The 144179-nt window shown below is 42.3% G+C and overlaps 1 protein-coding gene across 1 annotated transcript; it reads right to left on the bottom strand.

Annotated features, from left to right (window-relative positions):
• Window positions 1-63191: 63191 nt before the first annotated feature.
• On the bottom strand, window positions 63192-134220 carry LOC309978880 (H(+)/Cl(-) exchange transporter 4-like; the record flags this gene model as incomplete). Its single annotated transcript, XM_082865540.1, is given in 15 exon segments — window positions 63192-63412; window positions 70738-70807; window positions 70810-71128; window positions 71603-71802; window positions 73621-73967; window positions 73970-74027; window positions 74031-74165; window positions 75136-75216; window positions 75323-75529; window positions 80598-80720; window positions 89028-89215; window positions 92342-92441; window positions 96820-96834; window positions 96836-96975; window positions 134172-134220. Coding segments are annotated over 14 exon segments (2193 nt in total). The 5' UTR covers window positions 96965-96975; window positions 134172-134220.
• Between the last annotated feature and the right edge of the window lie 9959 nt (window positions 134221-144179).

Here is a 144179-nt window from a genome sequence, read left to right as displayed (position 1 = left end):
TTTTTTCTGTATTCATTGTAGGCTTTTGGTTTGTGGTTACCAAAACAGTTGAGGTTCATATATAACTATTTGTGTGTGTGTGTGTTACATAAATAGCCATCTGTTTTAAGCTGTTAGTCACTAAAGTTCAAAAGTAGCAGAAAAGCATTTCTAGGGATTTATCCGTTTCTTCTAGGTTGTCTTTTTTTTTTGGTGTACAATTGTTCATCATAATCTTATAAACTTTTGTATTTCTATTCTGTCAGTTGTAGCTTCTCCTTTTTCATTTCTGCATTTACTTATTTGAGTACCTTCTCTTTTTTCTTATTGAGTCTGTATAATGGTTTATCAATTTTCTTTGTCATTTCAAAGACCAGCTCTTAGTTTCATTGATGTTTTCCATTTAGTTTTAGTCTCTATTTTATGAGTTTCTATTATGATCATTAATATTTCCTTTCTTGTACCATTTTTGGGTTTTGTTCATTCTTCTTTTTCTTGCCTCATTAGGTGTTTAAGAAATTTCTTCTTTTTAAAGCAGGGTTGTGTCACTTTAAACAGTCCTGTTAGTACTATTTTTGATGCATTCCTTAGATTTTGGAACATTATGTTTCACTTTTTCCTTTGCCTTCAGATATTTTTTATTTCCACTTTGATTTTTTTGTGACCCATTATTTAGCAGCATATTGTTTAACCTCCACATGTTTGTGGAGAAATCAGCCTTAAAAGAAATGTTAAAGGGTCTTCTTTAAATGAAACATAAAATGCTACAATTAGAAATTAGAATATGTATTTTAAAAATGCACTGGTAAAGGGAAAAAGTATTGAAGAGGATGAAATGATTTTAAACTCATTCTACAAGGCCAGCATTATCCTAACATGAAAACCATACGAGGCCAACACTAAAAAAGAAAATTACAGGCCAATATCATGGATAAACATAGAGGCAAATATCCTCAATAAAATATTAGCAAACCAAAATCATTAATACATTAAAAGAGTAATACAGGGCTTCCCTGGTGGCGCAGTGGTTGAGAGTCCGCCTGCCAATGCAGGGGACATGGGTTCGTGCCCCGGTCCGGGAAGATCCCACGTGCCGCGGAGCGGCTAGGCCCATGAGCTATGACCGCTGAGCCTGTGCGTCTGGAGCCGCAATGGGGTGGCCACAACAGTGAGAGGCCCGCGTACCACCAAAAAAAAAAAAAAAAAAAGTAATACAACATCAACTGGGATTTAATTCAGGATGCAACAATGGTTCAATATCCACAAATCGGTCACTGTGATACACTACATTAAAAAATGAAAAATAAAAATCATATGATTATTTCAATAGATACAAAAAGGCTTCTGACACAATTCAACTTATACTCATGATAAAAACGCTCAACAAAATAGGTATGGTAGGAACCATCTCAACATAATATATGCCATATAAGACAACTACAGCCAACACTGTACTCATTGATGAAAAGTTGAAAGCACTTCCTCTAAGATCAGGAAAAAAGAAGAATACCGACTCTCCCCAGCTTTATTCAACACAGTATGGCAGTCGAAGTCACAACAGTCAGGCAAGAAAAAAAAGTAAAGAAATCCAAATTGAAAAGGAAACATTAAGACTGTCACTATTTGCAGATGACATGATACTATTTGGAAAAATCCTAAACACACCACCAAAAAATTTAAAGAAATAACAAATGAATTCAGTAAGCTCTCACGATAAAAAATTAATATACAAAATCAGCTGCATTTTTATACATTGAAAACAGTATGGATGTTTCTCAAAAAATTAGAAATAGAAGTACATATAATACAGCAATTCTACTGCTCGGCATTTTTCCAAAGAAAACAAAAACACTAATTTGAAAAGATACATGTACCCCTATGTTCACAGTAGCCAAGACTTGGAAGCAACCTAACTGTCCATTAACAGATAAATTGATAAAGAAAATGTAGAATGTGTGTGTGTGTGTGTGTGTGTATATAAAATGAAATATTAGTCATAAAAAATAAATTTTGGCATTTGAAACAACATGGATGGACCTAGAGGGTATTCTGCTCAGTAAAATAAGTCAGACCAAGAAATACATATACTCTGTTATAACTCATATGTGAGATCAAAAAAACAAAATAAATGTATATAACAAAACAGACTCACAGATATAGAAAACAAATTAGTGGTTACCAGTGGAGAGAGGGAAGGAGGAAAGGGCAAGAGAGGGGTAGGGGATTAAGAGGTATACACTAGTATGTATAGAATAAATAAATGACTAGGATATATTGTACAGCACAGGGTATTATAATCATTATCTTGTAATAACTTTAAATGGAGTGTAATGTATAAAAACATTATTATGTTGTACACCTGAAACTAATGCAATATTGTAAATCAACTCTACTTAAAAATAATAATAAAATAAATTTAAATTAACTAAAATTCAATTAAAAATAAAAGAACAAGGATGAGAAGGAAGAGAGATGGTAGTGTTATTAGATTTGTCTACTTTAAGCCAAAATAAATCAATAAAGCTGAATAGCTGCTGTCAATAAGTAAGCACTACTCAGGAGCAGTGTTTTTGATTGTTGGGTCACGTGGACCCCATCCTAGGGGAAGCAATAAGCTGATGGCAGCAAAAATAGTTTAAACTCTTGTTACACTTTCAGAGTTATTTTCCAGTACCTCAATAAACTTTTATTTTTCTCCCACAGCGAAATAGCCCAAGGATGTAATCTCCTGATATTATTTCTTACAACTGCATATGAATCTACAACTGTCTCAAGATAAACAATTTAATTTTAAAAAATATTTCCAAAGATTTGGTTCTGCTTATCCATCCAATACTGAAGACATAATATGGAAAGTATGGAAAACACATACTTTCCTCTGTGCAATGGACTTGGTCTAAAGTGTCTTCATAAAAACACTTGTGACCTTAGAAACTTTAATAACTTAGGAGGTAGGACAAGACATTATTTGTAACTGACTTTTAAAAGCAAAATGCTTTTAATCTTCATGTTTCTTGTGTGTCAGGTGATAATTAAAAGTGGCCAGTAAAGCAGAAGGCCAACTCTGAAAATGGCTAACAGAGTGAAGGTCTAGGCAGTGTTCAGTCATAATTCACCCCATCCCCAGCCCTACGTACAGAAAACACTCAGTGCACTGTGAATATGGAGAGAAGGGGTCCAGAGACAAACCCATTCTCCTTGCCTGTTCAACTGTTAAGCACCAGCAGAATATCCCATCACCTAAGGAAAAATTTTATTTTCAAGAGACAGATGGAAGCCTTCAGAGAAACACAAACCCAAGCCACAGTGCAAATTCACTTCGCCATTCCACACTCACTAGGATGGTTACAGTAAAAAAAAAATAAAAAAGGGAAAAAAAGTCATATAACAACAATGTTACTGGTGAGAATGTGGAGAAAATAGAACCCTGTCATCAGGAATGTAACTATTGTTCAGCCACAGTTCCTCAAAAGTTGGAAATATTGATATTTGTGACAATATGAATGGACCTAGAGAGTATTATGCTAAGTGAAATAAGTCAGAGAAAGACAAATATAGTATGATTTCACTTCTATATGGAATTTAAAAAACAAATCTAATGAACAAACATAAAATGGAAACCGACAAATAGGTTGTTGCCAAAGGGGATGGAAGTGGAGTGGGATGAAGAAAATAGATGAGGGATATTAAACGGTACAAACTTCCAGTCACAAAATGTCACCTGGAATGAAATGTATGGTGTGGGAAATATAGTCAAAAATAACATAATATCTTTGTATAATGATGAAGGTATTTCAAAAGGAAAAATTCCAAAATTATAGAATAAATAAGTACTAGGGATGTAATGTACAACATGATAAATATAACTAACACTGCTACATGTTATATTTGAAAGTTGTTTAAAGAATAAATCTTAAGAGTTCTCAATACAAGAAAAACATTTTCTATTTCTTTAATTCTGTATCTATATGACACGATGGATGGTCACTAAACTTACTATGGTCATCATTTCATGATGTGTGTAAGTAAAATCTTAAGCCGTACACCTTAAACTTGTGCTACATGTCAATTATATCTCAATAAAACTGTAAGGAAAAAATAGAGGAGGATATTAATTTAAATCTCATAAAAAAGTGAACGCACAATTTTACATTCCCACAAGCAGTGTACGCATATCCTGGTTGCTTCATATTCTCATCAACTCTTTTTCTAAATTTCTTTTTTATTGAGGTAGCATTTGTTTATATCATTATATAAGTTTCTTATGTAGAGCAATATATTTCTACTTCTGTATATAACTTGCTCACCACAAAAAATTTAGTTTCAATCAATCACCATACAGTTGATCCCCTTTACCCATTTCAACTCTTCCCCACCCTTTCCCTCTGGAAACCACTACTGTGCTCTCTGTATCTGCAAGTCTGTTTTTCTTTACTTTCATTTGTTCATTTACTTTATTTATTTTTTACATCTTTATTGGAGTATAATTGCTTTACAACGGTGTGTTAGTTTCTGCTTTATAACAAAGTGAATCAGCTATACATATACATATATTCCCATATCTCTTCCCTCTTGCTTCAAAGCCCCGAGCTGATCTCCCTGTGCTATGAGGCTGCTTCCCACTAGCTATCTATTCTACGTTTGGTAGTGTATATACATCCATGCCATTCTCTCACTTTGTCACAGCTTATCCTTCCCCCTCACCATATCCTCAAGTCCATTCTCTAGTAGGTCTGTGTGTTTATTCCTGTCTTACCCCTAGGTTCTTCATGCCTTTTTTTTTTCCCTTAAATTCCATATATATGTGTTAGCATATGGTATTTGTCTTTCTCTTTCTGACTTACTTCACTCTATATGACAGACTCTAGGTCCATCCACCTCATTACAAATAGCTCAATTTCATTTCTTTTTATGGCTGAGTAATATTCCATTGTATATATGTGCCACATCTTCTTTATCCATTTATCCGATCATGGACATTTAGGTTGTTTCCATCTCCTAGCTATTGTAAATAGAGCTGCAGTGAACATTTTGGTACATGACTCTTTTTGAATTATGGTTTTCTCAGGGTGTATGCCCAGTAGTGTGATTGCTGGGTCATATGGTAGTTCTATTTGTAGTTTTTTAATGACCCTCCAAACTGTTCTTTAGTGGAGTCTTTAGAATTATATATATATATATAATTATGTCATCTTCAAATAGTGACAGGTGTAGTTCCTGTTTTCCAATTGGATTCCATTTACTTCTTTCTCTTGCATAATTGCTATGGCTATGACTTCCAATATTAGGTGGGATGAAAGTGGGGAGTGTGTACATCCTTGTTTTGTTTTTGATTTTAGAGGGACAGCTTTCAGTTTTTCACTACTGGGTATGATGTTAGCTGTGGGTTTGTCATATATGACTATTAATACATTTTATTTATAAGTTTTTATCATAAATGGAATTTGAAACTTGTAAAATGCTTTTTGGTATCTATTGAGGATATTATATGTTTTTTCCCTTCATTCTGTTAATGTGTTATGTTGATTTATTTGCGGTGTTGAACCACCATTGCATCCCTGGAATAAACCCCATTTGATCATGGTTTAAGTCCTTTGAATGTATTTACTATTATTTTTGAGAATTCTGCATTTATGTTTATCAGAGATTTGGGTCTGCAATTTTCTTTTTTGTGTACATTTTGTCTGGTTTTGGTATCAGGGTAATGGTGGCCTCATAAAATATTCTATATAGTGTTCACTACTCTTCAATTTTCTATAGTGTTTGAGACGGATAGTTATTAAACATTCTCTGAATATTTAGTATAATTCAGCAGTGAAGCTATTTGGTCCTGGCCTTTCTTGTGTTCTGGGATTTTTGATTACTGACTTAACTCCCTACTAGTGACCTCTATTCAGATTTTCTATTTCTTTCTGATTCTGTTTTGGAAGATTGTATGATAATAATAATTTTGTTAAAGAGTTGCAACTTTCTGATTCTATTTATCACTTTACTCGTTAGTTTTATGTGCTTCTGCCTTTTTGTTTCTGCTAGAAGAGCACCCTTAAACATTTTTTGTAAGGCAGAGATAGTACTGATGAACTCCTCAACTTTTGTTTGGGAAAGTCTTTATTTCTCCTTCATATCTGCATAACTTTGCTGGTTATGGTATTTATGGCTAACAGTTTTCATATTTCAATATTTTGGCAGAGTCATTCCACTCCCTCCTGGCCTGTAAAGTTTCTGCTGAGAAATTTGCTGATAGCCCAATGGAGATTCCTTTGTGGGTTACTATTGTTCCCCCCAACCTGCAGCTGTCTTTAAAATTCTTTCTTTGTTATGGACTTTTCATGGTTTCAATATAATGTGTCTTGGAGAAAGAAGTTTTTGCATTGCAGTAATTAGGTGTTGTTTTAACTTCATTTGCCTTGTATATCCAGTTCCTACCCCAGGTTTGAGAAGTTCTCAGCTATTATTTCTTTATATAAACAGTCTGCTCCTTTCTATCTCTTTTCTTCTGGGATACTCACTTTCTTAATATTGTTATTTCTAAAAGATTTTGATAGCTCTTGTAGAATTCCCTCTGGGATTGTTGGTGGCTTTCTGCTGCCAGTGTCACTGGCATTGCCATCCAGAGAAGTAAGGTGATGGGCTCCTCTGCTGCATCGGAGACTCCCTGAGTTACAGGCTCTAACACTAACACCATGGGTGCTCTGGCAGGCCAGGGGGTACCCAGGACCACAAAGTTGAGTATGCTATGTCCAGCTGTTGGAAAAACTAATAAAGTAGTTTTGTTCAGGCTTCAGAGGCAGAAGCAGGCCTCCACCTGACCTGTGACCCTGACTGGACTGTGTGTCTGCTTGCTCACTTAACAATTGCTACTAGCAAGTCAAACGGCGATTATGATGAGAAAGGGAGTATGTCTTGGAATTTCTTGCACCCTGGGGACAAGGCCAGTCCCCCAGGGTCTGGAAAATCTTGTGACTCACACGATGAAACCAACAGCATTGTTAAAGGGAATCCAGAGCTGCATTTTGCACGCAAACTGATGGTATCAGTTTGTGGCCTGGAATTACAAACAGAAGCCCCAGAATTGCAATCTGAAGTCTCATCTGTGGAGTGTATGCACTGCCTAGACCCTTCCCAGCTGGGGTCCAGATTGTTGTTACTTGGGACTTCCCAACACTATTTTTACCTGGAAGTAGGTGTCAGCCCAATTCAGTGATGTATGCCCTGTTGTATTTCTCTAATATTCTTATTCCTTTCCTTCTAATGATTCTATATTATAATTAAGTTAAATCACCTTTCATTAAAGAATTGATTAAAGCTGTTTATTTGTGTGAAACGAGTGGTTATTTTGCCAGGGAATCCAACGAACCTTAAAACCGAAAGCAGGCTTCTGGCAAAACACCAGCACTGTCAGCATTGTCAGGTTCACAACCTCTGGTGCTGTGAGTGTTGGTGGATGGCATCTCCATGGCTGCAAGGACAGGGCCCCAGGGAATTCTGGTAGTATCCCATTCACACCTTGAAGTAAGGTATTGTGGAAAGACCATGGGCTTTGGAATGAACTACCAGAATTCAAATAGTCACTCAGGATTTAATTGTTATGTCATTTTAGGACCCGATTTAACTTTTCTCTTGTTAAAAAAAAAAAAAAAAAAGATAAAGCTACTTATTTAGCAGGATTTCATTGAGAATTAGAAGTAACTTTTAAGTCAGCTGAGCTAGGGATGGGTATATATGAGGCTATTGTAATATTAGGTTGGTAATATGCCTCTCTCAGCAAAGCACATGCAACTGTCATCGTCACAATGATGCCTACCCTGACATCTATATACCACTGTAAGCTGTCCACACACACACATATTACTGGTTCTTTGTCTTGCTCTTAATATCCTCTTTTCCATAGTTTTTAACTCACTATATAATTTTTTAACTCACTATATAATTGCTAATTTATTATGCTTATTAGAACTAAAAAATGTAAACTTTAAAAGAGCATAAATTTCTGTTTTGTTCACTGACATATCCAAAGTGTCCAGGATAGCACTTGGCAGGTAGGTAATAGATGCTCAGAAATTATTTGTTCAAAGAATACTGCAGCACTACATTATTTGGAAAATGTTTACTGTTAATATTTATGTTTGGTTTAGTACCCATGCCCCTTAGATTCTCTTACCTTTAAATCCTGACCCTCCTTTCTGTATATACACAATTATTTAAAAACTGGAAAAATAAAATTATGTTCTCTGGGAACACTGGAAATATACCTAGGAGTGATCACTTATATCATTACTAGGAGAAAGCATTCACTTACTATGTCACTGACAAACTAATCGTTCTTAAAGTTGTTGCTGAGAATCTGAGAAAACGTATCATTGCTTGTGGAATTAATAAAAGCTTCAGAGCAGAGTGAAGAAAACACTCAATTCATTCTAAGGGCTGATATTACACAGTTCCTACTAGAGCTTCTTTTTGAGAGATGGGAAAGGAAGAAAAGTCACACCCTTACAGGTTGAGTGCAGTGGAGACATGGGAACCAAAAGCCAATGCATTCCCACTTGCCTGCTAGTCAGCCTGAGCTGGGGACCAGCAGAGCACACATTGGATAGTTTAAATGACAGCTACTGAGAGCAAGGTAGCTGTCATTTAAACAAGGTCAGAGGTCATGATAAGTATTCCAAACTCAGAAGCCAAGACTTGTGTTTTCATTTCCTCTATGCAAATTAAACTTTCTTAAAGCTTCTCTGCATGCAAAGTCAAAAGGATTCAATCAGTAATCCAGGTAATCAGCAAGACACTATGCCCTTCCAACAAGTTCAGGTAATTGTCTATGCTTTCCATTTCCTTTTTTATAGTACAGTAAAAAGTAACCACTATTTCCATGCTGGGTCTGGGCTAGTAATTAGCTACATCACTAGTATATCTAAATTTCACCACCATTTCATGAGTAAGCCAAGTAAACTGTTTCTACAGCATGTTCTTTCCCACTCCAAAAACAAACAAATAAATATTTAAAAATAAAGGTGCATTGATGTTTCTCAGATATGGAGTCCGTTTGGAGAGTAAAAAAGAAACCATTATTTTAGCAAGTGTGAAAATTAGAAGCAAAATAGTTCTTTCACAGCACAGTCCCTTATGACTAAGCATAGGACCAACCTGCCTGATGTTATTTAATTGAAAATTAATATTAAGTAATGTCAAAGAAATAGCAGGGTGGGAAATCTTAAGCCCTGTTTCTCTATGGATATGAAAAAAAAGGAAGCTAGAAAGTGCCAAAAATCAATTTATAACAGTTCTGGGAAATAGTCAATGGTCTACAGCAACAAAATGAATGCCTATTAACAAAAACCAAACTATATATTGAAGATGGTAGGAAATGTTATGGTGTTTTTACTTGCCTTTACTCCACCTTACCCATGCTATGGTGTACTCTGAAGGAAGTAGCAGCCAGCCCCAATACCCAATTCTCAGTCTCAAATTAAAGACAGCCATGTTGACCTTATTTGCAACATTTTACTGTGCCAGAAGATGAAGAGGTAATAGTCTCTGTTTCCCTTTACAGAAGTACGGTTAGGCTGAATCAAAGTTTAATTGGGGAAGAGTGATGGAGCTTAGATGTCAAATTAGAAAAGTCACTGGGAAACAGCAGAGGGTGGGCACTTATTATAAAAACTGCAAAGGAACTACAGCTCTGCAGACACCTGGGCCAAGAGATTATGACAACAGGAATAAATAGAAATAATAAAATCACAAGAAGGGGAACTGAAAACCTATGAAAAGTAGCCAAAGCCAGACAGAGACCAAGAAAAGCCAGAGAAGACCTTAAATCTTCAACCTGGACAGATTCTAACGCAGAGAATATGCCATGATAAATAGTGATGGTTTTCTCTGGTGCAGAGTAGATCGCAAAGATGGGGAGAGGTGGATTTTTCTTCAGCTGTCCAATTTTGAACAAAAGATCACAAGGCATACAAACAAAATACAACCCAATCAAAGGAAGAAAACATAGTGGCAGAAACTATCCTTGTGAAATCATGGGCATCAGACATACTAGAGAGACCTAAAAACTATCTTAAATATGCTCAAACACTAAAGAAAATCCAGACATAGAAAAATGAAATTAGGAAAATAATAGGCAAACAAGATGAGAATATGAACAAAGATAAAAATTATCTAATAGAAAATAAAACAGAAATTCTGGATCTGATAAATACAGTTAACTGAATTGAAAATTTCACTACAGGAAACAGATCAACAGCAAATTCAAAAAGAAAAGAACTAATGAGTGAACTTAAGAAAAAGACATCTGAAATTACTGAGTCTAAGTAGAAAAAGGAAATAAAAAAAATTAGGGAGTCTAAGAGACTTATGATATACAACAATCTGACCAATGTGCATGTACGGAAGTTACAGAAGAAAAAATGGAGCAGACAGATTACCTGAAGAAACAATGCAAATTTGAAAAGAAGACATGGGTCTACAAATTCAAATAGCTCAATAACTCAAAGTAAGATAGATCTAAACAGACTGCAATCAAAGACACATTATAATCAAACTTTTGAAAGGCAAAGAGAGAACCTTAAAACCAGCAAGAGTAAAGCAACTCATCATGGTAAATGGAATCTCAATAAGATTATCAGTGGACTTCTCAGAAGAATGTTGAGATGCCAGTGGCAATGGTGTATTTCCAAAGTGCTGAGAGAAAATAATAATAATAAATAATTCTTTATCAGGGAAAACTTTGCTTCAAAAATGATTTTAAGTTTTTCCCAGACTGAAAACTTACATTGACAATTGCTAATTGCTGAAAGAGTTAATTGCCAATAGGTCTGTTCTAAAAGAAATGATTGAGGAGCCTGGGAATTTACAAGAATGAAATGTATATAAAAGGATGCTTGAAGCCCTGTCAATATATGAAGATCTCTCATATAGGTAAATATATGGGCAAATATAAAAACCAGTATTATTGCAAGTTTGGTTTGTATTTTTACTTTATATTTTAATAGGATTTTTAAAACAAATACATAAAATATTATAAGTGTATGTTGATTGGTATTAAATTTAAAAATATGTAATTTGTGACATCAATAATATAATGTGCTGAGGAGATAGCACTGAAAAGGAGTAAAGTGTTTTATAGCTGATTGAAGTTTAGGTTATGTCAATGTAAAATAGATTTTTATAACTTCAGAATGTCATATGTGATCCTCATGATAATCACAGGAAATATATCCAAAGAATTTACAATACATAAAAAGAAGTAAGAAAGAAATAAAAATGTCTCACTACAAAAATAAGCTGAATACAAAGGAAGGAATAATGCAAGAAAAACTATAAAATATATGGAAAGTGACTCAATAACAAATTAAATTCTTATCAATAGCTACTTTAAATATAAATTAATTAAATGCCTTAATCAAAAGATATAGATTGGTAAAACAGATTAAAAAGTGAAAATAAAAGAATTCAAATAATGCCTAAAAGAGACTCACTTTAGACCTATGAACACTAGTTATTTAAAAATAAAAGGACAGGCTTCCCTGGTGGCGCAGTGGTTGAGAGTCCGCCTGCCAATTCAGGGGACACGGGTTGGTGCCCCGGTCCGGGAAGATCCCACATGCCGCGGAGCAGCTGGGCTCGTGAGCCATGGCCACTGAGCCTGTGCATCCGGAACCTGTGCTCTGCAATGGGAGAGGCCACAACAGTGAGAGGCCTGCGTACCACAATAATAATAATAATAAAAATAAAATAAAAGGACAGAAAAGATAACTATAAGAAAATACTAAGAAAAAATAGTATAAAAAAGGGGCAAAATAGACTAAGTTTAAAAAATGTCATTGGAGAAAAATAAAGATATTGATAAAGATATATTGATAAAAGACTTAATTTATAAGAAAAATATAGCATTTTATAAACATATATACTTCAAGATTAAAGCTCCAAAATATGTGACGCAAATATAGAATTTAAAAGAGAAATATACAACTCTACAATAATAAGACAGAAATATTCCACTTTAAATAATGGATAAAACAACCGGACAGAAGACCAATAAATAAACTGAGGACGTGAACAACACTGAAGACCAACTGGACTTAACACAAAATAATAGTAAAATACACATTTTTTTCTAGTGTACATGAAACATTCTCCAAGATAACATTTTAGGCCACAAAATAAGACTTAAATTTTAAAAGTTTAAGATTATACTTTTTTTCTAATTATAATGGAATAAAATTAGGAAACAGCAGAAGTAAAACTGGAAAATTTACAAATGCGTGGAAATTAACAATACACTGTTAACAACCAATGAGTCATAGAAGGAATAACAAGTGGACTTATAACATTATCTGAGACAAATGAAAATAAACACATATCATAATGTATGTAAAGCAGCAAAAGCACTGCTAAAAGGGAAACATACAGCTGTGGGGAAAAAAGATATCAAATCAATAAATTAACTACAATCTGAAGACAAAGGAAAAGAAGAAAAAACTAAATCCAAATCTAGTAAAAGAAAACATAATAAGGTTAGAGCAGAGATTTAAAATGGAATAGAAAAGACAGAGAAAATCAATGAAACCCACAATTTGTTTTTTGATGTTTCTTTATTTTTTAGTGTTTTTTTTTTTTCTGGCAACTCTTGTGCTAGGTTGACTAAGAAAGATATAAAGAAAGAATTTTCTAATAACTAAAAGCAGAAGTAAAGATGGACATTGCCACTGACTTTACAAAAATATAAAGGATAATAAACAGATCTAAAAAAATTGTAACCCAACAAATTGAATATCCCACCACTGAAAAATAAAGAAACAGAAAAATCTGGACAGGTCTATATGTACTAAGAAGATTGAGTAAATAATCCACCCTCCTTTCATGTATTTGTTGGCAATGTGTATATCTTCTTTGGAGAAATGTCTGTTTAGGTCTTCTGCCCATTTTTGGATTGGGTTGTTTGTTTTTTTGTTATTGAGCTGCATGAGGTGCTTGTAAATTTTGGAGATTAATCCTTTGTCAGTTGCTTCATTTGCAAATATTTTCTCCCATTCTGAGGGTTGTCTTTTCTTCTTGTTTATGGTTTCCTTTGCGGTGAGAAAGATTTTGTTTCATTAGGTCCCGTTTATTTTTGTTTTTATTTCCATTTCTCTAGGAGGGGGTCGAAAAGATCTTGCTGTGATTTATGTCATAGAGTGTCTGCCTATGTTTTCCGCTAGGAGTTTGATAAGTTTCTCACCTTATATTTAGGTCATTAATACATTTTGAGCTTATTTTTGTGTATGGTGTTAGGGAGTGATCTAATCTCATACTTTTACATGTACCTGTCCAGTTTTCCCAGCACCACTTATTGAAGAGGCTGTTCTTTCTCCACTGTACATTCCTGCCTCCTTTATCAAAGATAAGGTGACCATATGTGCATGGGTTTATCTCTGGGATTTCTATCCTGCTCCATTGATCTATCTTTCTGTTTTTGTGCCAGTACCACACTGTCTTGATTACTGTAGCTTTGTAGTATAGTCTGAAGTCAGGGAGCCTCATTCCTCCAGCTCTGTTTTTCGTTCTCAAGATTGCTTTGGCTATTCGGGGTCTTTTGTGTTTCCATACAAATTGTGAAATGTTTTGTTCTAGTTCTCTGAAAAATGTCAGTGGTAGTTTGATAGGGATTGCATTAAATCTGTAGATTGCTTTGGGTAGTAGAGTCATTTTCACAATGTTGATTCTTCCAATCCAAGAACATGGTATATCTCTCCATCTATCTGTATCATCTTTAATTTCTTTCATCAGTGTCTTATAATTTTCTGCATACAGGTCTTTTGTCTCCTTAGGTAGGCTTATTCCTAGATATTTTATTCTTTTTGTGCAATGGTAAATGGGAGTGTTTTCTTGATTTCACTTTCAAATTTTTCATCATTAGTGTATAGAAATGCAAGAGATTTCTGTGCATTAATTTTGTATCCTGCTACTTTACCAAATTCATTGATTAGCTCTAGTAGTTTTCTGGTAGCATCTTTAGGATCCTCTATGTATAGTATCATATCCTCTCCAAACAGTGACAGCTTTACTTCTTTTCCAATTTAGATTCCTTTTATTTCCTTATCTTCTCTGATTGCTGTGGCTAAAACTTCCAAATCTATGTTGAATAAGAATGGTGAAAGTGGGTAACCTTGTCTTTTTCCTGATCTTAGTGGAAATGCTTTCAGTTTTTCACCATTGAGGACGATGTTGGCTGTGGGTTTGTCATATATGGCCTTTACTATGTTGAGGAAAGTTCCCTCTGTGCCTACTTTCTGCAGGGTTTTTATCATAAATGGGTGTTGAATTTTGTCAAAAGCTTTCTCTGAATCTATTGAGATGATCATATTGTTTTTCTACTTCAATTTGTTAATATGGTGTATCACGTTGATTGATTTGCATATATTGAAGAATACTTGCATTTCTGGAATAAACCCCACTTGATCATGGTGTATGATCCGTTTAATGTGCTGTTGGATTCTATTTGCTAGTACTTTTTGAGGATTTTTGCATCTATGTTCATCACTGATATTGGCCTGTAGTTTTCTGTCTTTGTGACATCCTTCTCTGGTTTTGGCATCAGGGTGACGGTGGCCTCATAGAATGAGTTTAGGAGAGTTCCTCCCTCTGGTATATATTGAAAGAGTTTGAGAAGGATAGGTGTTAGCTCTTCTCTAAATGTTTGATAGAATTCACCTGTGCAGCCATCTGGTCCTGGGCTTTTGTTTGTTGGAAGATTTTTAATCACAGTTTCAAATTCAGTGCTTGTGATTGGCCTCTTCATATTTTCTATTTCTTCCTAATTCAGTCTTGGCAGTTGTGCATTTCTAAGAATTTGTCCATTTCTTCCAGGTTGTCCATTTTATAGGCATAGAGTTGCTTGTAGTAATCTCTCATGATCTTTTGTATTTCTGCAGTGTCAGTTGTTACTTCTCCTTTCTCATTTCTAATTCTATTGATTTGAGTCTTCTCCCTTTTTTTCTTGATGAGTCTGGCTAATGGGTTATCTATTTTGTTTATCTTCTCAAAGAACCAGCTTTTAGTTTTATTGATCTTTGTTATCGTTTCCTTCATTTCTTTTTCATTTATTTCTGATCTGATTTTTATGATTTCTTTCCTTCTGCTAACTTTGGGGTCTTTTTGTTCTTCTTTCTCTAATTGATTTAGGTGCAAGGTTAGGTTGTTTATTCGAGATGTTTCCTGTTTCTGAAGGTAGGATTGTATTGCTATAAACTTCCCTCTTAGAACTGCTCTTGCTGCATCCCACAGATTTTGGGTCGTCGTGTCTCCACTGTCATTTGTTTCTAGGTACTTTTTTATTTCCTCTTTGATTTCTTCAGTGATCACTTCGTTATTAAGTAGTGTGTTGTTTAGCCTCCATGTGTTTGTATTTTTTACATATCTTTTCCTGCAGTTGATATCTAGTCTCATAGCGTTGTGGTCAGAAAAGATACTTGATACAATTTCAATTTTCTTAAATTTACCAAGGCTTGATTTGTGACCCAAGATATGGTCTATCCTGGAGAATGTTCCATGAGCACTTGAGAAAAATGTGTATTCTGTTGTTTTTGGATGGAGTGTCCTATAAATATCAATTAAGTCCCTCTTGTTTAATGTATCATTTAAAGCTTGTGTTTCCTTATTTATTTTCATTTTGGATGATCTGTCCATCGGTGAAAGTGGGGTGTTAAAGTCCCCTATTATGAATGTGTTACTGTCGATTTCCCCTTTTATGGCTGTTAGTATTTGCCTTATGTATTGAGATGCTCCTATGTTGGGTGCATAAATATTTACAATTGTTATATCTTCTTCTTGGCTCAATCCCTTGATCATTATGCAGTGTCCTTCTTTGCCTCTTCTAATAGTCTTTATTTTAAAGTCTGATATGAGAATTGCTACCCAGGTTTCTTTTGGTTTCCATTTGCTTGGAATATCTTTTTTCATCCCCTCACTTTCAGTCTGTATGTGTCTCTATGTCTGAAGTGGGTCTCTTGTAGACAGCCTATATATGGGTCTTGTTTTTGTTTTTGTTTCTTGAGGTACACGGGCCTCTCACCGTTGTGGCCTCTCCCGTTGCGGAGCACAGGCTCCGGATGCGCAGGCTCAGCGGCCATGGCTCACGGGCCCAGCCACTCTGCGGCACGTGGGATCTTCCCGGACCAGGGCACGAACCCGTGTCCCCTGCATCGGCAGGTGACTCTCAACCACTGCGCCATCAAGGAGGCCTGATTGTGGAGCTTTAATCCACTACTCCTGAGGCTGCTGGGAGGGATTTCCCTTTCTCTTCTTTGTTCGCACAGCTCCCGGGACTCAGCTTTTGATTTGGCCCTACCTCTGCGTGTAGGTCGCTGGAAGGCGTCTATTCTTCGTTCAGACAGGACGGGGTTAAAGGAGCCACTGATTCGGTGCCTCTGGCTCACTCAAGCCGGCTGGAGGGAGGGGTACCGAGTGCAGGGCGAGCCTGCAGCGGCAAAGGCTGGTGGGACGTTGCACCAGCCTGAGGCGTGCAGTGCTTTCTCCCAGAGAAGTTGTCCCTGGATCCTGGGACCCTGGCAGTGGCAGGCTGCACAGGCTCCCCGGAACAGGGGTGTGGAGAGTGACCTGTGCTCACACACAGGCTTCTTGGTGGCAGCAGCAGCAGCCTTGGCGTCTCATGCCCGTGTCTCGGGTCCGCACTGTTAGCCGTAGCTCACACCTGTCTCTGGAGCTGCTTTAAGCCGCACTCTTAATCCCCTCTCCTCGCACACCAGGAAACAAAGAGGGCAGAAAAAGTCTCTTGCCTCTTCAGCAGGTCCAGACTTTTCCCCGGACTCCCTCCCGGCTAGCCGTGATGCACTAACCCCTTCAGGCTGTGTTCACGCCACCAACCCCAGTCCTCTCCTTGTGCTCCGACCAAAGCCTGAGCCTCCACTCCCAGCCCTGCCTTCCCTGGCGGGTGAACAGACAAGCCTCTCGGGCTGGTGAGTGCCGGTCAGCACTGACCCTCTGTGCGAGAATCTGTCCGCTCTGACCTCTGCACCACTGTTGCTGCGCTCTCCTCCGTGGCTCCAAAGCTACCCCCTTCAGCCATCCGCAGTCTCCACCCGCAAATGGGCTTCTAGTGTGTGGAAAGCTTTCCTCCTTCATGGCCCCCTCCCACTGGTGCAGGTCCCATCCCTATTTTTTGTCTGTGTTTATTCTTTTTTCTTTTGCCCTACCCAGGTACGTGGTGGTTTTCTTGCCTTTTGGGATGGTTTGAGGTCTTCTGCCAGCATTCAGTATGTGTTCTGTAGGAGTTGTTCCACGTGTAGATGTATTTCTGATGTATCTTTTACAACTTCTAGAGCTGCAAACCTTGGCTTGTGTCTCCTTCCTCCACCTACAGTGACTGTCATTCCTGAGTATTTTATTCTTTTTTTTGCAATGGTAAATTGGATAGTTTCCTTATTCTCTTTCTAATCTTTCATTGTTACTGTACAGGAATGCAAGAGATTTCTGTGCATTAATTTTGTATCCTGCAACTTTACATAATTAATTGATTAGCTAGAGTAGTTCTCTGGAGGCATCTTTAGGATTTTCTATGTATAGTATCATGTCATCTGCAAACAGTGACAGTTTTACTTCTTCTTTTCAAATTTGTATTCCTTTTATTTCTTTTTCTTCTCTGATTGCTGTGGCTATCACTTCCAAAACTATGTTGAGTAAGACTGGTGAGAGTGGATATCCTTGTCTTGTTCATGATCTTAGTGGAAATGCTTTCAGTTTTTCACCATTGAGGACGATGTTTGCTGTGGGTTTGTCATATAAGGCCTTTATTATGTTGAGGTAGATTCCCTCTATGCCCATTTTCTGGAGAGTTTTATCACAAATCAGTGTTGAATTTTGTCAGAAGATTTTTCTGCATCTAGTTCTGACATATGTTTTTTATTTCTCAATTGGTTAATATGGCGTATCTCATTGATTGACTTGCATATATTGAAGAATCGTTGCATTCCTGGGACAAATCCCCCTTGAATGTGTTGTTGGATTCTGTTTGTTAGTGTTTCGTAGAAGATTTTCATCTATGTTCATCAGTGATATTGGCATGTAATTTTCTTTTTTTGTGATACCTTTGTGTGGTTTTGGTTTCAGGGTGATGGTAGCCATTTAGGATGAGTTTGGGAGTGTTCTATCCTCTGCCTTTTTTTGAAAGAGTTTGAGAACAATAGGTGTTAGCTCTTCTCTAAAATGTTTGATAGAATTTGCCATGAAGCCATCTGGTCCTGGACTTTGTTGGAAGGTTTTCTAATTATAGTTTCAATTTCATTACTCGTGATAGGTCTGTTCATAAGTCTCTTTCTAATACTTCCTGGTTCAGTCTTGGATAATTGTACCTTTCCAAGGATTTGTCCATTTCTTCAAGGTTGTCCATTTTATTTGTATATAGTTGCTTGTAGTAGTTTCTTATAATCCTTTGTATTTCTGCAGTAACAGTTGTAACTTCTCCTTTTTCATTTCTAATTTTATGGATTCGAGTCCTCCCCCTTTTTTTCTTGATGAGTCTGGCTAAAGCTTTATCAATTTTGTTTATCTTCTCAAAGAACCAACTTTTAGTTTTACTGATCTATGCTATTGTTTTTTGTTTCCATTTCATTTACTTCTGCTCTGATATTTATGATTTATTTTCTTTGACTTTTGGTTTTCTTTGTCTTCTTCCCCTAGTTGCTTTAGGTGTAAGGTTAGATTGTTTGAGATTTTTCTTGTTTCTTGATGTGAGATTGAATTGCTATATACTTCTCTCTTAGAACTGCTTTTGCTGCATCCCATAGGTTTTGGGTCGTTGTGTTTTCGTTTTCATTTGTTTCTATGTATTTTTTAATTTCCTCTGATTTCTTCAGTGATCTCTTTGTTATTTAGTAGCACACTGTTTAGCCTCCATGCATTTGTGCTTTTTACAGGTTTTTTTCCTGTAATTGATTTCTAATCTCATAGTATAATGGTCAGAAAAGATGTTTGATATGGTTTCAGTTTTCTTAAATTTCCCAAGGCTTGATTTGTGACCCAAGATGTGATTTTTCCTGGAGAATGTTCCATGTTCACTTGAGAAGAAAGTGTATTGTGTCGCTTTCAGGTAGAATGTCCTATAAATATCAATTAAATCTATCTGGTCTATTGTGTCATTTAAAGCTTGTGTTTTCTTATTTATTTTCTGTTTCGATGGTCTGTCCATTGGTGTTATATGGGTGTTAAGGTCCCTGACTCTTATTGTTTTACTGTCAATTTCCCCTTTTATGGTTGTTAGCATTGCTTTATGTATTGAGGTGCTCCTATGTTGGGTGCGTAAATATTTATAATTGGTATATCTTCTTCTTGGATTTATCCCTTGATCATTATGTAGTGTCCTTCCTTATCTGTTGTAACAGTCTTTATTTTAAAGTGTGTTTTATGTGATATGAGTATTGCTACTCCAGCTTTCTTTTAATTGCCATCTTCATGGAATACCTTTTTCTATCCTATCACTATCAGTCTGTAAGTTTCCCTAGCTCTAAAGTGGGTCTCTTGTAGATAGCATATATAAGGGCCTTGTTTTTTGTTTTGCGGAACAAGGGCCTCTCACTGTTGTGGCCTCTCCTGTTGGGGAGCACAGGCTCCAGATGCATAGGCTCAGCAGCCATGTCTCATGGGCCCAGCCACTCCGTGGCGTGTGGGATCTTCCCGAACCAGGGCACGAACCCGTGTCCCCTGCATCGGCAGACAGACTCTTAACCACTGTACCACGAGGGAAGCCCCACGGATCTTGTTTTTGTATCCATTTAGCCAGTTTGTGTCTTTCGGTTGGTGCATTTAATCCAGTTACATTTAAGGTAATTGTCAATATGTATGTTCCTATTACCATTTTCTTAATTTTTTTTAGGTTTGTTTTTGTGGGTCTTTTCTTCTCTTGTGTTTCCTACCTGGAGAAGTTCTTTAAGCATTTGTTGTAAAGCTAGTTTGCTGATGCTGAATTCTCTTAGCCTTTGCTTGTCTGTAAAGCTTTTGATTTCTCTGTCAAATCTGAATGAGATCCTTGCTGGGTAATCTTGGTTGTAGGTTTTTCTCTTTCATTACTTTAAATATATTCTGCTGCCTTCTGGCAGTTGAAATACCAGCTGATAACCTTATGGGGATTCCCTTGTATGTTATTTGTTGCTTTTCCCTTGTTGCTTTTAATATTTTTTCTTTGAATTTAATTTTTGTTCGTTGATTAGTATGTGTCTTGGTGTGTTTGTTTTAGGGTTTATCCTGTATGGGACACACTGCACTCCCTGGACTTGGATGGCTATTTTCTTTCCCATGTTATGGATGTTTTCAACTATAATCTCTTCAAATATTTTCTCAGACCATTTTTTTCTCTTCTTCTTCTGGGACCTCTATAATTCGAATGTTGGTGTGTTTAGTGTTGTCCCACAGGTCTATGAAACTGTCTTCCATTCTTTTCATTCTTTATTCTTTATTCTGCTTCTCGGCAGTTATTTCCACCATCCTATGTTCCACTGAAGAGTGTGGTCAAGGTGGCAGAGTAGAAAGATGCTGAGCTCACCTTGTCTCATGAGCACTCCAGAATCACAACTATCTGCAGAATGACCACTGAAGAAAAAGACTAGAACCTACCATAAAAGATCTTCCACAACCAAAGATGTAAAGAAGGAACCACAGTGAGACAGGTAGGAGGAACACATTCATGATTCAATCAAATCCCATATTCCTGGGTGGGCGATTTATAAGATGAGACCCCAGAGCATTTGGCTTTGAAGGCCAACAGGGTTTAATTTCAGGAGCCCCACAGGACTGGGGGAAGCAAAGGCCTCTCTCTTAAAGGATGCACACAAAATCTCATGCACATGGGGACCCAGGGCTAAAGCATTAATATGATGGAACCCTGGGACACACCTACTTGCTGGTCTTAGAGAGTCTCCTGGAGAGGTAGGGGTGGCTAATGGTCACTTTCAGGTCACAGGCACTGGTGGTAACAATATTTGGGAACACTCTACCATGTGAACACTGTTGCTGGCAGCTGCCATCTTGGCTCCTTAGGAGCAAGACCAGACCCCACCCAACAGCCTGTAGGCTCCAGTGTTGTGACACCTCAGGCCAAACAACTAATTGGATGGGGACATGGCCCCACCCATCAACAGACAGGCCACCTAAAGACTGAAGAGACCATATCCACCTCTAGGCACAGCCCTAGACATGGACAGAAGGTTAGGAACCAACTCCACCCACCAATAAGCAGATAATAGCCTTTCCATCCAGGAAGGCTTCACTAGCTTATAACCACCAGAGGGAAGATACCAGACACAAGAAAACTATGATACTGCAGGCTGCAGACCCAGCTCTTTCACAGCAGGCCAGACCCCACCTCAGATCAGTTAGGCCCTGGTCCTGTCCATTAGCAGGCCATTGCAAGGTTTGGGATGCCCTGAACCCCATATCCAACTATGTCAGGAATTGCACTCACCACCACTGATCTGAAACAAACTCTGGGATCCCTGGACCCTGCAGCCAGACTCCAGGATTCAGCACTGTGTGTTCATAATTCAGCACTAGCCCCAGTAACTGGTTTCACCCACCACTGGGTGGGCAACAGCTTCAGGCGCTTTGGGAACCTGATTCCAACCACCAATGAGCCAGCACTAGCCCAGGCTCCTCCCGGGGTTCTGCAACCAGCTACCTTGTGACCAGGCCCCACTAACCAGCAGCATCCACGCAAGGCAGAGCCTGGCAACCAATCAGACCAGGGCCAACCAAGCCTACCAGACCACCCACATAGTCACCCCATCACAACAAAGGACCCATGTAGCCCTCTAAGGGGGAATCCCTGGAGCATATAGCCCAAATGTGAGATGGACGTGCACTGCAGGGATGAATAGGATGCCTTGTACAGAAGGCCAGTTTGCAAGGTTGAGAAACGTAACTACCCTACCACATATATAAAAATACAAATAGAAACTTAAGACAAAATAAGGTAGCAAAGGCATATATTCCAGGGAAGAAACAAGATAAAACCCCAGAAGAACTAAGTGAAGTGGACAAAGGCAATCTACATGAGAAAGAGTTCAGAGTAATGATTGTAAAGATTATTATACAACTCAGGTGAAAAATGGATGCACAAAAAAAGTTAGAAATTTTCAACAACAAGTTAGAAAACATAAAGAACAACAAAACAGAGATGAAGAATACAATAAGTGAAATGAAAAATACACTAGAAGGAACCAATAATAGACTCAGTGGCTCAGAAAATGGATCAGTGAACTGGAAGACAGAATAGTGGAAATCATTGTCACCAAAAAGAATGAAAAGAAATGAGGACAGCTTAAGTGATTTGTGAGACAACATCAACTACACTAATATTCACATTATAGGGGTCCTGGAAGGAGAAGAGGGAGAGAAAGGGCCTGAGGACATGTTTGAAGAGATAAGAGCTGAAAACTTCTGTAACATGGGAAAGGAAACAGTCACCCAAGTCCAGGAAGCACAGAGTCCCATACAGAATCAACCTAATGAGGAACACATCAAGACACAGTGTAATTAAAATGACACAAATTAAAGACAAAGAGAGAGTATTAAAAGCAACAAGGGAAAAGAAGCAAATAGCATACAAGGGAACTCCCATAGGCTATCAGCTGATTTCTCAGGAGAAACTCTGCAGGCCAGAAGGGAGTGGCAGGATATAAAGTAATGAAAGGGAAACATTTACAAGCAACAGCACTCTACCCAGCAAGGTTCTTGTTCAGATTTGATGGAAAGATCAAAAGTTTAACATACAAGCAAAAGTTAAAAGAGTTCAATACCACAGAACAAGCTTTACAACAATTATTAATGGAACTTCTCTAGGCAAAAAAAAAAAGGCTACAAGTAGAAACAAGAAAATTATGAAATAAAAAATCTCATAGGTAAAGACAAACACAGAAAGGTAGGAATTCATTCACACTAAAAGCTAGTAGGTTAAAAGACAAAAGTAGTAAAATCATCCTTATCCACAATAAGGAGTTAAGAGATCCCCCAAAATTCTTAGATTTAAAATCTTATATCAAAAGCAGTGGGCTTCCCAGGTGGCGCAGTGGTTCAGAGTCCACCTGCCAATGCAGGGGGCACTGGTTCGTGCCCCAGTCTGGGAAGATCCCACATGCCATGGAGCAGCTGGGCCTGTGAGCCATGGCCACTGAGCCTGCGCGTCCGGAGCCTGTGCTCCGCAACGGGAGAGGCCACAACAGTGAGAGGCCCATAACCACTAAAAAAAAAAAAAAAAAAACAGTAATCATGAGGGTATGAAAGTACAAATGCAGCATTTTGGAAATGCATGTGAAATTAAGAGATCAGTAATTTAAAATAATCACATATATATAAAATAATATGCTACAGAAAATCCTCATGATAACTGCAAACCAAAAATCTGTGATAAATAGACATATAAAAAAGAAAAATAAATCCAAACATTACACTAAAGATAGTCAACAAATCACAAGAGAAAAACAACAAAAAGGGTTAAAAAGAACTTAAAAAAATCCAAAACAATTAACAAAATGGCAATAAGAAATGCATATTGATAATTACCTTAAATGAAAACAGACTAAATACTCCCAAAAAAAGACACAGACTGGTGGAATGGATACAAAAACAATACCTGTTTATATGCTGTCTACAAGACACCCACACACCCACTAAGCCAACATACAGACTAAAAATGAGGGGATGGAAAAAGATACTCCATGCAATGGAAATCAAAATAAAGCTAGAGTAGCTATACTCATACCAGGTAAGTTAGACTATAAAATAAAGACTGTTATAAGACATAAGGAAGGACAGTACAAAATGATCAAGGGATCAGTCCAAGAAGAAGACACAACAATTATAAATATTTATGCACCAAACATGGCAGCACTGCACTACATAAGGCAAATGCTAGCAGCCATAAAAGGGGAAATCGACAGTAACACAATAATAGTGGAGAAATTTAACACCCCACTGACACCAATGGACAGATCATCCATACAGAAAATAAATAAGGAAACAAAAGCTTTAAGTGACACAACAGACCAGATAGATTTAACTGATATTTATAGGACACTACACATGAAAGCAGAAGAATACACTTTCTTCTCAAGTGCACATGGAACATTATCCAGGAGAGATAACATCTTGCATCACAAATCAAGCCTTGTTAAATTTCAGAAAACTAAAATCACATCAAGCACCTTTTCTGACCACAACACTTCAAGATTAGAAATCAATTACATGAAAAAAATATATATAAAAATCACAAACATATGGAGGTTAAAATAATATGCTACTAAATAGCCAAGAGATCATCATTTCAAAGAGGAAATCCAAAAATACCTAGAGACAAATGACAATGAAAACACAATGACCCAAACCTATGGGATGCAGCAAAAGCAGTTCTAAGAGGGAAGTTTATAGCAACACAATCCTACCTTAAGAAACAGGAAACATCTCGAATAAACAACCTGACCTTGCACCTCAAGCAATTAGAGAAAGAAGAACAAAAAAAACCCAAGGTTAGCAGAAAGAAAGAAATCATAAAGATCAGAACAGAAATAAATGAAATAAAAGCAAAAAACAATAGAAAAGATCAATAAAACTAAAAGCTGGTTCCTTGAGAATATAAATAAAATTGATAAACCTTTAGCCAGACTCAAGAAAAAGAGGGAGACAACTCAAATCAATAAAATTAGAAATGAAAAAGGAGATGTGACAATGAATACCACAGAAATCCAAATGATCATAACCAACTACTAAAAGCAACTATATGCCAAGAAAAAGATGACCTGGAAGACAGGGACAATTCTCAGAAAAGAATAAAACCTTCCAAGACTGAACCAGGAAGAAACAGAAAATATAATCAGACCAATCACAAGTAATGAAATTAAAACTGTGATTAAAAATCTTCCAACAGGGCTTCCCTGGTGGCGCAGTGGTTGAGAGACCACCTGCCAATGCAGGGGACATGGGTTCGTGCCCCGGTCTAGGAAGATCTCACATGCCACAGAGTGGCTGGGCCCATAAGCCATGACCGCGGAGCCTGCACGTCCAGAGCCTGTACTCCACAACGGAGAGGCCATAACAGTGAGAGGCCCACGTACCGCAAAAAAAAAAAAAAAAAATCTTCCAACAAACAAAACCCCAGGACTAGATGGCTTCACAGGTGAATTCCACCAACATTTAAAGAAGAGCTAACACCCATTCTTCTCACACTCTTCCAAAAAACTGCAGAGGAAGGAACACTCCCAAGCTCATTCTATGAAGCCAACATCACCCTGATACCAAAACCAGACAAAGATATCACAAAAAAAGAAAATACAAACCAATATTACTGATGAATATAGATGCAAAAATCCTCAACAAAATACTAGCAAACAGAATCCAAAAACACAGTAACAGGGTCGTACACCATGATCACGTGGGATTGATCCAAGAAATGCAAAGATTCTTCAGTATATGCAAATCAATCAATGTGATACAGCATATTAACAAATTAAAGACTAAAATCCATATTAGCATTTCAATAGATGCAGAAAAAGCTTCTGACAAAATTCAATACCCATTTATGATAAAAAACAGTCCAGAAAGCGGGCATAGAGGAAACCTACCTCAACATAATAAAGGTCATATATGACACTCCCAGAGCAAATATCATTCTCAATGGTGAAAAACTGAAAGCATTTCCACTAAGATCATGAACAAGACAAGGATGCCCACTCTCACCAGTCTTATTCAACACAGCTACTGAAGTCCTAGTAATTAGTAATCAGAGAAGAAAAATAAATAAATATATAGAGATTGGAAAAGAAGTAAAAATGGCACTGTTTGCAGATGACATGATACTATACATAGAAAATCCTAAAGATACCACCAGAAAACTATTAGAGCTAATCAATGAATTTGGTAAAGTTGCAGGATATAAAATTAATGCACGGGAATCCCTTGCATTCCTATTCACTAACAGTGAAAGATCAGAAAGTGAAATTAAGGAAACAGTCCTGTCTACCATTCCAACAACAACAAAAAATACCTAGGAATAAACCTACCTAAGGAGATAATAGAGCTGTACATAGAAAATATAAAACAATGATGAAAGGAATCATAGATGACACAAACAGATGGAGAGATATACCATGTTCTGGGATAGGAAGAATCAATATTGTGAAAATGGCTATACTACCCAAAGCTATCTACAGTTTCAGTGCAATCCTATCAAAGTACCAATGAGATTTTTCACAGAACTAGAACACAAAATCTTAAAATTTGTATGGAGACACAAAAGACCCTGAATAGCCAAAGCAATCATGAGAAAGAGAAACAAAACTGAGCTGGAGGAATCAGATTGCCTGACTTCAGACTGTATTACAAAGCTACAGTAATCAAGACAGTATTATACTGGCGCAAAAACAGAAATATAGATCAGTGGTACAGGATAGAAAGCCCAGAGATAAACCCACACACCTGTGGTCAACAATTCTATGACAAAGGAAGCAAGGATATACACAATGTAGAAAAGACAGCCTCTTCAATAAGTGGTGCTGGGAAAACCTGACATCTACATATAAAAGGATGAATTTAGAACACTCCCTAACACCATGTATGAAAATAAATGCAAAATGGATAAAAAACCTAAATGTAAGAGCAGACATTATAAAACTCTTAGAGGAAAACATAGGCAGAACACTGTTTGACATAAATCACAGCAAGATCCCTTTTGACCCACCTCCTAGATTAATGGAAATAAAAACAAAAATAAACAAATGGGACCTAGTGAAAATTAAAAGCTTTTGCATAGCAAAGGAAACCATAAACAAGACGAAAACACACCCCTCAAAATGGGAGAAAATATTTGCAAACAAATCAATGGACAAAGGATTAACCTCCAAAATTTACAAGCAGCTCATGCATATCTAAAAAACAAACAACCCAATCCAAAAATGGGCAGAAGGCCTAAATAGACACTTCTCCAAAGAAGATATACAGATTGCCAACAAACACATGAAAGGATGTTCAACATCACTAATCATTATAGAAATGCAAATCAAAACTACAATGAGGTATCATCTCTCACTGGTCAGAATAGCCATCATCAAAAAATCTACAAACACTAAATGCTTGAGAGGGTTTTGGAGAAAAGGGAATACCTTGCACTGTTGGGGGGAATGTAAATTAATACAGCCACTATGGGAACAGTACGGAGGTTCCTTAAAAAATTAAAAATAGAATTACCATGTGATCCAGCAATCCCACTACTGGGCATATACCCAGAGAAAACCATAAGTCAAAAAGACACATGCACCCCAATGTTCACTGCAGCACTATTTACAACAGCCAGGTCATGGAAGCAACTTAAATGCCCATCGACAGATGAATGGATAAAAAGATGTCAGAGAACTATACAGTGGAATGTTACCCAGCCATGAAAATACACAAAATTGGGTCATTTGTAGAGATGTGAATGCACCTAAGGACTGTCATACACAGTGAAGTAAGTCAGAAAGAGGAAAACAAATATCGTATATTGATGCATATATGTGGAAACTAGAAAAAATGGTACAGATGAACCAGTTTGCAAGGCAGAAGTAGAGTCACAGACATAGAGAACAAACGTATGGACACCAAGGGGGGAAAGAAGGGGTGGGATGAATTGGGAGATTGGGACTGACATAGAAGCACTACTATGTTTAAAATAGTTAACTAATGAGAACCTGCTGTATAGCACAGGGAACTCCACTTCATTTTGCTGTTCAGTAGAAACAAACACAACACTGTAAAAAACTATACCCCAATTAAAAAAAAAATCTAATGTAATACATGAAACTTAACAGAATTCAGGTTTAAATTTAAATGTGGGGATCATTTAAATTTAAATGTGAAGATCAAGATGGCAGAGTTGGAGGATACTGAGCTCACCTCCCACAATGAGCACATCAAAAATACATGTACATGTAGAGCAACTCAGTGAAAACTAACTGGATGCTGACAGAAAGGCCCTGGTACAACAAAAGCTGTAAGAAAGATATGCACAGAGTTAGGTAGGAAAGGGGGAGAAGCAATCAGGTCAGGACATGGGCCCCAAGGAGGAGACACAGAAGAAGTGGATATCGTGGGCTTGGAGATACTCTCTAGGGAAGAAAGCTTGGGTATATTCATATCAGACAAAGCGGACTTTAAAACAACTTGGTAACATAAGAAAAAGAAGGTCATAATAAAATGATAAAGGAATCAATAGAGGAAGGGAATGTAACATTTGTTAACATATGTGCACCTAATATAGGAGCACCTAAATACGTAAAATATTGATTAATAAGTGTTTAGTCAGGCTCATTAAGGAAAAAAAAGAAAGAGGACATAGAAAAAAAATAAGAAATTAAAGAGAAGAAATTACAACCAATGTCACAAGGATACAAAAGAACATTGTAAAAGAATACTAGGGACAGTTATATGCCAACAAAATGGACAACCTAGAAGAAAATGATAAATTTTAAAAACATACAATCATCCAATACTGAATCAGGAAGAAACAGACAATCTGAACAGACTGATCACCAGAAGTGAAATGAGTTAGTAATGAAAAAACTCCCAGCAAACAAATTTTCAGGAACAACTTCACAGGGAATTCACACAAGCACATAAAAAACAACTAGACAGAGAGATCAAGACAGTGGAGCAGAAGGACGTGGAGCTCACCTTTCCCCACAAACACATCAAAAATGCACTTACTTGTGGAACAATGCTCACAGAAAATCAACTGAAAACTGGCAGCAGATACAACCAAAGCTGCAAGACAAATCACACAAAACAAGGTAGGACCAAAAAAAAAAAGAATAGGTCCGGGATCTGCACCCCCAGGAGAAAGCTGTGAAAAAGGAAAGTTTCCCTCACCCTGGGGATTCCCTTTCCTAGTTGGTAGGTCCACTGGGACAGATTCAGAGCTAGAGTGACCTGGACTTTTCTCAAGAGGAGTGTGCAAGTACTGGTTTGCTAACAAACAACACAGAGAGAGGTCAGTACTGAAGGCTGACATGTTGCTGCATTTTGCAGCCCAAAATTCACACCTACTTACAGTATACATGAGGGCTAAGTCCTGAAACTGAGGCATCAGTAGGTGGACCAGGGAAATGATACAGGTTTGCTGTGGAAAGATGGCCCAAGGAGCCTGGAGTGTGGTCCAGGCTGCCATAGTTGAGTGGGAGCAAAATGGTGCACACGTCTGCACCATAGGAGCCCCACTATCAGTGTGCTCATTGCAGGGCACAGCTCCAATGGTGCTGGGCTTTGTGACTGTGCACCGTGCAGTTACATGGCTGATATCTGAGCCAATTATCAGCACTCCCATGGTGGGCTCAGCTTTGGCAGCAATGGGCTTTAAGAACATGCACACACCGGGAGCAGGCCTGATCTGAGGCTATTATCAGTGCTCCTCCAGTGGTGTTGGGTCCGGGGTGGCTCTAGCAGTACCGGACATTGATCATGCTCACACCAGGTGGTGGGTGGCATCATGTCCCTGGCAGACAGCCCCTGGGGAGGTATACACAGTGGCTCCTTTCCCAGTGGGAGCACTCCAGTCCCACCTACCTCACACTGCTGCTTAGAACTGGATCTGAGGGCATCTACTCCAACAGTGTTGTGACCGTCACAGAGCAAAGAAGAGGCCCCACCCAACATCCAGTACAGGCTCTGGTCACCAAACACCAAGCACATCCACTATCAAGGGGACAATGGCCAACACATTCTGAGGAAAGATGTGGTATGTATCCATAACAAAAACAACCCTCACACTAAAAATATGGGACTCACACAGTCTACACAGGGACACTCCCATATAAAAATAGCCCTGTAAGACCACAGTAGATACCTATTTCTCCTAAATTCATACAGTCAGAGAATTTTAAGTAAAATGAAGAACCGAAGGAACTACTCCCAATTAAAAGAACAAGAGAAATCCCGTGAAAGAAAAAAACAGTGAAACAGACCTCTCCAGTCTAACAGAACCCAAGTTCAAAAAGGTAATAAAAATGCTAAAGGAATTTAAAAAGGCATCAACAGAAATGCAGAAAGCTGTAACAAGGAACTAGAGCTATAAAGAGAAACTGATCAAAATTAGACAATTCAATTGCCGAGATAAAAACCAAGCTAAAAAATAAAAAAAAAAAAAACCCAAGCTAAAAGCAATGAACAGAAGACAAAGTAAAACAAAAGAATACTAAGTGATCTGGTAAACAGAAAAATAGAAATTATCCAATTGGAACAGCAGACAGAAAGACAAATTTAAAAAAATGAAAGTGCACTGTGAGATATATGGAATAATATAAAGTGTGCCATATTAGGGGTTTCATTATAATAGGGGCTTCAAAAAGAGAAGAAAGAGAAAGGGGGAGCAAAATGTATTTGAAGAAATTATGGCTGAAAACTTTCTAAATCTAAACTATGAAACAGATATCCAGGTACGAGGCACAGAGGTTCCCAAACAAGGTAAACCCAAACACACACCAAGACATATCACAATAAAGAAGGCCAAAGTTTAACATAAAGAGGATTCTAAGGGCAACAAGAAAAAAAACAAAGAGTCAGTTACAAGGGAACCCCCAAAAGGTTATCAGCTGATATCTCTACAAAAACTTTGCAGGCCAAAAAAAAAGTCACGATATATTCAAAGTCCTGAAAGGGAAAAACCTACAACCTAGGATACCTTAACCAGCAAGATTATCATTTAGAATAGAAGTAAAGGTAAATAATTTCTCAGACAACTAATAAATAAAAGAATACAACAATCCTAAACCTAACTTAGAAGAAACATTAAAAGTGCTCCTCTAAATAGAAAAAAGCAAGAATTTACATCAAAGGAGAAAACACAATAGGAAGGATAAATACATAAAAGTATTAAAGATCACTTGAATAAGCCACTATGTAAATCAAAAAACAATCAAAAATTTTTGCAAAACTGTAATTACAATTAACAGCAAAAGGATAAACATGAAGATGTAAAATAGAACATCAAAATAACAAATTGTAGCGAAGAGGAGTAAGAAAAAGTAAATATTTTAGAATGTGTTTGTAGTCATGTAACTATCAGTCTAAATCAAAAACATACTATAATTCACAAAAACAAACAGACACCCAAACATAATACAAAAGAAAGCCATGAAACCACAAAAGGAAAAACAAAGAGAATAAGAAATGAAAAAGACCTACAAAATCCACTGAAAAACAGGTTTAAAATGACAATAAGTACATACTTATCAATAATTACACATCAGTGGACTAAATCCTCTGATCAAAAGACAAAGAATGGCAGATTAGATTTTTTTAAAAAAATACCTAGAACCTACAATACACTGTCTTCAAGACACTGACTTTAGGGAGAAAAACACACATAGATTGAAATCGAGGAGACGGAAAAAGATGTTTCATGCAGACAGAAGTGACAAGAAAATGGGGTAGCAATACTCAAATCAGACAAAGTAGACTTTATAACAAAGTCCATGAAGAAAGACAAAGAAAAGAAGGACACTATATAATGATAAAAGGATGAATACAAGAAGACGATATTACACTTAAAAGCATATATGTACCCAATGTAGGAGAACCTAAGTATATAAAACAAATACTAACAGACATAAAGGGAGGCACTGAGAGGAATGACAATTGACAATAATAGTAGAAGACCCACTGACATCAATGGACAGATCTTCCAGACAAAATCAATAAGGCAACAGAGATTCTAAATGACACAATAGAACAGCTGGACTTAATTAAAATCTACAGAACACTACATCCAAAAAAAACAGAATACACATTCTTTTCACTTGTGCATGGACATTCTCTAGGACAGACCACATACTAGGACACAAAACAAGTCTCAACAAACTTCAGAGGATAGAAATTATTTCAAGCATCTTTTCTGACCACAATGCTATGAAATTAGAAATCAACCACAGAAAGAAAAATGAGGGGAAAAAATCATTACATGGAGAATAAACAACATGCTACTAAAAAACCAATGGGTCAATGATGAAATCAATGAAGAAATAAGAAAATACCTTGACACAAATGACAATGAAAACACAACATTACAAAATCTATGGGACACAGCAAAAGCAGTTCTAAGAGGGATACTGATAACCTAGAACAAGAAAACAAGAAAAATATTTTCTTGTTTTTCATTGCAAGAAAAATTTCAAATAAACAATATAACCCACCCTGTAAAAGGGTTAGAAAAAAGAACAACCAAAACCCACTTCCCCAGTGGCACAGTGGTTAAGACTCTGCCTACCAATGCAGGGGACACGGATTCGAGCCCTGCTCTGGGAAGATTCCCACATGCTGTGGAGCAGCTAAGCCCATGCGCCACCACCATGAAGCCTGTGCTCTAGAGCCTGTGAGCCACAACTACTGAAGCATGCATGCCTAGAGTCCAAGCTCTGCAACAAGAGAAGCCACTGCAATGGGAAGCCTGCACCCAGCTACGAAGAGTAGCCCCCGCTCTCCACAACTACAGAAAGCCCGTGGGCAGCAATGAAGACCCAATGCAGCCAAAAATAAATAAGTAAATACATAAATAAATTTATAAATAAACATTTTTTAAAAACCCAATGTCAGCATAAGGAAGGAAGGAAACAATAAAGATCAGAGAGTAACTAAATAAAATAGAGATCAAAAAATAGAAAAGATCAATAAAATGAAGAACTGGAGTTTTGAAAGGGTAAACAAAATCAATAAACCTCTAGCTAGACTCAGCAAGACAGGACTCAAACAAAATAAGAAATAGAAGAGGAGAAATAACAACTGACACTACAGAAAAAAAAATAGTTATATGCCAACAAATTTGACAACCTGTAAGAAATGAACAACTTTCTAGAAACATACATCCTGCCAAAATTGGGTGAAGAAGAAACAGATAATTTCAACAGACTTATGTCTAGAAGTGAAATAGAATATGTAATGTTTTTAAATTCCCTGCAAACAAAAGCCAGGATCAGATGGCTTCACTGGGAAATTCTATCAAACATACAAAGAAGAACTTAAAACTATCTTCAAAATCTTCCAAAAGACCGAAGAGGAAGGAACACTCCCAAAGTCATTCTATGAAGCCACTATCACTCTGATAGTAAAACCGGACAAAGAGAAGGAAGGAAGGAGGGAAGGAAGAAAGAAAGAAAGGGAGTTACAGGCCAATATTTTTCATTAATACGGAAGCAAAAATACTCAACAAAATATTAGCAAGCCAAATCCAACAATGCATACAAATGATCATACACCATGATTAAGCTGGATTCATTAAAGGGTCTCAAAGATGGTTCAACACATGCAAATCAATCAATGTGGTACACCACATTGACAAAAGGAAAGAAAGAGATTCACATTATCATCTCAATAGGTGCAGAAAAGCCATTTCATAAAATTCAATATCCATTCATGATAAAAACTCTTAACAAAGTGGATTTAGAATAAACATATCTCAACATAATAAAAGCCATTTATGACAAATCTACAGTCAATATAATACTCAACAGTAAAAAACTGAAAGCCTTCCCACTAAATTCCGGAACAAAACAAGGATGCCCATTCTCACCACTCTATTCAACAAAGTACTGGAAGTCCTAACCACAGCAATCAAAGAAAAAGAAGTAAAATGTACCCAAATTGGAGGGGAAGAGGTAAAACAGTCATTATATGCAGATGGCACGAGAGTCTACATAGAAAAGCCTGAAGACTCCACACAAAAACTATTAGAACTAATAAATTCAGCAAGATAGCAGGATACAAGATTAATATACAGAAACCTGTTACATTTCTTTACACTAATAATAAAATATCAGAAAAAGAAAGTAAAAACATCACATTTTACATCACATCAAAATAAATAAATCACCTAGGAATAAACCTAATCAAGGCAGAAAAAGACCTAAACACAGAATTATAAAACACTGATCAAAGAAATTGAAGATGATTCAAAGAAATGGAAAGATATCCCTGGCACTGGACTGGAAGAATTAATATTGCTAAAATGGCCATAATACTAGAATCAATCTACAGACTTAATGTGATCCCTTTCACACTACCCATAACATTTTTCACAGAACTAGAACAAATAATCATAAAATTTGTATGAGACAACAAAAGACCCAGAATTACCAAAGCAATCCTAAGGAAAAAGAATAAAGCTGGAGGCATAACCCTCCCAGACTTCAGATAATACTACAAAGCTACAGTAATCAAAACAGCATGGTATTGGCACAAAAGCAGACACATAGATCAATGGAGCAGAACAGAAAGCCCAGAAATAAACCCACACACCTACTGGGAATTAATCTTTGACAAAGGAGGCAAGAATATACAATGGAGAAAAGACAGTCTCTTCAGCAAGTGTGGTAGGAAAGCTGGACAGCTGCATGTAAACCAATGAAATTAGAACATTCCTTCATACCATACACAAAGACAAACTCAAGATATCTTAAAGACTTAAATACAAGACATGACACCATACAACCTCTAAAAGAGAACATAGGTAGAAAACTCTTTGACATAAAACATAAAACAATATTTTTTGACCTGTCTCCAAAGGCTAAAAATAAACATATGGGTCTTAATTACTCTTAAAGGCTTATGCACAGCAAAGGACACCATTAACAAAATGAAAAGAAGACCTATGAAATGGGAGAAAATATTTTCAAATGATATAACTGAGAGGTTAATATCCAAAATACATAAAAAGCTATTTAACTCAACATCAAAAGCAAAGCAAACAACCCAATTTTTAAAAATGGGCAGAACACCAGAATAGACATTTTTTCCAAAGAAGATATACAGATAGTCAACAGGCTCACGAAAACATGCTCACTATCACTAATCATCAGAGAAATGCAAATCAAAACCACAATGAGATATCACTTTGTAACTGTCACAATGGTTGTCATTAAAAAGACCACAAATAAGAAATGTTGGCAAGGATGTGGAGAAAAGGGAACACTGTTGATGGGAATACATATTGGTGCAGCCACTATGGAAATCAGTATGGAGGTTCCTCAAAAAAATGTAAATAGAGCTACCATATGATCCCGCAATTCCACTCCTTAGTATATATCAGAAGAAACAAAAACAATAATTCAAAAAGTATATGTACCAAATACCCATGGCAGCATTACTTACAATGGCAAGATATGGAGGCAACCTAAGTATCCATCAACACATGAATGGATAAAGAAGATGTGGCACATGTAAACAGCAGACTATAAATCAGCTATAAAAAAAAGAATAAAATTTTGCCATTTGCAACAACATGTATGGACCTAGAGGGTATTGTACTGGGAAAAATAAGTCAGCGAAAAGCAAATATTGTACTTTCTCACTTAAATATGGAATCTAAAAAACAAAATACACGAATATAAGAAAACATAAACAGACTCACAGACATAGAAAACAAACTAGTGGTTATCAGTGGGAGAGGGAAGTGGGAGGAGCAAGGTAAACATAGGGGAATAAGAGGTACAAAATACTATGTATAATATTTAAAAGCTACAGGGATATATTGTATAGCACATGCAATACAAGCAGTATTTTAGAATAATCTTAAATGGGGTATGATCTATTAAAATATTGAATCACTTTTTTATACAACCGAAACTAATATAGTGTTATCAATCAACTATACTTCAATAAAAATTTTTAAATGTGGTCTGAATATTGGGTGACATTATTGACTTATTGTTAATTCTGTGTAATTAAACTATGGTGGATATATCTTTTAAAGTGCTTTTCTTACAAAGTTTACAATGAAATATTTAGAAATTAATTATTCTGTTGACTGCAATTTATGTATAAGTGATTCAGAAAGAAAAAACAGAAAGAAAACAAATGTGGAAAAACGTTAACAAAAGAATCCAGGTAAAGATACATATGTGTGTACATAAAACCACTGTTACAAAGTCTGTAAATCTGGACAACTTCAAATAAAATAAAATTGCAAAATAAAACCTTGGGAGGGAAAATGTAGCTGCCTATATTGAGTGGAGTGGTGGTGGAGAAAGATAAAGCCAAGAATTATTTTTTCTTCATTGATATGTTTTAGCAATAAGTAACTTTACCCATGTTCATGTATTACTTTAAATAATTTTCTAATATATTCAAAACAGTAAAATTGAATAATACTTCATAAAATAAGATGTTGTTTTATTAAAACTGCCATGTTTTCAACTTTCCTGCATTAAACACTTGAACTAAAATAATCTTATCTGCAATGTCCCCCTTTTTATGCTATGTGAAATTCTAAATTTTGTAATAATACAAATACAATAGAATAAATAAGTCTAGTATATTCAAAAACAAAATTTTATCAAAATCTTGAAACAAGACATACATAAAGAATACAAACTATATCCCTCTACTTTGTATTGAGAAAGTCTTTGTTCTCTCTGGGAAAACTCAACTGTAAGAAAGAACACAGGTCTAATCTTGCCACAAAGGAATATTGTTTAACTCAGTTGGCAGCTCCTAGAAACCCTTTACTCCCTCCTGATTTGTCGTAGTTACTTGAGAACAAATTGCCATAGCAAATGTCCATTGCATTCACTCAACAAGAGGTAAAAATTTTCTCAAGGGTACTATGACCAAATTTCCTATGAAATCACCCTGGTTTTATGGTTGCAGAAACTTCCCAGTGCCCCTGCCTCTTCATAGTCATTATTTTGTCTTGACAGCTATAGATTGTGGCTGAGAAGAGCAGAACAGACTACCAGACCTGAGACTTGTCAGAGGCTTGGAGCCCCAGGTAAGGAAAAAGAGGTTTCCTCCTAAGGTCAAACAAATTTTCTTCTAGCTCTGATTATTCTAATTAATTTCATGAAAGAAAGGATGGGCAGCTTTTTCGTTGGGAGGAGACACTATATTAAGGCAACTGGGAGCCCCCAGTGAGTACGCCTCCTATGCAATAGCAGCCAATGTAGGTCTATAGGAAGGCTTGACTTAACGGTTTCTACACTTTGGAACCAGTGACATTTGAAGATGAATTATTCTTTGTTTAGGGGAATGTTCTATGTATTCCAAGATGGTTAGCAACATCTCATGCCTCTACATGCCAGTACAATGCAATACCCCAGTTGTGTCAATCAAACTGATTTCCAAATATTACCAAAGTCCCCAGTGGATGGAGAACAAAATTACTCCAAGTTGAGAACCACTGCCCATATTAAAACTTATGAAAAACTTCCATAACAGTTTGTCTATAGCCATGGAGGCAGACACCATGGGATATCCTCTACTATTTGGGGACATCCTCCAACAATCTCTCCGCAGCCCATAACTAACATCTGGCACCAACTTTGGGGCACTTTCAGCATTACCCCTAGCAGGGAGCTTTCCAAAAAGGATGAGACACTACAGGTGGAAAAGAAACATTACATTACTCAGCCCCACGGTTCTCAGTACTTCATTTAACAGGTATTCTAAAATGCACATATTCCAGAGCTCTGTATATTTGAAAATGATGCTGGACATCCAATCACCCCTGGGTATAGTCTTGGCTGTTCTCTGTCCCAGAAGCCTTACCAGTATGAAAGATATCAATGTTCTCTAGATTACAGGGGAAAAATGTGGATGGAAAGCAACAGAAGGCAATAGATAATGAGAAACAGGATGTCACAGATTTGTTTCCTTGGCTGCCTCCTTTTGGGGTCAGGGCTAGTGACGGGGTCCTTGACAAAAGGCCTCTAAAGAACTGTGCCTCCAGCACCAGTATGGAATCACTCATAAAAACAAGTTATGAAAGTGTTTCAAGTCGTAGCGACTCTTCAACAAATTCCCTCTAATGTTGCGCAAAGTAACTGTCCTTCTTAGTGGGTTTCCTATATCATCATTTGTAAAAGACATGCCTTCAAATCTAATGAAAATTATGACTCTGGGAAGATGATGGAGTAGGAAGCACCAGAAATCTGTATTCCCATCAAACAACAATTTCACTGGAAAAATCTGTCTGATTCAACAGTTTTGAAACTCTGGCCTTTGGTGAAGGTTACAACTTCCAAGAGAAGACATGGACCATAAATTCTGGTCAATTTCAGCTCTTATCTTAGCAGCATGTAAAAATCCCCCACCCCCAGCCACAAAACAGACAGCTATGCATATGTTCCTGCAGCAGCATGTATACAGCTTGCAGAAGCCAGGGTAAGCACAAAGCACACTGGGCTTAAAATATTACAGGCCCATGTTCTGACTACTGACTGCTGCTTTTTGATTACAGAGATAAAGACACAGAAGTGGGCAGCTATTATTTCATTTCCCCACATTGTTGCAAATCCCCACTCCCTGGCTGAAGTGACTTCTGGGAACTTAAAGGGTAATAACCATTTCTTCCTCCTTCATTTTTCTCTTTTTCCTCTTTTAGAAGCCAGACATTAAACACTAGGATATCCCCAAAACTGCATATACAAGAAAAAAAAAAGTGAATGAACATGCCCAGGGAAAAGGTAAGAATAAACCTGAGAAGACATTAAGTTTACCCATCAGATGCTCCTCAGTGCAGGAATGGCTGTAATACTCATTAAAAAATTTCAAAAACAACAAAAATAGAAAACCCTAGGAAAAGAGAATGAACCATATTTCCAGAGTCACTGGCCTATTAAATTCAGATGTCATCTATACCATTTTTCTAGATTCCATATATATGTGTTAATATACGATATTTGTTTTTCTCTTTCTGACTTACTTCACTCTGTATGACAGTCTCTAGGTCCATCCATGACTCTACAAATGACCCAATTTCATTCCTTTTTATGGCTGAATAATGTTCCATTGTAAATATCTACCATATCTTCTTTACCCATTCCTCTGTTGATGGACATTTAGGTTGCTTCCATGTCCTGGCTATTGTAAACAGTGCTGCTATGAAAAAGATACATGCACCCCAATGTTCATATATACAAACTTCTATGACAAAAACCTCATGGTAACTGCAAACAAAAGATCTATAATAAATGTACATTCAATAAATAAAAAGCAATCCAAATATGACACGAGATAGCCATCAAATCACAAGACAAGAGAACCAAAGAACAAAGGGTGAAAAGACCTACAAAAATAAATCCAAAACAATGAAAAAAATGGCAAGAAGAACACACATATTACCTTAAATAAAAGTGGACTAAATGCTCCAAACAAGACACAGACTGGCTGAATGGATACAAAAACAAGACAGCATATTTGCTGCCTACAAGAGATGCATTTCAGATCTAGAGTCACATACAGACTGAAAGTGAGGAGATGGAAAGAGATGTTCCATGCAAATGAAAAACAAAGGAAAGCTGAGCAGCAACACTCATATCAGACAAAAGCCTTTAAAATAAAGACTGTTACAAGATACAAAGAAGGACACTGCATAATAAATAAAAGATCAATCCAAGAAGAAGTTATAAGAATTGTAAATATACATAAACACAACATAGGAGCACCTCAATATATACGGCAAATGTTTACAAACATAGAGAAATTTAGAGTAACACAATAATAGTGGGTAATTTAAATACCCCACTGACATCATAGGACAGATAATCCAGAGAGAAAATCAGTAAGGAAACAGAGACATTAAATGACACAGTAGACCAGATGATGGACTTATTTGATATGTATAGAGGATTCCATTCGAAAGCAGCAGAATACAATTTATTTTTAAGTGCATCTGGAACATTCTCCAGGATAGATCACGTGCTGGGCTGCATATCAAGCCTTGGTAAATTTAAGAAAATTGAAGTCATATCAAACATCTTTTCTGACCACAATACTATGATATTAGAAATCAATTATAAGAAAAAGAACTTCTAAAAAACAGAAACATGGAGGCTAAACAACATGGCACTAAGCAACCAATGGATTAATGAAGAAGTCAAACAGCAAATAAAAAAAGATACCTAGAGACAAATCAAAAAGAAAACACAAGGATCCAAAAGCTATGGGACATAGCAAAAGAAGTTCTGAACGGGAAGTTTATGGTGAAAAAAGCTTACCTCAGGAAACAAGAAAAATCTCAAAAAAACAATCTAACTTTACATTTAAAGCAACTAGAGAAGAAGAACAAACAAAACCGAAAGTTACTGGAAGGAATGAAATAATAAAGTTCAGAGCACAAATAAATGAAATAGAAACTTAAAAAGAAAATCAAAAAGATCAATAAAGCTAAAAGCTGGTTCTTCTAAAATATCAACAAAATTGATACACCTTTAGCAAGATTCATCAAGAAAAAAAAAAGGAAGAGAGCCTAAATCAATGAAATCAGAAATGAAAAGGTAAAAGTTACATGAAACACCACAGAAATACAAAGAACCGTAAGAGACCACTATAAGCAAATACAGGCTAATAAAATGGACAACCTTGAAGAAAGGGACAAATTCTTAGAAAACTACAACCTTCCATGACTGAACCACGAAGAAATAGAAAATATGAACAGAGCAATGAAAAGCACTGAAATTGAAACTGTGATTAAAGATCTTCTGACAGGGCTACCCTGGTGGTGCAGTGGTTGAGAGTCTGCCTGCCGATGCAGGGGACATGGGTTCGTGCCCCCGTCCAGGAAGATCCCACATGCCACGGAGCGGCTGGGGGCCCATGAGCCATGGCCACTGAGCCTGCGCGTCCGGAGCCTGCGCTCCACACGGGAGAGGCCACAGCAGTGAGAGGCCCGCATACTAAAAAAAAAAAAAAAAAATCTTCGGACAAACAAAAGCTCAGGACCAGATGGCTTCACAGGCAAATTCTATTAAACATTTATAGAAGAGTTAACACCTACCCTTCTCAAACTCTTCCAAAATATAGCAGAGGGAGGAACATTCCAATACTCATTCTATGAGGCTACCATTACTCTGATACCAAAACCAGACAAAGATGTCACACACAAAAGAAACTACAGACCAGTATCACTGATAACATAGATGCAAAAATCCTCAACAAAATACTAGCAAACAGAATCCAACGACACATTAAAAGGATCATGCACCATGATCATGTGGGATTTATCCCAGGGATGCAAGGATTCTTCAATATACACTGTGAGAAACCACATTAACTAAAGAATAAAAACCATGTGATCATCTCAGTAGATGCAGAAAAAGCTTTTGACAAAATCCAACACCTATTTATGATAAAAACTCTCCAAAAAGCGGGCATAAAAATATAACTCAACATAATAAAGGCCATATATGACAAACTCACAGCTAACATCATACTCAACAGTGAAAAGCTGAAAGCATTTCCTCTGAGATCAGTAAGAAGACAAGGACGCCCATTCTCATCACTTTTATTCAACACAGTTTTGAAGTTCCTAGCCACAGCAATCAGAGAAGAAAAAGAAATAAAAGGAGTCCAATGTGAAAAAGAAGTAAAACTGTCACTGTGGCAGATGATATGACTATACACAGAAAATCCTAATGATGCCACCAAAAAACTATTAGCACTCATCAATGAATTCTGTAAAGCTGCAGGATACAAGGTTAATGCACAGAAATCTATTGCATTTCTATACACTAACAATGAAATTTCAGAAAAAGAAATTAAGGAAACAATTCAATTTCCCATTGTATCAAAAAGAATAGAATACCTAGTAATAAACTATCTAAGGAAGCAAAAGAACATTACTCCAAAAATTATAAGATACTGATGAAAGAAACCGACAGTGACACAAACTGATGGAAAGATACACTGTGTTCTTGGATTAGAAGAATCAATAATGGGACATCCCTGGTTGTCCAGTGGTTAAGACTCCATGCTCCCAATGCACAGGACATGGGTTTGATCTCTGGTCAGGGAACTAAATTCCGCATGCCACAAAGAGTGGCCAAAAAAGAAAAAAGAATCAATATTGTTTACAGGATCATACTACCCAAGACAATATACAGATTTACTGTAATCCCTATCAAATTACCAAGAGCATTTTTCACAGAACTAGAACAAAAATAATTTTTAATTTATATGGAAACACAAAAGACTCTGAATAGCTGAAACAATCGAGAAAGAAGAACGGAGTCACAGGAATCACACACTCTGACTTCACACTATACTACAAACGTTAAGCAATCAAAACAGTGTGGTACTGGCACAAAAACGGAAATACAGAGCAATACTACAGGATAGAAAGCTCAGAAATATGTCCACACTGTTATTAATCTGGTCAACTAATCTATGACAAAGGAGACAAACATATACAATGGAGAAAGACAATCTCTTCAGTAAGAGGTGCTGGGAAAACTGGACAGCTACATGTAAAAATATGAAATTAGAATACCCCCTAAAACCATACACAGAAATAAACTCAAAATAGATTAAAGACCTAAATGTAGAATGAATACTATAAAACTCTTAGAGGAAAACACAGGCAGAACATTCTCTGACATAAATCTCAGCAATACCTTTTTTTGGATCCATCTCCTAGAATAATGGAAATAAAAACAAAAATAAACAAGTGGGACCTAATTAAACTTAAAAGCTTTTGCACAGTAAAGGAAACCATAACCAAAACAAAAAGACAACCTACAGAATGGGAGAAAATATTTGCAAATGATGCAATAGACAAAGGATTTCCAAAATATACAAACAGCTCATACAGATTAATATCAAAAAACAAACAATACAATAAAAAAATGGGCAGAAGGCCTAAATAGACATTTCTCCAAAGAAGACATACACACAAGCCATACAGATGGTCAACAGGCACGTGAAAAGATATTCAGTATCATTAATTATTAGATAAATGCAAATCAAAATTACAATGAGGAATCAATTCACTCCAGTCAGAATGGCCATCACCAAAATGTCTACAGATAATTAATGCTGGTGAGGGTGTGGAGAAAAGGGAACCCCCCTACACTGTTGGGGGGAATGTAAATTGGTGCAGTCACTAAGGAGAACAAAAACCCTAAAAACAAGAAGAACTCTAAAAATAGAGTTACCGTATGATCCAGCAATCCTACTCCTGGGCATATATATGAAGAAAATTCTAATTCGAAAAGATACATGCACCCCGATGTTCATAGTAGCACTTTTTATAATAGCCAAGACAGAGAAGCAACCTAAATGTCCATCGACAGATTAATGAATATAATGGATATATATATAATGGAATATTACTCAACCATCTGAAATATTATGCTGTACTTTGGTGCTGCATCATTTTGCTGTATACCTGAAACTAACACAACATTGTGAATTAACTGTACTTAAATTTAAAAAAAAGGATATTGCTAAGACCAATGTCAAAGAGCATACTGTCTATGCTTTCTTCTAAGAGTTTTATGATTTCAGGTCTCACAGTCAAGTCTTTAATGCATTCTGAATTGACTTTTGTGTACAATGTCAGACAAATATTTTCTGGTTTCATTGTTTTGCATGTGGCTATCCAGTTTTTCCAACCCAATTTATTGCAGAGACTATCCTTTCTTCATTGTATGTTTTTTACTTATTTGTCATAAATTAATTGTCTATATATTTGGGGGGTTATTTCTGGGCTTTCATTCGGTTCCATTGATTTATGTCTCTTTTATAATAATACCATGCTGTTTTGATCATTATAGCTTTGGAATATAGTTTAAAATCAGGGAGAGTAATACCACTGGTTTTGTTTTTTTCTCAGGATTGCTTCAATAAAAAAATTAATGGAACCAGACATAAGATCAATAAAGAAATAAAAATGTGGAGCCATATTATTTAATACATCATAATCAATTGTAATTAGCAGACATATATAGAAGATACCACCCAACAAAAACAGAACACAGATTCTTCTCACGTGAACAAGGAACATTCTCCTCAATAGACCATAAGCTATGCCAGAAAACAAGTCTCAAAAAATTATTTCTTTAGAAAACTGAACACACACTTTTCTGAACACAGTAGAAGGACTCTAGAAATAAATAACCTGAGGAAAACTGAAAATTTCACAAATATATGCAAATTAAACTACATATGCTTAAATAACCTGTGGTTCAAAATAAATCAAGGAAAGTTAGAAAACAATTTTACACAAACAGCTGTACACCAACAAATTGGACAACCAAAAGAAATGGACAAATTCTTAGAATCATACAACTTTCCAAGACTGAATCATGAAGAAACAGGAAAACTGAATAGATCAATCATAGTCCAGAGATTGAAACAGTCATCAAAAAGCTGCCTCCTCCACCAAAAAAAAAGTCCAAGACCAGAGAGCTTCACAAGTGAATATCATGAAATATATTTTAAAGATTTAATACCTTTCCTTTCAAACTCTTCCAAAAAATTGTTGAGGGAGGAACACTTCCCAACTCATTTTATAAGATGAACATCACCCAGACACCAAAACCAAACAAAGTCAATGCAAATAAGAAAATTACAGGTTAATGTTTCTGATGAGCATAGATTCAAAAATCCTCAACAAAATATCAGCAAATCATATTCAGCAAACAACACAACAAAATGATCATACACCATGATCAAGGTGGGATCCATTCCAGGGATGCAAGGATAGCTCAACAACTGCAAATTAATCATTAATAAAATGAAGGATAAAAACCAAAACATACAGAAAATGCAATTGACAAGATTCAACACTCATTTATAATAAATATTCTCAATAAAGTGGGTATAAAAATACCTCAACATAATAATGGCTACCTCGAATCCACAGCTAACATCATAATCAATGGTAAAAAACTATTCCTCTAAAATCTGGAACAAGACAAGGATGCCCACTTTCACCACTCTTATTCAGAAGCACAGAATTAGAAGTCCTAGCTAGAGTAATTAGGAAAGAAAAAGAAATCAAGGGCATCCAAATTGGAAAGGAAAGAGTAAAACTGTCACTGTTTGTGGATGACATGATTTTATACTCAGAAAAACCTAAAGACCACCAAAAAACTATTACAAAAATAAATGAATTCAGTAGAGTTTTATGGAACAAAATCAACATAAACAAACCTGTTGAGGAGAGACCTTCAAGATGGCGGAGGAGTGAGACATGGAGATCACCTTCCTCCCCACAAATGTATCAGAAAACATCTACATGTGGAACAACTCCTACAGAACAGCTATTGAATGCTGGCAGAAGACCTCAGACTTCCAAAAAGGCAAGAAACCCCCCACATACCTGGGTAGGGCAAAAGAAAAAAGAAAAAACAGAGACAAAAGAATAAGGACAGGACCTGCACCTCTGGGAGGGAGCTGTGAAGGAGGAAAAGTTTCCACACACTAGAAAGCCCTTTCACTGGTGGAGATGAATGGTGGCGGGGGGGAAGCTTCAGAGCCATGGAGGAGAGTGCAACAATAGGGGTGCTGAGGGCAAAGCGGAGAGATTCCCGCACAGAGGATCAGTGCCAACCAGCACTCACCAGCCTGAGAGGCTTGTTTGCTCCCCCGCCAGAGCAGGTGGGGTCTGGGAGCTGAGGCTCCGGCTCCAGAGGTCAGATCCCAGGGAGAGGACTGGTGTTGGCTGCATGAACACAGCCTGAACGGGGCTAGTGCACCACAGCTAGCTGGGAGGGAGTCCAGGAAAAAGTCTGGAACTGCCTAAGAAGCAAGAAACCATTGATTCTGGGTAAGCAAGGAGAGGGGATTCAGAGCACTGCCTAAACGAGTTACAGAGACAGGCAGGAGCCACAGCTATCAGTGCAGACATAACAGACTGGCATGAAACACTAAGGCTACTGCTGCAGAACCAAGACATCTGTGTGCAAGCACAGGTCACTATGCACACCTCTGTGCTGGGAGCATATGCAATCTGCCACTGCCAGGGTCCCGTGATCCAGGGACAACTTCCCCAGGAGAACAGATGTCACGTCTCAGGCTGTTGCAATGTCATGCCAGCCTCTGCCACCGCAGGCTCCCTCTGCATTCCTTATCCCTCCATTGCCCCAGCCTGAGTGAGTCAGAGCCCCCTAATCAGCTGCTACTTTAACCCAGTCCTGTCTGAGTGAAGAATAGGCACCCCAGGGGACCTACATGTAGAGGCAGGGCCAAATACGAAGCTGAACCCCAGGAGCTTTGCAAACAAAGAAGAGAAAGGGAAATCTCTCCCAGCAGCCAAAGGAGCAGCGGATTAAAGCTCCACAATCAACTTGATGTACCCTGCTTCTCTGGAATACCTGAATAGACAACAAATCATCCCAAAATTGAGGTGGTGGATTTGGGGAGCAATTGTAGACATGGGGTTTGCTTTCTGCATCTAATTTATTTCCAGTTTTATGTTTATCTTAGTTAACTATTTAGAGTTTCTTATCATTGTTAGATTGATTTATGGATTTGGTTGCTCTTTTTTAATCTATATATATATAGGTTATATTAAAAAATATATATATTTTTTTCTCTTTTTGTGAGGGTGTATGTGTATGCTTCTTTGTATAATTTTGTCTGTATACCTTTACTTCTACAATTTGTCCTAGGGTTCTCTCTGTCCTTTTTTTCTTGGATAGTTTTTAGTGCTTGCTATCATTGGTGGACTTGTTTCTTGGTTTGGTTGCTCTCTTCTTTGTTTTTTTTTTCTTTTTTTATTACTTTTTAATTGTTTTATTATCAACAATTTTTTATTTTAATAACTTTATTTTTCTTTTCTTCTTTTTTTCTTCATTTTCTTCTGAACCTTGTGACTGACAGGGTCTTGGTGCTCCAGCTGGGTGTCAGGCCTGTGCCTCTGAGGTGGGAGAGCCAAATTTAGGACAACATTCACCAGAGACCTCCTGGCTCCACATAATATGAAACGGTGAAAGCCCTCCCAGAAATCTCCATCTCAACGCTAAGACCCAGCTCCACTCAATGACCAGCAAGCTACAGTGCTAGACACCCTATGCCAAACAACCAGCAACACAGGAGCACAACCCCACCAATTAGCAAACAGACTGCCTAAAATCAAAATAGTCACAGACACCCAAAAACACAGGACTGTATGTGGTCCTGCCCACCAGAAAGACAAGATCCAGCCTCATCCACCAGAACACAGGCAACAGTCCCTTCACCAGGAAGCCTAAACAACACACTGAACCAACCTTACTCACTGGGGGCAGACCAAAAACAACAGGAACTACGAACACACAGCCTGCAAAAAGGAGACCCCAAACACAGTAATTTAAACAAAATGAAAAGAAAGAGAGAACACAGCAGATGAAGGAGCAAGGTAAAAACCCACCACAGCAAAACAAATGAAGAGGAAATAGGCAGTCTACCTGAAAAAGAATTCAGAGTAATGATAGTAAAGATGATCCAAAATCCTGGAAACAGAATGGAAAAAATACAAGAAACGTTTAACAAGGACCTAAAACAACTAAAAAGCAAACAAACAATGATGAACAGCAAAATAATTAAAATTTAAAATTCCCTAGAAGGAAACAATAGCAGAATAACTGAGGCAGAAGGAAATATCATAAAGATCAGATCAGAAATTCATGAAAAAGAAATTAAGGAAATAGCAAAGATCAAAAAACTAAAAGCTGGTTCTTTGAGAAGATAAACAAAATTGATAAACCATTAGCCATTTCTCATTAAGAAAAAAAGGGAGAAGACTCAAATCAATGGAATTAGAAATGAAAAAGGACAGGTAACAACAGACACTGCATAAATACAACAGATCATGAGAGATTACTACAAGCAACTATATGCCGATAAAATGGACAACCTGGAAGAAATGGACAAATTCTTAGAAAAGCACAACCTTCAGAGACTGAAGCAGGAAGAAATAGAAAATATAAGCAGTCCACTCACAATCACTGAAATTGAGACTGTGATTAAAAATCTTGCAACAAAAAAGCCCAGGAGCAGATGGCTTCACAGGGAAATTCTATCAAACTTTTAGAGAAGAGTGAACACCTATCCTTCTCAAACTTTTCCAAAATTTTGAGGCAGATTTTGGAGGAAGGAACAGAGGGAGGAACACTCCTAAAACTCATTCAACAAGGCCACCATCTCCCTGATATCAAAAACCAGACAAAGATATCACAAAGAAAGAAAACTACAGGCCAATATCACTGATGAACATAAAGGCAAAAATCCTCAACAAAATACAAGCAAACAGAATCCAACACCATATTAAAAGGATCATACACCATGATCAAGTGGGTTTATCCTAGGAATGCAAGGATTCTTCAATATACCCAAATCAATCAATGTGATAAACCATATTAACAAACTGAAGGAGAAAAACCAAATGATCATCTCAATAGATGTAGAAAATGCTTTTGACAAAATTCAACACCAATTTATGATAAAAACCCTCCAGAAAGTAGGCATAGTGGGAACTTACCGCAACATAATAAAGCCCATACTTGACAAACCCACAGCCAACTTCGTTCTCAATGGTGAAAAATTGAAACAATTTCCTCTAAGATCAGGAATAAGACAAGGTTTTCCATGCTCACCAGTATTATTTAACATAGTTTTGGAAGTTTTAGCCACAGCAATCAGAGAAGAAAAAGAAATAAATACAAATCGGAAAAGAAGAAGTAAAGCTGTCACTGTTTGCAGATGGCATGATCATATACATAGAGAATTCTAAACTTGCTACCAGAAAACTACTAGAGCTAATCATTGATTGGTAAAATAGCACAATACAAAATTAATGCACAGAAATCTCTTGCATTCCTATACATTAATGATGAAAACTCTGAAACAGAAATCAAGGAAACACTCCCATTTACCATTGCAACAAAAGAATAAAATACCTAGAAGTAAACCTACCTAAGGAGACAAAAGACCTCTATGCATAAAACTGTAAGACACTGATTAAAGAAATTAAAGATAGAAACAGATGGAGAGATATACCATGTTCTTGGATTGGAAGAATCAACATTGTGAACATGACTATACTACCCAAAGCAATCTACAGATTCAATGCAATCTACAGACTGCAAAGCTATCTACAGATTCAATGCAATCCCTATCAAACTACCAACCGTATTTTTCACAGAACTGGAACAAAAATTTCACAATTTGTATGGACACACAAAAGACCCCAACTAGCCACGGCAATCTTGAGAAAGAAAAATGGAGTAGGAGGAATCAGGCTCCCAGAATTCAGACTATACTACAAAGCTACAGTAATCAAGACAGTAAGGCACTAGCACAAAAACAGAAATATAGACCAGTGGAACAGGATAGAAAAACCACAGATAAACCCACACACATATGGTCATCTTATTTTTGATAAAGGAGGCAAGAATATACAGTGGAAAAAAGATACCCTCTTCAATAAGTGGTGCTGGGAAAACTGGACAGCTAAAAGAATGAAATTAGAACACTCCTTAACACCATACACAAAAGTAAACTCAAAACAGATAAAGACCTATATATAAGGCCAGACACTATAAAACTCTTAGAGGAAAACATAGGGAGAACCCTTTATGACATAAATCACAGCAAGGTTTTTTTTTTTGTTTTTTTGTTTTTTCAGTACGCAGGCCTCTCACTGTTGTGGCCTCTCCTGTTGCAGAGCACAGGCTCCAGACGCGCAGGCTCAGCAGCCATGGCTCATGAGCACAGCCACTCCATGGCATGTGGGATCTTCCCGGACCGGGGCATGAACCCATGTCCCCTGCATCGGCAGGTGGACTCTTAACCACTGCACCACCAGGGAAGCTCGCACGATACTTTTTGACCCACCTCCTAGAGAAATGGAAATAAAAACAAAAATAAACAAATGGGACCTAAAAAGTTTTTGCACAGCAAAGAAAACCATAAACAAGACCAAAAGACAACCCTCAGAATAGTAGAAAATATTTGTAAATGAAGCAACTGACAGAGGATTAATCTCCAAAATTTACAAGCAGCTCATGCAGCTCAATATTAAAAAAACAAACAACCCAATCCAAAAATGGGCAGAAGACCTAAAAAGACATTTCTCCAAAGAAGATATACAGATTGCCAACAAACACATGAAAGAATGCTCAACATCATTAATCATTAGAGAAATGCAAATCAAAACTACAATGAGATATCATCTCACACCAGTCAGAATAGCCATCATCAAAAAATCTACAACAGGGCTTCCCTGGTGGCGCAGTGGTTGAGAGTCCGACTGCCGATGCAGGGAACATGGGTTTGTGCCCCGGTCTGGGAAGATCCCACATGCCGTGGAGCGGCTGGGCCCGTGAGCCATGGCCGCTGAGCCTGCACATCCGGAGCCTGTGCTCCACAATGGGAAAGGCTACAACAGTGTGAGTCCCGCGTAACGCAAAAAAAAAAAAAAAAAATCTACAAACAATAAATGCTGGAAAGGGTGTGGAGAAAAGGGAACCCTCTTGAACTGTTGGTGGGAATATAAGTTGATACCGCCACTATGGAGAACAGTATGGAGGTTCCTTAAAAAACTGAAAATAGAACTACCATATGACCCAGCAATCCCACTATCCCTGAGAAAACCATAATTAAAAAAGAGTCATGTACCACAGTATTCATTGCAGCTCTATTTACAATAGACAGGACATGGAAGCAACCTAAGTGTCCATCAACATATGAATGGATAAAGAAGATGTGGCACATATATACAATGCAGTATTACTCACCCATAAAAAGAAATGGAATTGAATTATTTGTAGTGAGGTCGATGGACCTAGAGTCTGTCATACAGAGTGAAGTAAGTCAGAAAGAGAAAAACAAATATCGTATGCTAACACATATATATGGAATCTTACAAAGAAAAAAATGGTTCTGAAGAACGTAGGGGCAGGACAGGAATAAAGACACAGACGTAGAGAACGGACTTGAGGACATGGGCAGACGGTAGGGTAAGTTGGCACAAAGTGAGAGAGTGGCATGGACATATATACACCACCACATGTAAAATAGACAGCTACTGGGAAGCAGCCACATAGCTCAGTGCTTTGTGACCACCTAGAGAGTTGGGATAGGGAGGGTGGGAGGGAGACGTAAGAGGTAGGAGATACGGGGATATATGTACAGGTAGAGCTGATTCACTTTGTTGTATAGCAGAAACTGACACACCATTGTAAAGCAATTGTACTCCAATAAAGATGTTAAAAAAAAAAAACCAAAAACCTGTTGAGTTTCTATACAACAATGAGCTAGCAGAAAGAGAAATTAAGAAAACAATCCCATTTATAATCACACACAACAAAATAAAAAACCCTAGGAATAAATTATACCAAAGTTGTGAAAGACTCCCACCATTAAACCATAAGATATTTTTGAAAGAAATTGAAGAAGACATAAAGAAATGTAAAGATAGATATAAAAGGTTCATGAATTGGAAGAATTAACATTGTTTTAATGTCCATATTACCTATTGCAACCTACAGATCATTTCAATCCCTATCAAAATCATAAGGACATTTTTCACAAAAATACAATCAAAAAGTCTGAAATTTATACAAAACCACAAAAGACCCAAATAACCAAAAAGAAGAAAGCTGGAGGTACCACACTCCCTAATTTCAAACTATATTACAAAACCACAGTAATAACAACATCATGGTATTGGCAGGAAAACAGACATGTAAATCAGTGGAACAGAATTGAGAGACCAAAAATAATCGCACAGATATAGGTACAATTAATTTTCAACAAAGAGCAAAGAATACACAATGTAGAGAAGACAGTCTTTTCACTAAATGGAGCTGGGAAAACTGGACAGCCACATGCAAAATTAAAAAAAAAATAAAAGTGAAGCTAGACAACTATCTCATACCACCCATAAAAAGGCAACTCAAAGTGAATTAAAGACTTGAATGTAAGACCTAGAACCCTGAAACTCTCAGAGGAAAATACAGGCAATTATGCTCTTTGACACTGGTGTTAGCAATATCTTTCAACATATGATTCCTCAGGCAAGAGAAAAAACAAAATTAAACAAATGGGACTACATCAAGCTGAAAAGTCTTCTGCACAGCAACGGAATTTATCAACAAAAGGAAATGACAACATACTGAATGGGAGAAGTTAGTCACAAATCAAATATCCAATATCCAAAATATATAAGGAATTTATACAACTCAAAAACAAAAAGACAATCCAATTAAAAATGGGCAGAGGACTTAGACATTTTTCCAAGGAAAACATACAGATGTTCAACATGAAAAGATGTTCAACATCACTAATTATTGGGAAATCATTATCGAAACCACAATGAGATATCACCTGATGAACCTCCCAGAATGGCTATTATCAAAAAAAGGCAGGAAGAAACAAGTGTTGGCGAGAATGTGGAGACAAAAGAACCCTCCTATACTGTTGGTGGGAATATAAATTGGTGCAGGCTATGGAAAACAGTATAAAGTTTCCTCAAAAAATTAAGAATAGAACTAGCATATGATCTAGCCATCCCAATTCAGGGTATCTATCCAAAGAAAATGAAAACACTAATTCAAAAGGATACATGCACCCCAAATGTTGAGAATAGCATTATTCACAATAGCCAAGATATGGAAGCAACCCAAGTGTCCATTGACAGATGAACGGGTAAAGAATATGCGGTATATTTACACAATGGGATACTTACTCAGCCATAAAAAAAAGGTGACCTTGCCATTTGCTACAACATGGATTGACCTAGAGAGAATTATGCTAAGTGAAATAAGTCAGTCGGAGAAAGACAAATACCACGTTGATTCACTGACACGTAGAATGTGAGAATATTAAAAACAAACAAAAATAACAACTTAAAAATAAGTAAAAAAAGCAAAGAAAAATATGCAGATACAGGCAACAGAGTAGTGACTACCAGAGGGGAAGAAGTTGTGAGGGGAGGATAAAATGGGTATAGAGGATCAACTTCATGGTGAGAAATGGAAGCAAAATTTTTGGTGGTGAGCATGCCATAGGGTATATAGTAGAAATACAATGTTGTATACGTGAAATTTATGGAATGTTATAAAGCAATGTTACTGCAATTTTGAAAAACACCCTAAAATTAAAAAACAAAATAAATGAATATTAAAAAGCTGGAATTTACATAAAACTGAATATTATTCAGGCTTGAAAAGTTCATAAACATGCTACATGTATGAGACTTGAGAACGTGACAATGAAATAAGTACACAAAAGGACCAATGTTGTATGATTCCATTTACATAAAGTATCTAGAATAGGGGAATTCATGAAGACAGACAACAGAATAGAAAATAATACAGAGGAGGGAGGAAAGGGAAATTATTGCTTAATGAATGCAGAATTTCTGTTTGGAATGATAAAATGTTCTGGAAATAGTGGTAATGATTGTATGAAATAACATTCATATTTTATGGCAAGACAAGAAAAATTTTAAAATAAAAAACTCTTCTCTGCCCTTTGGCCTCCGCTCTCTCCCACTGTGCATCAACCAAACTTCCCCATCAGTAGAAATATCTGCTTAACCATAAAGAGCAAGCGTGTTTTCTAGAAACCATAAATAGTAATTACCAGCTTGCCAATCTACAGAACGTTAATTGAAAAGTACAGTTTATAAATGCTTACTTCTTATTTTTGCTAGAAACTAGGCTTTAAGGTTAAGATGATATTATATATGTAACTAAAGTTACTAAACTAGTGGGGGAAACATTTCAGTATACAAGGAAAATGGGAAGTGAGTTTTCAGAACAAGAGGATATAAGGAATGGAAATGAATTTTGTAAAAGGAAAAAGAAGTGCTTTTGTCCTAGAGCTGGCTGTTTTTGAATGGAAAAGAGTGAGGACAAATTAATATGGATACAGAAAGCTATGAAACGTTTGTGAAGAAGGAACATTGAGGGCTTCCCTGGTGGCGCAGTGGTTGAGAGTCCGCCTGCCGATGCAGGGGACACGGGTTCGTGCCCCGGTCCGGGAAGATCCCACATGCCGCGGAGTGGCTGGGCCCGTGAGCCATGGCCGCTGAGCCTGCGCGTCCGGAGCCTGTGCTCCGCAACAGGAGAGGCCACAGCAGTGAGAGGCCCGCATACAGCAAAAAAAAAAAAAAAGAAGGAACACTGAGAGAAGAGTTTTATGCATAGCCAGCATTGGCTAAGATTGTATTGAATTTAATAAGGTAAATGAATTTTGTTATTAAGAGTATGCTGATGCAAGACATGAGTTTGGTTTTCTCTCTCTGCTGGGAAAATAAAGTTTTCTTAAAATATTGACCTGTTTCTCATAGTAGATTGTGTTAGTTGCTTTGACTTTAAATGATTCATTACAACCTTTGAGATCTTTTATCGTCCCTTTTGTTAAGTGAATGGGTATTGTTTCTTCAAACACCTGGTCAAATAGGATCATAGGTCATTGTGAACATATGAAACTTGTTTGATATTTTTGACAAACTTTCCAAACAGCAAATTCTACATGAAGTTCATTTGACCTCTAGCTAAACCTGGGACACCTCAAATATTTGTTTTCTCTCCATCTCAGAGAGAGGAATATTAAACTAATTAGGTTTATTTGGTATGTTATTACATGGGAACCATTGACAAATGGTGATAAAACTTCTTAGGTTATATTCTTGAGTTGTACAGGTAAGTATTATTAATATAGATAATCTAGAAATTATATGAAACTCCTGAATATCTGATATGTCCTTGCAAATGTTATCCATCATAATTCTAGTTATTATCTTAAACTGTTGTATACCACAGCAATAGCCAAGTTTGTCAACTGCATTGTAATTAGGTCTTTAACCTTGCCTTTTTAAGTCTTTTATCATTCATAGACAGTGCTGTACTCTGACACTTTTGCAAAAAATGCTCATCTTCAAGAGCATCCACAGAAAGAGCTTTCTGACAAGTACAGGTTTCTGATAACTTTCAGATCATACTGCTGAACTGGGTAAGAGATTAAAGAATTCTAATGGTAAACCTGTGGGCTTCTTACAACTATTAATGGCAGATAAAGATCAATGATAAAACTGAGCAAATTCTGTCTGAAATACTACTGGTTTTTAATGTGTTTTCCAGGCATAAGGAAACCTTCCCCCTTAAGATAATTATGATTTACAGCAATTTGGTAAATTATATCTTTTTAAGTAGAATTGAAATATTTATCTTTTCACTCTTTCTGATCCCTCCAGAATTTAGAAACTCTTAGGTTCCCAGGCACTTATCAAGTAAATAAGGAAGGCCGCCTCCTAAGGTATTCTGGGGACCTGGAGAAGAGAGGAATTCACTGAAACCTAACACCCAAATCTACAGATATTGCATGCAGAATCTGTGACACCCCCTTGGGATGACATTCTTTATCTTGATGGTTTTTTAAAAGTTCAATCTGAGATTCCTAATGAAAAATGCCAGAACATCCAATTTAAAAGACCTTATGTGGTCGATTAACCAGGTTTATTTTGCAAACAAATAAGGTGGAATATGGTTACATTTGGTAGAAATGATGGTAATTTTAGAGAAAAAATAGATTATGTTTCAGTGGACATTAAATTCTAGTTTTTGTTAACTGAGGTCTGTATTTACTGCCTAAGACTCACTTCCCAGAAGGCTCCCTATTGTTATGTCATTATTGTAAAGTTTACTTGAGTTATTAAAAGGGCACTCTAAGTTTGTGTCTGAAGCTTACCACAGCAATCTAACTTTGGATGACAATCAGATGTCCTATGACCTGCAACCAGGAGATTACGTATACTGGAAATGACATCAGATAAAGGACTCTTTATAGCCACGTTGGAAGGAACCATATCAGGTCTCTCAGATGAACTACAACTCCCATTTCTGACACTCAACTTCAACTAACTGAGACCAGCACTACCAGACGAGGATCAGAAGAGGATGACACCTGAAGATGAGCCAAGATGCCAGACCAGGCCTGTTAATTACTATTAACAGGCCTATTAATTACTTTGATAATTATCTGTACTTTTGCTTATGAATGAAAAGTATTATTTCTTCCTTAGCCACAATGATTTGCAAATGTGAAAAATAAGTCCAGTTGCTGGATTTGTGGCCAATTATCTATGTCCAACACTTCTGGACTACCCTGGTGGATTACACCTCTTCAGTGTTCAGCCTGGCTAGCCCTACAGGATTTTATCTTAGAAGAAACTCTAGTGCTCACAGCCAATATCACTAAGCCAGTCAATGACACCTGTTCTGAACCTGGCCATAAATACTGCTTTTCACTAGATGTTAAATATTGGGTACCTCCTAATGGAACCCAGTGTATTTATGGAACAAGTATATGGCCTTGACTCTCCCCAACTTGGTTAGAAAGACGCACAGTTAGTACCCCTTGGGCCCAAGGTCACCTACAAGTAGCCTTGGAAACAGCTCCTGTCAATCTGTCTTTAATATGAGCATACTGGTTTCTATCACTTTTCCCACAGTATGATCATTTGACCATGATATTTGTTAACTCATCTTATGACATATGAAGAGTCAAATTTCCACTCTGAACAATCTTTTTCCCGGTTTAGGGTGAATACGAGGAACATGGTTTAGTTCAGGAGGATTTGGGCTTAAATCTTTGCTAATGACATTGTTCATCTTATTGGCAATTTTAAGTGTAGCTTGTGGAACTTATAAGCTGATAGTTTCTTGCCTTTCACATTGTGTGTCACCTACTTGTACTAAGATAATGATATCTAAATGACTTGAAAGTATAAATTACACCTATAGTTGTCTATAAAATAATGGTCATATACAGTGCACATAAATGGAAAATTGGCTTAAGTCTTATTTGGACAACGTAGAATTGACTCTAAGTCCTTGCCAGACATTCTGCCAGTAAAACCAAAAAAAAAAGGAGAAAACCAGGCTATTAGGACCCAGCATCAAGGAATATGAGAAACCCAGAGCAAGTAAGCAACCACCCTGGCATCAAGGGACCAAATATTTGATTACCTAATGCTTTCTATCAAAAGATTTATAACCAAAAGGGAGAAATTGTAAAATAAAATTCATATTTTATGGAAAGATAAGAAAAATTTAAACATAAAAAAATTTTTCTGCCCTTTGGTATCCTTTCTCCCCTCTACTGCGCATTGTGTGTCTGCATTATGCATCTCCCCAAGCAGAAATACCTGCTCAACCATAAAAAGCGACATCCTTCTAGCACCAACAAGACAATTCCCTAAAAAATAACATTCCTTCTTAATCTTGTAATGGTCCACAATGACCCATGACCCACTACATGATACACAGAGGAGGATACATGTGACCACAAAGGTAGAGACTAGAGTGAGGTATCCACATGTTCAGGAATACCTACAGCAGCTAGAAGCAGGAAGAGGCAAAAAACATATTCTCCTTTAGAGCAGCCTGCTTGCTTTTAGACCATGGCCTCCAGAATTCTGAGAGAATAAATTTCTGTTGTTTATGTACAAAGTTTATGACAATTTGTTACAGAAGCACCTGAAAATTAATAATATATCACCCATGTGATTGATTCATAAAGTCTCACTCAGCACTCAGATGCTAGAATATGATGACAAGAACAAGGCACAAATGAAAAAGTCTCTTCCTAACTTCTCTCTCAGAAAGTATAATTGAAAGAATTAAGGGCAAGGGGAGAGTAGATGGAGGATTTTAGAAATTATCATCTGTGACTGTTAGGATTTTCACTGTCCTTTCAAAATGAAAAAGAAATAGCTGTAAGGCTAGCAGCCTGCACCTATAATACACCAATTAGAAAGTGTGGTCTCAGAAAATACAGTGGGTTTAAACAGTTTGATCCACCTAAAGGTGTTATTGCCCATGGAAAGGGACACTACTATTGACAATCACCAACAGTAGACATCCCTCAGGTTAAAACTCTTTTTGTTTCCTATTTTCTACCTAAAAGCCTAGGCCAGAATGCTTCCCTCTAATAAGTCTGTCTTGAGTAATGCCTCTTTAATTGGATTATATCCATGTTCTTCAGTAGAGAACAAGATCCGTTACTTCATTATTTTTGTTTGAACTTATTTTGAGCCTTCTCCAATTCTAAGTCAAAGTAGATTCTCAGTTAAGTGATGCTTTACTCAATGATGCTTTGAAAAAATTGACTTGTTAATGTTTACAGATGACAACTCTATCATAACATCCTCTCAAAACTCTAAACCTCCACCAAAAAAAAAAATCTCCTATATCTATAAAACTCAACTTTGCTTCCTTATCTTCATGCTGGAAATAGTATCAAAAGATCAGGCATTTGCCTAAAGCAGCCCTGAAAATCTCTTGTCAGAGGTTCTGTAACTGTCACATCTGTATATTAAGCTGGTAAGGACTACACTAGGGAATATGAACATAGAAGCTGTCTTCTATTTGTGTGTAAATTATACCCTGGTCTGTAATAATAATTATGTACAGTAACTGTAATGTTTATAATTGTAACAATAATTTTAATAGCAGTTATCACCATAAGAAACTGCACATCAACTCAAATGGAGGCATATCAAACCCAGCAGGCCCATTAATTATATGAAATGTCCAATTTGATTTAAATCAAGTTTTTGAATGTCCAGCCCCTTTTGGTAGCAGTTCAAGAAAATTCAATGTATTATAAATACCAGATCTAAAACCAAGAATATAAGCCATGCTTAATAAAAGCGTTAAACTGTGTGAGTCAAAAACTGACAGAACTGAAAGGAGAAATAGATGACTCTACTGTCATAAGTGTAGATTTCAACACACCCCTAACAGAAATGGACATATCCAGCACGCTAAAAATCAGTAAGGACATAGCTGAACTCAACTACATCATCATTCAACTGGACATAACTGACATCTATATACTACCCCACCCCAAAACAGCAAAATACACACTCTTCTCAAGTTTATGTGGAAGATTCATCACACACGCACACGCGCGCGCGCGCACACACACACACACACAGAAGTGCACACACACACCACATTCTGGGACATAAAACACACCTTAACAAATTTTAAAAAACAGAAATCATACAAAGGTCTGCTCTCACCACAATGGAATTTAACTAGAAATCAACAACAGAAAGACAGCTGGAAAATCTCAAAATACTTGGGAGATAAAACAGCATGGATCAATAGAGAAGTCTCAAGGGAAACTAAAAATATTTTGAGTTAAGTGAAAATTAAAACACAACTTATCAAAATACCCTTTATGGAATATAACAAAAGCAGCACTTAGAGGGGAATTTATAGTATTAGAAGAGAAGAACAATCTAAAATCAATCATCTATGTTTCCATCTTAAAAAACTAGAAAAAGAGCAAATTAAATCCAAAGAAAGCAGAAAAATAATAGTAGAGCAGAAATCAAAGAAAATGAAAACAAGAACTCAAGACAGAAAATCAGTGAAACCAAAATCCTGTTTTTTTAAAAAATAAAGATCAGTAAAATTAATAAGACTCTAATCAGGCTAACTAACAAAAGAAGAGAAAAGACAAAAATAACAAATATCAGAAACAAAAGAGGGAACTCTTCACTAAAGATCACAGGGGCATTAAAAGGATAGTAAAGCAGCACTTGAACAATTCTATTCCCATCAATTTGAAAACTTAGAAGAAACGGACCAATTGCTGAAAACTAGAATGTTCATGCACACAACAGGAATACAAACAACATGAACAGGCCTATATCTATTTTAAAAATTGAATCGCTAATTAATAATCTTCCAAACCAGGAAGTAGTGGGCCCAGATGAGATCACTGGTAAATTCCACCAAACATTTAAGGAAGAAATTATACTAATGCTCTATAATGTCTCTCAGAGAATAGAAGCAGAAGTAATATATTTGAACTCATTTTATGTGGCCAACATTGCACTAATACCAAAACCAAAGACATCACATGAAAGATATCTACAAAAGATATCCTAATAATTCTCATAAACAAAGATCTTCAACAAAACATTAGCAAGTCAAATTCTACAATGTATAAGAAGAATTATACACCGTAACCAAGTGAGATTTATCTCAGGTATACAAAGTTGCTTCAATGTTTGAAAATCAATTAATGTAATCCATCACACCAACAGGTTAAAGCAGAAAAATCACATGATCATATCAATAGATGCAGTAAAAATATTTGAAAAAAATCTAACATTCTTTCATAATAAAAAGTCTCAGTAGATTAAGAATAGAGAGCAACTTCCTCAATTAGATAAGAAAGATCTAACGTCATACTTAACTGTGAGAATCTCAAAGCTTTCCCACTAAGATCAGGAATAAAACATGAAAATCGCTTATTAGCAGTGCTTTTCAACATTGTGCTGGACTTCCTAGCTAATGTAACAACACAACAAAAGGATATAAAAGCATATACATAAGGAAAGAAGAAATAAAACCATCTTTCCTCACAGATGACATGCTCATCCAAGTAGAAAATATTAAAGAACTGAAAAAAAAAAAAACCTCCTGGAACTAATAAGCAAGTATAGCAAGGTTGCAGCAACAAGTTAATATACCAAAGTAAATTGCTTTTGTATATAGCAGTAAGAACAAGTGGAATTTGAAATTTAAAATCCAATACCATTTACATTAGAACCCCCCAAATTAAATACTTAGGCATAAACCTAACAAAATATGTGCAAGATCCTCGTGAGGAAAACTATAAAACTCTGATGTACAAATCAAAGAAAAACTAAATAAGTGGAGGGATACTCCATACTGAATAGAAAGGCTCAATATTGTCAAGATGCCTGTTCTTCCCAACTTAATCTAAGGCAATCCCAATAAAAATCTCAGCAACTTATTTTGTGGATATCAACAAACTGATTCTAACATTTAAATGGAGAGGAAACACACCCAGAACAGCCAACACAATAATACAGAAGATTAAATTAAGAAGAATGACACTATCTAACTTCAATGTTAACTACAAAGCTACAGTAATCAACACAGTGTGGTATTGGTGAAAAAAAAGAGATAGAATAGAAACAGATCTATGGAACAGAGAGTCCAGAAATACACCCTGATCTTTGACAAAGAAGCAAAATCAATACAATGAATAAAAATAGTGTGTTCAACAAATGGTGCTGAAACAACTGGACACCTACATGCCTAAAAAAAAAAAAAAAAAAAAAAGAATGTAGATACAGCCCTTTCACCTGCCACAAAAATTAATGCAAACTGAATCACAGATCTAAATATAAAACACAAAATTATAAAATTCCTAGAAAATAACACAGAAGAAAATCTAAAAGACCCTGGGTTTGGTGTTAGGAGGAGAAAAGCTCAAGGAGATGAAATGCCCTGCAAACAAGGATCTCTTGCCAGCACTAATGTATCAGCATCTGTGTTTGTTTAAAATACTGAGAGACAGAGAGAGAGAGAGAGAGAGAGAGAGATGGGGGAGAGAGAGAGATTTTTGCTTTCTTGCAGAACATTCAGAGCAAATTTCAGCACCCAGATCTTCTTCAGAAAACCTCATGGAGCTTCTTGAGGTGTGACCGGGAGTTAAGGGAAGAATTTCCTGCCAGAACTGGAAAATTCTAATGATAACTGACGTTGGATTATTATTTTAAAGGAAAAAAGAAACTGCTACACACTTGAAACGACACAGGTGATCACAGTGATATTTATGCTGAGTCCTGGAATTTCAAGTACATTAATGGGCTTCAGCAGTTTGCAGAGTAGGTGCAAACTGCAGCAGCATCTGGGCGCTGGTTAGAAATACACATCTCTCCCAGATCGTAGGAATCAGTAACTGCAATGGGGACCTGGCACCCTGCATTTAACCTGGAAGTTTAATCCTCCAGGGGATTCTGATGCCCACTCAAGTTTGAGAAACACTAAGTGCCTTTAAAAACCACCAGCAGAAATGATCTCTAGACTCAAACACTTATTCTTCCCTACTGATTACCCTCACCGTGTGCAAGACACTCTCCTTACCCTCAGCTACAATCAAAGCTAAGGAGGATACATCTTGCCAGCTACCAATTCTCTGGTCAATATGCAAATGTATCCCTTGCAAAGCCCTATGTCCTAGTTGCCAGAACAGCAGGAAGGAAGTCAAATGAATAAAAATTGCTCATTTGGCTATTCACGGACAGCCAGTGTAAGGTTTCTCATCCTGAGCATTATTGAGTTTGGGCACATGATAATATAATTCTTTGTCTTTGGGGGCTGCCCTGTTCATTGATCATATGTTTAGCAGCATCCCTGACCTCTATGTACTAGATATGTCAGTAGAGCCACACAACAGACATTGCCACAGGGGACAAAAACACCTTTGTTGAGAATACTGGGTTAAACCAAGTGAGCTGGTTCTGGAAACTAAACTACATTGGATAGTTAAGACTATGAATTCTATAAAGGCCTAAACTATACACAGTGCCAATATCCCACAACACTTACCCACCTCCTATCTCCAGCCTATGGAAATAGAATATAGGCAGACAACCCCAGATTTCAGGCTACATTGACAGAGCCAATCCATTCTCCTACCCAAATTTAGTCATGACTGTAATCCAAAAGAATGACCCTCAGTTTGCTATACTTCTCAAAATGTTATAATCTTTCAATCTGCTGCTCAAGATTTTCATTGTTATTTTCATAACATGTGATTAAAACAAATAAAAAGTTTATTGGGTTATAAAATGCCATGGAGTCATCACAACTCTTAGTTCACAGATAACATTTGTTTTGAAAATGTGAATCTGCACAACTAAAATTAACAAAATTAACAGAAAATTTAATCATAATATAAATTTACCATTTGCTTATGTGATTTCTGAATGCATATAACGACACCCGTCTGAGCCCAGTGACACAAAAATATGCAAAACACACACCTGTTCACATAATACATCTGTAAGCTACCTCAGCTCATGTATATGCTAAGAGCCATACCTCTCTTCACAGTAAATCACAGTAACTCAGCGCTTTGATGCCTACTTCTACAAAAATTGTCAGGTCTTCCTTAATGTAAAGAATAACATATTTATTATAATATTTATGTATTTCTTATCCATTAAATGTGTAGAACTGTGCCATTTCTTTTATTAGGGTTGCATCTTGTGTGTGTCAGCCAAGTGTTTGAACGTTGTGCGTCTAACCCCATTTCTTTCATTAGCCCTGAGATTTTCGTTGCTCGTTTCTGCAGAAAGCCATGACTTGGAAGACGGGTATCCCAGTTCAGAGTCTGAACGTCTTCTGGCGCCAGAACCAGGGCACTGGAAAAGCAGCCAAAGCCCCTCCCCGTGGGCTCCTCCCCTCGGACTCCACCTTCAATCTCAGGGCAGAGACAGCAGCCCCACCTGGAAGCCTGAGTCCCAAGCTCGCTGGCAACTCCTCCTCCTGGGCTCACCTACGGACATCTCTTCCGAGAACTGCCACCCACCCCCCTGCCCCGGTCCCCGCCAGTCCCTCAAGGGCTGAGCCCGCGTCCCCTTCATCTTGTTCCCCCCAGGGTCCCGCCACTCACCCGCTCCGCGTCACCAGGCACTGGCGGAGCCCCAGCTTCCGGATGATGTCCACCACCGTCTCCATGGGGGTGTGGTCCGTGACGGTGAAAGGGCTGAGGTTCAGGAGGCGCCGCAGCTTCAGGGTCTGCGGGCTGTTGGCTGGCAGCTCAGGGGGCTCCTCGGTGAAGTACATGACCGAGTCGCTCACGATGCCCTCCTGCCTCTGTCTGGCGTTCTCTGCAATGGGCGAGCAGGACGGTGAGCCTCGCGAGACTCCCTTGCGGAGTCCCTTCCCCCACCCCATCCCACCCCATCCCACAGCAACACGCGACTTCCCTCCCCCAGCAGCCTAGAATCCCACAGAGGAGGGGCGCGGAAGGCAGACTCTACATTCTTAACGAGGAGCTTCAGCCAAACATCTGTGAAACTGGCATCTCTCTCTCTCAAGCTAATGCTGCGTGAGACCCCCCTGCTGTGACCTGATCATTCACTGCCAAAGTCTTGCAGCGCGGGCCTGACCAGGCTACTTCCTTTAGCGAAATGCACTGCTTCTGCCTGGAGGCCAGGGCGCCCAGCTGGCCCAGGGCCTGCCACCCTTGCTTTCCTGACACACCTTCACCTCATCAGGGGCTGAGGTTTGACGTGAAAAGAAACCTCACTTAGCTGCCCAATGACCTTAATACATGGTTTGGGTTTTTTTTTTTAAAAAAACTAACGTATAACTGGCCCAGATGGCATTATAAATCCTGAAAGGAACAAGAAACCAAGAGGACCATCCTAGGCTCACAGCCCAGAAACGCAGTTCAGTCTAACTATGACCCTTGGGACCAAAGAAATAACCCTAGAAAAGCTGCATTCCCCCCACCCCTTGGATCGCCTCTCTTAAATATGGGCCATTTGGTGGATTTCTCAAAGAAAGATAGTAAAACTGTTATGGTAACAATTAGCCTATTTCTATCTGTAGGCGGGCCCACGTGAAAGAAAGCTGAAGAAAAGTAGGGTAACAGGAACTCATTAGAAATACAGCTTTATGCGGTACTAGAAACCTAGGCTATTTTAAGTCACACATGAAATAAATCCATCGGTCTCAAGATATTTCTCCAAGGCGATTTTCCTTCTGTTGGAATTTTAATCTTTCTTTTGCTTCATGGGAAAAGGTTAGGGAAAATGTACAGCAAGGCTTGCCTTAAAATGGATCCTGCTTTCTATAATACATTTTTTTTTTTTTTGCCTTCTCAAAGACTACTATTCACCTATATTGTTCTTTGAAAAATAAAATTCTAACTGCTGGCTCTAAAGCTATTTATTGCAACAGAGTACTCTAATGGAAAACTGGCAGAATTCGGGGTCAGACTGAGTTTGAAAAAGGGTCTCTGTTTAAAAGGGGAACAGAGGGCCCGCTGGGCAAATGCCTGCACAGTATGTGGGTCAGGTTCAATCGAGTTACATCAGATGGAGTACGATTCAACCACAAATACCAGATGACACTGATGCACAACATGCTTTCAGCCGTAGGTGCCACACAGTACACACTGCATTTCTCTCCTAAATCGAGATGGCTCTGTCCTGAAATGCTAAGGTGGGCGGCAAACAGTCAACACACACTTATCGCCCATTTTCATAGACCGACTGATTCTCTAAAAGTCCCATGCAACAGGAATCCCATCTATTTCAACAATCCAGTTGAACATCAGGATTGGATCAAGCCACAAAACCCCATCAAGAACTGATCACATGGATTTGCTGAGCCCCCTCATAAAACCAAACACAACCTAGCCAACCGTCAATTCACTTGGTGAAATGAATAACAAGCTTCTATTGCCTCTGAATCTACCGATTGAGTTAGAAGCCCTGATGCGAACAGCACCTAGCTCCGTGAATTCTTGATCAGCACTGCAATCCCAGTGCCTGCACAATGCCGAGAATACAGCAGACACAAGACAGGTATCTGCCAAGTGCACACATGCGTCAGTCAACCAACAAGTGGATGAACGAGTAGGTAGGTCTACTGAACGTCGGTGTCCTTGGCTCTGCCTGTCACGTAGAACAGAGCCTATCTCACAAAGGAGGCATTAGGAAGGAAAGCCCTGAGCTATCCACTGCCAAACAAGAATCAAAGGCGACAGCTGGGGTCAGAGCCAGAGACCTGAGCAGCACTCCTTGGTACTCCAAGAGTACCAGCTGTGGCTCTCTCCAGAAGGGCTCTCTGTGAGGCCACTAAGACCTATCTTAAAGACCTATCTTAAGACCTATCTTAAAGCCTTGATTGAACTTTGGGCGTGGAGGTACGACGCACAGCCAAAAGCTGGTGAATGGAAGAATCAGCAAGAAAGGTCTCCTCACCTCTCTACTGGGGGAACCATCTACTCCCACTTTGGACAAGAAATCATCTGTCACCAAAATGCCTGCAACAAACTCCAGCATGAAAGTTCACAGAGGGCAGAGCCTGGCTGCTGTCATCACTGTGCTCCCAGCTCCCGGGACAGCACCAGCACATGGTGGATGCTACACGAAATATTTCCTGTACGAAAGGGTAAACCAAGCCCTCACCCAGCACATGATCCAGTGCTATGAGAGCATAGGCTCCCAGACCCCAGGGACTCATGGGAACCTGTTAGAAAAGAAGCCAAAAAAAAAAAAAAAAAAGATAGCCCAACATTACATGTGTAAAAGGCCTAAAAGATAAGAAAAGCGCTAAATATTAACCACAGCCTTCTACGGTGTTGAAAATGTGGGCACCTTTTTAATTTTCTCTTTTGCTTCTGATTTCCCCAACATTCTGAGTATTACTTTTACTTTAAAAAATGTAATAAACTTCATTTTTGTTGTAAAGATCATTTTGTTACATCTAAACTTTTGTTAGCCCCTAAACTTTTTTAAATTGTTGTTAGTATTGGGGGTCTGCCGTTCTATTCTACCACAACTACCATCAGTGGCTGCAGCTCCTGAAAAATGATGTACCTTTTACGAGTGCCTGTTAAGGTCATTCAACCTGACATTCCACTTGCTAGCAGCAGTACGATCATAAGGCCAGGTGCAGGGAGGGTAATGAGGAAAGTGTTGATAAAGTGAATTCCACAAACTGTGATAGGCCAAGAAATTTTAAAAGACTGGAAATAATCACATATCCAGTAAGTGATTACAATGGCTTTAGAGCAATGGTTCTCAACTGGGAGTAATTCTGCCTCCACCCTCAGGGTACACTTGGCAATATCCAGAGACATTTTGGGGTCTCATAAGTGGGGGGATGGGGTTGCTACTGACATCTAGTGGGTAGAGACCAGGGATGATCGTACAGTGCACAGGACAGCCCCTCTCAACAAAGAATGATCCAGCCCCAATGTTAATGGCGTTAAGGTTGAGAAACTCTAACCATGTTTTTAGAGGGGTAGTACGTTATCATCCTGTTCGTTCAAAATGCTTCCATAGGGACTTCCCTGGAGGCGCAGTGGTTAAGAATCTACCTGCCAATGAAGGGGACAAGGGTTTGATCCCTGGTCCGGGAAGATCCCACATGCCGCGGAGCAACTGAGCCTGTGCGCCACAAAAACTGAGCGTGCACTCTAGAGCCTGAGAGCCACAACTACAGAGCCTGCATGCCTAGAGCCTGTGCTCCACAACGAGAGAAGCCACTGCAATGAGAAGCCAGCGCCCTGCAACGAAGAGTAGCCCCCGCTCATCGCAACCAGAGAAAGCCCGCGTGCAGCAATGAAGACCCAGTGCAGCCAATAATAAATTAATTTTTAAAAAGAAAGAAAAAATAATGCTTCCATAGATAAACAACACAGTCCTACTGTATAGCACAGGGAACTATATTCAATATCCTGTGATAAACCATAACGGAAAAGAATATTAAAAAGAATGAATGTAATCTATATGCATAACTGAATCACTTTGCTGTACAGCAGAAATTAACACATTGTAAATCCACTCCACTTCAGTAAAAAAGTCAAAATAAAAAAAATCTTTTTTAATTTTAAAAAAGTTTAGGCAGATGCCAGACATCAAAGGTTAAAAACATGCTTCCATAAAACAGACGTAATTGACAAGAAAGGTTAAAATGGAAAATTAGAAGCAACTATAGTGGTGGTCAGTACAAAGGTGATGTGGTAAAAAAGTAAAAACTATTTAGAAGAAAAGGCAGATGATTTTCTGACAAGTTATAGTTTATAAGACATGCAGAAGTCCCTCTGCATGTATTTTTTCATCCCCAGCAGAAAGAAGCAGATGCCACCACTGTTCTCCACGGCCTAGCCCCATCATTAACAAACAGCTCTCCCAGGAAGAAACTTTTTTATCCCTAAAGAACCCGTCCAACAGATCTGACACGCATCTTGTTGTTCAGTTCTGGACATGGATCCCTTTCTGCAAGTGGGCCTCTTCCACATGCTGGAGAATCACCATCAAATCATCCACCAGGCGAAAAAAATGAGAGTTCCCTTAACTCTGGCCCATGACTCTAACTTTCCATCCCTTTAATCATCTTTGCAGCTTCCCACTGAGTCCTTTCTGGATCCAGCCTCACTTAACTGTGGAACTCAAGACTAGAGGAGCCTGAGCCTGCTGAGCACAGAAAGAGCCTCGTGCTTGCAGAGATCACCAAGAGGTAAAGTCCCATCTACCAGGAACTTGAACAAGGGCCACATATGGCCCTACGTGTGAGTACGTGATGGTGAAAGGGCCACGTTTCCGAGGTGCTGTGACTAATGGCTCTCCAGCAAAGACAACAGCTATGGTTTGGCATTCCAGAGATAGACTGAAAAGACATTTTCAGCTTCACGGGAGCAACTGACACCTTTTTAAACATGACACATGCGACAAAAATCTTTGCCTCACTTACTATTCTTTTCTTATCTTGGATCTATGTAAAATCTCTGCTTCTCAGTCCCCTGAAAGGGAAATTGGCATGGGATCGTTACTAGCTAAATGCTTACGTCCTATTTCTATATTCACAAAAGGGCGTCTAAGTCTGCAAATACAGGTAATGAATTTCTCCACCGGAGTACAGGACTTTTCTATATCCACGGAGCAGGAAAACAGCTTTTCTCACTGCTCACAGCCAAACACTCCTTGCTTTGCCGCAAACCATGTAAATGGCAGCTTCCACACTCTTAACAGTGTGATGTAAAGCATAAAGGTATTATTTACATCGCGTGTTGCCTCTTCAGACATTCCAAACATAGCTTCTAGGAGGGCACTGGGTTGGCAAGCTTAAATTTCTTCTCTAACCGGCTGATGACAATTACTGCTTCCCACTTGATTGCAGTAATGGGTTTCAGCAAAATTAGTAAGCTCTCTCTTAGCAGGTGTGCCTGGAGCTACACAATAGGTAATGGATTCCGTGACATTTATTACTAGAGTGTTTAAATTTCAACCTTTGCTTAAAAGATTTTAAGGATTGAATAAATTTTTAAACCCTGCTGATTACATTAATTTAAAACAAACCCAAACTAGGCTTCCCTGGTGGCGCAGTGGTTGAGAGTCCGCCTGCCGATGCAGGGTACACGGGTTTGTGTCCCGGTCCGGGAAGATCCCACATGCCGCGGAGTGGCTGGGCCTGTGAGCCATGGCCACTGGGCCTGTGCGTCCAGAGCCTGTGCTCCGCAACGGGAGAGGCCACAACAGTGAGAAGCCTGCGTACTGCAAAAAAAAAAAAAAAAAAAAAAAAAAACCGTACTATACAGCTTTTTAAAAGAAAATCTCATTATTCATAAGGCAATGGTCATGCCTAAAGGCACCTACCTGTTAAGCAACAGGACGTATAATAAAGAGACGCATCATGGAGCACTTGAAGCACAAAGGTACTTTCGTGTCTAAAACATAAAATCAACTGTTGCTTTGGGGGAGGGAAATATGTTTGAGCAACAAGCTAAAATTCGAGGCTATATAGCTCATTTAAACTTATTTTTATAAAGCCTTTGATGAAGATACTTTAAAAACATTTTACAAGCTACTTAACAGAGCGAAGAGGTTTTAGAAACTCAAAGGGCGAGCCTAAGAAATAGTTAACAAAGGGCAGGGATAAGCTAAGGTGTGTTCCCGGTGGGGCGTTCTACCATCATACCTGAAAAAGTGCCCCTTCCACAAATGTCGTGGAAGTACAGTCATCAAGGGCACACGTGAGCCATGTCATGGGCCCCGGTGTACCGTGAGATGCAGAGGTGCTGAGCCAGAGGGCATTAGTGTTTACCATGCACCGCGGATGCGCTCTGCAGCTCCCTGCCCCCGCTGCATCAGGAAGTCCGGAGGGACCACCCTGGGGGAGCCCCGCTAAGATCTGCTGTCCCTCCCTCCTGGGCCTAGTAAGAAAACAAAGAGTTTATTTAACTCTTCTCCCATAACTCTGATTTTTCCATTCCCACTGGGTCTTGTTTGAGTCCTCATTTTGATAAAGTCCTTGATGAAGATAATTTCAAAATATTTACAAAGCTGTTTATAAACTTTTTTTAACATTGGGAAAAAGTTTCAGGAATTCAAAGGGAGTGCCTTATAAATAGTTAACAAAGAACAGGGATAAGCAAAAGGTTGTCTGGCCAAGGTATATTCCCAGGGGAGCATTTCACCATTATACCTCGACACGTCCCAGTGGCAAAATTCATAAATATTCTTGAAGATGACATACACAGTAAAATCAAGTGCACACATAAGCCATGTCATGGGCTACAGCCTACCCTGAAATGATGTGATAGTGAGGAGGATCTCATTTGCTGGTCCCTGCCCCCTCTCCACCTGGAGAAAATCCTCTAAGAGTCACTGCTCCTCCCTGCCTGGTCCTTCAAAGACTCACACCCAGGCCTCTGTCTGTGGAATTCTCCTACGTCCCGCTCCCCTTCCAAGGCGCTCATCCCTGGGCCAACGGGAGCCCCGGGCTTCTCTGAGCCACCCATGTCGGGAACATCCAGCTGGGCATCATCCCCTCTCTGCTCTCCCAACTCAACAGCCTGCCCCTCAGCCCAGCTGATCCAGTTAGCGCATGAGGAGGAAAAGCATCCCACGGAACTGACTGGACCCACGTGGGTCTCTAACTGATGGCACCAGACATCGTCGCAAAGTGAAGGGCTTGAGCGGTGCCAAGGGAGGCGTCTGAGGCAAAGGGCCCAGCATCTGAGTCAGTCAGCCTGCCTGGAAGTCTGTCTCTGCAAGCAGCTGGCCTGGCCAGCCCAAGCTCTCCCACCGCTTCCTGCTGCGCTTCGCCCAGCAAGTCCCTAAAAGGCGGAGCGCGTGTGTCCTAGCGGGAGCGGCCCAGGGGGCTGCTTGCAAATGTGGTGCTCAGTGTCCAGCCAAGAATGCCTCCGACAAGACACTGTCCCTCACGGTGTGACTTGGGGGCAGCAGCAGCAGCATTGAGAGGGAGCTCGGGAGAAATGCAGAGTCTCGGGTCCCACCCCAGACCTACAGCATTCTGGCCAGACGCCCAGGTGAAACGAATAAGCATTAAAGCGTGAGAGACCCTGGGCTGAAGCCCTCCGACCCTCGTCCACTCTCTCGAACCTCTTTGAGAATGTCAGGGCACAGAGGTGCCATTCGTCTCCGTGAAACGTGAGCCTCCCTGCTTTACTCACTTATGACAGGAATCAGCTCCCTCCTCTGGGCGAACCCGATGAGGCGCTCCGAGTCCCTGGAGACGACCAGACCACGGGGAAGCCGTTGTAGTCCATCTCCTTGATGAGTGTCTCCACGTCCTCGACGGTCCTGCTGCCCTGGGTGAGCACAGACAGCGGCGGCTTCCCCCGCATTGGCCGCATGACGTCGAGGGCCAGCGTGCGGTGGGTGAACTCGTCCTTCACATCCAGGAACAGGTACCCATTTAAGTAGATGTGGGCCTCGCAGATGCCTTCCTTCCCAAAGGCATCAGCCACCCACTTGCTGGTCACGGCTGCCACCATCATGGGCACGATGTACTCGAGACCACCCGTCCATTCAAACACGATGATCACCAATGACACCGTCATCCTGGTAACTCCACCTGCAACCAAAGGGAGGAATGAAATTGCAGGACTCGACTCCACACCTGCAAGAGGACATGAACTGTGGAAACCGAGAAGCCGGCTCTACCGTCCCGGCACCTGTTCTACTGAGACAGTCCAACACGGCGCCCAGGCTCGGACCTCTGGGCCAGAGGCCAGACTCGGTAAACAAAGCCTTGCATCAGGAGCCGTAAGTCAACATCTCCCTGAGGGGCTCTTCTCCCATGAGGGACAGTGAGTTGTCTATTCACCCAGGACAACACGCCTTGCTTTTTGGTGAGTGGAGCCTACTTGGGCCCTGCAGGTTTCTGACTCAGCAAGCATCGCTCTCTACCAGAACCCATCGAGCTGGAAAATTGCAGAGACTATCCACTATTGTGGATGGTACAGCTGCAAGCGCGCGCACGTGCGCGCGCACACACACACACACACACACACACACACACACACACACACACACACACATACAGCGCCTAGGCAGGCGACAGCTCCCACCATGGCATAGAGCCCTGGGGTGACGCAGTCTGCTCCGGGCCTGCACCAATCCCTAAAGATGATCCAGTCATGGTGACAGTAAGCCAATTGCTCCACGCCAATTCCCACCATCCTACCTGCCATGGCCCCCACTGCCATGCTGGGGATGAAGAGACTGGACGGGATCTGCGGGGAGCACAAGGGAAAGAAGCATGAGGGAAGGGGGCCCCGTTCCCACCGCCCTGCCGCCGGGAAACTCAGGCCCCCCTCGACAAGCTTGCATTTTGCTTCGGTCTTCAAAGGAAGGGCAACGCTTCAAAGCATGGGTCACCTGGGCAACCATGGGACCAGTGATTTCACCTGCTTGGTCGTATCTACTGTGACTTGGAGAAAATGCAATTTTACACTTTCATTTCACCTTCAAAAGCTGGCCTAGTTTGCCTGCTGTGGATAAAAGAATGATAAGCCCCACTGAAAATTACATTCAAACTGCACATGTGTCACTTGAGATACTCACCACTTTCTCTCTCTCCTCACATGTCATTCAGATTAGCTTTTAAAATTAAATGTCAAGCCACAGCATGAAAATGGAAAAGCAAGGCCTCAACTGTTCACAGGTCAAAGAAAGAAGCTAAAAGCATCAGTGTAGCTGCCCTGCATCTTCTAAAAACCTTGGCACAGACTTACTGCCCTCTTGTATGTACAGTGGCCAAACACCTGTCAGAGAGAGATGGGGGGGGCAGGTCCGTCTTCCTAACAAATTCCATTTTCCGAAAAGTATTCTGAATATTTTCAAGCCAGGCTAGATGCAGCAAAGAAATAGACATTGAAACTGAAAGGCCTTGGTAATAGTGTGTTTTATATTTGCTGTGTGAAAAACATGTTCATTCCTCTAGTGATCAGACATGTGCTACAGAACAGACTTGACTCTGTTCGTGGAGACCGCATGTGACCGCCGATCCTGACTGGGAGCTGCATTTATGTCACCCCTACCCACCCCCACCCCCCAGCTGTCATCAATCTGAGGATGCAAGTGGATCTTTACCCAAATTCAAGTTAAGTTTGGATCCTGGGGTGTGATTTCCAGAGTGTGAGACATTCCTGAGGAAATTGTTCCTTTCTGAGCACCCCTTATCCCCCCCATCATTTAATCCCCTGTACCTTCACAGCAGACTTCTCCCAGCAGGAACCATAAGAAAATAAATCCCTTTGCATCAGACGTCACCTAGTTAATAACGTTCATCCTTCCTTGTTCTTCAAGCAAAAATTCAGGTTTGTGTTTGACCACTGCACCCAAGTGCACAGCTTCTCAGGCTTTTTTTAATATTTATTTATTTATATTTATTTATTTACTTTGGCTGTGTCGGGTCTCAGTTGCGGTACGCAGGATCTTTCGTTGCTGCGCGCAGGCTTCTCTCTAGTTGTGGCATGGGGGCTCCAGATCGCGTGGGCTCTGTAGTCTGTGGCAGGCGGGCTTAGTTGCCCCTCGGCATGTGGAATCTTAGTTACCACTAGGGATTGAACCCATGTCGCCTGCATTGGAAGGCAGATTCTCAACCACTGGACCACGAGGGAAGTGCCTAGACTTTTTTTTTTTTTTTAATTCGTAAGAATACCACAAAAAGCAACAGTCATGGAATACAAGGGGGTTCTGGAGGGTTCCCAGTGTTCTGCTCCTGACCCTGGGTGCTGGTCACACAAGTGTGTATGTTTTGTGAGAATTCACCAAGCTGTACACGTCTCCATATGAATGATATACTCCAAGCCTTAGCTTCTTCACTTGTAAAATGGGGTTATAAATCTCTATTCCATAGGCTTGCTGTTTATCAAAAGCGTTGTTTCTTGTTGATTAAAAGAATGTCAAGTGCCCTGCGCATAAGAACGTTCAATAAGGTCACCTCCCCTTTTCCCCTCGTCACAATCTTATTCTGGGGAGTAGGGTGCTATCCCCAGAAGTACAAAGGTTGCCTCCCTCCCCTGACACCTTCCCTCCCCTTCACTTACCTTCATGCCAAAGGTAAATATGGTATTGATGATTTTGAAGATCAGCGCCAGGGCCAGCTGCCACATGGCTGTGTAAACCCTGACCCCGGCTGGGCGGTCGGGGATGTCGTCCACAGGCCACGTCATGTTGGGGTCATTGATGTAGTCACAGAGCTGGGAGGACTCGAGGGCCCCGCAGTCATTGAAGAGCTCGGATAAGAGCTCACTCGTGCTGCGGCGTGTGTAGGGGTTGGGGTAGGCGACGATGGCAGTGATGGCGGTCACCGCGATGACCTCCAGCACCGGGTACTTCCCCAGCTTGGTGGTTTTGCGCCTCCTGCACCAGGCGATGTTGCAGCAGATGAAGAGGTTCCCCACAAGCCCCTGAAGACCCCAAGCAGGATGAAGGGGAAGAGCTCGGCCATGTACTAGGGCGTGTGATACTCCACGTAAAAGAGGACAAGGTGGCTGTTCCCAAAGGGATCGATGGATCGCAGCGTGAAGGCTGCCACCAGGCCCACAAAAAAGGACCGCCACAAGGTCTTTAAGGGAAAGTAGTAGCTGACCTGCGACCAACGAACAGGTGGAAAATCAGAGACTGGTGGAAGAAAGAGCTGCCCTGAGCCCCAGCCCCTGATCAGCAGCCACCTGCTGGCATAGGCCACAAAGTCACACTCAAGACCAAAGATGGGCACTTCCTCAACCTAGGTGTGAGTATGGCCCAAATGCACTAACAAAGATATTTAAAGGACTCTATGTCTAAAATTGGAACGGATACTAGTCAAGGTGTGTTTGAGCTATTTTTTATGAGAAATGAGAACACTTCATCATAATTCTGTTTATGGCACAGAGACCCTCCTAAAAGAAAAGAAACCTCTGATTTGATTCTCCAGGCAACAGATCATGGGTTGAAACCCCTGGCCCAGCAAACGTATCTGGAGGGCACATGAGTTAAGAATGGTTTGTACATTTTTAAATGGTTGGGGAAAGAGAATTATTTTGTGACATGTGAAATATTCAAAAGAACAAGACTTAGTGACAAGTGGTAATGATATAAAATCCAAACTTCAGCATCCGTAAGGAAGGTCTTGTGGGAAGGCAGCCACGCCGCGCACGTGCGTGTTGTCTGCGGCACCCTCCACGCTACAAGGGCAGAGCCCAGTGGTTGCGACCGAGCCCTGAGACCCGTAAAGCCTAAAATATTTGCTACCGGGCCCTTTACAGACAACGTGGGCCAACTGCTGGACTAGATCCATTTGCGTTGCAAAACATAAAAATGCTTCATTGTGTTGTTTATGAAAACAAGAGAGGAGACTGCAAATCTCCCCCAGAAATCACACTGGCACGTTTTCAACAGGACTCGAAAACACGTATTTCATGGCGAACACTGCGGCTCCTTAATGAGCTGCAGGAATCTCTCAATCCTCCTTCGCATCTAGTCCTCAGAGGGCTAGAGAGGGAAGCCTCCTGCCGCCCCGACCCCCCATGTGTTCCTCGGCGCTCAGAACCACGGGGCCCTCCAGAGCCCACGCTCACCTCTTCCAGACTGAAAAGCACACCCCCGATCGGAGCACCAAAGGCGACAGAGACCCCAGCAGCGGCCGCAGCTGACAGCACCTGCGAAGCAAAGAGCTCCCCGTCAGCCCGAGGCCTTTCCGGCAAATCAGCGGGTACTGGTGAGCCCGGAGAGGGTGGGAGGGCGCTTCATCCTGCACCTGCTCACCTCGCGCCTCTTGCCCTCGTTCTTGCTGTACTTGGAGAAGAGGCTGCTGAAGAAGTTGCCACAGCAGCATGCCACGTGCACCAGCGGCCCTTCCTTGCCAATGCTCAGGCCCGAGGACACCACCAGCACCAGGGTGACAGTCTTGATCAGCAGGGTCCACTTGCCCCAGTAGCCCCTGATGATGAAGCCCCTCAAGATGGTCTTTATCTGAAACACAGGATGGAGAACGATAGGGAGTGAGCCGCTTCAGCACCACGGCTAGGAAAGTAACCTCTCCCTCCTCTGAGAAGCATCTTTCAAACTGAGATTCACTAATCATACGGAGGACAGGCTGCTTTAGTTGTTAATTTAGCTATAATTTTATATTGAGAATTTATATTAATGCCTAATTTTATATATTAATGGAACCCTGAAACAATTTCAATGCATAGTAAATCTTAATAAGTCCGAGAGTAATGAGAGATCATAATGAGAACTGAATAAATAATTATCAGAGTCTCATTTTATTTATGGCATTTATCCTGTGCATTTTACCCTCTGTTGTGTTGAAAATTGATTTTAACTGTTCTGTATCTATTGATTTTAACTGTTAATTTTTCACTACTGAAAGATGGCCAAGATAAAGGGACATCTGGCTGGATATGTGACAAAGCAAATACAACAAAGTATCAATTGAACTTTAGATCAGGGTCGGCAAACTATGGCCCATGGGCCAAATCCAGCCGACGGCCTGTTGTGTATGGCACAAGACAGAGATCTTGATAGAGATCTGTTTCTTAATTCAAGGACAAAGACCAACAGTGAGCGAGCCTGTGGGCATCCATTCGAAAGAACTCACTAAGATCCTTCCTAGAGAACACAAGTGAGGGCTTCCAGCTCTACAATCAGATGGTATTTCTTAAACTAGCCTTTAACTAAAGGCAGACAAACTAGCAGTGGTTAAACTGGTCTTTAACTAGTGCTAGTGGGCCTATTTGAGCCTGTGCTCTGGGGATCTCAGATCCCTTTACTTAAGGGACGTTTTAGTATGCCTGCCACTATCCTGCCCTTTTGTGTTGCCTAGAATAAAATTATCTATAATTTTTTGTCAGTTAGTTAATATGGATTTGGACCCCAGGGTACAGCTGAAGAGCGTAACACCATTTAGAAAATTACAAGCTTCTAAATTACCTGAGCCTTTGCCAGCCATGACATGTGGTGAATTGAACAATGTAAGAGGTATTTTGTAATTCTCTAAAATGACTTTATAAAATTGTCATGATCAAACTAGGGACTAAAGAAGGCAAATTCATTCCCAGTAGATGCCAAAATCCAATCGCTTGCTTTAATTTGGATCAACAGAGACTGAATCAAGCAGGGCTTTAGGGCGATGTATTGCAGCACATTTGTGACTTGATGGTGGTAACTTTAAAACCTCTCTGGCAAATAAATATTTGTGAGAGAGTTCACATTGTATAGAACTGAAACATCAACTCAAAGTAAGTTCTAGGGGGGCATGATTACTTTTTTTTCCTTCATTTTATTTATTTGGCTGCTTTGGGTCTTCGTTGCTGCGTGCGGGCTTTCTCTAGTTGCAGTGAGCGGGGGCTAGTCTTTGTTGCAGTGGCGTCTCTTGTTGCGGAGCATGGGTTCTAGGCGCATGGGTTTCAGTAGTTGTGGCACATGGGCTCAGTAGTTGTGGCTCGCGGGCTTTAGAGTGCAGGCTCAGTAGTTGTGATGCACGGGCTTAGTTGCTCCACGGCATGTAGGATCTTCCCGGACCAGGGCTCAAACCCATGTCCCCTGCACAGGCAGGCGGACTCTCAACCACTGCGCCTCCAGGGAAGCCCCTGGCAGGTAGATTCTTAACCACTGTGCCACCAGGCAAGTCCGTAGGAGGACGTGATTTCTTATACGGTCCACAGTGGTTCTATGAATGAAGCAGACAATAGTAGAGTCATCCTTGCCCAGTTCGTTCTAAGTTCTGAAGCCCAAGAACTAGTGTGGACTTTTAAATGTGCTTTGTAGAGCTAATACAAGACCATTTATTACACAGAAAAGAAATGGTCTCTAAATTTGTGGGGTTTTTTTAATGTTTCAAAGGAATTTTTGACACTGGCTGGGACCTGGGACCCTTTGCTGCAATGCTGCAATGCTTGTACCTGGACAAACATCTAGCAACAAAATACAGAGAAATTATAAGGGACTAAAAGTAACTGCATGCATGCCCGGTTGGGGCAAATTCTGGACAACAAGATACAAAGAGACCAAAAAGCCCCACTGCCACTTCTGAAGAGCCAGGAGCAAAAGCAGGGCACTACGCATGCCCGCTGCACTCAACACCACCAAAGGGGTGGGCAGACCCCCTAAGCCTCCCCTCTGGCCGGACCCCTGGACACACCCCTCCCCTCACCACATATCAGGAACCAGCTCGCCCTGCCCCCCAGCAAGTAAGCCAGCAAGGGCACATGTTACTTGTTCTCCCTCCCTCCCTGCTGCAGCTCTGGCCCCAATAAAGCCTTGCCTGAATTTCTTGCCTGGCCTCTGATCACATTCTATTGATTAAGGAGGTCAAGAACCCTGGTCAGTAACGTTGTCATCCAAAGTAATCTAAATGTTTCAGAAGCAAACATTATAAAGGATGAGTGATTTTTAACCTGTGTAGAAGTGCACTGCCTTCAAAGTTTGTTCAGACACTGCACACCAGGAACAGCTTACAGCAGATCACCTCCTACGATGGGAAGTGTATTTTCTAAAGATCTCATTTAGTATCTTTCCTGAAGTGAAGAATAGCCCTGTATCTCAAACTGAGTAGAGCTGTTTGCATAGTTGGTTGGGTTTTAACTGAAAAGACATTCTTTATATCCAGGAACTACTTATTTGCACTTACTTTTCACTCTGCCCCTCTCCTCCAAGAACTGGGGTAGGTATTGCACCCTTAGGTTAGGAATTTCAAGCTCTACTATAATAACAGGGAAAATTTTCTACTACTGAATCATAATAACCAAAGCTTAATTATGAAATCTCCACTGGGCTCCTGGTACTTGAAAAGATTATTGTGAACTCTTTTATAAATAGAGACATGAACCTGTTACATATTATATGCGGCTGAAAGCATATTCATGTACCCACTACCAAGTTTAGGACAGAAGAGCAGGTACCTTTGAAAGCCCTGTTTGCTTCCTCAGTGGAACCTTCCTCCTCCCGCCTCCAATCATTCCCTTGCCTTTCTCTATAGCTTTAGCACATATGTGTATCACTAAACAGTATGCTTGTTTCATTTGGGCTGTTTTAGGGACTCTACATAAATAGATTCACACTTTATTTAGATATTCTTCTGCAACTTACTTTTTTCACTTGATACCGCTTTTATGAGTTTTATCCACGTCAGTGTGTTCCTTGTGCTTTGTCACACAGGAAACAATGCTCAACTCAGTAGTTTATTCCTTTTGAGTTCAGCTGTCACAAATAAAGATGCCCGCTTTGGACAAAGACCAGGTCCAGCCAGCCCCTCCCAGATAGAGTTCCCTGTCTGTCTGTGAGCTAAGCCACGCATCTCTGGTTCTTGGAAAGGGAAGATGGGATTGCCCCCACATCTTTTATTGCTGCTTTAAATTCCCCACCAGTTCCCCACTGGCCATCTCCTTATTTTCATAGGCGGCTTGAGTCGAAAAGCGCCTGCTGTTGGGCATTGCGATCAGAAACCAAGATGCCAACAGTAATCTGTTCTTTTTAGTGTCCCAGGTGCCTTCGGTCTTCGATATCCAATAAAACGCAGTCAGTTCTGCCTGAACACTTGTTTGCAAAACCCAAATTTGTTCCAGTGTCATTCATGCGTCAGGGCAGAACTTGAGCATAATGCCAATTTCACACCTGTTTCTGCACAATTTCATCTGGGAGAAACACAAGGCGGAAAACTGCAGCTGCGAATCGAGCCGTGCAGGGCTACACAAAATGCACACAGGCACACGTCTCAGACGACTCCCAGCTCACGCATGCACTAGGGGAGTATTCACACGTTTCTTAACCATTTAATGTGTGTCTAACTCTGCTACTGCTTTTATGAGGTTCCCATCTTTTTCATGTGTCACCAGTGAAGTTTCTGAGTGCTGTGCCCCTCGCCCCATCTTCCCCACAAGCTCTGTGGTTTTGATGATGCAGTTTTGTGATTTTTAGGAATGCATATGGTGCCTTAGAGCAGCAGTGGCTGTACCGAGGAAACAGGATGGTATTGCAGCTTATTTTTCAGGCTCCTGCAGCAACATGCTCATATAAACCATCCAAAGTTCAGCATGAAATAGTCTTTTTTTTTTTAATCTTTTCCTGGATCAAGACAATGTTGAGCTTTCCTTTCGATGATCCTTCAATTACCCCAGCCCTTTGCATGAACTGCCCAGACCAGCGGCGGTGCTGGCGACACCACCAAAGAGTGTGGGTGCACTGCCATGACCGCTCACATCTTTATCGACTCGGCATCTCCGCCGTCTATGGGCGCTGCTGAAGCACCGACTTGAAGGAGAATGGAACAGCAATGATTAGAATGATCACCTAAGAGCTTTTAAAATGATTTCTGGCTAAAAGTTTTACTATGTGGGCTTTTCGGGAATTTGCTCAAGCATCGTTATTCTAACCCAGCAGATCTCCTTGGTTTGAAGTTTGGTCTTGGGCATTCCTCCTGGTCGATGAGGTCACTTCCATCATACTCTGGTTATAAGAAAGTGCTGAAAAATATTTAGAAGAACTCTGAACCCACAAGGGTGCATTCACGGCACATGTACTGAACGTGGAATTCATTTTTTAAAGATTGCTATTACCCTGTCACCATAAGAGCAAAACGTGGTGAGGGAGTCTACTCATCAGTAAGCTTTCTGAGCAGTAAACCTCCACTGTTGTCCTCTTTCACGTTCTACCACAGACGCACTTATGAGTTACTAGAGTGCCACGTTTGTGTGTGTGGTTGATGGACTCTGACTCCACAGGCTTTAAGAGTTATGCCTGGTTTGTAAAGACAAGAATTTAAGCATCTGAGAAGCAACAGAGCATAAAGCCAGACAGCTGAATTCGACTCCCAGCTCACCGGCTTAGTGACCTTGGGCAAGTTACTTAACCTCTCTGTGCTTCAGTTTCCCCAACTGTCAAATGAAGAATAACAGTACCTACCTCATAGGTTCCCTGTGAGGACTAAATGAGTGAACAGATGTCCAATGCTTGGAACCATGCTTAGCACAGAAGTGCCACATAAGCATTTGCTATTCTTATTACTGGCACAAAAGAAATTCATTCAGCCCCCACTCACCTCGGGTATACCAGAGCCACAGGCGTATGGTGCAAATACTCGTACCAGGGAGACGGCCAAAAACGCAAACAGCAACGCCCACAGGATGTACATTAGGTAATTCAGAATGTAAGCGCTGGTACCCTAAACGAGACACAGAACAAGAAAGAACACGTGAGCCACCGCAGAACCGAGCGACGCACCTGCCCCTCCACCAGGCAGCTTCTCTCCGGGTCCTGTGTCAGCGAAGAGGCAGGGTTGGCTTTATCAGCTGCTGCTATTGCTGCAGTCGGTTCACACACACAGCGCTGGCTGCTTCTCCGGGAGCTGTGTACACACACCTTCTACCAGGTGAGATCTCAGCAGTCATAGAAACTGTGAATGAGGCTTGGTTTTAATGGCTCCGGGCCCTCAAGTTAATGAAAGGTGTAAGAGAAAATTCTGCCTTCGAGCCCCGGGAAGGTTTGTTTGGTCTCGTGTATGGTGGATCAGCCTCTTTGCTTTCATGAAGGCCACATCCGTGCCACAGCACGCAGCTGCCCTGCCAGTGAGGAAGTGTGGGAACTGCATTTTAGAATACTGCTACCCAGATGTGGTCCCTGGACCTGGGCGTGGGCTGGAAATGCAGAGTCTCAGGCACCGCCCCAATAGTTCAAATTATCTGATGTGTGGGGAACATTTTCTGAACCAAATACACAGTCTGGGGTCTCTGAGGCTGAGGACCTGGTCTGTGGGCAGAGACCACAATTCTCCAGGCCTCAGCTTCTTGCCACCATCTGGATGCCGCACGTGATGCAGAGGGAAAGTGAGGGCACCTACAAGCCAGGCTGTGGGCACGGCTACACGTGTGCCTGTAAAACGCAAAAACACGCTCCAGGAGACGGCTCTAGCCTTAACAATCACAGATATTCACACCCTATGTGGTGAGAAATCAGACCGAGGAATACATTTCACCTAGTGAAAAATGGACTTTTTTTTTTTTTTTTTGCAGTACGCGGGCCTCTCACTGTTGTGGCCTCTCCCATTGCGGAGCCCAGGCTCCGGACGAGCAGGCTCAGCGGCCATGGCTCACGGGCCCAGCCGCTCCGCGGCATGTGGGATCTTCCCGGACCGGGGCACGAACCCCCGCATCGGCAGGTGGACTCTCAACCACTGCGCCACCAGGGAAGCCCGAAAAATGGACTTTTTTGAGACTAAAAATAACGTCTCACCCTTGATAACAGTAATTCTTTGAATCAAAGTATAAATCTTAGAAATGTCTGAAAAGCTAGACGGCCATGTTTCCCCCCAAATTAGGAGAGAAGAAATCAAACATGGCGCCCAGCCAATTCTGCCTGCCCACCTCCATCAACTCAAGTAGAGAATTTATTTTTGGAAGTAATGGAGAGCACTGAGAACATATGAGATTTCAAGATCCCGGTCTACTTCTGAGATTTGAAGGAATTAATTTTCAACTCCACTGAGAAAGAGCTTTAGCAAATGCCAAAGTGCATTCCAAATGTCTTCAGCTGCATTAAGTCAATAGGGCAAGAGAGCGGGAGAGGGAAGAGGAGAATAAAGGGATCACATCTATCTTCCAAGAACACTTCTAGCTTGAATGGTCCTCACATTGCCCCTAATGTGAATCGTTCCAACCTAACTCCCCCTCACCTGGGCTTCTGATCTGTCGATGACCCACAGTCATTGTGGTAACCACTGAATTCGGTTAGAAATTAACCCTTTTCCCCAGCTAAGATGTGTATGTGGATCTGAAGCTTGGAGTGCCATGAAGGCAAGCAACAGGTCTGTGCTTCACTGCTACATCCCCTGGGCCTGGGATATTCCCATCACAGAAGGCCCACAAACATCCTCTGTAACGTGCTCCTAAGATGCACTGGAAGATGGTAACTTAATCCACAATGAGACAGCACTTCACACCTGTTAGGAGGGCTATAATCCAAACCAGATAACAACTGGGGTCGGTGAGGATGTGGGGAAACTGGAACCCACATACACTGCTGCTGGAGTCTCAAGTGGTGCAGCCACTCTGGAAGAGAGTCTGGCAGCTCCTCAAAAGGTTAAATATAGAGTTGCCATGTGACCCAGAAATTCCCCTCCTAGGTATCTACCCAAAAGAAATGAAAACATACGTCCACACAAAAACCTGCAGACAAACGTTCAAAGCAAAATCATTCATAATAGCACAAAAGTGGAAGCAACCCATGTTCCTCAGCTGATGAGTGGAGAAATGAAATGTGCTCTATCCAGACAATGGAATGTTATTTGGCCATGAAAAGGAGTAAAGTACCAATCTATGCTACAACACAAACGAACCTGGAAGACATTACGCTAAGTGAATGAAGCCAGACACAAAAGTCCACTGATTGATTGTATGATTCCATTTACATGAAATGTCCAGAACAGGGAAATCTGCAGAGACAAGAAAGTGGATTCGTGGTTGCCTAGGGCTGGCGGACGTGGGGAAATGGGGAGTGACTGCCGATCCAAAAAGGATTCTTTGGGGGCGATGACAATGTTCTAGACATTCACAGAAAGACAGACAAGATGTAAAGGCAGAGGCCTATGTACCAGATGAAGGAACAAAATAAAACCCTAGAAAAACAACTAAATGAAGTGGAGATAGGCAACCTTCCAGAAAAAATAATTCAGAATAATGATAGTGAAGATGATCCAGGACCCTGGAAAAAGAATGGAGGCAAAGATCGAGAAGATGCAAGAAATGTTTAAAAAAGACCTAGAAGAATTAAAGAACAAACAAACAGAGATGAACAACACAATAACTAAAATGAAAAATACACTACAGGGAATCAATAGCAGAATAACTGAAGCAGAAGAATGGATAAGTGACCTGGAAGACAGGAATGGTGGAAGTCATTGCTGCAGAACAGAATAAAGAAAACAGAATGAAAAGAAATGAAGACAGCCTAAGAGACCTCTGGGACAACATTAAACACAACAACATTAGCATTATAGGGGTCCCAGAAGTAGAAGAGAGAGAGAAAGGACCAGAGAAAATATTTGAATAGATTATGTTGAAACTTCCCTAACATGGTAAAGGAAATAGCCACCCAAGTCCAGGAAGCGCAGTGAGTCCCATTCAGGGTAAACCCAAGGAGAAACACACCAAGACACAGCGTAATCAAATTGGAAAAATTAAAGACAAAGAAAAATTATTGAAAGCAGTAAGGGAAAAAGGAAAAATAACATACAAGGGAACTCCCATAAGGTGAACAGCTGATTTCTCAGCAGAAACTCTACAAGTCAGAAGGGAGTGGCATGATACACTTAAAGTGATGAAAAGGAAGAACCTACAACCAAGATTACTCTACCCTGCAAGGATCTCATTCAGATTCGATGGAGAAATCAAAAGCTTTATAGGCAAGCAAAAGCTAAGAGAATTCAGCACCACCAAACCAGCTGTACAACAAATGCTAAAGGAACTCCTCTAAGTGGGAAACACAAGAGAAGAAAAGGACCTACAAAAACAAACCCAAAACAATTAAGAAAATGGTCATAGGAACATACGTATCAATAACTACCTTAAACGTGAATGGATTAAATGCTCCAACCACAAGACACAGGCTTGCTGAACGGATACAAAAACAAGACCCATCTATATGCTGTCTACAAGAGACCCACTTCAGACCTAGGGACACATACAGACTGAAAGTGAGGGAATGGAAAAAGATATTCCATGCCAATGGAAATCAAAAGAAAGCTGGAGTAGGAATACTCATATCAGATAAAATAGACTTTAAAATAAAGAATGTTACAAGAGACAAGGAAGGCCACTACATAATGATCAAGCGATCAATCCAAGAAGAAGATATAACAATTATAAATATATATGCACCCAACATAGGAGTACCTCAATACATAAGGCAACTGCTAACAGCTATATAAAAGCAAATCGACAGTAACACAATAATAGTGGGAGACTTTAACATCTCACTTACACCAATGGACAGATCATCCAAAAAGAAAATAAATAAGGAAAGAGAAGCTTTAAATGGCACAATAGACCAGATAGATTTAATTGATATTTATAGGACATTCCATCCCAAAACAGCAGATTACACTTTCTTCTCAAGTGTGCATGAAACATTCTCCAGAATAGATCACATCTTGGGTCACAAATCAAGCCTCAGTAAATTTAAGAAAACTGAAATCATATCAAGCATCTTCTCTGACCACAAGGCTATGATTTAGAAATGAATTACAGGGGAAAAAAAGTAAAAAACACAAATACATGGATGCTAAACAAGACGTTACTAAATAACCAAGAGATCACTGAAGAAATCAAAGAGGAAATCAAAAAATACCTAGAGACAAATGACAATGAAAACACGATGATCCAAAACCTATGGGATGCAGCAAAAGCAGTTCTAAGAGGGAAGTTTATAGCTATACAAGCCTACCTCAAGAAACAAGAAACATCTCAAATAAACAATCTAATGTTAAACCTAAGGGAACTAGAGAAAGAAGAACAAACAAAACCCAGAGTTAGCAGAAGGAAAGAAATCATAAAGATCAGAGCAGAAATCAATGAAATAGAAACAAAGAATACAATACCAAAGGTCAATAAAACTAAAAGCTGGTTCTTTGAGAAGACAAACAAAATTGCTAAACCATTAGCCAGACTCATCAAGAAAGAGGGAGAGGACTCAAATCAATAAATTTAGAAATGAAAAAGGAGAAGTTATAACTGACACTGCAGAAATACAAAGCATCCTAAGAGACTACTAAAAGCAACTCTATGCCAATAAAATGGAAAACCTGAAAGAAATGGACAAATTCTTACAAAGGTATAAACTTCCAAGACTGAACCAGGAAGAAATAGAAAATATGAACATACCAATCACAAGTAATGACATTGAAACTGTGATTAAAAACCTTCCAACAAACAAAAGTCCAGGACCAGATGGCTTCACAGGTGAATTCTGTCAAACATTTAGGGAAGAGCCATCCTTCTCAAACTCTTCCAAAAAATTGCAGAGGAAGGAACACTCCCAAACTCATTCTATGAGGCCACCATCACCCTGATACCAAACGCAGACAAAGATACTACAAAAAAAGAAAATTAGAGGCCAATATCACTGATGAATATAGATGCAAAAATCCTCAACAAAATACTAGCAAATAGAATCTTACAACACATTAAATGGATCATACACCATGATCAAGTGGGAGTTATCCCAGGGATGCAAGGATTCTTCGACATACGCAAATCAATCAATGTGATTCACTGTATTAACAAATTGAAGAATAAAAACCATATGATCATCTCAATAGATGCAGAAAAAGCTTTTGACAAAATTCAACGCCCATGTACGATAAAACTCTCCAGAAAGTGGGCATAGAGGGAACCTACCTCAACATAATAAAGCCCATATATGACAAACCCACAGCAAACATCATTCTCAATGGTGAAACACTGAAAGCATTTCCTCTAAGATCAGGAACAAGACAAGAATGTACATTCTCACCACTCTTATTCAACATAGTTTTGGAAGTCCTAGCCATGGCAATCAGAGAAGAAAAAGAAACAAAAGGAATACAAATCGGAAAAGAAGATGTAAAACTGTCACCAGAAAACTACTAGAGCTAATCAATGAATTTGGTAAAGTTGCAAGATACAAAATGAATGCACAGAAATCTCTTGCATTCCTATACACGAATGATGAAAAAATCTGAAAGAGAAATTTAAGGAAACACTCCCATTTACCACTGCAACAAAAGGAATAAAATACCTAGGAATAAACCTACCTAGGGAGACAAAAGACCTGTATGAAGAAAACTATAAGACACTGATGAAAGAAACTAAAGATGATACCAACAGATGGAGAGATATATCATGTTCTTGGATTGGAAGAATCAATTTTGTGAAAATGACCATACTACCCAAAGCCATCTACAGATTCAATGCAATCCCTATCAAATTACCAATGGCATTTTTTACGGAACTAGAACAAATCATCTTAAAATTTGTATGGAGACACAAAAGACCCCGAATAGCCAAAGCAGTCTTGACAGAAAAAAACGGAGCTGGAGGAATCAGACTCCCTGACTTCAGACTACACTAAAAAACTACAGTAATCAAGACAATATGGTACTGGCACAAAAACAGAAACACAGATCAATGGAACAAGATAGAAAGCCCGGAGATAAACCTACCTATGGTCAACTAATCTACGACAAAGGAGGCAAAGATATACAATGGAGAATAGACAGTCTCTTCAATAAGTGGTGCTGGGAAAACTGGACAGCTACATGTAAAAGAATGAAATTAGAACATTCCCTAACACCATACATAAAAATAAACTCAAAATAGATTCGAGACCTAAATGTTAAGACTGGACACTATAAAACTCTTAGAGGAAAACAAAGGAAGAACACTCTTTGACATAAATCACAGCAAGATCTTTTTTGATCCACCTCCTAGAGTAATGCAACTTAAAAGCTTTTGCACAGCAAATGAAACCATAAACAAGACGAAAAGACAACCCTCAGAATGGGAGAAAATATTTGCAAATGAATCAATGGACAAAGGATTAATCTCCAAAATATATAAACAGCTCATGCAGCTCAATATTAAAGAAACAAACAACCCAATCCAAAAATGGGCGGAAGACCTAAATAGACATTTCTCCAAAGAAGACATACAGATGGCCAAGAGGCACATGAAAAGCTGATCAACATAACTAATTATTAGAGAAATGCAAATCAAAACTACAATGAGGTATCACCTCACACGAGTTAGAATGGGCATCATCAGAAAATCTACAAACAACAAATGCTGGAGACGGTGTGGAGAAAAGGGAACCCTCTTGCACTGTTGGTGGGAATGTAAATTGATACAGCCACTATGGAGAACAGTATGGAGGTTCCTTAAAAAACTAAAAATAGAATTACCATATGATCCAGCAAACCCACTACTGGGCATATACCCAGAGAAAGCCATAATTCAAAAAGACACATGCATCCCAGTATTCACTGCAGCACTATTTACAACAGCCAGGTCATGGAAGCAACCTAAATGCCCACTGACAGACAAATGGATAAAGAAGATGGATAAAGAATGGATAAAGAATACAATGAAATATTTCTCAGCCATAAAAATGGATAAAGAATACAATGGAATATTACTCAGCCATAAAAAGGAACGAAATTGAGTCATGTTTAGATGTGGATGATGTGGATGGATCTAGAGACTGTCATACAGAGTGAAGTAAGTCAGAAAGAGAAAAACAAATATCGTATATTAACGCATGTATGTGGAACCTAGAAAAATGGTACAGATGAACCGGTTTGCAGGGCAGAATTTGAGACACAGATGTAGAGAACAAACGTAAGGACACCAAGGGGGGAAAACCGCGGTGGGGTGGGGATGGTGGTGTGCTGTACTGGGCGACTGGGATTGACATGCATACACTGATGTGTATAAAACTGATGACTCATAAGAACGTGTTATATAAAAAAAAAAAAAAAGAAACTAATACTAAACTTTCTTTGGGTTATTTGTATGGAAATATGTTAATATAAATGTTTCAGACATTACATGAAATTCTAAAAATCTTATATGCCCTGGTATAATGTTATAAGTCATAATTCTAGTTATTACTTTAAAACGTATATCTCAGAAATAACTAAATTTCTTTGTCAACTGCATTATTATGAACTTTCATCAAATCTTTAACCATGGCCATTTTTAAGTCTTTTGTCATTTACAGACAGTTCTGGGTGTACTCTGATGCTTTTGCAAAAATGTTCCTATAAAAGGGTTTCATCTTCAAGGAATTCATGGAAAAGGCTCTGACAAGTACAGGTTTCTGGTAATTGACTATACTGCTGAACTGAATGAATAAGCATTTTCAGAACTCTAATGGAAAACTGATGAATTCATAAAAGTGCTAACAAAAGACCAAGATGAAAAAAATAATAACATGGGACTGAGTGAACTGATGAGGATAATTATAATTTTTGCGACTTTCTGTTTGAATAAAAAAACATGTTAAAAAAAACAGTTCTAAAATTAGATCGAGGTGATGGTGGCACAATTCTGTGAATATCCTAAAAGCCATCGCATTGTACCCGTTAATGGGTACGCCCCACGGAATATGGATCATGTCTTACTAAATCTGTTATTAAAAAACTTTTCTTCTCAATCAGAAGGGAAAAAAATCAACCCTATTTCTTCAGCATGATCAAGAAATCTCTCTCAGTAAGAAAAATAAAGCCAAACAAAAGGCTTTAAAGAAAATACATACATAGTGCACATGAAATAGTGGAAAAGGATTTTCCAAGTGAAGTTTGAACCCTAGAGCTAGAAAAAGCCAAGTGGCACTCGTAGTAGCCACAACGACGGTCAGGACAGACACTGCAAGGTGAGAGCTCGGACGTCCCCCCACACCAGCCACGGGGCTCCCAGCCAGGACCCGCCCCTGCACCCACCTCCAAGTGTTTCACCAGCAGCTCCGACCACTTCTGCCACAGGGGACACCTGTCCCTGTCCTCAAACGTGGTCTCATTGGAAGTCCAGCAGCACTGCTCATGGCTGTACCAGAAGGCGGACAGGCAGATGCCCTCCTTCAGGTCTGTCATCCAGTCGACGGCGAGATCGATGACCCCGGCCAGGGTGCCTGGAAGAAGCAGCGAGAGCCACTCAGAGGGACGGCAGGCATGGGCCAGGGCAGCACGTGCGCCCAGAGGGCCAGGCGGAGATGCCCGTGCCCCGGGCTGCCACGCACCCAGGAAGCCTCTTTCTTCGGTCTTGAGGTCACCTGAGCGAGTGGCAGGGCACCAGGTGTGGCAAAAGTGGTGCCCAGCCCAGTGAGACACAAAGGCCAATGATACGCTGTCCTCGGGGGTCTTCGATAGGGTGGGAGGGAGAGACCCGCAGCGCTGACCCCCACCGCAAGCCCCTTGGGCCGAGCAGCTTTCAGAACCAGCCCTCCGAATCTTAGAAACAGGGTACCTACACCCTATAAATCATGTAACCCCCTCAGCGGCTTCTGGGGCAGGATGCTGGCATCACACACATGAATATCCTCCAGGAAACCTGACAATTCAGACAAAATGGAGACAAAACCATTTATAACTGCCTTGTCATTGAAATAAAGTTTTCCCATCAAATGGAATCCAGCTTGAAAAATCTTACTTGTTAGAACTTTCTGGATTTTTAAAAAATTATGGATAAAGGACTGAGGAGCTACATAAGTAAATACTTTAAAGGCCGATAGGAGTGGGATAAAATCGAGTGTGCAGTGGGTCAGAGGCGGCCATTTTAGGTCTCTTTCTAGAATAACCCATTCCAGTCTTTCACGAAGGCAGGGAATACTTTTGCGCTACCAAACTTTTCACACTTTTACTAGATCCTTATTACAACATCAATTCCCCGAAGGCAGCCATATGCCAGCCTCAGGCGACCTGGCCTTGCCACTCTCCTGGTTCCATCAGCAGTCGCCCACTGTTCTAGCCAGAACATCCGAATCCTCAGCAGCGCACAGGCTCTGACCACCATTCCCACATTTCTCTCCAGGCTCCTCTCTCTCCATCACGAATCCCACGCACAGTGTTCCTTGGCACACCAGGCCCTCCTCTCTGCACCGCCTCAGATAGCACTGTCCTCCCCCAACCCGGCAAGCTCCTATTTATCTTCCAGATGCTGGCATTTATATCACCTCCTTCAGGAAGCCTCCCCTGATTTCCTAAGTCTGGGCTAAGTGTACTTCCCAGGCACTCCCCATCACCATACCTATCACATCCTGATATGATCAGTATTTATATATATGTGTATACACACACACACACACACACACACACACACACATACATACATATAGTGGGCGAGGGCGACGAGGCTCAGAGAGGGAGACGTGCTTTTAGAAAAGGTGGTCAGAGAACACCTCAAGCAGATGACGACATTGGAACAAAAACTGCCCTGTGTGGGACAACAGCGACACCCAGTGGTGGCTCCTGGTTAACGCCCTGCAGAGAAGCCGCAGCTTGGGCCTCTCCGTCTTGGGCGTCGGAATATAATGCCGGGCTGCCTGCCACTACGGAGGTGACAAGCCAGACAGTGGGACCCCTGGGGCTCGCCACTGGGGAACAGGAAGGTGAATGGGGCAGTTTTCTGGCTTTTCCTTCATCCAGATCAAAAGAACACTTTCGCCACCTTCACTGCCAAGATCATCTCTTTCTTGCCTCCCTCCTATACTCATTTGCTGATGTGACCATGGGATCGCCCTTCTCCAGCAGTCCTCACCCCTGGCTGCATATCAGAATCACAGGGGAAAGGGGGCTTTACTCAATGATAGGGTGTCATCTCCAGGGAGCTACTATTTAATTGAAGCCTGGGCAGCAGAATTTTTTTTAATTCCCCAGGTGATTCTTCCTGAAAGAACTGATGGAAATCGGATTAACAGTGAAGCCCGATGGTCGGTATCTGACTTGCTAAAGATAGCCCGACAGGGCTCTGAGATCAGTTGATAAATCTATGCTGTGTGACTCCAGCAGGACGCCAAGACATCTACTCTGATTCCTTCATTTCCCGTATTCATCCCTCCTTCCCAGGAGCCAAGAATAACACAGGGTACAGTTTTATAAATCTATTCTAAAGAAAGACATCGAAGTTCGCAGCAAACTACCCTCCCCGCCCTCCCCCCACCCCACCTACCTTTAAAGGACTTCATAGAGCCAAACAAATGGGTGGCAAAACACCATATGTCCATGAACTCAAATTCCCTCCCAGCACTGCTCCCAATATATACCGGGAGTGCCACTGGGAGGAGAAGGACAGGATGGGCGGAATGGGTGGGTAGCTGCTGTGGCCGCAAGGAGAGGACTGCCCCTTCAGCACTCTCCTGGGCCCTTTAGGACATGCCAGGCAGAGGGAGCCCCTCCCCAGCAACCAGGCCCCTCCTACCACTGTAGATGTAACGAGTGACAGGGCAGCCAGAAATCAAAGTCCTCTAATCACAAAATTTTACCCTATGCCCCGCAGGTGCTCTGCGAGTATGTACTATATTCAACCTGTATCACACAGCCATTCTCTGATCAGTCCTATAAGCAGAACTAGTGTGTTACTACAGGCAGGGGGAGTTTCTTAAGGGAATCTCTTCAGCATGATCAAATTTTTTTCTCCTTAGACAGCCTCCTAAAAGCAAGTAAGTTTCAGGAAACAATTTCCATGGAGGGCTGTGCATTTTCTATGAAAAGGGGAGGTGTCCCCTCCAGATACTCATTCATTCATTCTGGAAACAGCTACTGCTCACAAACATGGTGCTGGGATTATAAAAATGAAGGACACGGAGTCCCTGAGGGTCAGAACAACCCATGGGCTGGAGGCACCCCCCCGCCCCGGGCCTACCTCAGACCCTGTGGTGTCTCGCGTTACCGTGAGCGTCTCTCGATGTTTACAATTCATCTCAGGGCCTGCCGGTGTTAGTAAACGCCAGTCTCATATGTTTTATTTTTAGAGACCAACATGTTCCCGTCCTTTCTCGCCTTCTACGTGGCCAAGTACTATAGAAGGTGTGTTTTCAATAAAAGCCAGCATGGCGGTAAACCTTTGTACAGTGTGGAAAGGGCCAACCCGCCTTCTCGGTACCGCGCTCCAATGACCGTACCTGGGCCTGTCCGTGCCTTGGGGTCTTTTTGCTTTACTGATGATAGATTTATGTTGCATGTATCGTCGTGTACTGTGCCCTTAGGTATTTCAAGTAACAGCCCCCTTGCCTGAAGTACAAGAGAAACACTCCACGCACCTGCCAGCAGGCCGATGAGCAGCATCACCGCCCATCCCGACCAGGCGTCCAGCAAGCTCTTGATGAACTCCCATATGGACTCCTTGCTTTTGCTGGTTATCTAGAAGCAGAAAGACATCGGAGCTGATGTGGACACACTTTCCAATTCAGGCTTCCTTCTCTGAAACTGTCTCCTCAGGAAACACGGTGATTGAGAAAACGAATATAATGAAGCAACTAGACTGCCGCTAACGTGACTCTTTCAGTTACCTAGCACAGTGGTTAAATGGGCTTTCTAGTTCACAGAGCTAGAAAGATGCCATGGTAGTCTCCAAAGAATCCAAAAAAGTTCACTTACTTAAAAAAACCTCACTAAGTGTGATGTGATCTTTGATTATTTCAAAGCCATTCTGAAGGAAGACATCACTTCGGTGTCACCGTTTTGAATACAAATCATTATTTTAGCCTAAATCGTAAGGTCTGTTCACAAAAGACCCTCTTCGACAAAGACTTCAATTCCTTCTTTCATTTTCCAAGCTACACGTTAACAACAAGAACGAACTTTCCTTCTCTTTCTTCATTTCTTCCTCCCTCCCTCCTCCCTCCCTCCCTCCCTCTCTCCCTCCTTCCTTCCTTCCTTCCTTCCTTCCTTTCCTTCCTTTCTTCATGGCTGCGTTGGGTCTTCGTTGCTGTGCGCGGGCTTTCTCTTAGTTGTGGCGAGCAGGGCCTACTCTTCGTTGAGGTGCATGGGCTTCTCATTGCAGTGGCTTCTCTTGTTGCGGACCACAGGCTCTAGGCGTGTGGGCTTCAGTAGTTGTGGCACATGGGCTCAGTAGCTGTGGCTCGTGGGCTCTAGAGCGCAGGCTCAGTAGCTGTGGCACGCGGGTTTAGTTGCTCCGCGGCATGTGGGATCTTCCCAGACAAGGGCTCAAACCCATGTCCCTTGCACTGGCAGGTGGATTCTTAACCACTGCACCACCAGGGAAGTCCCAAGAGCTTTCTTTTTTTAACTGAAGTATAATTGATTTACAATGTTAATTTCAGGTGTACAGCAAAGTGATTCAGTTATACCTATATATTCTTTTTCTGATTCTTTTCCATTATAGGTTATTACAAAATATTAAATATAGTTCCCTGTGCTATACAGTAGGACCTTATTGTTTATCCATTTTATATACGGTAGTGTGTATCTGTTCATCCGAACTCCTAATTTATCCCTCCCCCACCCTCTTTCCCCTTTGGTAACCATAAGTTGGTTTTCTATGTCTGTGAGTCTGTTTCTGTTTTGTAAATAAGTTCACTTGTGCCAGCTTTTTAGATTCCACATATAAGCAACATCATATGATATTTGTTTTTCTCTGACTTACTTCACTCAGTATGATAATCTCTAGGTCCATCCATGTTGCTGCAAGTGGCATTATTTCATTCTTTTTCATGGCTGAGTAATATTCCATTGTATACATGTACCACACCTTCTTTATCCATTCCTCTGTCAGTGGACATTTAGGTTGCTTCCATGTCGTGGCTATTGTCAATAGTGCTGTTAGCTTTGTGCAGTGGCAGTATCATAGCCAATGAGGTTTATCCGAGGCGTGATTACTGCTAATTGTAAATAGCGCTGCTATGAACATTGGAGTGCATGTATATTTTCAAGTTAGAGTTTTCTCTGGATACATGCCCAGGAGTGGGATTGCCGGATCACGTGATAACTCTAATTTCAGTTTTTTAAGGAACCTCCATACTGGTCTCCATACTGGCTGTATCAACTTACATTCCCACCAACAGTGTAGGAGGGTCCCCTTTTCTCCACACCTGCTCCAGCACTGTTGTTTGTAGATTTTTTGATGATGGCCATTCTGACCAGTGTGCGGTGATACCTCACTGTAGTTTTGATTAACAGCAAGAAGGCTGAATGAGCCAGCCTGGATCACGCTTTCCAGGCAGATGGTTACATCTAAACACATTGTAAGAGCACCCGTTTGCCTCCCTGTGTTAACAGAAACCTACATTCCTGAGATCATCATTCCCCTCATAACCCTTTCGAGCAAGGGCTTGCAAACATTTTCTGTAAAGAGACAGAAGGTAAATATTTTCAGTTCGGCAGGTCAGATGGTCTCCGTGGCAACTACTGGACTCTGCTGTTGTAGCACAGGAGCAGCCATATAGAGCATGCGCACGTGCGGGCGAGGCTGCGAGCCAAGGAACCGGCGCTGAGCGGACACGCGCTGCGCTGGATTTGCTCGCCCTCGGTCGCCGACGGCCCCCTCACGGCTGCTTCGTCTCCGACTTGACCCCTCCGTGGAGGGGGCCCCGTCCTCGCCACTCTCTCCCGCCTTTCACTTGTGGCCACTCTGCTGGCTGCCCTCCTTCACCTCTATCTGCTTCCGCTAAGCATCCGTCACTGAGCCCCAGCCTGCCCCCCAGAACCCACTAACTCTGGCACTGCTCTGGGGCCCAACTGCTCCTGACCTCTCTCTCCAGACCCAGGCCACCTGGGCCGCTTCTAAAGCTTCAGCACCCAGTCGCATGCCAAGGACCCCTCACGCTCCACCAACAGCCCTGACCCTGCCCTTGAACGGCACAGGCTTCTCTCGCCTGCCTACCCGCTCCAGCCACAGGCTGGACAAACAGTTCAAACTCATAGCGCCTGAAACCGAACTCAGCGGCCTCCCCCTGAAATCTGCCGCGTCCCCTTTCCCTCCTCTCGTCATCCAAGGCATCACCCTCTTCTGACCACAGCCAGGGTGTCATCCTGGCCCCACTGCCCACCTCCATCCTGGCAATGGCTCCTGTGAAGGATCTGGACCCCAAGCCTCTCTCCATCGGCACTTCACTGCCCTCTGTCAGATCTTCTTCCTCTTTCTCCTGAGCTCATTTCCAAGCTTCCTGTTTCTCCCCTGGCAGTGCATCTCTCTTGTATCCTGTGGCCATGAAAACGAAATCCAGGGCTTTCCCGGTGGCACAGCGGTTGCGAATCCACCTTCCATTGCAGGAGACACGGGTTCGAGCCCCGGTCCAGGAAGATCCCACATGCTGCAGAGCAGCTAAGCCCGTGCACCCCACCTACTGAGTCTGCACTCTAGAGCCCACGAGCCACAACTACTGAGCCCACGCACCGCAACTACTGAAGCCCGTGCGCCTACAGCCCATGTTCCACAAGAGAAGCCACCTCAATGAGAAGCCAGCGCACCACAACAAAGAGGAACCCCCGCTCGCCACAACTAGAGAAAGCCCACGTGCAGCAATGAAGACCCAACACAGCCAAAAATAAACAAACAAATAAATAAATAAGTAAACAGGAAATCCAGGGACTTCCCTGGTGGTCCTGTGGTGGAGAGTCCACCTTACAATGCAGGGGCCGCAGGTTCGATCCCTGGTCAGGAAACTAAGATCCCAAATGCTGTGGGGCAACTAAGCCCACGCACCACAACTACTGAGCTGGCGCACCTCAACTAGAGAGCCCACGTGCCATAAACTACAGAGCCCATGTGCTCTGCAGCCCGTGCGCCACAACTACAGACCACAATTACAGAGCCCACGCACCCTGGAGCCTGTGAGCCACAAGTAGAGAGAGAAAACCCACCCACCACAACTAGAGAGAAGCCCACGCGCCACAACGAAAAGATCCCGCACGTCTCAACGAAGATCCCGTGTGCTGCTGCTAAGACCCGCCGCAGCCAAAAATAAATAAAATTTTAAAATAATAAAATAAATCTTAAAAAAAAAAAAAGGAAATCTAAACTCCTCTTCATGGTCTACTCAGTGGTTCCCAATGTGGCCCCATCGCCCACGTGGCCGGACTCATCTCTAGTCCTCCCCTTCCGTGAATCTGCCACCAAACCTTAGAGCTCCTTGAACTGCCTAAATGTGCCACGGTATTTCATGCCTCTGTGACCTAAAAAAGCCACTCCTGATGAGAATCCTTTCCCCTTCCTCTGCCTGGCAAATTCTTAGTCATCCTTCAAGACCCAACTGAGATCGCACCCTCTCTAAAAACTCCCTCCCTAAACATCCCTCCTAAATGACCCCACAGCACTTGATACATAACTTTACTGCAGCCCATAAAAATATATATTGACTGCCTACTAGAGGCCAGGCACTGTAATATGTGCTTTCATACACATAGAGCCCCATTTAATCTTCTGGTATAATTAACTCCATCCTTACAGATGAGAAGATGGGGTCCAGAAATGGCACCCCAGAAGTCAGCCAGCCTAAAGATGTCAAAGTCAGGATGTACCCAATCTGTCTGGTTCCAGAGCCCCACTCCTTGCCCTCCACACCACACCTCTGTATGACATAGCCTTCCACCCAAAGCACCTGGTATTAGAATTACCTGTCCACATCTCTGCCTCTCCCACTAGCCCTTCTCTTCTCTAGAACCTAGCTCAGCACACGACACATGAACCCAAGCTCTTAGCTCAGTGACTGTCCGATAGAAGCATGGCCCAGCCCTCCGAAGGGATTCCCCTCACAGTGTCCTTATGAACAGCATGTACCTTTCTGTGTCTGTCGGGTGTCCCGTGACTTCTCCCTCAGCCAGTCGATGGTGTGGAAGTCCTCATACGTCCCCACATCAGGGAACGGCTCGTCAAGGAAATCCATCAGGTTTCCAGAGCCACTCATCGCTCCTGCATTGACCATGCTACTTACACCTGGGAGAGAAAACCTGTCGTTAAAAACGTGAGCAGAACATCTGCACGGACCTGGCAGAACAATCCACGTGTGCTATTTTTTTGCACAGGAAAGACATTTCAGCATAGGCACCTCTGCTGTGATGAAAGATACATATAGTCTGTCTTAGTGAGCACAGGCTGCTGTAACAAAAATACCACAGACTGGGTGGCTCATCAACAACACACATTTATTTCTCACAGTTCCGGAGGCTGTGAAGTCCAAGATCAAGGCACTTACTTAGAGATTCAGTGTCTGGTGAGAGCCCACTTCCTGTTCACAGATGGCCATCTACTCACTGTGTCCTCATCTGGTGGAGCTCTCTGGGGTCTCTTTTATAAGGTCACTAATCCCATCCATGAGGACTCAGCTTTCATGACCTCATCACCTCCCAAAGGCTCCTCCTCCCAACACCATCACATTGGGGATTAGGTTTCAACATATGAATTTTGGGGAGACACAAACGTTAATTTTTTTTTAAATCTTTATGTTATATTGGAGTATAGTTGATTAACAATGTTGTGATAGTTTCAGGTGTACAGCAAAATGATTCAGTTATACATATACATGTATCTTTTTCCAATTCTTTTCCCATTTAGGTTGTTACAGGATATTGAACAGAGTTCCCTGTGCTACACAGTAGGTCCTTGTTGGTTACCTATTTTATATACAGCAGGTGTACATGTCAATCCCCAACTCCCTAACTATCCCTTTCCTCCACCCTTCCCCTCAGTAACCGTAAGTTCATTCTCTAAGTCTGTGAGTCTGTTTCTGACAAATGTTACTTTCTTATTATTTGTGGTAGTTTTGTGCTATAAAGTCACCATGGCCACCGAATTAGTGAGTACTAAATCACCATCCCCAAGAGAAGTTACAGGGTTAGGTTCCTTCGAGCCTCTGGTGGCTGAACATCTTCAGCAACCAATCAATATACAACCTTGTTTTGTGTGTTTCTGTTTAAAGACACCTTATCAAATATATATCGTTGGTTCATCCACTGAACTCATAGCCAAACAGCACTGTTACTCACGCTGCAGGAAGCTTGTCTAACAAACATATTCTCTCCATGAGGCCCAGCACAGCCTTCTCGTGAAGGCTACAGACAGAAGGCTTCTCGAAACACTACAGACACTCCTGCCCTGCATTTCAAGGCCACTGCAAACGGCAAAATTACCAATAAAAAAAGCACAAAAATGCGAAAAATATGGCACTAAAGAGACTGTGAAAAGAACGCTTGTTTCTGGTCTGGGCACTGAAACAAGACGGCAGAGCACCAATTTCTCCAACCTCAGCTGGGATCGTGCATTCCTGGCAACTCAAACTTTTTGAGGCTCTGCACGTGCACTGTGCGAATGACTGGGCAAGCGCCCCATGTATTGCTCTGGATGTTACAAATACATTTTAGTGAGCAGGCAAATTCACAAATACGGAACCAACCGCTCATAATGAGGGTCAACTATAACCATTTCTGGAAAACCTCACCTTCTGCAAAAGCAGGGCATCAACATGAGAGGCCTGGGGGAAACAGGGTTGAGGCATACCACTCAAAACCAAATCACTGTAGTCAATCCAGTAACCGGTTCTCCTGGGAGATAAAGCGGACCACTGAGGGAGACAACCTCTGCGGATACTCGAGACGTACAGCAACAGCAGAGTGAAAATGCTAAGACTCAACTCACTGGTGGGAGCCAAGGTGATCCACAGAGGGAGTGGTCCTCTGCACCAGGGCGGGGGGGGATGCCATGGGGATGACAAGGAGGCAGGACAACCTGCCACGTGAGCCATGCTATGGTCTGAACGTGTGTGTCTCCCCACCCAAATTCATACATTGAAAGCCTAACCCCCGAAGGATGGTATTAAAGGTGGGGTCTTTGGGAGGTGATTGGGTCATAAGGGCAGTACCTTCAAGAATGGGACTAGTGCCCTTATAAAAGAGGCCCCAGGGAGCTCCTCTGCCCCTTCCACCATGTAAGGACACAATAGGAAATCTGTGACTGGAAAAAGCACCATCACCTGACCATGCTGGCACCCTGATCTCAGACTGCCAGCCTCCCGAACTGTGAGGAATAAAGGTCTGTTGTTTATAAGCCATCCAGTCTGTGGTATTTTGTTATAGCAGCAGGAACAGACTAAGACAAAGAGCCATACCAGGCTGGCAGCACACTGCCCCGGGTAAGCAGCCCTGAGTGCAGGCCCTCACTTCTAATTTTCCTTAAAATACAGTCAAAAGGGTGCCTGCTGCCAGGGCAGTAAGCAAAGTGGAGGATTTCTTCCTTTCCTGCCTAAGATAATAATTCCACTCCTATTATTCCGCCTCCCATTGTCTGGAAAACAATCTCAAATAAACCAAGTCATCTTCCATGTTACACCACCATCAGAACCTGATTTACAGATCACACAAGAAATAATCAGACACAGAGAAAACGCTTTGCAGCAGGACCAATGTTCACCACCAGTTAGCAAGAAAAATAATACACTCTTACAAAGACAAGAGGTTGGAATAAACACTAAACCAAAATTTCTTTGGCAAAGAGCATGGAAATTTGAATTATAGGACGGGAACCACAAAAGTGCCGGAATAAGATGGTTAAAGAAGTGCAGGGTAGTTATTAAAATATTTGAGCACAGGCTTCTCTCAATTGCTTTATGTATTTTTATATCTGGAGGACTCAACCACGACCTGACAAAACTGCATTTTGATCAAATTGAAAAGTCGCTACAGGCAAAGTGGAGTAATCACCTTACAAGCAATAAAATGGCGATAGTTATTGATTTATTGACTGTCTATGCAACTTTGCTACTTTAAAAGTTTGAAGTCTGAGCCATGTCAAGCTGAAAACTATACCCACTGATTAATGTCCAGGGAAGAATCATATTGCAGAAGTCAGTGGCAACCAATAATAAAAGGGAAGGAATAAAATTAGAAAGCAAAGATTTCATTTTCATTTCTAGAAAAACAAGATGGTAATAGCCTTGTATTTTATGCGGTAAAGAAAATCTCTGAGGGGAAAAAGAAGATGGCAGGCTGCTGACCCACAATGGGTAGCCCGTGTAAGAAAACCCGAGCCAGCAGATCGAAGAATTACAGAGACCTGGACATTCTATTAAAAAGAAGTTCATGGGCTTCCCTGGTGCCGCAGTGGTTGAGAGTCCGCCTGCCGATGCAGGGGACACGGGTTCGTGCCCCGGTCCGGGAAGATCCCACATGCCGCGGAGCGGCTGGGCCCGTGAGCCATGGCCGCTGAGCCTGCGCGTCCGGAGCCTGTGCTCCACAACGGGAGAGGCCACAACAGTGAGAGGCCCGCGTACCGCAAAAAAAAAAAAAAAAAAAAGTTCATGTTACCTGAAATTTAACCAAATCTCTAGTCAAGCAACAACTCCAGGCAATAATGATTGAAACAAAAAGTCACTCTGGAGAACAAATGTATCTTTAAACTTTGGTGGAGCATGTCATCGTCCTGACAATCAGACGCATAATTGGTAAAGGAAAATAAACATGATCTAATCCGTAGATCTAATTGGAGCCTTTCCCTGGGGGCCCAGAAGGAGGTGGTGACTTCGCTTCTGAAGCTCAGGTTAAGAAAGACAGGAGGAACAGAAGCGTAAGAAGAGGGCATCCAGGTCAGAAATAACGGAAAGAGGGAATTCCCTGGTGGTCCAGTGGTTAGGACTCAGCACTTTCACTGCTGAGGGCAGGGGTTCGAACCCTGGTCAAGGAAGTAGGATCCTGCAAGCTGTGTGGCATGGCCAAAAACTTTAAGAAAAGAAAAATGGAAAGAATTCTATCTGGGATCCCCTGGGAGATATAGATGGATAGGAAATGAGAATCCAGCCAAACACAGGAACAAAAAGGAATGAACTCCAGGGACTTGATGAGAAATAAACTTAACCTGTGTAAGTTCAATACGGCACCCAAAGGGATGCAAAGACTGCTGACCCCTGAACAACCCAGGTTTGAACTGGGTGGGTCCACTTATACGTGGATTTAGTTCGATAAGTATCATACCTGTATTTTCGTTTTACAGATCTTTACCTACGTGAGGGGAAAAGTTTGTGTTCGATTAGAGAGCCCAATATGTAGAATCACAAGAACTAGGGTTTGAGTCCTGATTCTATCCAGACTGTTTCAGCTTCCTGCCCTTGGGTGAGTCATTCATCAATTCCTTTGGTTTTGAGGCAGTGAGAGCAGGATGCGGCTTTTCGACTGCACTGGGGGTCAGTGTCCCTAACTCCCACGTTGTTCAAGGGTCAACTATAGTCATCTGCACACCTTAGAGGGGAGCCCTTGCTCCTCTCACCTGGTTTTATTTCTTCTCTCCAATAAGAGCACTTCTGCTGGCAGATGACACCTCTGCTTATGCTTTCAGGAAGGACAGCATCCTAGATCCTGCATCTGAGATTCCTACTTGGTCTGGATCGTCGAGGTCAGAGCACAGCAAACTGCAGCTTGTGGGCTAAAACCGGCCTGCTGCCTGACTTTGTAAATAAGTTCTAGAGGAACACAGCCATGCCCACTCCACATATTGTCTATGGCTGCTTTCACATCGCAACGGCACAGTTGAGTAGTTATGACAAAGGCCAAATGGCCCCCAAAGCCTCAAATGTTTACTATTCGGCCATTTACAGAAAACGTTTGCTGACTCCCGATCTACACGGTGGACTGAACACAGAACCAGCTCAGATTCTCTACCTGTCCCTGCATCTACAGCATTTTCAGTGGGACCTTGCGGCTCCTCTTCATTAAGAGGTAGAGTCTATTTCTCCAGCTCCTGAATCAGGGCTGGCCTTGGGACATGCAGTGGAAGTGACAGCATGCATGTACTGAGTCTAGACCCCAAAGGCGACGCGGCCTCTGCTTTCTTCCTGGGCCTTCTGCCACGAGCAGAAGCCAGGCTAGATGCTGGAAGATGAGCGACCACAGGGAGTCAAGGTGGGTCATCTCAACTGAGGCCATCCTGGGTCATCCAGGCTCACCAAGCACAGATTCATGAGTGAGCCCAGCCAAGAGCAGGTGGCTTTGACCCAATCAAACCACGCAGCTGGCCTGCAGACCGTGAGAAAAAGGGATGGTTATTGTTTCAAGCCACCGGGTGTTTCTGAAAGGGCTGTCATGTAGCAGCATCGTAACAATGTTTAACAGGTATGGTTTACGTGGGCTCCGAGGGAGAGAAGAAATGAAGATGGCTAAGTTAGTTGCCAGGGAGGACAACTAACTAAGTTAGTTGCAGCAACAGATAACACAGCTGGCAACAGAGACAGGATGGAATCGAACTTCACGCTGGAGGTGTCCATCCTGAAGAAAGAGCATCTCTCTTACACAACCGTATTTACCTACACAGGGACTTCGGAAGACACAAAGGACACCTAGGTCTTTTATCCAATCCTTAAAGGCAAGAAAGGATCTACAGAGCATGAGGGTAGCTGTGGGCTTTTCATATTCAACAAGCTATCCTAGCTTGTTGAATGTTTTTAATCACGAAAGGGTGTTGAATTTTGTCAAATGTTTTTTCTGCATCTATTGAGATGATTATGTAATTTTTATTCTTCATTCTGTTCATGTAGTGTATCACATGGGTTTATTTTCAGATGTTGAACCATCATGGCACCTAGTGATAAATCCCATTTGGTCATGGTGTAAGATCCTTTTAATATGCTGTTGAATTCAGTTTGTAGTATTTTGTTGAGAATTTTTGCATCTATACTCATCAGGGATACTGGTCTCCAATTTTATTTTCTTGTAGTGTCTTTTTCTGGCTTTGGTATCAGGGTAATGCTGGCTTCATAAAAGAGTCTGGAAGTGTTCCCTCTTCTTCAATTTCTTTTAGAAGAGTTTGAAAAGAAACTGAATTAATTCTTCTTTAAAAATTTGATAGAATTCACCAATGAAACCATCTGGTCCTGGGCTTTTCTATGTTGGGAGGCTTTTTTATCACAAAGTCCACCTCTTTACTAGTTACAGGTCTTTCACATTTTCTATTCTTCATTATTCAGTCTTGGCAGGTTGTATAGTTCTAGGCATTTATCATTTTTTTCTAGATTATCCAGTTTCCTGGCATATAACTCCTTATAGGAGTCTCTTATAATCCTTCTTATTTTTGTGGCATCAGTTGCAATGTCTCCTCCTTCATCGCCGATTTTATCTGAGTCTTCTCCTTTTTTTTCTTAGTCTAGCTAAAGCTTTGTAAATTTTGTTGACCTTTAACAAAAAGATGGGGCTATTTAACAAAAAATTGATGTTAACACCAACTCTTAGTCTCATTGATTTTGCAACTGCTTTTCTATTCTGTATTTCATTTATTTCCCCTAATCACTATTATGTCCTTCCTTCTGCTAACTTTGGGCTTAGTTTGTTCTTTTTTTGGTCATTGAGGTGTAAAGTCAGGTTGTTTATTTAGAATCTTCTTTTTAAATGTAGGTGTTTATCACTATAAACTTCCCTCTTAATACTGCTTTTGCTGCATCCCATAAGTTTTGGCATGCTGTGTTTTTGTTTTCATTTGTCTCAAGATATTTTCTAATTTTCCTTTTGGTTTCTTCTATGACCCACTGGTTGTTCAAGAGTGCGTTGTTTCATTTCCATATGTTTGTGAACTTTCCTATTTTCCTTGCACTGATTTATAGTTTCATTCCATTGTGATCAGAGAGCATAGCTGGTATAATTTCAATCTTCTTAAATTTGTTGAGACTTATTCTGTTGACATAACATGAGATCTATCCTGGAGAATGTTGTGTGTGCTTGAGAAGAATGTGTATTCTGCCACTGTTGGGTGGAACATTCGACAAATGTCTGTTAGGTCCACTTGATCTATACCACTGTTCAAGTCCTCTGTTTCTTCTGGCCATCTTGCTCTCTTGGTTGTCATTTGTATGGAGTATCTTTTTCTATCCTTTCACTTTCAGCTTCTATTTGTCCTTAATTCTAAAGTGAGTCTCTTACAGCCTGCATAGAGTTGGATCTTGGTTTTTTTTTAATCCATTCAGCCACGTGAAGTCTTTTGATTAGGGAGTTTAATCCATTTACATTTAAAATAATTATTGATAAGAAAGATCTTACTACTGCCATTTTGTTCATTGTTTTCTGCCTGTCTTGTAGCTCTTTTGTTCCTCTTTTCTTTTCTTACTGTTTTCCTTTGTGTTTCATTTGATTTTTTTCTTTGGTAGGTACATGCTTTGATTCCTTTTCATTTTCTTTTGTGTATCTTCTATAAGTATTTTCTTGTGGTTACCATGGGGCTTACATAAAACATAGTGATAAAAATTTACTTTAAGTTGATAACAACTTACTTCAATCACATACAGAAACTCTACACTTTTACCTCTCCCCCCATACACATTTTATATTATTGATGTCATGAGTTACATATTTTATATTGTGCACCTGTTAACATTTTTTATAGGTATAGTTCTTCTTTATACTTTATTTTTTTAACTTCTATACCAGAATTCACTGATTTACACACCTCCACTGCAGCATTACAGTATTCTGTATTTGTCCATATGATTACCAGCGAGCTTTAGACTTTCAAATGTTTTTGTGTTGCTGTTTAGCATCCTTTCATTCCACCTCAAAGGACTCCCTTTAGCATTTCCTAAGGCAAGTCTCGTGGTGATGAACTCCCTCAGCTTTTGTTTACCTGGGAGTCTTTATCTATCCTTGATTTTTTTAAGGACAGTTTTGCCAGATATAGAATTCCTGGTTAGCTGGGGTTTCTTTTTTTTTTTTTTCCCCCAGCACTTTGAATATGTCATCCCACTCTCTTATGGCCTGCAAAGGTTCTGCTGAGAAATCCACTGACAGTCTTACGGGGGAGTCTTTGTATGACATGAGTGGATTTCTCTTGTTGCTTTCACAGTTCTATCTTTGACTCCTGACAGTTTGATTACAATGTGACTCAGTGTGGACTTCTTTCATTCATCTTTTACAGAATTTTTTTGGTTTCTTGGATCTGGATGTCCATTTTCCTTCCCAGATTTGGTAAGTTTTCTGTCATTATTTCTTTAAATAAGCTTTCTGCCCTTTTCTTTCTCTTCTTCTTCTTCTGAGACTCCCATATACATGTACTTTTTCACCTGATGGAGTCCCTTAAGTCCCTTAGGCTTTCTTCACTCTTTTTTTTTTTTTTTTTTTTTGGTCCTCTGATTGGATAATTTCCAATTACCTGCTTTTGAGGTCACTGATTCTTTCTTCTGTTCCATCAAGTCTGTTGTTGAACACCTCAAGTGAGGTTTTCTGTTCTACTATTATATTCTTCAGCTCCAAAATTTCTGTTCCTTTTTTATATTTTCTATCTCTTTGTTAAAATGCTCGTTTTATTCATGGATTGTTTTCCTGAGCTTGTTGAGCATCTTTATGACAGTTTACTTTGAATTCTTTATCAGGTAAATCATATACCTGTGTTTCTTTGGGATTGGTTTCTGGTTATTTATTTTGTTTATTTGGTTGAGTCGTGTTTGCCCATTCATCATGTTCTTTCAACTTTGCTATTGGTATCTACACATGTGAAAAGAGAGCCACCTCTCCCAGTCTTTACAAACTAGTTTTGTACCGAGAAGGACCTTCACCAGTCAGCCCACTAGAGAATCTGGAGGCCTCTCAAACCTTTTCTGCTGATGCATTTTCTCTGGACCTGTGCGTGTAAAGTACTAATTAAAGGAACTTGCCAGTTTATTTGTTCACGAGATCATAACCTCTTGCTCCCTCTGGTATCTGTCCTTGGCTCTGCAAGTTCTCTGGTTCTATAGCAGCAAGCCACCTCACTCTCCTGGGTTCTCAGTGGCAACCAGGCAGCTCCTTGTCCGTACCTCTAATCAGACCAAAGAGAAATCAATTCCTCAGGCAGCCCTGCAAAAATCCAGAGAGCTGGATGCAAACTCCACCTCTCTTCCTGTCTCTTGCTGCAAATGAGGAATGAAGTTAAACAGAAACCAGTCCCCTCAGGCTGTCCTCAGAAAAGCCAGGACATTGGACGCACTCTTTACTCCTCTCCCTCATAAGTGAGAAGCCTCAAGTTGAGGGTCTTCTCCCAATCATGCAAATCCATGCCAGCTGCCACAAGCCACCCACCACTTTCACTGTTCTCAGCTACCCTCAGGCCTCCAACCTATGCTGGTTCCATCAGTGCTATAAGTGGGGAGGAAGGCAAGCCCTGAGGTAGGGCTCTGAAAGGTTGAGATGTTGGAGACACGTTCTACTCTCTCTTTCCCCAGGAGGAGAAACTGCAGGCAGTCTCTCTCACTGCTGAACTGTGCCATCTTGGAGGAGGGGCCGACACAGGTAAAGTGAAATCACTCCTCTTATCTGTTTCAAAGCAACTGTTTTTGGCTTTGTGCTCTTCTGGGGTCCTGCAACTTCCTGACTGGAATCTAGAATTCTCATAAAGGTCTCTATATCATTGTTATTGCTGTTTCTGTGAGGGAACAATAGCCGCAGCTTTCTATCTTACCATTTTGCTGATGTCACTCTGCCCCAAAGCATTATCAGAACTCCTAATTACATTGTGGCTGGAACATCTTCCCACTCCACCATGACCCTCTGCAGTGACGAAAAATGACTTACTTATATTTGCACTCCCATCACTGTCTCTGGCATGTGGTCAATCTTCACTGAAGTGTTTTGAGTTCCTTTAAGTGTGTGGTTATCTCTGAACCGCTGCGGTAACAAAGGCAAGGCCCCATTACAGAATTTTTTTAGGTTCCATCTACGCACCTACCAAAAATGTCTAAGTCCCAATTTTATCACACATAGGATAAACAGACTCAAAAATAAATATGTGAGCAGATGAGACAGCCTAGAAAAAAAAAAGTACAAAGAGAATTAGCTTGTCAGTTTGACTCCTGCACAGCCTCATGAGTCCAGACCAGTCTCCTCTGCACTGGCATCCTCAGGATGATTTGGGGGACATCTGACCCTCAGAAAAGGATGGTAGGAGCCACCAAGAACACCCCCAAGCAGTCCCTGGCTCTGTGCCATGGCTTCCAGGAGCACTTCAGGTACAGAGAACAGAGAGCACCTTTCCTGAAAATTCTAGCCCACGCCTCATTCTGAGTTACTAAATCAGCATTCAAGTTAACAACAAAGTTTCTTTTAACAGTTTTTGGTTTGTCCATCCTCTTAAATCTGATTGGCTCTGCTTCCCGGGAAAAACCAGACTTCTGTGCTAAGGTCCAGGCCAACTTATGTCTGCCATGGGGTTCTACCCAAGCCTTAAACTCTCTGTGCCTCAATTTCCTTATCTGTAAAATGGGTACAGTAATAGTTCATATCCCTCCTGGACTCATCAGGCATCTTTTCCGACCACAATGCTATGAGATTAGAAATCAATCACAGGAAAAAAAAAAACTGTAAAAAACACAAACACGTGGAAGCTAAACACTATGCTGCTAAATGACCAAGCGATCACTGAAGAAATCAAAGAAGAAATTAAAAAATACACAAAAACAAATGACAACGAAAACACAAAAACTCAAAACCTATGGGACGCAGCAAAAGCAGTTCTAAAAGGGAAGTTTATAGCAATTTAATCTCACCTCAAGAAACAAGAAAAATCTCAAATAAACAATCTAAACTTAAACCTAAAGCAAGGAGAGAAAGAAGAAGAACAACAACAACAAAAACTCCAAAGTTAGTAGAAGGAAAGAAATCATAAAGATCAGAGAAGAAATAAATGAAATAGAAAAGAAGAACACATAGCAAAGATCAATAAAACTAAAAGTTGGTTCTTTGAAAAGATAAACAAAATTGATAAACCTTTAGCCAGACTCTAAGAAAAAAAGGGAGAGGATTTAAATCAATAAAATTACAAATGAAAAAGGAGAAATAACAACTGACACAGCAGAAATACAAAGGATCATAAGAGACTACTACAAGCAACTATATGCCAATAAAATGGCCAACCTGGAAGAATGGACAAATTCTTAGAAAGATACAACTTTCCAACACTGAACTAGGAAGAATTAGAAAATATAAACAGACCAATCACAAGTAATGAAATTGAAACTGTAATTAAAAATCTTCCAGCAAATAAAAGTCCAGGACCAGACGGCTTCACAAGCGAATTCTATCAAACATTTAGAGAACAGCCAACACCTATCCTTCTCAAACTCCCCCAAAAATATGCAGAGGGAAGAACACTCCCAAACTTGTTCTACGAGGCCACCATCACCCTGATACCAAGATCAAAGATATCACAAAAAAAAGAAAATTACAGACCAACATCACTGATGACCGTAGACGCAAAAAAAACTCAACAAAAGCAAACAGAATCCAACAACACATTAAAGGATCATACACCATGATCAAGTGGGAGTTATCCCAGGGAAGCAAGGATTCTTCAACATACGCAAATCAATCAATGTGATACAGCATATTAACAAACTGAAGAATAAAAAACGTGATCATCTCAACAGATGCAGAAAAAGCTTTTGACAAAATTCAACACCCATTTATGATAAAACTCTCCAGAAAGTGGGCATAGAGGGAACCTACCTCAACATAATAAAGGCCATATATGACAAACCCACAGCAAACATCATTCTCAATGGTGAAACACTGAAAGCATTTCCTCTAAGGTCAGGAACAAGACAAGGATGTCCACTCTCACCACTATTATTCAACATAGCAATCAGAGAAGAAAAAGAAATAAAAGGAATACAAATTGGAAAAGAAAAAGTAAAACTGTCACTGTTTGCAGATGACATGATACTATACAAAGAAAATCCTAAAGATGCCACCAGAAAACTACTAGAGCTAATCAATGAGTTTGGTAAAGTTGCAGGATACCAAATTAATGCACAGAAATCTCTTGCATTCCTATACACTAACAACAAAAGATCAGAAAGAGAAATCAAAGAAACAATCCCATTTACCTTCACAACAAAAAGAATAAAATACCTAGGAATAAATGTACCTAAGAAGGGAAAAGACCTGTATTCAGAAAACTATAAAACACTGATGAAAGAAATCAAAGATGACACAAACACATGGAAAGATATACCATGTTCTTGGACTGGAAGAATCAACATTGTGAAAATGACTATACTACCCAAAGCAATCTACAGATTCAATGCCATCCCTATCAAATTACCGATGGCATTTTTCACAGAAATAGAACAAATCATTTTACAATTTGTATGGAAACACAAAAGACCCCAAATAGCCAAAGCAATCTTGAGAAACAAAAATGGAGCTGGAGGAATCAGGCTCCCTGACTTCAGACTATACTACAAAGCTACAGTCATCAAGACAGTATGGTACTGGCACAAACACAGAAATATAGATCAATGGTACAGGATAGAAAGCTCAGAGATAAACCCACACACCTCTGGTCAAAAAATCTATGACAAAGGAGGCAAGAATATACAATGGAAAAGAGGCAGTCTCTTCAATAAGTGGTGCTGGGAAAACTGGACAGCTACATGTAAAAGAATGAAATTAGAACACTCCCTAACACCATACACAAAAATAAACTCAAAATGCAGTAAAGACCTAAATGTAAGACCAGGCACTATAAAACTCTTAGAGGAAAACATAGGAAAAACACTCTTTGACATAAATCACAGCAAGATCTTTTTGGACCCCCCTCCTAGAATAATGAAAATAAAAACAAAAATAAACAAATGGGACCTAACGAAACTTAAAAGCTTTTGCACAGCAAAGGAAACCATAAACAGGCCAAAAGAAAACCCTCAGAATGGGAAAAAATATTTGCAAATGAAGCAACCAACAACAGATTAATCTCCAAAATATACAAACAGCTCATGCAGCTCAATATCAAAAAAACAAACAACCCAATCAAAAAATGGGCAGAAGACCTAAATAGACATTTCACCAAAGAAGACATACAGATGGCCAAGAGGTACCTGAAAAGATGCTCAACATCACTAATTATTAGAGAAATGGAGATCAAAACTACAATGAGGTATCACCTCACACCAGTCAGAACGCCGTCATCAAAACACCTACGGACAATAAATGCTGGAGAGGGTGTGGAGAAGAGGGAACCCTCTTGCACTTTTGGTGGGAGTGTAAATTGCTACAGCCACTATGGAGAACAGTATGGAGGTTCCTTAAAAAAGTAAAATAGGGGCTTCCAAGGTGGCGCCGTGGTTGAGAGTCCGCCTGCCGATGCAGAGGACACGGGTTCGTGCCCTGGTCCGGGATGGTCCCACATGCCGCGGACTGGCTGGACCCATGAGCCGTGGCCGCTGGGCCTGCGCTTCTGGAGCCTGTGCTCGGCAGCGGGTTGGGGCCACAGCAGTGAGAGGCCCATGTACTGCAAAAAAAAAAAAAAAAAGTGAAACTAGAACCACCATATGACCCAGCAACACCACTACTAGGCATATACCCAGAGAAAACCATAATTCAAAAAGAGACATGTACCCCAATGTTTATTGCAGCACTATTTACAATAGCCAGGACATGGAAGGAACCTAAGTGTCCACCGACAGATGAATGGATAAAGAAGATGTGGCACATATATATAAAATGGAATATTACTCAGCCATAAAAAGAAACAATATTGAGTTACTTGTAGTGAGGTGGATGGACCTAGAGTCTGTCATACAGAGTGAAGTAAGTCAGAAAGAGAAAAATAAATACCGTATGCTAACACATATATATGGAATCTAAAAAAAAAAAAAAAGGTCAGGAGAACCTAGGGGCAAGACGGTAATAAAGATGCAGACCTACTAGAGAATGGACTTGAGGATATGGGGAGGGGGAAGGGTAAGCTGGGACAAAGTGAGAGAGCGGCATGGACATATATACACTACCAAATGTAAAACAAAGCTAGTGGGAAGCAGCCGCATAGCGTAAGGAGATCAGCTCGGTGGCTTGTGACCACCTAGAGGGGTGGGATAGGGAGGGTGGGAGGCAGACACAAGAGGGAGGAGATACGGGGATATATGTATACATATAGCTGATTCACTTTGTTATACAGCAGAAACTAACATACCATTGTAAAGCAATTATACTCCAATAAATATGTTAAAAAAAACAACAACAGATGAATGGATAAAGATGTGGCACATATATACAATGGGATATTACTCAGCCATAACAAAGAATGAAACTGGGTCATTTGTAGAGATGTGGATGGACCTAGAGCCTGTCATATAGAGTGGAGTAAGTCAGAAAGAGAAAAACAAATATCGTTGTGTTAATGCATACATGTGGAACCTAGAAAAATGGTACAGATGAACCTATTTGCAGGGCAGGAATAGAGACGCAGACATAGAGAATGGACATGGGGGGTGGAATGGGAGGGTGGGATGAATTGGGAGATTAGAATTGACATATATACACTACCACGTGTAAAACAGATAGCTAGTGGGAACCTGCTGTGCAGTACAGGGACCTCAGCTCAGTGCTCTGTGATGAACTAGATGGGCGAGATTGCGGGGGGAGGGGGGGCGGGGAGGGAGGTCCAACAGGGAGGGGATATATGTATACGTATAGCTTATTCACTTTGTTGTACAGCAGAAACTAACACAACATTGGAAAGCAACTACACTCCAATAAAATAATAATAATAATGTTTAAAAAAAAAAACCCTTAAGTATTTCATGAAAACACATTTTCCTTACCACCCTGCATGTTCCCGCATTGCCAAAGTTTATCTAATCAGTCCTTTGATGTCTGTAGCTCACAGAAGGGACCTGATGGATTCCAGTTCTGCTCAGGGAGATTAAGCAAGTCAAACTGAACGTTTGGGGGACCTGCTGCGATTTCTGTTCACCAAGAACTCGTGAGGCCATTAAAACATGAATCCATGCCTGGCATTTTAAATATCTTCTCCTGAAAACTCCTCAAAGTGTTTACATTTATTAGAGACTATTTTCTTTCAAATTAAATACATCTACTCAAAATGAAAAGACCACTAACCGAGAAATTTGCGTGAATCCCATCTGGCTGTGTGACCTCCGCTGAGCCCCGCTGACCCCCACCGCCCTCCTCTCAAAAACTACAGTCCTGGGCTGGACTGTTTCTCAGGTGCTTTCCACCCAGAGCAGATGTCACAGAGACTGAATCTTAGTACCCGCCCCTTCCACACGCTCTGGGACAAGCAAAGAATCTTTATTCATCAAAACTTTTTGTCTCTGCACAGATATTGGTTAAGCCTAGGGAACTTTCCAGAAATTTCAGAGCTGTCTTCACTGCCAGCTGTTTCTATCAGTCATTACAGAGCAGAAAATCATTTGAAAAAAGAACATAATCTTCACTGTTGGCAAAATTGAGATCATCTGAGTGATAATCTCACATCCTCAAAAGCTATAGTGATATCTGTGAGCATTATTGCCCTTAACAGTTAGAAATGGGAACCCAAAAGTGCAACTCAGAAAAGATTATTAAAAACGTAGAAAAAGCAAGCCCCAGGTAAGCAGGGGGATCTTGTAACCAACAAGAAGCCAAGAGTCCACGCTCCTGTCCTTGATGGAAATGCATGCGCACCAGTAGCTGCTAGGAAGATGCTTGCTCCTCTCCAATCAAGCCAGAAGGAAATAGAGACCAGGGACGCCGGACTGGCCTGGGCATAATCACAGGGCAAGTCCAGGAAGTGAGTTATCTACAATCTTCCAACTTGCCCTGCTTTTCGTGCAACTGCTATTTTAGTAAACAGAAGTAGCAAATCTAACGTCCTCATTTTACTTACGTTCTGGAAACTGCTCTGCATTACTCATCTGGCCTGGATCTGGGGACAGGTCTGGATTACCTGGTGGAGAAGTCAGGCCTTCCCCCTGTCAACCTTCGAGTCACCTGTGCTTGGAAGGGCAGCACGAAAGAGCAGGCGAGGTGGCTGTCATCTTGGGACCTTCTCCTTCTGGCTACAGAGGTGCACTATCTAATTCCAGAAGTTTTCATCCTCTACAAGTAACCCCATGCCCACAGCAGTCCCTCTCCTGGCCCAGCCCCTCGTAACCACTCATCTGCTTTCCTTCTCTACAGGTTTGCGTCTTCTGGACACGTCACAGAAATGGCATCATATCATATGCGGCCTTTTGTGTCTGGCTTCTTTCTGTTATTATAATGTTTGCAAGTTTTGCCCATGTTGGAGCATCAGTGCTTCACTCCTCTTTATGGGTGAATAATACTCCGTTGTATTTGATATACACACGTTGTGTTTGTCTACTCATCAGCTGATGGACATCTGGGCTGTTTCCACTTTGGGGCTATGGTGACTAATGCTGCTATGGTCATTCCAGTCTTCACGTAGACATGTATTTTCAGTTCTCCTGGGTAGACACCTAGGAACAGAATTACTGGGTCATATGGTAACTCTACATTTAACCTTTTGAGGAGCTGTCAGACTGAAATAACTTTTCTTAAGTAAGCTTTTCATTGAAATAAACATCTATCCATAAAAAGGCAAAAGTCCTAAGTGTACACCTCCTCAAATTTTCACAAAGTGAGCTCACGCACATAACCAGCTCCCAGATCAAGGACAGAACGTGACCAGCGCCCAGAAGCTCCCTCACGGCCCCTTCCAGGCCCCTACCCCACCTGTAAAGGTAATCACTATCCTCACACCACAGATGAATTTTGCCCGTTTTTGAACTTTACATAAACGGGATATTTTGTTTCCAGCTTCTTCTGTTCTACACTGTGTTGTAAGATCTACCCATGGTGTTGAGTTTATCTAACTATCATTCGTTCATTCTCTATGCTCTACAACAGTGAACTTTTTCTATTAAGGGCCAGAGAGTAAATATCTGTAGCTTCGTGGGCCACGTGGCCTCTGTCGGGACTACTCAACTCTGCCACTGTCACGTAAAAGCAGCCAGAGACAATACACAAATTAATGGCTGGGGCTATTGGCAATGAAACTCGATTTATCGACAATGAAGTCTGAATTTCATATAATCTTCACCTGTCACCAAGTATTATTCTTCCTTCAGTTTCTTTGCATCATTAAAAAATATAAAAATCAATTCTTAGCTCATTTTGGCTCAGGCAGTGAGCTGGATTTGGCCCACGGGATGACCTTCTTTGCCGCTTCCTGTCCTATAGTATTCAATGGTGCAAACAGACCACAGTGAGTTTATCCATTCTACTGTGGATGGACATTTGGCTGGTTTCCCACTTGGAACCATGACACTACTAGCTAATCCCCAGATGACTTGGGCAGATGGAACGAAAAGTCATCACCCAGATTAAAATATTAAAAGTCTCGGAATTCCCCGGCGGTCCAGCGGTTAGGACTCCGCGCTTTCACTGCCAAGGGCCCGGGCTCGATCCCTGGTCGGGGAGATAAGATCTTGCAGGCTGCACAGTGCGGCCAAAAAAAAAAAAAAAAAAAAAAGTCGAAAGTCTCCAATCAGCAAGGAAGGCTGGTCACCCCAAGGGTGAGTTCCAGCAGGTTCCTCTGGCAGTGTGGGCGTGGGAGAAACTGCCACCAAAACCTCATCCCGGCCCCGTGAGCCTTTCCAGCAAGCTGGCCTTGCCATCTGTCTCCTCCCTGTGCCCTCGCAGTAACTCAACTGCCATTCAGGGCTTGGCAAATGTTTCCTACAAAGGGCCAGATGAGAAATATTTTCAGCTCAGGGGCCATGCAGCCTCGGTTACAATTCGTCTACTCAGCCCTTCGGTCGTTGAAACACAGAGCAGCCCAGACAGAGCAGAAAGAAGACATGTGCCTGTGTGCCCTGACGTGCGACCTACAGAAAGAGGCCGCGCTCGGGGGCTGCTGGGCGCTACTTGACACAAGCAGTCACGGGGCATCTGCCACCTGCCAGGCCCTTGTCCACAGTGCCAGAGCCACTGGCAAGCCTTCAAGCCTCACCTACCAACAGAAGCAGCAAAGCAAGCATCACCAATCACTGGGAATGTACAAAGATGAAGAGGCGGGCTTCCCTGGTGGCGCAGTGGTTGAGAGACTGCCTGCCGATGCAGGGGATACGGGTTCGTGCCCCGGTCCGGGAGGATCCCACATGCCGCGGAGCGGCTGGGCCCGTGAGCCATGGCCGCTGAGCCTGCGCGTCCGGAGCCTGTGCTCCGCAACGGGAGAGTGCGCAACAGTGAGAGGCCCGCGTACAGCAAAAAAAAAAAAAAAAAAAAAAGATGAAGAGGTATGGCTGTCCTGCACAGGATTCTGGAAAGGAAGGATGGGACCCTGCAAATGCAAGCACAGGACCTCCCGAGCGACGTTTCAACCTGGAAGCTGCAAGCTGCAAGGGAATAAAAGGTAGTTCTTAACACATACACATACACATCAAGGTTTCTAGGATATCCTACCATTAGAAAAGTTTCTCCAACAAGTTAGGTATCCTAATGCTTCAAGACACCAGATGCCCCTGGCTTGTGAATACGAATATGGTCATAGCATCACTTTGACAAAGTGGTCAAGGCCATCAGGGCTAGAGATCACACATACTCACAAGAGACCGTGAAAGGAGTAGGACACAAGGAGGAGAGGATCCCAGAACACTGAGTTCAGAGCCTTAGATGACAACTAAAAACAAAATATATGGAAAAAAGCTTCATGTCTTACAGATTTTCCAGAAGCTCCAACAACCAATCACAAGTCACTTTTCTTGCAACCTGCATGGATTACAGCAGGCACTAAACTCAGGGCTGACGTCTGCTGGCCGCCAGCTCCTTGGTGCTGGCCGCTCCTCTGAAGGCCACCAGCCTGGGCTCCCTGGGGCTCAGAGGGGGTGTCACTGCACCACGGGGCCACCAGAGGGTGGTGTGTGAGCAGCCCTGCTGCCTGGGGCAGCTGAGTCCACTGAGTGGGGCCTGCCTCCTCTCCATCTGCTCCAACCAGTACCCCGCCCTGCCTCACCTGCCATCCTTCCCTCAGCCTCCTTTAGCCCCAGCTCCTGCCTCAGGTCACAGGAACTCCTGTCTCCACAGCCCATGGCTTCTGCTCTGTGCCCTGAGCAACTCAAGGCCAATTCCCGCTCCGACCCGTGGCCACTCCTCTGTCACCTTCAGTGGCTTCTTCTACACACCCTCTGACTCCAGTGCTTCCCAAGGTGTGCTTGCAGTGGGTGTGTCTCACACAGCCTGCTGACCGAAGAGTCGAGTCGCGTCAGAATCCACACTGTGTGATTCCATCTACGTGGCATCCTATAAATTATACGTTAGGTGGTGACATGGAGACTTCGTGTTCGATCCATTAAGCCATACAGTCAGGTGTTACGCACTTTGGGGCATGTTTGCTATACTTTGCAATTTGAAGAAGTGTTTGAAAATGTGGGCTGCCCATCAGGAAATGCAGCTTCTTAGGCACGATTCTCATTTGTGGCTTTTGCCCAGCACATCTGTTCCTTCTTCCAGCGATAGTAGTATCATTTTTCTTTGGAGCACAAGCCCTTTCCCACTCTCCACGGTCCTGGAGGTTTGGGTAGAAGGGGACTATGGAGGGAAGAAAAGCTCCAGTTCGATGGGCAGGGACTTCGGGGCTGTCTAAAAACGCTCACTTTCTTTTGAGATGCAGAAGTGTTTGGAGAAGAAGAGGATGCTCTGAAAGAGCCCTCTGACAGGCCCGTGGAGGGAGGCCTGGAGGAAGAAGCTGAAGGGGGCATGGGGGCTTAGGACACCTGGGCCCTGCGGGCCAATGTGGGTGCCTCGCCAGCCCCGCCGAGCCTGGGCTGCTCACCTGTAAAAGGGCTGAGCGCCCTCCGAGGTGGCCTGGAAACGGGCAGAGAAACGCCGGCACCTGGCATTCGCTAGACGAGCTGGTTACTGACTAGATGGCAGTGCAGCCGAGCATCTAGCTCCGCACAGGGATGCAAGAGCAGGTCATTCTCGCCCCCAGAACTGTCCCTCCCCTCCATTTGGCACCAAAGCTTCCCCTCCCCACCGTGGGCACGTGACCCAGGCTGGCCAATGACAGTCTCCAACCGCCAGGCACAGCGACTGGCTGTGGGGCCAGCAGGGGACCCATGCAGTGCCACATGCGGACGACAGAGAAAAGGAGGACCCTCTTTCCAGGGGAGTGGCTACCCTGGGAGCCACCACCTCTACGGCGGGTCTACAGCGGGGGGATGAGACCGGGCGACACAGACCAAAGATGGATGGACCAGTGGCACCCAACAGGTAATTCTGCCCCCAGGGGTCACTGGGCACATTTTGTCACATCTGACAGGGGTGCTGCTGGCATCTAGTGGGTGGAGGCCAGGGATACTGCTCAGCGCCCTACAGTGACCAGGACGGCCCCAAGTGCCGACAGCGCTGAGGCGGAGAAATTCTGCCTTAATTCAAAACTGGACCAAACGAGCCTTTTGGGCACTTCCCTGCAGGGGTTATATTTGGGGGCCCCAGAGTCAACTGGTGACCTTTGAACCATGTGGATTCACAGGTCATTTCTCCCCAAAGTGGCCTTCCAGGGCCAACTGTGTCCCTAAGCAGCCACTTGGCAGTGCCTGGAGACATTCTCAGATGTCACAATTGCGGGGGAGGTCGGGGAGTGGCATCAAGTGGGTACAGGCCAGGGATGCTGATAAACATCCTAAATGCGCAGGACGGCCGAACAGCAAAGAACGGTCCGCGCCAATGTCAACAGCGACAGCCGAGAAACTGAATAAGTAAGGGCCTTCCAGTTCCTGAGGCCGGGTTCCCTGGCTCCCGCCAACGCCACCAGTTCTCCCCGCCCTGACAGCGAGAGCGGCGCCCCTCCCACCAGTTCTCCCCGCCCTGACAGCGAGAGCGGCGCCCCTCCCACCAGTTCTCCCTGCCCTGACGGCCAGAGCGGCGCCCCTCCTACCAGTTCTTCCGGTCCTGACGGCCAGAGCGGCGCCCCTCCCACCAGTTCTCCCCGCCCTGACAGCGAGTGCGGCGCCCCTCCCACCAGTTCTCCCCGCCCTGACAGCGAGAGCGGCGCCCCTCCCACCAGTTCTCCCCGCCCTGACGGCCAGAGCGGCGCCCCTCCTACCAGTTCTTCCGGTCCTGACGGCCAGAGCGGCGCCCCTCCCACCAGTTCTCCCCGCACTGACAGCGAGAGCGGCGCCCCTCCCACCAGTTCTCCCGGCCCTGACAGCGAGAGCAGCGCCTCTCCCACCTTCCTGCACATTTGGAGCACTGGACAGCTGGCTAAAATGCGGATTCTGATCCAGCATGGCCAGGGTAGGGCCTGAGACTCTGCATTTCTCACAAGCTATTGCTGCCGGTCTGCGGACCACACTCTGACTATAGAAAAGGAACCGGGCTGAAGTCAGAAACCTAGGGAGGAGGGAGGGGTGAATTGGGAGATCGGCGCTGACATATAAACACACTACTAGATATAAAGCAGACAGCTAGTTAAGAACCTGCTGTACAGCACAGGGAACTCTACTCAGTGCTCTCTAATAGCCTATATGGGAAAAGAATCTCAAAAGAAGAAACGCGGGGAGCCAGGCGGGACTGGGGGCCAGAGACAGAATCACGGACCAAGCAGATTAAGAAGCCGTGGTCAGGGGCTTCCCTGGGGGCTCAGTGGTTGAGAATCTGCCTGCCAATGCAAGGGACACAGGTTCGAGCCCTGGTCCGGGAAAAACCCACATGCCACGAGGCAACTAAGCCCGTATGCCACAACTACTGAGTCTGCGCTCTAGAGCCCGCGAGCCACAACTACTGAGCCCACGTGCCACAACTACTGAAGTCCGTGCACCTAGAGCCCATGCTCCGCAACAAGAGAAGCCATCACAATGAGATGCCTGTGAACCGCAATGAAGAGTAGCCCCCGCTCGCCACAACTGGAGAAAGCCGGCGTGCAGCAGTGAAGACCCAACGCAGCCTAATTAATTAATTAATTAATTTAAAAAAGCCGCCATGGTCAGAGGCAGGCAGGAGGGCAGGTGTCTTGGTGGCTGAGAAAGGAGAGTTCTGTGGAGGTGCAGTGAGCAGGTCCCAGGCCTGTCCCAGCCCTGGCTGCACAGCCCAATCACCTGGGGCCTTTCACAAAGGCCCCCAACCCCAGGTCCAGCCCGGAGTAGTTAAAGCCGGGTCTGGGGGGCCCACTCATCAGCATTTCTAAAGCTCCCCAGGTGCTTCCAAAGTGCAGCCTCTCAGTTGAGAGCCTGAATCAGGCTGGGATGAGCCCATGAATCCCCTGGGGTCTTATTAAAATGCAGATTGTGATCCTGGAGGGGGGACTGGGGAAGAGGGCAGTCTTGGAGCTCCTGCCTTTGAAGAGTGTCACACCTCTACTCGAGGCCTGCATTACCACGATCATCATCATGAACTTGTGATCCAGTGTAAACCCTTTCCCCCCAGCCCCTCCTCCTAGGGCAGCCAGGCCAGCTCCCCATCCACTCAGTTCTCTGACCGGGGGGGGGGGGGGGGGGGGGGGGGGGGGGGGGGGTGGAGGAAATCAGGACCTTAAAATGAATGAGGGGACGCGGGCCTGCCTTTATTCATGCCCTGGATCTCTGTGCACACAACCCCATGACACGCTTCAAAAATGCAATCCCATACAAATTCACAGCTAACTTCAAATTACACAGCAGACACGGGTCTCCCAATGTGCTCGTGTGGATAAAGAAAAAAAATTATTTTGCCATGCATGTTTGAGGCTATAGCAAACATTTGTTAAACATACAAGTATCTTCTGCCCCCACAATGCTCACTCACTCTCACACACACACACACACACACACACACACTAAGGGACTTATGGGACTCCATCAAGTGAACAAATATATGCACATGAGAGGCTCAGAAGAAGAGAAAGAAACAGGCAGACACAGGGAGGAGGTGCCCATCCATGGCTCTCCCTGTGCCTCCCACCCAGCATTCCTGCCACACCCCAAGGAAGTTAGAGGGAAGCCTTGACCTTGGTCGTTTCACCCACAGTTGTAATACTGCCGCATGACTACACGCATGTGAACTGCCCTGGACACACGGCTCTGTCGTCCCCACCCAATTTCTAGAATAACTACTGTACCTGATGCTTCCAGTGCCCCACCCATATCCCTCAAGACCTTCCAGTGAGCTCCAGCTGATTCCCAACTGTATGTGTGTGCCTGAGGTCACTGCCTCCGGCCCCATGGAAGGTGGCTCTGCTGGCGTGGCACGCCTGAAGAGCATTACTGAGAGCAGGTATTAACCGATGTCTCGGGAACTGGTGCATAAATACTCCCACTCCCTCGCCCCCTGAATGGGGTCATTTCAAGGCATGTGTTTCATACCTGTGCAGAAAAGACTTAGCACTGCAGGCCAGAGACTGCTCTCTTCAGGAAGGCCTGCTGGCAAGGCTGGCCCTCGGCTGGCACCTGGGAACGTGGATTTTGGGAGGGTTGACACCATCCCCAGAACTGATAAGAATGGCTCGCGGTACCTAAACTGGCTGTCCAAATACTGTGACTGATACTGAACCCCTGCTCTCCTTCTGGGAGTCTGGAATTTTGATACAAGCTGGACAGAGAGTGCCTACAGGACCCGCCCCCCAACAGAAATGTGCGCACTGAGACTAACAGGCTTCCTGGGTAGAGAGCACTTCACCCGTGTTGCCTCAGCTCACTGTGGGAAAAGGAAGCGCATCCCTGTGGGACTCCACGGGAAGAGGACTCTGGCAGCCAGAGCCTGGTTTCCTCCAGACTTTGCCCCATCGCCTTTTCCCTTTGCTGATTTTGCTTTATATCCTTCCATCAGAGGAAGTCACAGCAGCGAAGACAACTATACACCGAGTCCCCTAGGTCCTCCTAGTGAACCCACAGGTGACTTGGGGAGCTCGTGACACTGCAAGCATCATTTCCTAGAGTTTCCAAAGCATGCAGTTAAGCTCCGGCTGCCCACATGGGGAGCTGCATTAACAGCCCAGGCTCTAACGGGTGCCTTCTTCTCCCAGTCGCCCCTCCCAGGGTCCCTGCAGCACCCAAGAAACGCCCTGCACCAGAATCCTCGTCTCAGGCTCCGCTTCTGAGAGAACCCAAATGAAGGCAGCATCGCAGGCCATTTTCTCTTTCTTCAACCAGGGATGCCTTTGCCTGCGTAAATCCCTGAGTGATGTTTACCGCCCGGTACAAATGGGCAAAATCTTCGTGACCTAGGGCTAGGCAGAGTTTTTAGGGATGACACCAAAGCACGACCCTTAAAAGAAACCAAATGGATAAGTTGTACTAATGGGCAAAGTAAAACCTGCCATCCATGTAAGAACGCAGGCGAACTCCCTGATACACTTTATTGATTGCAACAGGTGACCTGGCAAATCGTGAGGGCTGGGTCCCCGTCCCGCCCGCAGACATTCAGCTTCAGCAGCTCTGGGGCACGGTCCGAGAATCTGCCTTTCTTACAAGCTCCCAGGAAGGCTGCTGCTGCTGCTGGCCCGCAGACCGGGCTTTAACAACCAGGGGCCCTTATAACCCTTCATTCCGCTCCTGTTCCCCACTCCATTTCCTTCCCTGCATCCTTCCCGTCGTGTTTTAATTACTACTATTTTGATTACCGATCTTACTTATAAACTGGAATCATTGTTTCAAAGCTTGCTGCCTCTGAGCTCCTGAGGGCAGAGGCCTGCATTACTCACCCCCATCCACCATCTGCACCTTTGAGGCAGTGTTTGCTGAGCCTGCTGTACAGTTACAATATCTGTTAACCCTAAAAAGCTTCACCCACCGCATACACGATCTCTCCTCTACAAGGAGCGTTATTAAAACTACATCCATCTAGACCCAGAGATGATCACACTCAGTGAAGTAAGTCAGACAGACAAATACCATATGACATCACCTATATGTGGAATCTTAAAAAATGATACACGTGAACTTCCTTACAAAACAGAAATAGACCCACAGACTCAGAACACAAACTTACGGCTCCCAAAGGGGAAAGGGGGAGGGAGGGATAAATTCAGAGTTTGGGATTAAAATATGAAATAGATAACCCACGAGGACCTACTGTACAGCACAGGGAACTCTACTCAATATCTTATAATAACCTGTAATGGAAGAGAATGTAAAAAAAAGAATACATATATTTACATATATACGTATAACTGAATCACTCTGCTGTACACCTGAAACTAACACAACATTGTAAATCAACCACATTTATATAAACATTTTTTTAAAAAAACAAACAATATTGTATCCATCTAGAGATAGAAAACTCTATCAAGAAGTCAGCTCAATCCTTGGGACATCACTGCACAGGCACACTCAAAAATACATACAAGGAAGATAGCTTACCTGTGAGTATACACAGGACAAAAAGAATACGAAAACCATACTCAAGTCACTAGACGTGAAAATGAGAGGTTGGGACATGTCTCTTTGATTGCATCGCCTTTCACATGCACCATGGTCTGCAGTTTTATCCTCTGTAGCAATGCAAGTGCGCCTGTGAACTACTTTCTTTCTCTTTTAAAATACCTAACTAGAAAAACTGATCTCCCACTGAAATAATTCATGTCCAAAGTCTAAACCCTCTGACGGAGCAAGGGCACTGGGATTGGCAAACCCACCATGACATGGGCTCCAAGCTGCATTACAGGCCGGAGCACATTTCACTGGTGCAGGGAGAAAAGGGGAGATGCTCCCAAAGAAAGTGGCATCCCAGATTTGCAATGCTGGGTGCTTGAAGTGACAGCGGACATCCAAACCCCACTGGCATTTGGGGGCTAGTGGAGACTGAAGTCTCCAGGCTATGAAGATGCACAGGGAAGTAGACATTTTCCTGAAATATACACAGTTGTCCATTTACTTAAATCAGTACACTGGAGCTCATCATCAATATGCCCTAACTTAACACTCAATAACCTAAACTGTGCATGGAGCTCCTCTCCTCCCCAGGTGTATTATCTAGAATGCTACATAACAAACCACCTCAGAACTCAGCAGCTTAAAATCATACACATATAATCTTACACAGTATCTATGGGTTGGGGATTCAGGAGCAGCTTGGCTGGGTCTTTCTGGTTCGAGGTCTCTCCGGAGGTTGTTGCCCAGGGCCGCAGGCATCTGAAGGCAAGGCAGTGCTGGCTGTTGGCGCGAGGGCTCAGTTCCACTGCACCCTGCACCTCCACGGGACTGCTTGAGCGTCCTCGGGACATGGCAGTCAGCTTCCTCTAAAACAAGTGCTCCACGGGAGCGAGGTGGAAGCAGCCGTCTCTTATGACCTAGCCTGGCGAGTCACACGCCGTCCCTTCCAGCGCACCCCGCCGGTGGCAGTCAGCCCTGAGGGACTCAGTGTGGGAGAGGCTGCACCTGGCCATGAACACAGGAGGCAGTCATCGGGCCCGTCCTGGAGGCCAGTTCCCCCACTAGTCAAAGCTCCTCCCCTCCCCTCGCCATCTCACCTGAAACCCCAGCAACTTCAAATTCATTTGAGATGATGGAGTCTCGCTTTCAAGATGCAGACACCTTTAGGCGGGTGACGGGCCACCCTTCATCCACCCCCTCTAGCCAATGCTCCAGCCACCGCACGGCGCTCCCCGGGGGGGTTAGGCCCAGCAGCGCTGACACTGAGACGAGCCCCCTGGTGGCCACGTGGCGAGAGGCCGAGGGCCACGGCACCCTCGGGCGTCCCCAAGAGAAGAAAGCTCAAGCCGCAGGATGCGCAGAAAGAGACGTGAGAATTAAAGTTTGTCAGCTTCAAAATGGTGCCTGGAGAGGGCACAGAGGGGTAGGGTCACTTCTACCTCCCCCTCCTGCTTCCGCCTTGGCCCCTGCCCAGCACCCAGCCCTCCCACACCCCTTCTGACCCCCGAGGCTGGCGAGCTGGTGCAGGGCGCGGCCGCCCTCCGTGGCACGATTCCTGTGGCCCCAGGGCTGCGCGGCTATGTGTCCCCTTTCGGAACACGGCCTGCGTGCTGGGAAGCGGCCGAGGCCAACTGCACACGGCCTCCGGTGACGCAATGGACTCTGTTCTCACATCCCCCCCACCAGAGGGCAGGGAGATGGCCATGAGTTCTCCACGTTCCCGGCACCCAGGGCCAAGGATGGAGACCGTCTCCAGAGCCCCCTCCTCACAGTAATAAGAACAACAACGACTCTGTACAGGGCTCCCGTCCTAAGCGCTTCACACGCATCCACCACCAGGGCTCCTGACACTCTCTGAAGCAAATGCCGTCACCCTCAGGCCCACGTTACAGATCAGCAAACTGAGGCAGAGGGGAGGTTAGGTCTCAAGCCCAAGTCCCACAGACAGTGAGCAGGGAGCCAGATTCCCACCGGCGCCCTGAGGGCCCTTCCTCTTGGGTCGTGAGAGGACTGAACACGCCTCGTTCCTCTCGGGACCCAAGAGCTACCTGCTTCCACGGAGAGGGCACTGCTCGCCAAGCCTCTCCTAAACTGCGCGGAAAGCGCTCAAGTAAAGGCTGCTGGGTTACCGTCCAACCTCCCGGGTGGGCGATGGCTCGTGTGCCCTGGAAAACACCGCTGGATTAGTTCACCTGGGTTGCCCTGACCAGCCCCACAGGCCGGGTGGCTCAAATGGCAGAAACTTCTTGTCTCCCAATGCTGGAGGCCAGAAGCCTGAGATCCAGGCGACAGTACGCCTGGATTGGTTCCTTGGGGGCTGTGAGGGCAGGATCCATCCCAGGCGTCTCTCCCTGGCTGGTAGACGGCCGCCTTCTCCTCGCGCCCCTTCACACCCTCTTCGCTCTGCGCCTGTCTGTGCAGAAACCTCCTCTTCTTATAAAGACCCCAGTCACGCTGGACTGCGGCCACCCTCGTGGCCTCGTTCTAAGTTGATTACCTCTATAAAGATCTCGTCTCCAAGTAAGGTCGTATTCTGAGGTACTACGGATTAGGACTTCACCCATGTGAGCTCTGAGAGACACAATATCAGCCCATAACAGTGGCTGAAGACGATGCTCGTGAGAAAGGCCGAGGTGTCCCTCCCTCTCCTGGGACCTCTGCAGACCATCTTCCTCCGCAACAATCTACTTCCTGCTCATGTGGGCTACTCCCCCTCGTGGATGAAAACAATGTCACAGACACTCACAACTAGCATCTCCGTGAAGGTTAAATGCACGGAGTCCTCCAATGCAGCCTCGAGGCGTCCTTCGCAGTGTCCTCAGAGCAAGGCCACAGCGGGAACATGGCCACGGGGTGGCTTCACCGTATTCCAGCGGAGTTACCAAGGTGAGGGCTGAAACGTCAGTCAACTCCTATGTTTTGGGCAAAAGGCAGGCTGGTGGGAGGCCTGACGGAGCTAAGAGGAAAATAATATGTCTGGGATCGCTGCGGTGGCCCCTCTCGTCCTAACCCAACCAGCACCTCCAAGGGCTCCAGTGGATGGAAACAATAAATTTTACACTGACCATCGCAACCCAGAAGGGAGGCTAAGATCCCGGCAGGAGGTAAGCTCTGGCCAACCCCAGAGATGTGGTAAAAAGTGCGGGGCGAGCCCAGGAGAAGCAACAGCAGCCACGAGAAATGAGTCAGCAGGTCCCCGGGCACCAGGGCAAGGAACAGACCTCCCGAGGGGATTAACAGAACTCCGCGTGTCTGTGTCACGCTCCCTCCAGCCAAACCCCACCCCCACCCCCGGATCAGCGCTCCCGCTGGTGGGAGTGGGCCCCGCAGCATCCTCGGGGGTTCGAGGGCCCGGCCTAGCCTGCGGGGCTCTCCCCGCACGGGACCCCAGGAGGCGGACAGTCACCTCCAACAGGGAAGGCTCTGGTCTCAAACTTCCATCAGTCCAACCGACGGCCAGCTCCCTGCTCTCAGGACCGGCACAAGGACCTGCACGGGAGGGCTCGGCGACAGTGGACCGTGGTTGACCCAGGCTGGCCAGCACAGGGGGTGGCTTAGCCCTCCAGACAGAGAACAGCCAATTCACGGGGAAAGAGGCAGGCGGCAGGCTCAAGGGCCCGCGAGAAAGCTCGAGCGACTTCATCCACACCAGGAGGCCGGAAGGGGAGCCTTTCCAGTGTCGTATGTGGAATACAAGAGCTGTCGCCTCTGCTGTCCCTGCAAACTGCCGCCCGTCACTGGTGACACTGTGCTGACAAGTGCGGTAGGTGGCCTCCAGCTCGAGGCGCTGTAATCACACACTCACAGTGTGACCTGACCACACGTGCTCCTCTGATGTCCAAGGCCCACCTGGCTCCGAGCACGACGTGGCTGCTAACTTAGTTAAGGGCACGGTCCTCTAAGCTACAGCTCACCTGGCCACCCAGGTCACCGCTCACGTGGCCACCGTCCCCACCTCCTCGCTGGCCACCCTGCTTTCTCTCTCTCACCCACATCTGACTTTTCTCCTTACAGCAGCCACAGCCATCCTTTCAAACACAAGTCCAGAAGTGTCACTCTCCCACTCAAGAGCACCCAGTGTCTTGCCATCACACCTAGAGTCACCAGGGTTGGTGCCACTCCTTCCAAGTCCCCACAGGGTCCCCCCAGCCACCCTTCCAAGCACCTCTCCCACCACGCTTCTCTGGGTGGTTCTTCTCTGGACACGGCCACCTCCTTGCTGCCTCGCCTCAGGGCCTTTGCACTGGCTGTTCCCTCAGCCCGAGCTCTCTGCCCCCTCGATGTTCACGTGTCTCCCCCTCAGTCACTGGTCACATGTGAGCCCTCAGACGGGCCTCCGTGACCGCCCTGTCTAACCAGGGTTCTGAATCCACCACTGCCCACCCTCCGCCTCCCACTATATTTCATGCGACAGCACAACCCATCAGTTATCTTCTCTTTCCTCGACTTGAATGTCACTTCCACCGAGGCACGAACCTTGGCCATTTGGTTCCATGGTAAACCCCAGTGCCTAGACTGGTAGTCTCAACTGGGGTCAATTTTCCCTACCAGGGGATACTTCGCAATGTCTGGAGTTCAGCTGTCACAAGTGGAGAACGGTTGCAACCCACATCGAGTGGGTGGAGGCCGGGGACACTGCTAAACATCCTACAGTGCACAGGACAGCCCTCACCACAGAGAATCATCCAGCCCGAGAGCCCATAGTGTCCAGGGTGAGAAACCCTGGCCTAGACACACAGCAGGGACCCAACAGATACTGGTTGAACAAAGAAGTAAATGAGGGAGTGAATGAATGAATGAACGAAAGAATATCGAGGCTCACGTCTCATGGAAACGCCTTTGCAGTTCTCAGGATATCGGTGGTCTTTTCTCAGGGTACTAACATTTCACTTAATTTTTCATCCAACGAAAATTTAATGAGCACTTACTCTGCCACGTGCTATGTGCTGGGTTTACAGTGCTGAACAAAGCACACACGGTTCCTTCCCTCACAGAGCCTACAGTGCAAAAAAGAACATTCTGTACAAGGCATCTGGGGACCTGGGCTGTTCCCCAACTCTGTCGCCACTGGTCACGTGACCTTGGGCAAGTCACCTGACTTCTCGGGACATCTCTTGGTCATATGTAAAATATAAGGGTTGCTTTGATTTTTGAAGCTAGCTAGCTTCCAACATCTAAATTCTATGCATTTAATTAATCCCAGAGGTCTTTTCCTGTTTGGCATTTTTACATTGGCATTAATACCACAAGCATTGATTACAAAAGCTTGAGGAATCCACACACCCATCAAGAGGGGACTGGTTAAGTAAACTTGCACACCGTCCACACTCTGGAACATGCTGTGAGCGAGCTGATGTACAACAGCTTCCAAACAGCAGGACTAAGAGAAACGAGGTCTATCAAGTATATTACTCTCCCAAGTACTTTCACAAGAAAATGGAATGAATGAATGAATCGGTGCTACATGATACAACACAGATGAATCTCACAATCATGCACAATCAGTGCAGAAGCCAGACATAAGAGTGTACAGATCATAGGACTCCAGGTATATGAAGTTCAAGAACAGACGAAAGTAAACTGTGCTGACAGAAATCAGCATGGTGGTACCCTCCAGCCAGAGGATTTGACTAAAGGAGGGCAAGATGAGGCCCTGTGGGAGTACCAAGAATGTTCGCTTCAGTTGGTCAAAACCAACTGAATTAAGATCTATGCATTTCATTCCACGTAAATTACATCCTAGTGAAGAAAAAAGAGAAAGGAAAGTGCTACGTACATTCTATAGATGGATGTATTTGCACAGACATTTTCTGAAACAGTATATAAGACACTTATCAGTGGTTGCCTTTCCAAGTGGGATGGGGGACCGGGAATGGGAAAGAGACTTTGTTTTCTTTCCATAACCTTTATCCTGCGTGAAATCCTCCCAGAAAGCATCTATTACTATTTCGATGGAAAACAAGTCATTCAAAAACTACTTATCGCTCTCTAGAAAGGAAACCACCCCTGCCCTCAGAAAGGACAACTTATCTCTGGCCAGGCCGACAACACAGTCAAGCAAGGGTTTGATAATAAGGCCTTTCCCGCAGCCCACATGCCAGAATTTGCAGAGGGCTCATACACCCACCCTCCTCGCCACTAACTAATCCCCCTGGGTCTGGTTTGGGAGGGTGCAGGGCTGGAGGGCTGTTGGGCAAGCTGGGAACCTCCGGGCCAGCAGGTCTCACCTGGGGCCTCAGGTTCGTGCGGTCAAGGGCACCTGGAGCTCAGGTTAAGAATGCTCCCCTTGGGCTTCACCCTCAGATCTCAATCAGAATCCCTCACATGTCCAAGAGTCTACATTTCTTTTCTACCTTCTTTTGAACTTCCTATTGTGCACATTTTCAAATACACAGCACATTATGGAGAAGAGTCCAATTAATAACACCAATCAGATTCAACCAGTGTTCCTATTTGACTGTATTTGCCTCTTCTCGCTCTCTCTCCATTCAATTGAACCATTTAAAAGTAAATTACTGTGGTTCTCAAAGTGTAGTCTGGGAACACCCTGAGGTCCCCAAGGCCTTTTAAGGGGGTCCATGCTGCCGAAAACATTCTTATAATAATTGTACATTTTTATTTGCCTTTTTCCATTCTCATTCTCTCATGAGTGTACAGTGGAATTTTCCAGAGGCTACATGACAGGTGATACTGCAACAGACTGAACGCAGAAGCAGGTTTGAGAATTCATCTGTCTTCTCTTCAGCCATACATTAAAAAGATCTCCAAAAATGTTAAAAAAAAAAAAATTTAAAAGTTTTTGCTCTCATGACACTTCACCCCTAACTACTTCAGCATGCATCACTGAAAAATAAGACTCCTGTACATATACACGTGTTAGTTATCTACTGCTGTGTAACAAATCACCCTGAAACATGGCAGCAGGAAACAACCATGTCTCATCTCACTGTTTCGGTGTCAGGAATGAGGAGTGGCTGAGCTGGATGCCTACCACACCACGAGATTATGGCATCTAATCAAATTTACAACAGTCTCCTCGCATGATCTAGGAGGCAGGCACATAAAAATAACCCAGGTGTCCCCAAAGCCTATTACTGATGTTTGTTCAAGCCAGGATCCAATCAAGGGCACAAGTTATAGCTGGTTATTGTCATGGACTGAATGTATCCCCCAGAATTCATATACTGAAATCCCAATCCCCAATGTGATGGTATTAGGAGGTGGGGCCTTTGGCAGGTGATTAAGTAATGAAGATGGAGCACTCACGACGCAACTAGTGCCCTTATAAGAAGAGGCCAGAGAGCTCTCTTCCCCCCATGCGAGGACACAAGAAGGCAGCCATTTGCAATCCAGAAGAGAGCCCTCACCAGAACCCAGCTATGCGGGCACCCTGAGCTCAGACTTCCAGCCTCCAGAACTGTGAGAAATAAATGTCTGTCGTTGATGAGCCACCCGGTGTGTGGTACTCTGTCACAGCAGCAGAGCTGCCTAGGACAGTCATTCCATCGCTTAAGTCGCTTTTGATGGAGAATCCTCCTCCATTTTTTTTTCTTTTTTAACTTATTTATTTTATTTATTTTTGGCTGCATTAGGTCGTCCTTGCTGCGCGGGGCCTTTCTCTAGTTGTGGCGAGCGGGGGCTACTCTTCCTTGCCGTGTGCAGGCTTCTCACTCCAGTGGCTTCTCCTGTTGCGGAGCACGGGCTCTAGGCGTGCGGGCTTCAGTAGTTGTGGCACGTGGGCTCAGTAGTTGTGGCTCGTGGGCTGTAGAGCGCAGGCTCGGTAGTTGTGGCGCACGGGCTTAGCTGCTCCACGGCACGTGGGATCTTCCCGGACCAGGGCTCAAACCCGTGTCCCCTGCATTGGCAGGCGGATTCTTAACCACTGCGCCACCAGGGAAGCCCTCCTCCTCTTTCATTTTCTTTCACATCTTTGACTGGGTGCAGAGACAACGCCCAATGACCCACATAGCGTGCCAAGCCATTCTGGGGACAAGCTACCTGGCCAGCTGTGGGCGCCACCTGTAAAGAAAATGGCTGGAAGTGGACAAAGGAGGCTGCCTGTGCCCCGGCCTCTGCACACTGGCTCCTTCTCGCTAAAGAACCAACCCTCCCCCAGAAGAGCAGTTTTTATGGGGCCAGGAAGAGGCTGAGAGAGCGAGCTGAGGGCAAGGGTACTGGGGGAGGGGTACACCACAGTCCCAGGCCCGTGGTGGGGACAAGGATAATTGTTTGATTATAAGCTCCCTCCCCCAAACCCACTACACATAGCCCATGCCTCGCAATGCCACTGCCATGACTGCTTCCTGTCTCCCGGGAGTTTCCAGCTTGCTGACCCTCTTACATCCATCTGATCCCCCCAAGAGCCAAAGAAGCAGGACCAGCAAGTACAGTAGCCCCATTTACATTTTCGGCAACGGTTCCAAGAGGTGAAGTGGTGCAGCAAAAGCCGCTCTCTGAAGTGTCAGAGCCAGACCTTTAGCGGCCAGTCCTACACTGGAGCGTAAAGCGCGTGACCGTGACGGCCACAACGGGCCAGCACCCGCGTTACCTCACTCCCTCCCCTCGACACCTCCACACGGGTCCTATTCCCACTTTTGCAGATAAGGATGGGGACTCTGGTCTACCCCAGTTCTGGACACGCTGGTCTACTGCTTGTGCTCTTCCCTCCTTCCCTGACACTCTGGCAAGCTAGCTTCCCAGCTACGACTGGCACACAAAACAGGCCTCCCCTTTTTGACTGAAGCTACTTCTGGAACCCCAGAGCATAAAAAAGTCTCCGCATTGACAACATCATGAAAGGGAATCGGATCTCTGACCTAAGGCTCAGCATGAAACAAATCATAGGAAAATGAACTCTAGAATACCAGAGCCAGAAGAACATTTAAGATCATCCAAATCAGTGGTTCTCAACCAGGGGCAATGGAGCCCCACGAGGGAACAAGTGGCAGGGTCTGGAGACATTTTTCATTGTCACAACTTGGGGGGCGGGGGCCACTGGCATCTAGTGGGTGGAGGCCAGTGATGCAGCTAAAGAAACATCCTCCAGGGCACAGGACGGTGCCCACAACAAACAGATTTATCCAGCCCCAAACGTCAATAGTGCCAAGGCTGAGAAACCCTGATATAAATTCCTTGGTCACTCTGGGGACAAGAAAACTGACTCCCAAAGACACAAAGTGACTTGTCCCAGGTTCCACAGTCCCAAAGCCAGAAGTGGAATCAGGTCTCTACTACATCTGTCTCTCATCTGCTCTGTCTAGGGTTGGGCTGGGGAACAAGGGAAGGTAGGGGCCTGAGGACCTTGACTCTAATAGCCAACCTGAACCAAATGAAGAAAACTGCAGTAAATTAATTACTGAATTACTGCAGCAACACATCAGGGCGTCCAAACGCTGAAAAAAATGCCTTATTAATTATCAACTAAAATACCATTGTTTTACAGGTCCTCCCACAGTTGCTGGATGGGTCAAATAATACATGGTGTGAGTTCCAATACAATTCAGTGATACCACGGCTTCCAGAGGGGTCACATTTTACAGGAAAGAACGCCACATTCTCCTCTTAAGGGTACCCACACATGTCCTGGCCTCGGGTCGTATGTGAACCAGAGAAAGGAATGTAAACACAGGTGTGAACTCTCAAAAGAGTCCATTAAAATCCCACCTCCTGTCCTGCTAAAATTGAAGTCAGCTGATCCCTCCTCCATCTGCCACTGCAGTCATCAAGCCCCTTCTTTCAGCAAGCAAATTACTTAGCAATGGAATTAAAAAGAACACTGGAGGGCTTCTCTGGTGGCGCAGTGGTTGAGAGTCCGCCTGCCGATGCAGGGGACACGGGTTCGTGCCCCGGTCCGGGAAGATCCCATATGCCGCGGAGTGGCTGGGCCCGTGAGCCATGGCCACTGAGCCTGTGCGTCCGTCCGGGGCCTGTGCTCCGCGACGGGAGAGGCCACAACAGTGAGAGGTCCGCGTAAAAAACAAAATGAACACTGGAAATTCATGGCTTTTGGTGTTCATTTCCAGCTCCACCCCCTTCTAAAGACCTTTTTGATCTTAACAGATGTAGCTGGTTTGCACTCTCCTACACGCACATTGGGAGCTTTATTTTATTGGATACTGTTATATTTTAATCTATTTAAAACACCTGGAGAAAACAAACACATTTCTGACATATCCCCTTTAAATGCTGGAACCTTGCAAAATAATGCCAAACAATTTAGACCGCACATCTAGCTCTTCAAATGCTAACCAAGAATTTTCCACTCCATTTCAAGCAAAGCAGCTTGGCTTTGAAAGAAATCAGGCTGACTACTGAGGACAAACCCCTGTAAGGAGAATCAGTAAATGTGTCATTATTTAAGAAGCACAATGACCGTCGGTAAACAGTTATCTTTGCCAAGCAGCCCCTGTCTCTCCTTACAATGCGTGTACTGTGATCATTTCTGATTTTTTTCCCCTCCTGTGAAAGAAGCCCGGGTCTTTTAGTCTGGCCCCTGCCCACTTTCCCAGGGTGCGCCTGCCAAGACCCAAGTCACGCGTGAGCCTGCAGCAACCGCCCTCCGCGCCCCCCCTGCTGCCTGGTGCCTGCAGCATCCGCAGCAGCCAGAAACCCCACTCTGGGGCGCCGACGGGCTGCAGGGGCTCCTCCTGCAGAGTCCCTTACCTGCAGTGCCGCATGGCGCAGGCCGGTCGCCCACCTGCGCCGCATCCTTTCTTCGGTGCAATGGCTGCTGACGTCACCGGGAGGCGGGCCCACGCCGCCACGTAACGCCCTCGGGGCGAGGAGGGGAGGGAGGGAAGACCCTGGAAGTCACTGGAGGCGAAGAGCGAGTGACCGGGAAGCCTCGCTCTGCTCTCCTTTCAGGGCGGTGTGTTTGGTGTGGGCAGCTGGCCTAGCCTTCCACCAACTGTGGGAAACAAACAGCACACAGAAGGGGAGACCCAAATGACTCCAGGCTCCACGGAGGTAATAGGATTTCAATAAGGTGATTAGTAATGAAAGGAAATAATTTAGTCTTTTATTTTTAAAGTCTTTATCAAATGCAGTGGAGAACTAAATAAACAAACCTATTTTGTGCAAATCAAAATGACAGTTAAAATACAGAATGCATATACATATTTTGCATAGAGGGTCCATGTTTCAAACCGTATATCAAATACATTAATTTGAAGCATATACGTTGTGGAATGTAATACCAATTGCACTGATGAATAATGCTTGTAATTACTCTCAATACCTGCATTCCAATATCAACGTGTTTTTGCCGAAGAAAACAACAGTGACACCACGTAGTTATACTTCTTACTTGAACATTTGACTGTTCAAAGTAAAGTGCTAGTGCATGAGCATGGTTGTACTTGTGTCTGTTTTCCTAAATCTTCTGGTAAAGAATGTGATCTCTCAGACATGAAAGTTAATTCGCAATAACTCATTATTATACGTTTTCTAATTTTTATCACATTCTGCGGAAGTGAGTCTTCTATTACAGAAAATATGTACAATGTCAATATTTCTCATTCACAACTGAAATAGCCTTGCCTAGAGGGACTTAGAAAATTCCAACTGTGATCATTTCATAAATCTGAAATGGCATATTTCAGACTTAATAAGTGAAGATACCAACTTTCTTGCCAAACCACATAAACGTTTTTGAAATGTGAAAGAGCAAAAGCAGGAACTGTTTTTATTTGTATTCCAGTTTCATATAGTTTCCTTTCGTTTGAATTTAAATTGCAATTTTAACATCACCTTCGCTGGCGCCCCTGAAAGAGATGTGAAACGGGCTGTTTCACAAGCAGGCCAGGGTTATTACTTGCTTGCTATTTATTGCGGCAGCTTTCATGTCCTTCTATATTTAACCCCGGGCCCTTTTACCACCATCCCCTCCTGATTTAACCACATTTCTGTTCAGAAGGTCAGTCTCTAATTTGGGGCTAAATAACAGCCCTTGTCTCGCACAGCGATCGATTATTTTCAACTCGATTTGAAAAATCAACAAAGTGGCCGTACAGTATTCCAGGTCCTTCCTCTCATTTGTTTTTCTGAGTGATAAGCAACTTACCTTTTGCTTTCAGATTCCTGAGACATAAAATTTAAATGCTACCGAAATCCCATGCTCCAGTGGGTTGAGGGCCCACTAGAGACAGAAACTGACAAGCTCATTTTCCTGCCGGAGGCAGAAGCCGATTTCAGCCTTTGGCGCGTGGGGCGGGCCCCCACTACCCCGAGCCAAGAGCCAGGCTGCGAGCGTCACGTGCTCCGTGCAGCCACTCAGCCCTTCCCGGCAGGCTGGGTCACCTCGGCTCTGGAGGCCGGCCCTTCCAAGCCTCGTACAGTCGGTTCCTTCGGGTGCACAGAGAACCCCGCGTCCCCGACACGGGACGCGCTGCCCGCTGGGGTTGGGCTGCCGGGACTACGGTGGTGGGAGTTCCAAGAATCGACGGGAGCTGGGACGCGGGGCGGTCTATAAAATGCCCTCCGAGGTCCGAAGTGACTTGCTCTGTGTTCCCGCTTGGCGGAAATGACTCAAGCAGAGGCACCTTCCTCGTCGCGGGGCGAATTTTTTGCCAGTAGGTTAGTTTCACCTTCTCTTCTCCAGGTGATTGTTCAAGTGTGAAGAACATTACAGCAAACAGGCAATTCAGGAAAAGCCTAAAACTGGGGCGCACGGTTTTCAACAGAATGAGATCACTTCCAACATCCTCCACCTCCACCCATGAAATTGTCCTTTTGGCAAGGACTTAAAAAAAAGATTCTCCCCCCCCCCCCCCGCCATAAGAATGTAAATTGAACAATCTTCCTGGTGGGATGTTTAGCAATTCCTACCAAAAACCTTGCAAATATGCGCGGGTTGAAACATAGAGTGGGCCCGACAGCTATTGCTGTCATTTGCTCCAGGAACTAGCCGCATTAGGAAAAAAGAATCGTGAAAGGAAGAATTGCTGCAATATTATTTATGACCTCAAAGCACCAGCAGCAAGTTAAGTGGCCAGAAACAGAGGATAGGTTAGGTTTATAAGACATCGATACAACACAAGAATTAAAACAGATATGGTAATAGATACTTTTCGACATGGAAGGACATTCACCGTGTCTTAAATGAAAAAAAGCAAGCTCCAAAGCATTATGTGCTGAATGATCCGATGAATGTATGTAGGTGTTGAAGGGAAGCAGAAGATGCCACCCCCAAAATAGGCCACTTGGCATACTGATTATTTTGAATTAAAGTTACTTAAGAAACAGCCTGTGCAAATAAAAGACACTCTGACCTTCCTTGGTCCCCCCAAAGGCATGTGAAGGTACCCTGCCCCCCACCAGGTGGATAAAAGGCATCCTTATTGCGGAGACAGGAAATTCACCACCTGGAAGGCTGTATAAACAAACCTTGTTACTTGCACTAATTTGCTAGCCCAAGCCCAAACCCCTTTGTTTCTCCAATTCTACACAAACTTATGGTTTTCTTGTCTAGAAGGTATAAAAGCTGCCTGCGTTGGTGACTTCTTGGAGTCTCAGAATTCTATGGGCTCCCCTACCACAGGAAATTAAATTTGTTTCTCTCCTGTTAATCCATCTTATGTCAATTTAATTATTAGACCAGTCAAGAAACCTAGAAGGGAAGAAGGGAAGAGTTTCCCCCCCTACAGTTTAATATATTTATATCTACACAAATACTTTTGAACAGAGAAAACAACTGGGAAGCAAATTCACTAAAGTATCAACCTTAGTATTTCACTCATTAGTGAGATTAAGGGTATTTCTCATTTTCTTCTTTTTAGCTTAGCAGCATTTTCTAATTTTTCTACGATTAACATGCATTGCTTTGATAACAAGAAACAGCTATTGCTTTTTTTTTTAAGCACTGTAGGAGGCATGATCATGGATTATGTACATTTTGCTACTTTTTAACGCAGATTTCATTCCTTGAAGATTCTCAAATCTTAACTGCAAAGCCCGGAGAGAACAATTCCTAATCATCCTAGGTTATTCTGCTCATAAAAATCTTTAGGAAGGAAGATGGCAGCTCAGAACTGATGTTACCATTTCATCGTCCGCAGGTCCAGCCTTAATTTCTCTTCCATTTAAATTCACTTCTTATTCTGCTATGTGCGAAGACTGAAAGATAGCCGTTAAGATCCTTCCTGAAAAGATTCTTCAAACACTTACGTAATAACCTTTGAGCTTTAATTTCTCCATACTGGCGCCTTCTGCTTTCTTCACAGACTTCTACTTCTTAATCCCTTTGAATCGTTTACATTTTTTTTCCTCTTATCTGCTGCTGGTACATGGGACACTGTCTGGGGACAGTTTTGGCTGCCACACCTCGGGGCGGGGGGGGGGGGCCCTGGCATCTGGTGGGTGGAGGCCCGGGATGCTGCTCACCAACCTACAGTGCCCAGGACAGCCTTGCAACAGAGAAGGTTCCAGCCCAGAATATCACTAGTGCCGAAGCAGAGAAACCCTGCTTATACAGTATAATTTCATTCACTCAAATCTTCCATTTCCCAGGCTTTGTTTTTCTTTTTTTTTTTTGGCCGAGTCCCGCAGCATGAGGGATCTTAATCCCCCGGCCGACCAGGGATCAAACCCAGGCCCCCTGCAGTGGAAGCGCGGAGTCTTAACCACTGGACCTCCAGGGCAGGCCCTTCCCAGTCATTTTAAAGAGTTCACCATTGTATAACATGCTGGAAGCTCTGCTTCATTATAATCCCTTAAATGTGGTACTGCTGGCACGTGGGAAGTATGATTGCCTGTATCTTCATAGACTATTTCAGAACTGATGCACAGGAAGCTGCAAAGGGTGGTTATCTCTGGGGAGCGGAACCCAGTGACTAGGACACAGAGAGGGAAGGGAAGTTTTCGTAGACATGGAAGCACACTACATGGTAAAAAACAAAACAAAATAAAAAAAAACAACTGTCTCTGGGATACAGTGTTACACCAGAACCAACAATGTCTTCAAATGTTCTCAGACGCCATCTTGAAGTATTACATAACAACCACATTACAGTATTATTGTCTGTGCTATTTGTCAAGCTTCTGCAAGCCTCGATTTTCCCTTCTAGAAAGTGGGGAGCAGTAGAGGTAGTAAAAGGATCCACCACCTGGGGGCGTTTTGAGGCTTAAGTGAGGGCTCTGGAAAGAGTAAGCAGTGCTTTGCAGAGCCTTACTGCAGCCTGAGACGCAAGGAAAAATGTGTACCCCTATATCTGCTTATCAAAATACCTAGCATATTTTGAGCCAAGTGGAAAAAGTTATAAAGACTCACAATCTAACACACACACACCTATATATAAAGCCCCACGTGGCCCAGTTCATTTGCACACCATTGTCAACTCACATAAACCCACCCACGGGGAAAGCAGGGCATGTAACCCCTGGCCAGTTGGACATAATTATTCCCCTTACACAGTAATACAGGGTAAAATTGCACTGCTTCAATATGGTAGCCACTAGCCACAAGCTGCTATTCAAGTTTAAATTAATTTAAATTAATAAAATTTAAAATTCACGGACTTCCCTGATGGTCCAGGGGGTAAGACTCCGCACTCCCAATGCGGGGAGCCCAGGTTAAATCCCTGGTCGAGGAGCTGGGTCCCACATGCACGCCACAACTAAGACCTGGCACAGCCTAAATAAATAAATATTTTTTTAATTAAAAAATATTTTTAAAATAAATTTCAGTTCCTTAGTCACACTAGCCACATGTCAAGTGCCTGATCGCCACATGTGGCTAGTGGCTACTATATTTTAGTGCAGATATAAAACAATTCCATAATTGCAGATAGTTCTATTGGGCAGTGCTGCAAAGCGTTTCTTTTAAACTAATTCCATTGCAATAAAACAATTTGTGTTTATTACCCAGGGGATTCTGTCTGTAACTGCAGAGTAGGAAAAGCAATCTGGCCAGAGTGTCTGTTGGTGGGAAGGACGGAAAACCATAGATTCTAAAAGGCTGCATGCCTCTCGCCACAGGTCCCAGACACGATGTTTCCAAACCAAAAGACGTGCAGCCTCTGCCTTTGGATGCAACCAAGGGCCTGCAAATCTTGCTCCAAAATGAGGTGGCAGTGTCTGATCACTTGTTTCAAAGCAAAAATTGAGATGCGTGACAAGAAAATATTGTCACTCTACTTAACAGAGACAATAAATCTAAAAACAATGACTAACCCAGCAGTAACGAGTACTCCTGCCACCAAGAAACCAAGTCTCCCTGGAGAAATGACCATTTCCAGGTCACAAACATCTGGTCAAGTAGGGTAGTGTTACCAAACCAAACTTGGTCCCCTCACCCATAGAGCAGCAAAACCAATGTACTGACACTGGCTTGTGGTGAAGGAAAGCGCAGCGTTTGTTTCAAGGCCAAGGAAGAACTGGCGGCTTAGCTCAAAAGATCCAAGCTCCCCAGTGGCTTTCAGGGAAGGGTTTTTAAAGACAGTGTGAGCGAGAGGGTGACAGGGTTGTGATCAGCTAGCTCGTGCACAATTCTCTCATGGGTTGATGGTGAGGTAACAGGGTGATTTTAAAAATCAGGAATCTCGATCTCAACCTTCTGGTTCCAACTGGTCTGGGGTCTATGTGACCAGCATGCAATTAACTTCTTCCACCTGGTGGACGTTTTAGTGCCTGCAGACAACTGAAGGGTACAGCCCAGGGTATTATCTGTAGCCCCTGAGGAAGAACCAAAGGCCCTTGACCTTGTTTTATGGCTAAACTGTTATTCTAAGTCTTACTTGAATATTTTTTGTTTCTGTTTTTTTTTTTTCTTCTCTTATTAAATTTTTCTTTTTGGAACTCAGGGAAGGTCTAAGATGCTAAAGATTTTCTACACACAAGAGGTGGGCAGGGGACACAGGGCCTGGGCAAGTGTCTGTCCCTGGGAAAGCTCTGTAGGGTCCCGCTCCGTTTCAGTAGCAAGAAAGCCATCTCAGACTCCTGAGGACATCTAAAAAGGACCCAGCAGTCAACCAGCAGTCTGCCTCAGCTACAGAGGAGGGAATTTGAGCATTAATAAGGATAACCACTCCAATGGATTAAAGCACACCAAACATATTTAAATTTGTGTTAATAACGATACTAAAAAAAAAAAATCCATAAACAAATTGGTCACCACTGTAACAGTGCTGGGGAAACCATTATTTTCAAAACTGGTCAATAAAGAAAAAATTCAAGCATTTATCTTGCTTTTCCCATATAAACTGTACCACTGGATAACCAAATAGACTAGTAAGTTTCTCTTAATAAAAGCATTTCAAAGTAAATAATAATGTTTTAAAAATTGAGAGAACATCATCATTTTGCAACCCTTAGTGAATTAATGGATCGAGGTATTGATTATCAATAGTTGCAAACCCTATAAAAAGAAACATTATAAGCTACCTGATGGATGAAGATATGTCTTGCCACCCATCCCAGCCCCCAAAAAAGAAAGGAAAAAAACAAAAGGGAATCTGATCAAGCTTTTAGGTTCAACAACAGCTTTTTTCAGCATTTATTTTTAGGAAATAAAGTTCAGAGGAACATGTTAAACTACACCCAGGGATACAATGAGCCAAGTCCAGGCTGTGGGAGATCAGAAAACACACAAATTACAAAGGTGTGTGTGTGGTAGGGGGCGTGGGTCCTGTGAATTAAAAACCGACACAGTGCTCGCTTCGGCAGCACATATACTAAAAAAATTGGAACGATACAGAGAAGATTAGCATGGCCCCTGCACAAGGATGACACACAAATTCGTGAAGCGTTCCATAAAAAAAAAAAAAAAAAAAAAACCGACACAACTGCGCTGAGATGGCACTGTGCACCTATGAAGATGACAATGATCAAAATGACAAATGTTGGCCAGGAAGTGGAGAAATTGAAGCCCTTGTACACTGCTGGTAGGAATATAAAATGGGCAGCTGCTTTGGAAATAGTCTGGCAGTTCTCCAAATGGTTAAACATAGAATTACCATATGATCTAGAAATTCTACTTTTATGTATAGACCCAAGAGAAATAAAGACCTATGTCCACACAAAAACTTGTACACAAATGTACACAGCAACATTATCCCTATCAGCCAAAAAGTGGAAACAACCCAAATGGCCATCAACTGCCGAACAAATAAACACAATGTGGTCTATCTACACAAAGGAATATTACTCAGCAATAGAAAGGAGTGAAGTCCTGACACAGGCTACAATGTGGACGAGCCCAGAAGACATGATGCTGAGCGAACAAAGCCAGCACACATAGCATGTGATTCTATTTCCAGGAAACATCCAAAATAGGCAAATCCACAGAGAGAGAAAGATTAGCAGTTACCGGGGGTGGGCGGAGAAATGGGGTGACGGTTAACCGGCACAGCGTTTCTTTTTGGGGTGAGGAAAAAGTTTTACAATTGATTGTAGCATTTGCACTACGAACATACTAAACTCCGAATATACTAAAAACTGATGAATTACATGCTTTAAAAGGGTGAATTGTATGGTATGTGAATTCTATCTCAAGAAAGCTCCCCCTCCCCCCAAAACACCACAGACTTAAAAAAAAAATCCCAATAAACAGATATTTAGATTCTGTTCAGTTAAAAAAAAAAAAAAGGAATGATCTTGAGGCAAGTGAAAAGGTGAACCATGGATGATGAATGCCATTGAGGAGTTATTAAATGTTATGATGTGATAAGGATACTGTGTGTGTCTTTCTCTCTTAGCCATATGTACTGAAATGTTTCCAGCTCAACCAGAAAGGTGTATGGTATTTGCTTCAGAACTCGGGAAGGTGGGGCGGGCGGAGGTGTAGACCAAACAAGATGGGCCAAGAATGATCCATGTTGAAGGGGTAGGGGAGAGGGCTGCATGTGTCTTCATTGTACTATTCTATTTTCATACCTCTATTTTTTATGTTGAATACAATTATATACCTTTTAATATACTTAAGTCTCTAATTACATGTTTTTTAATCACACACATTTCCATTCTGTTCTTAAGGCAGGTTAGTTTAATTTTGTAGAAGAAATGCTTTCAAACAATACAAATGACACAATTAGAACAGTGATAGAAACAGAGATGAATACTGATTATAACTTATTCCCACAACAGAAAGTTACTTATTTCCGTGGTGACAATTACGTGAGCAGATGAAATGAAGACCGAATTCCCTTTTACTCATCACACTGTTTCTAAAGGACCCTGGTGGCAGACTTCGGATTGTCCAAGGCACGATTACGGGCAAACTTAAACATAAGAAAATACGCCTTAAGACGACTGGACTTCACTTTTCGGACATGTGGGATATTTTCCAGGGGTGGCAGTCTTAACTAGTCGGAAGCTGCACAATCGATCACGAAAGAGAAGCCAGTTAGGGTGCCTCGTGCCCTGCCTGCTGGCCTAGCCTCTGTCGCTGTCCACGTGCCACTTCCAGCACGGCCTGCGAGCAGCACGGACCCGTCACCTCCCTGTCCTTCATTGGCCTGGCTTTTCCTTCCTTTCTCACTATGGTCCCATTCAGGTGCGAAAGCAGACAGACGCGGGAGGGAGGCGGAGAAGCACAGGGGAAAGGCGCCAAAACACAGCACTCCTTGAACTGATACTAAAGCTGGGTCTGCATTTGTTTCTGGTGTGGCAAAGAAGCGATTTCTTTCTTTTTTTTTTTTTTTTTTTTAACTCTGGGGTGGGGAAGCATTCCAAACAGAAACCTGTGTCTAGTGGGCAGTGACATTTGAAAACCCTTGCGGGCTTTCCGTATTGGCACAGTGGGTTTTCCCACGTTGCTACTTTGTAGGGGTTAGCAGGAAAGCTACCTCAACCTTTCCACCCACTTAGAGCTTCAAGTGGCAGTGCCTAAACACAGGCCCGGCAACGCGGCCGGGGCTCTCCCATGTCTGGGGAGCCATGTACCTCAAACGCATATAACTTGCTCTCCACACACCCCAAAGTCCAGCGGCAGCCAACCCATCAATCTGAAGTTTCAACAGCTGGGGACAGAGAGGGCCTGCCACCAACCTGACCCGAGCAGCAACGCTGTCTCCTGGGGGTGTCACTTCTGGCAAGCACTCATGTGTTTTGTGTCTCTACCTCTGTTGTGGGTATATATGCAGAGAAATTAGCAAAAGAAAAAAGAGAAAAAACCGGGACTAGAGGCAGAAATACATAGCAAGAAGTGACAAGTGTGAAAAAGCACACAGTTTTCAGCCTTACCACCACAGACAACTTCACTGTCCATGATAGGTCACATATCAATGAAATGCTTTTACAAAATGCATTTTTAATAAATGTGAAAAGGAAGGTGGGTTATACAAGGGAGTGCTTACAGACCAAGGAGGAGAGATGCTGCTGACTAAGGGGGGAGGGGCACTTTCATGGGAGGGGCATAAAGACCCAGGAGGTGGGTTCCGTTTTCTCTTACATTTTGTGTGACTCACCTCATTTACTCCTCTGAGGCCTCATGAAGGAGAGTGCATTTCATATATAATAAATACATATTAGGCAAACTATAACATCTGGCATTTTAAAAGAATGGTATAGTTTTATTTCATAAAGAATTTCCCCCCCCCCAAAATTTTTTTCCTCATGAGCTAGTTCTAAGATTTCTTAAGAAATTTTGGCAAGACTCCAGCATGGGCGGGGGCCTTCTGAGGGAAAGCACATGCTCTCCTGTGAGTGACTCGCCTGGTAGCTGTAGTTCCCACAGAAGCTGGCTTCCTCAAGAAAGCGCCTTCAAATGTTATCATGTCCATGTCGTGACTGCTCTATCCATCAGCGGATCCAGTGACTCAGTGAAAACGCACCTTCCTTCTTCTATTTTCACTTTCCTGCAGGGCAGAGCAGCAGAGCAGTAGCTCCACCACTGCCCTCCTTGTCGGTCAGGATCAGATGGGGCGGACTGGAAAGGCAGGCGGGGCTGCCGAGGCCGGGTGAGGGTGGGCTGTGTGCCTGCCGGGGGCTCCGTGACCAGCCTCAGACCCGGGGTGGGCACGGAAACGTGCACGGAAACCAGGGGCTATGGGTGCCCAGCCCGCGCGGGAGACCAAGCTCCGCAAAGCGCACCCCGCACTGACTTAGGACTGAGCCCCTAAGGTGGCATCTTAACAGAACATAAAGGGTGCAAAAGTGTACACTATACATGATAAATGCACACAGGAGAAACGGGACGAGTGACGAGTTCAGCACATAGTGTTTGAATTTCCGATGTCAGAACACAAAACTGGCCCCAAAGATCCATTCTACCACATGGCAAATACTGAAGAACCAAGTTTCAGTCTTAAAATACATCTTAAAGTCAGTATTCTCCTTCAAGGAGGAAGAAAAGAACCATGAATAAATGACATGAATTTGCCTGAGTTTCTGTCTTCCACCCTTCAAGTCAAAGAAAACAGCATGGAAACTGTCGAATCTTCACACAACAGCTACTCTTTTATAAAATAACCTGTTTGAGATGTTAATTTAACAACAAGGAAAAGCCAAGCCCTGCTCCTGTCACTATCAAAAAATACGTATTTACAGACTTTCGAAAAAAAAATTGTATATTAATAACTTTGCACAAATATTTGAAAGACAATTTTAGCTAGACAATTTTAGAACTTCGCAGAAATAAAATAGGCAGATAAATACTTCATCAAACATCATCAACCGGCAGCAGAGATATGTTAGCCCGCGGTCTCGTGAAAAATGTTATCTTCTCCCTGGGAGGGCATGGAAAAAATTATGTTAGAAGGTGATATGCAGACACTGAAAGCTGGCAGGAAGCTCTCATATCAATGATGGTTTTCCTTGTTCAAAGAACAATCAGAATTTGAATTCCCATAATATATGTTTGTACACAAATTTTCAAAATTTTAATAGAATTTATGATACTCCTAGGAGGGCAGGGACTTACCTCCAGTGGCTGGAAGAGTGCCTGCTACATAGTAAGTGTTCATTCTTGTTCTATCAACAAATGAATACATTTTAAAAATATATCAATATATGAATTCTAAATCAAAACTGAAGGAAGTGGTTATAATATCTTGTGTTATTTTATGATAAGGACATAAAAATTACAGGTATAGAAAAAAACAAAGCTAAAAGTCAGGCACAAAGTAGTATGGATAGA

Source organism: Leucopleurus acutus (genome assembly GCF_964270905.1).
Source record: "Leucopleurus acutus genome assembly, chromosome: Y".
NCBI lineage: Eukaryota > Metazoa > Chordata > Mammalia > Artiodactyla > Delphinidae > Leucopleurus > Leucopleurus acutus.
Note: the sequence above shows the minus strand (reverse complement) of the source record. Positions and strands in the feature narration are given on the sequence as shown.